The following is a 144,179-nucleotide window of genomic DNA, read 5'->3' on the forward strand; positions in this document are numbered from 1 at the left end:
ATTAGGCCCCGATATTGTAAGAAATTACCCATGATTTGTACTTCATCATCGTCATTAATTTTGGTTTGTTCTCATACATCGATGTGTGTTAGCACTGTTTACTCAGTACTTCCCCGAGTCCTGTGAAAAACAAAATATCACAGGCATATATTACTCGGGTGGGTTTCGAACCCACGACCCGTGCAACTATAGAGCAGTGTTTTATCAACTTTGTTTACAGATTTGTGCATATTGTTTTTAAACAAACATCTATATTGTACAAACATTTGCACACATTGAGATTCTTCGGAAATAAGAACTTATCAATTTGATATGAACACCATAGACAATGAATTTGTACACTTTCTTGAGGAGACTTTATAATACACCACTGGAAATTCCCTGAAATCAAATGTTGAGGTTTTTCTTCTGACCGACATTTACTTCCATTTGTTGGGACGAATTTACAAGGCTTAGTTTTGCATTGCATGTTGATCATAAATAAAACTAACAGAGTGATGTGAGTGTGATGAACTACCAATTAAAAAAAATAAATAAGTCTGCGCAAATCTAAGCTCACTCCATGTCAACAAGTGTTTCATCTTCACTTTCAGAAAACTTAACTTGCTTCCAGAGGATAGTTGTTGTTTGACTTAATATTAATGGAAGTAACCAATGGTACATTTTACAGCCTTGTTGATGTATTTCGAAACAGTAAGCACCAACAACACGTTCTGGTGTGTTATTCGTTTGTTTCGATCTAAAAACAATTGCATTTCTTGCTGACTAACTTTTTAGTATAATCAGTTTAACTTCAAAATAAAATTCACATATTTTTCTTACAACTTACAAAAACAACTTAACATCTATTAAAACTTACAAAAACAGATACAATTTACCGATCCTAAAGTTCCAGCCACTTTTGACTGTTTTCTCTGAAGAAGAGCTTTTTGCCATTTTAACAATTCATAGAAAAATCTACCCCACGATAGTGAAATACAATCACAGCAAAATAAACATTCTCTTAAAATATACAATGAAAGTTATCATGTTCTATATTTCCATTATATGATTGCCATTGACAAAAGTACAGAAACAAATAAATGTGGAATCTTTTCAATTCACAATTCGTCGGGGGGTTGTAGACATTACAAACAGGGCCAACTTTCACAGAGCTGCTTAAGCAGAAAATATTGCGAAAATAAAACCAACACAGGCAGGGGACCAGTCACTGATTGTACATGTGTGACAAGGTATTTAGGCTGGTGACATTGTTCTGGTAAGTATGACTTATAAAGTGTGCTTAGCTATTATTTTGTGCTTGGGGCCTAAGCAGCTGTATGAAATTGAGCCCACAAGTGTCATTTTAGCTGGCATTGCCTTAAACATAAAATCATGAAACTGTTTAGTCAACAACGTATAAGGAAATGGTGTACCAGCTATATCAAATGCTGTGAACATGAAAGCCACCAAAATAAGACCTTTTAGACATTCAAACATGATTAGACAAATTTAAAGACTTAACTCAAAATAATGCAGACATGATATAATAATACGCAGAATATATCTCGTTTAGAGACTGCGCAATATCAACGTCCATTACTATTTTTATTATTCTTACTCTTATCCGTATTATTATTATTATTATTATAATTATTAACATTATCGTACAATCTATTTTAAAAATGGACATCAGATTAAAATAGGAGGGAAGCCTGATAACGAGAACAGTTTTCAAAGATTAGACAGTCAATGTTGATGTATTTTTGTATCAATGTATAGGGCTGCCTAATGAGTGCTCTTGAGTTCTGTGAAAACCATAATCCTGTAGTGAGTCTCACTGGAACCCCCCCCCCCCCTTCCTTATCAATGTATAGGCCTAATGAGTGCTCTAAAGTTCTGTGAAAACCATAATCCTGTAGTGAGTCTCACTGGAACCCCCCCCCCCCTTCCTTATCAATGTATAGGCCTAATGAGTGCTCTAAAGTTCTGTGAAAACCATAATCCTGTAGTGAGTCTCACTGGAACCCCCCCCCCCCCTTCCTTATCAATGTATAGGCCTAATGAGTGCTCTAAAGTTCTGTGAAAACCATAATCCTGTAGTGAGTCTCACTGGAACCCCCCCCCCCCTTCCTTATCAATGTATAGGCCTAATGAGTGCTCTAAAGTTCTGTGAAAACCATAATCCTGTAGTGAGTCTCACTGGAACCCCCCCCCCCCCTTCCTTATCAATGTATAGGCCTAATGAGTGCTCTAAAGTTCTGTGAAAACCATAATCCTGTAGTGAGTCTCACTGGAACCCCCCACCCCCCCCCCCCCCTCCTTATCAATGTATAGGCCTAATGAGTGCTCTAAAGTTCTGTGAAAACCATAATCCTGTAGTGAGTCTCACTGGAACCCCCCCCCCCCTTCCTTATCAATGTATAGGCCTAATGAGTGCTCTAAAGTTCTGTGAAAACCATAATCCTGTAGTGAGTCTCACTGGAACCCCCCCCCCCCTTCCTTATCAATGTATAGGCCTAATGAGTGCTCTAAAGTTCTGTGAAAACCATAATCCTGTAGTGAGTCTCACTGGAACCCCCCCCCCCCCTTCCTTATCAATGTATAGGCCTAATGAGTGCTCTAAAGTTCTGTGAAAACCATAATCCTGTAGTGAGTCTCACTGGAACCCCCCACCCCCCTCCTTAATTTGCCCACAAAGGGGAAACTGCTAAATTGTGTTTCATTATATGTAAGCTGTAAGTCACAAGTGCCTTTGGAAGCCATAACTTTGGTTCTTTTTTTGATTCCATCCGCCTGTCTGTAAACCCCAGGATTTGAGGCTGGAGAGTGAGACAAAATTAAAGTCTGAGTCCATAAGCCGGAACCCTAGCTGGAGACTAAGCCAGAACAAAAGCCAGAGATAAGTCAAGAACCAAAGTCAGGGACTAGGCCAGAACCAAAACATGAGAGTTTGCCAGAACCAAAGCCGTAGACCATAAGCCGGAACCAAAGTCGGAGACCATATAAGCCAGAACCAAAGCCAAAGCCAAGGTTCCTTAAAGGGTGATAAGACACTGCCATGTTTTTACAGTACTGGTTCAACCAAACATCAATCATGAAACAATATTCATAAATACCTCAGACAGTTTCGCTATTCCTATTGGTGGAGAGCGCGTCACGTGGGTGTGTATAAACCTTTGTTTATGACCGGTAAAAATGTGTTACGTCGTGGGCATGACGCACGACCTTGCACCTGTTCTTGTAAGACAATTTCTTCATTCCTATTGGTCGAGAGCAACGGCTGAAACAGTTGTGCAACATCACGCGATACGCGCGACGCGCACAGTATTCTCTTATAAGGAGTTGTTTACCCGAGGGCGGCGGAGGGCTTTACCATTTCATAGCTGGAGGGGTGTTGTGTTGAAAGAAATCATTTAACAGTTATAATTTTTGCATTTTATTTTACTTTTTGACCAAAACATGATGATGTTTTTGACGGAAAAGGTATTTATGAATGGGAATCAAAGTGTGTTGAATCGGTTTTCAACTAGCGGTTTAAACCCGCCGAGGCCTGGTTCTTTATAATTTACCTCCACTTCGTCTCGGTAAAATTATCAAGAACCAATTATCCATTGGACCACAAACATGTTCCGCTAGACCGCATCATTTTGACCAAGTACGCCAACAATCGTCCACTAGTGAATACGCGCATTAGTATTTTTCAATGGAACTGTCTAGCAGTCTAACGGACTGGTATTTATATGTACATGAGTGGGGAAATTTATCCACTCAAGTTAGACGTCTTACCATTCCAACTTTATGAATTGCTCCATAATAAAATGGATAGATAATTCAGCCTGTATATCCAAAGTGCTACATGTATGGTGACAGTTAATTTTGTAACATATCTTTCACTTTAATTCAAGACAGTTTATTCATAAAAAAAGAATAACTCACAGTCAGTCCATGATTTTAAAGACTTTCAAACTTAAACAATTTTCAAATATTTGAAAAAAATAATTTCTTAAATAAATAAATAATTCGTAAACTGTAAAAAATAAATATAACTGGGAATATTTCTTAAAGGATATGAAATTTTCTTGCATAGGAAAAAAAAAACACAATACCACTGTTGATAAGAAATTAACTTTTCTGAATTAGAACCTTTCTGAATTCTTTCAGACATTTATAATATGGGGATATTTCCTAAGCTGGAACTTCATTACTATGAGCATGGTGAGATGAGCTTGCCATCCAGCCAGTCCAAACTAATAATTTATTGTTAGCTTCCAACAATAGATTATTAACTCTATTGCTATAATAAAACAATTGCTTACCGAAATGGTGCCCATGCCATACATGTACCATAGAGTCATATATATAAGAATTAGAGGGCGCATTGGCCTAAATACACGCCCCAGCATGTGCGCTGGCGGCCATTTCCTAAGTTGACAAACAGCATCGCGTACAGCGTTCAATAAACACAAACTCCAACATGTACTTCATATTCAACGCGGGTACAAAATGGCGCGCGTGTCTCCTTGAGGTCCCGTCGCGTTTGTGCAAGCAACATCACCAGTGCGCCCTCTAGTTCTTATATATAACTCTATGACATGTACTTAACTTTGTAACAATAGATAGAGCTCCATTGCTATAATGAAACATTTGCTTACTGAAATGGCACCCATACCATACTTAACGATCTAACAAATTATTGAGCTCCAGCTGCCCATCTTGTGCCTTATGGCACAATGCAATCATTGTTCCAAACTGCTACCGAAAAAGAAAATGTGACGACGGAAAAGAAATCACTACAAGTACATTACCGATTTATCTTATAAATAGTCTGATCTCTTTGTGAAGTCGATCACCATTCTCTGGTTACAGTGCAGTTGCCGAATTTCTGCGCCAGGTGTGCAAGTGAAGAATGCCTAGTAACGTGGAGTACGAACGCACAAAAGCAAAAATTACCTGCTAGCCGTGAAATACGCTTGACGTAAGCGCAGACTTCCCTGCCTCCGTAAGTGCTGATTCTTTGTCACTGGTAAGCAGAGCCATATAATTGGGCCAGAGTCTTTTATTAAAAGTACTCCTGGGATCCCCCCTGGTGTCTAGAAAAGAGAGGAACGAGAGAAGGTCGGGGGGGCTTATCACTTTTCACTCACTGTCACTCGAGCTATCACTATACCCTGTGAAGTCCACTGGCCCGAGTTGATTTGTTGTGAGGCCATACTCAATGATAGCGAAGTAGCAGAATTTGTACTGCTCAGGGGTCTGTATACTGAACGCTCTCTGAGCTCTCATACGACGTACCGTGTTACAGACGTCTACCGTGTGGATGTCTACCAGACGAGACAGGCTGATGTCAAGAGTACAAAAAGTTCCTGATGGGGGAGAAAAAAACAGAAAATGATTTGAATGAGATCCACTTGATACCAGAGTTGTTTTACAAGCAGCCTGGGAAGGTAGTGCTTTCTGCTCTACCGGGCAGTGTTTCAGATGGATGATACACCTACATCCGTATGGACTGTAAAGGGGGTAACCCTGTTGCAGCCCCAGGAGTAGGTGCTGGAAAGGAATTGATTGTAGCCCACACCTTGAAGTGGCCTTTGCAGACCTTGTCACTTGTGTGTCTACACTCAATACACCAATACTTTGACAGACAGTGACGGACACCCGAATGGAAGATTGATATACCTGTTTTTAAAACTTCCAGGTATACCCTTGACAGAAATGTATACAAGCCGGAACATGACAAGACAAATAATCCTGTAGTGTGCACAGCGTACATACGTACTCATGGAGTTATGCTGTTTAACCAGTAGCACAAAGAGGGCCAAAAGGTGCTGGAACTCATTCTCAAAATCTCCATTTTACCAGGGATTGTTGTGTAATCCCCGATTCCAGACCTTAAGTCTTTCATTGTACAAATGTGGATAAAGAGAGATAAATAACCATTGGTAGTGTGTAAACTTCACGTTAAGATGGTTAGGTCATCAGAGTGTGGGTTTGAATCCTAGTCAAGACACTTGTGTCTTTAAGCATGATGCTTTACTTTCATTGCTTCTCTACACCAAGGGGTAGAAACGAGTACCTGTGATGGTTAAGGTTTATATTCAGTTTTAAAAAAAAACCTCAGAGCACCACAGAGGCCCGGGGCTGTATACTCCCCAGGGAGCTGAGAAAGATTAATTGGCTGAGAAGCTGAGAAAGATTAAAGGCAGTGGACACTGTTGGTAATTACTCAAAAATAATTACTATCATAAAACCTTTCTGGTAAGTGGGTTATGAGGAGAGGCTGATAGTATAAAACATTGTGAGAAACAGCTCCCTCTAAAGTGACGTAGTTTTTGAGAAAGAGGTATTTTTCGAAAAATTTGATTTCCAGACCTCACATTTAGAATTTGAGGTCTCAAAATCAAGCATCTGAAAGCACACAACTTTGTGTGACCAAGGTGCGACAAGGGTGTTGTTTTCTTTCATTAATATTTCGCAACTTCGACGACCGCTTGAACTCAAATTTTCACAGGTCTAATATTTTATGCATATGTTGAAATTTACCAACTGTGAAGACTAGTATTTGACAATTACCAATAATGTCCAGTGTCTTTAAAGCAACCCTATGAAATTAGGCCCAGAAAAACAGAATAACGTACCTGTCCGTCCTATTCCAGCACTGCAGTGTACCAGTATAGGTGGTCCCAACGGATGGCTAGTCCAAACCGATCCTAGCTCTTCAACAGCCTTGGATTGGTAGCTACGTACTTCTTCTCTAAATTCCAGCATGGCTTGAGCGGAGCGAGGCGTTCCAAAGTCAGGCCAGCTGGTGAACTGAAAGTGGGCAACTTGGCGGACTTCATCGGTCTGGGGAAAAAGTTTAAACATTGTCACTTAAATACAATCTACAATGGTTTACATGTTTATTTAGCTGTTTTGTAGCGCAGCGCAGCGCAGCAAAGCAGCTCTTGTTTTTTTTTCTACTTTTTAACTCTTCCATAAAATTCCATAAAAAAGTAGTTGTACAACAAAAAGCAAAAATCGCACAGCTGCACAGTTTTAAGAATGGGAACGAGGACTCTTGAGGGAGCTAATGGGACCTTTTTTTTGGGGGGGGTCGCCATTTGCAAAAAAATACATTGTAGTCTCCCTAATTTATTAATATCTTTGGTTAGGGGTACCAGTCATATCCAGGTACATATATCGCTCCTTCAAGAACTTTACTCTTGAAGGAGAACAGGAATTTTCCTCTGGTAAGGAGGAAAATGTCAATTTGTACTTTGCAAAGGGCACCACACCAAAAGCACACGAGGCACCACGGCATCTCCTGTGGGTGCCTAGGGTTATTTTGAGGCCTGCACACCCACATCGGCAGTCTCGGCCCAGGCTGTATCGTACATGTAAGCTAGAGGACTAGAAAGTTATAGTACTGCATCTAGCAATTTGAAGTTTAAAGTAAACGTCAATTTGAACACCTACATGTGTATTTTTCACTATGAAGATACTGATGGTGTAGTCTCGCCGTCTCTCCATCTCAATATTTTTGACCAAGAGGAAACTATGGTTGTCTTCAGAGCCCACCTCCGCCGGCCAGTACTGGCCGCACTTCAAGCGCCCTCTCTCCACGGTGCGAGTTGTCATCACGATGACCAGGACTTTCTGCTCCCAGATCATGCGCCAGAACGAGCCAAACGTTCTCGGAAGAGGACCTACAGAATCAAATTTCAAGATACATATTTGGTAATCACTCTTAAAATTAATGCCAAAAAACAATCCTTGGTTAGAAGCCTACAGAAGCTTTCAAAGGTATAAAGCATTTTGAGAAATGGTTATTTCATAGGATATTCGTTTCTACGCCTCAAAATTTGAACCTGGGAAGGAGTAACTGTCAGAGACTTTTTATCAAATTGTATATTCCTTTAGGGATTTCCAAAAAATAAGGACAAAAAACCAAACTTTGACATTAAGGAACATTCAACCTAAATTAATATCAAGTTCTGAAAAGTAGCCGAATGTCAGTCTACTGCTAATAGTTCTCAAGCACCATGCCCAGAGCCTCTAGTACATGTTGGCCCTATTTGAACAGTTTCCTTAGCTGATCGTTTAATTGCAATCCGCCCCAGGGTCGATTTCACAAAGAGTTAGGACTAACCCTAGCTTAGGACTAGTTCTAGGAGATATTCTCGAGTAACTCATCCTAACTCATGATAAGACTCGTCTTAAAGGCAGTGGACACTATTGGTCATTACTCAAAATAATTACTAGCTTAAAACCTTTCTTGGTGATGAGTAATGGGGAGAGGTTGATGGTACAAAACATTGTGAGAAACGACTCCCTCTGAAGTGCCATAGTTTTCAAGAAAGAAGTAATTTTCCCTGAATTTGATTTCGAGACCTCAGATTTAGAACTTGAGGTCTCGAAATCAACCATCTAAACGCACACAACTTCGTGTGACAAGGGTGTTTTTTTCTTCCATTATTATCTCGCAAGTTCGATGACCGATTGAGCTCAAATTTTCACAGGTTTGTTATTTTATGCATATGTTGAGATACACCAACTGTGAAGGCTAGTCTTTGACAATTACCAATAGTGTCCACTGCCTTTAACTCTGTGTGCAATCCACCACTTGGCAAGGACAGAGGCCATGGCAACAATGTATCAACAGGGCTGTATTTTAGAGACTTGTACAGGTACGAAGTTGAGGGGGGAAAAAATTGCCTACATGTAAATGCCAATATCTCTTGAATACGCACCTTGGGCTGCAATGAATGCATTTTTCTGCTTGTAACCATCCATATAGTTAGCATTGATGTAGTCCGAATAAGGATCGCCGTTTATCGTGTGTAACTTCACTCTCGAATGGTCGTAGCAGAGGACGTCAGCGTATCTGTTCTTTGGCAAGTTATACTTGTGCCTAAGGGTGAAAGGTTAGAGGTCATGATAAGATAACAGCAATAATCATAGTAATAATAATACAGGGTTGTTGTATAATAACACACAAATCCTTAGATCTGGATTAAGACGCTGTGAAGTTGGAACATTGTAGAATCGATACAGTTCAGTTTGAACCTGAGGTAGAAGAGCGGATGTTGTAGGAAGGTTTCTCAAGAGATGGGAGCCAACATAACCAAAGGCACGTTAGCCAACAGATTTGGAACAGGTACATTTAAGAGTATTCAAGATGATTAGATGAGTGGGTCACAAATTGATCGCAGGGCTCAACGCTACCACCAGCACCCCCTCCCCCCAAACACACACACAGTCATGTTTGACCATTACGTTACAGGACACCTATTGTGTACACTCTGTTGTTCCTGTATTGAAGCAATCCCCATTGTTTTTGTACACAAATGACTAGTGAGGACCCATGAAAACAAAGAACCAACTAGTGAGTACCTACATTGTATTGTCCCTATTGAAAAATGTTCTAGGAGGGTAGGCCATACAAACCCACATAGTTCCCTCTACTGGTTAGGCTACTGCTCATACTGGACACAGACATTCTTATATGTCACGTATGTATCAAGCCGATTACTTTAGCTTACTTTTTAAATTTTTTCTTTAAAGAGCAAATTGGATAATGGCTTCGAAGGCATGCCAAAAAAAATGCAGTACGAGGAATTCCATGGTTTAGCGTTTGTGAATGTCTTGCAGAAAATCTTCTTCACTACAACCAGGAATTATGGGGATTGGTAAACTTACTTTGAAACATTGAAATTGCCTGCAGGTGGTTCGGCTCTTATCATTGCATATTCCTGGTACAATCCTTTCTTTCTGGTCTGAATCACGTACTCAACTAGACCATCTAAGTCCATACCGGTACTTGTAGGCTGATGTACGGACACACCATTCTCCCCTCCTTTGCCCCTTTCCGACACCGCTGGGCTGGTGACACAGACTTGCTCCTGTGGACGGGGCGGCTTCGGTGGGGGTTCCGAGGGCATATCGTTCGGATCATCATAACTGTGATTTGTTTGGGATGCATTTATATGGTTTGAGACGCTCTCCCGTACTGGCTCCGTTTCGTGCTTTTCCCGGGCTTCGAGCTGCCCTTTCTCCTCTTCATCGTCATCGCTGGCGACGCAACTTTTGACCACCTGGGGATGAGGGTGATGGTCAGTCCTGACAAACATATCTCGCTGGGTATTGATCCTGACCCCGTCACTCTCCGTTGCATTGCTACCAAGTTCATCAAACTTATTCATGTGATCGGCGATGTCTTGCGCCACATTGCGTGTCTCCGTCGGGCTCGGGGGTACTGAGTTGCCTGCACTGCCCGTCTGACTCGGGATATTCACTCCGATCCCGGCATCCGACCCTGTACTTGACGTCCTCTCCCGCGACCTCCCTTGGGCGTGCGTTTGATGATTTAAATAAGACAGCGGTTTGGAGGGGAACGAGATTGCACCAAAGAGTTCTACGGCCTGCCGGTTGGCCTCCAGGGCGTCTAGACTGTCGGCAAACTCGTCACTGAGGTCCTGTGAGTTGCGATTGTTTTCACCTGAATGGTTGATGCAGGAGTTGAGCCAGTCTAGATGGTTGACTTCTGAGATTCCTCCCAACTCACGAGGCAATGCTGTAGCTGGAATGAAGCGACATAGTCTGTCTGCGCTTACTAATGTTACCTACAGAAATAAAAACAGAAAAAGGGTTCCACAATCATCACAATTCAGTCAACCTACAATGTACGTATGAACATGCCTTCGCAAATGGATTCAAGAATAAGATAGTGCAAGTTTTTGACACCTTAAGCCAGCCTTACGTCGACCTTTGCGTCAACAAAAAAACAGTCAGCGACTGCCTTTTCAGGATCACACTGCCTGAACTTTTCAGTCAGCGATTATTTACGACCTGAGCGTTAATTAATGCAACTATTTCGAGACAATCTGAAACAGTCACAGCTCAAAAAAAAAATTACAGTCGCAAGAGTAGAACAATTTCAACTTGTTTGATGTGATCCCGATGGTCTGGAACAAGTCGCAGGTGCATCAAAATGTATACCAAGGGACTGGTAAACCAATCAATTGACATTAGTGTGCCAGTGAATTTGAATAACACTTCCACCCCCACAACAAGATCAACTCGATGCACTATTGACCAAGATCATAGGGACTTTTAATCTGGAAAATAAATTAGTGTAAAGTGCTCGATGCCAAAAGAAGTTTTTGTTTACTACATGTATGCAGAAATCGATAATGTGTGACATACATGTAGATTAACTTTGACAAGTTTCTCTGAATCCGCCCAAGAAAACATTTTTTCAGAATCTGAATCTGATCAATGTAAGTCGGCCAACTTTTTTTGGAGAGAAGAAAACCAAGAAGTTTCAGCTAAACACGTGGGAGGAAACCCCTTCCACCATCGTCCACATGCAGGACTCCGGAACCAGTCGCACTGGGGTCCACAGAGATGAAAGGCAGGAACAGAAACCACTGAGCCAACCTCACTCATGTCAGTACCAAGTGGTTCCATTAAAATTGTTTGGACTTAGAGTGTTAGACATTTGTTGGAAAAGAACAGCATAGAGTAACCTGGAAGTTTTTATCCAATCAACTGTCTATTTGCCAAGATACTGACCCCTCCCCCTCACCTAAACAATAAGGACCCCCCCCCCCCCCCCAGATGTATAACACCCCTTGTACCTCATAGTGATCCCACTAGCCCTTTTTCCTGGAAGCTACAATGTGTACACTGTCTCATAGCCCTCCCCACCCCCCCCCCCCCCCCTCCCCCCGACAAAGTTATGTAACATTAACAGCCTCAACTTTTGAACTCATGGTTTGCCTGACCCCCAACCTCTTACAAAAATTTCGATCAAAATTTTCAATTTCAATGCATAGATTTTGCAGAGTTCATGGTAGCCAGACCGATTAAAAAATACTGATGGGCTACACTACACGTAAAGTCTCTGAACGGGGCTCAATTTCAAAGAGCTGCTTTTTAAAGCAGAAAATACTGCTTTTAAAACAACTCTCTGCTTAGTAGCAGAAATGAGCAGGAAACCATTCATAAATGGTATGCGGGACATGGTACTTTGGCTGCTAACCTCATACTCGTAAGAATAATTTAGTTGTGCTAAGCATCTTTTTGTGCCTAAGCAGCTCTATGAAATGGGACCCTGATCTTAGATCAGAAATATCTTTAAGCCGCCGCCCCACCCCCCCCCCTCCCCCTTCCCAACCCAAACAATCAAACAGGCCAACTTTCAACCTGGTAACCATCAACGTGCTTCATCCATCCCAGTGAAAAATACAAAGCAAAGCTACAGGGTACCAGTATCAAAGTTCAACCACTCTCCCAGAGGGTGCGTGTATATTACAAAGTTGAGGAGAATTTCCTGCAAACTGGAATGACTACATGTCACAAGGTTTGCGCTAGAAAGCATCCTGTACTGGCTACTTCCTTTGGGAACTAGGTGCCGTCATGTTTGGTAGTCATAACTGCTTGAAGGCAACTCTACTGCCAATGCACTTTCATGTTGTGAATTGGAGTTAAGTATTTCAGTGCCAAGGTCGAATACGTTTGATCTACTTTTATGTATTTCAAAAGCATCATTATCGTACATGTACTTGATGTACAATCTTTTTTATGTACTCAAAAAGTGTCATCGATTGTACGACCCGTAATGTAGGTTATCCGGAGGTGGTGGTAGTAGTCACTTAAAGGGGCTTTGTTATCTTGGATCAAAGCAGGCCTACTGGCTGTTTATGAAAACATGAACTCACACGCAGTTGCTGCACATGCGCCCCCCCCCCCCTCACCATCCTATGTACCTACAATGTAACAGAAAGTGCGCAACGTAATGTAACTGGGTGAGAGTTCATAATTCCATGTACAGCCGCCTATTTCACCAAACTCTTCCTAACTTAGGATTAATCTTAGGGCTGAGGACGAGTTAAATTCTGTATCCGTAGACGTAAGAACGCATTTAACCCATCCTACATGTTAAAATGTAAGTACATAAGGACAAAGGACGAGTTACTAGTCCTACATGTAACTCGAGATAGGATTAAAGGCCCGGCCACACTGGCCCTGATGACGAGAACGAAAACGAGAACGTTAACAATGCACGCCCTCGATTTGTGGAATATGTGTGCGTGTATTCTGCCCGGAGCAATTCAACCAATAGAGTGCATTCTCTTTGCGCTGTGGTCATTATCGTTTTAGTTATCGCTGCAGTCTGACTGGCCCTTAATCCTTGAATTTCATGAAATTGGCATGCTGTACATCTACATGCCTTTAAGATCATGACGACACAGCCTCTTTTAAGAGCTACCACAACCTTTACAGATTTATATCCATGTAGAAGTGTAATAAACCAACTTACTCTTTCTTTCATTTTCTCTTTGAGGAGTGGGGCAAGTAGCTTGTACATAGCCTTGAACCACAGCGGGGGCGTCACCACGTACACACGCTTCAAACGGGCCGGGTAACCTTCACGGAGCATGCCCAGTAGCTTCTTGCCCAGGTGCATGTCAAAGTTGGCAAAGGTCGACTCTGTCATGTTATAGATGCAGGTTAGACCGTTACGCTGCGTTTCATTGCTGGTGGCGAGAAAAATCAAAATTATCAATCAATAACAAATAATCAAAATATTTAGGGAACAATCAAGAGAGTTAAATCTTGTAAAAAACACAGTTTCATCAACCCTTGTCCCATCCACTCATGGCCTACAACATGTACTTCTATGGCCTCCGTGTAGTTCAAGGCCTGCCGCTTTAAAGGCAGTGGACACTATTGGTAATTATTCAAAATAATTATTAGCATAAAACCTTTCTTGGTGATGAGTAATGTGGAGAGGTTGATGGTAGAAAAACATTGTGAGAAACGGCTACCTCTGAAGTGCCATAGTTTTTGAGAAAGAAGTAATTTTCCACGAATTTGATTTCGAGACCTCAAGTTTAGAACTTGAGGTCTCGAAATCAACTATCTGAACGTACACAACTTTGTGTGACAAGGGTATTTTTTCTTTCATTATTATCTCGGAAGTTCGATGACCGATTGAGCTCAAATTTTCACAGGTTTGTTATTTTATGCATATGTTGAGATACAACAAGTGAGAAGACTGGTCTTTGACAATTACCAATAGTGTCCAGTGTCTTTAATTATTGATGTTGTAAATATGAGGGCCAAAGATTGTTTTACAAGTTTTCTCATTCATGTCATTAACCTATCATTTAAGACTGACAATTCAAATCATTCCAAATTGTACTCTTATGGTTTTTTCTTTTAGTATTTCTGAATTATTATGTTCAACCTCTGTAAAGTGCCTCATGACCTTGTTTGGGTTAAGGGCACAAATTAAAAATACGTTATTATTATAGCATGTATTACTCTCTCAAGACAACAGTAACTAGACAAATACTGGCGATCTTCTGTTCGTTATAAACCTTACAAAACCTTGATGTGTAATACAATATAGGAGCAGTTTGTTTTCAAATTATGACTTTGAGTCTGATGAAATATCTTTCAATTCTGTTGAACAATGAAGAATACTAAAATGCCAACTGACGACAAGTTGAGATCAAACTTCCCCAAAATATGCCTCATTGGTTTCAAGTGCTTGTTCAAATAAAGAAAAGGAAGTTTGCTCTCATTTTGTTTCTGGTCTTGATAATAACATCTGTGGTACAGCAAGCATTTTGATCAACAAGGCCTGCCGTCTTGTAGATTGTCCCTCCCAAGTTCGAGCCCTGGACAAATTTGATCTGTATTCTTTTTTTTCATCTTTCAAGAGGGAGATTCCTACCTCTAAAGCACATGTACACAGTGTTTATTTTAGTACATTTATTCCAGATGTACATCAGGCCTGTATGCTTAGTTTTTGAAAGGGCACCAAGGCATTTTCTCCTTGACAAAGGGCACCCTACATGTATGAGGAAATTGTAGAGTTCTACTGGAGCATTTCAAGGGCACCAAGGCAATGGCAAGGGGCAACGGAGGCAATCGCCTCTGTTGCCTCCGTGAAGTATCAGGCCTGGTACAAATGTGTATGTCATGTGTGAAATGTGTCCCTAAAAAATATTCAAACGTTGAACAAATAACCGTTTTAAAAATATCCCTGAATCATTCGATCAGACTTCCTTAAATCAAAAAAATAAGGGTCCCAAAAAATACAAAAAGGCAACCGTCAGTTATTTATTTCTCCTCAAGTGACCGGTTAAGAAAACATTTCCCTTTTCCTCCTGCCAATAGGAACATGTGTAGAAATTCAGAATTCAATATTCTGACTTGAGTCATCCGTTTGGAGTGATTTCCTATCACTCCTACCAAAATTGGACACTCTCTGGTAATGTACACGTAGGCCTATACTTTTATTATCCACAGAAAGCAATTAGATCCCCACTGACGGAAAACTGATTCTATCCCGAAATGCGAAAGTAGCGTTTTGAAAGTTCTCTTACATGTATGTAGTTCATTCAAATAATTCCTACCCCAACAAAAGATTACAAAAACACAGCCGAAATATTTTCATTGAAAACATGTTAATTGTCTACATTGTACTCGCATCTTAATATGAAAATGAAATAAATTTCCAGCTGCATTTGAGTTCACTTTAACTGTCAACATAAATCACTCTTTCCTCTGCATGGATATAAAATTAGATTTAGGTTGTCGATTCATTCAGTTATAAAACGCTTCACTGAGATGGTCTAGGTGATGGCTTAGTCATTGTGAATTGTGAGGAGGCCACTGACGAGTGACTCAGACATCAGTCCCAGCCTCAGTGAACAACAAAAGCTCGCCAAAAAAAAAATAACTGCATGGGGGGAGAAGAAAATATGGATTTCTCAAAATCTGATTCTGACACACACCACCGACGAACTTATGATTTGAAATTTAAGGATGACAAATTTAATGTATGCTGCTTCTTGGTGGCAGAATCCCATGCTACAGATAGAGGCCACATATATGGCACAATTCTTCTTCTCTTGCCAGGATGTGCAAAAAAAGTCTGGAGAGTTGAGATGGAAAACAGGCTAAATGCTTAAAGGCAAAGTATTTGATTTTGAACCAGCATTTGATTGTTTAAATCCTATAGGGCCTAGTGCCTATAATACAGTAAAGATAACATGTGAAATGTCAGGTGGTTTAATTTTTGAGATACATGTATTGCTGAGTATCCGGAGCGAATCATGTATGTCCTAGCAGGAAAAATATTCCCTATAAAAGGAATTTTTTACATACAGAGCTCAGATTAAAATTTTGCAAATTTGTTTATATATAACCACATTACTTCGAAAGTGAATTGCTTCTCAAAATGCTTTATATGATCGAATCCTGCCGTACATTCTAATCAATGGTTTTTATTGCCTTTCATTTTAATAACACTCCAGTGATTACCAAACGTACTTTCCCTTCAACACGAAAATGATAATGAATAAACTGGGTGTTCGTACATGTACGTACACATGTATCTATTTTTTTTAATATGCATGTAACAGGCTAAAATAACACACCATAAATTATGTACAGGGTGTAAAAGATACACTGACATCCCTCTGGCTAAAACAAAATAACTGTACATCATGTACTGGTAGATATTAAAGACAGTGGACACTATTGGTTATTGTCAAAGACAAGTCTTCACAGTTGGTGTATCTCAACTTATGCATAAAATAAGAATCCTGTGAAAATTTGAGCTCAATCGGTCGTCGAAGTTGCGAGATAATAATGAAAGAAAAACACCCATGTCACAGAAAGTTGTGTGCTCTCTGATGCTTGATTTCGAGACCTCAAATTCTAAACTTCTAAGATTCTAAAGGTCTTGAAATCAAATTCGCGGAAAATTACTTCTTTCTCGAAAACTACGTCACTTCAGAGGGGGCTGTTTCTCACAATGTTTTACACTATCAACCTCTCCCCATTACTCGTAATCAAGAATGATAATTATTTTGAGTAATTACCAAGAGTGTCCACTGCCTTTAAACAACAGGCATTTATACAAAGGGAACAGTCAATTCCCCACTTCTGGCCTCCATTCATGAATATTTCATACCAGAATTTGATGGGAACTATAAAATTCAATTTAAATGATGAGCTTTGCGTGAATGGCCTATCAATACGTGTACGCGTATGGTTCTTTACATTTAACGTGTACATACAGTAAGTACTTTTAGTACGTATACTAATACCGGTAGGTACTGTACTTTGTACATTTAACTCATGAATTGCTGATGATGAATTCGTTGGGTAAATGATATACTACTACTTAAGAGCGAAGAGGTGTAAGCTCTAAGAAAAGCTGTTTGGTTATTCTATATGTTATGACTGCCATACTCCAGTTATCGTCAGGAGACTTAAGAGATGTCAAGAGTAGTGACTTGTGATTTTTTGTATTACATGTACATGTAGCAGTCCACATACATACGTACAGTGTACAACACAGAAATTGGAGCTTCAATCATGGAGAGATTTTAACAACAATAACAACTTTGTGTCGCATGTTGATATCAGAAATATCAGATTTATCATAATAAATATTGGGGTGCACACACTGGTACAGGGTTCTTAGAAATATATCACAACAGATCAACAAACCCATTGAACATTGCACATTGTACAATGTAACTAACTTCAACAATTCACAATCATAAACCATTGTTAAACTACTGTGTGTAAACAGTGTCCTTACACTTTGACATTCGGGTACAGGAATGTAGTCCAGAGTGCCGTTACTCAAAGAAAAAAAAAATACATGCAGTCCAATGCAGGCCTTTCCTTGCAACTGCAAGTTCCAGATATATTGCCAAATATCTGTGCATCTGAGTCCAAGCAGGAATAATAATCCGTATTATTTGGTCGGAATACACAATCTGAGAAATACATGTGTGTCTTGAATGATGTAGAAACGTTTCTCAGATTAAAACGTTTTTGAGTCCCTTTCTCGAAAACTACATTCCTTTGAAAGGTTGAAGGGAGGGAACTAATTCTCAAAATGTTAAGCTACCATCAACAGATGAAGTGCTTCTTACCTAGTACAATTTTACAGTCATTCATTTTTGGAATAATTACCAAAGGGGTACCCTCCCTTTAAAGGCACTGGACACTATTGGCAATTTCATGTACTCAAAATAGTTTAGTTATTAAAAACTTACTTGGTAAGGAGCAAATGGAGAGCAGATAAATAGTATAAAACATTGTGAGAGACGGCTCCCTCTAAAGTAACGTGGTATGTAGTGTTTGAGAAAGAAGTAATTTCCCCCACTCATGGATCATTTAGAGATACATGTAGTCATTACATGGTGTTACCGCAAACCTTTCCATAAAGTAATTTCTCACTTAAATATTTGAATTGAATTCAAGACCTCAGCTGATGAGGTCTCAAATTCAAGCATCTGAAAGACAAGGGTTTTTTTTCTTTCATTATTGTTTTGCAACTTTGACGACCAATTGAGTTTGTTATTTTATGTTAAGACACACCAAGTGAGAAGACTGGTCTTTGACAATTACCAAAGGTGTCCAGTGCCTTTAAGTGTTTCAGCTCCTTACACCACTGATCCAACTTGCGGATATCACTCACAGGATAACAATTATCAACACCACCACATAAATGTGTCATGCTAAAAGAGTCTTCAAATCAGTTCTACTCTTCGATTAAAAAGCGTCGTTTCTTACAAAAATACTCACAGATATGTTCGGTTGTGACGTGCACGATTGATGAGAATCAGAACAACATTGCGCTCATTGATAAGAACTCCGCAATAATGCTGTGTTTGTATTCCAAGTTCCATCCTAAAGCAGTCTGTTCACCAGCGGTGACGAAAAAAAAACAATCAGGTCTGATCGCCCAGATCGTCAGAATGATATCTGTCCAAGGCACAACTGTTTGTTGTTTTTCTAGTGATGCTCGCTTAACTTTTGCACAATCATCAAATGATTATTTGAAATGGGCTAAGTGATTAGGTTAATAAGAAACTTGGATTGAAAAGTACCTAACCCTTCGGTTTGAATCTTCATATCAATAACGGATCACTTCCTCTGATATGCCGCTTTATTATGACAAATAAAAATGCACTTGTGCTAGCTAAAATTAAATTCCAGCTCGTCACTGGTTCTGTTTAACAAAGGAATGAGTCATTTTATAGCCGGGCTGGGCACACAAAGCAACAAAATTGCTCTCCTTCATAGGAAATAGATGAATTTAAGTTAACAGGAATTCGGCGTAGGTGATATTGATTGAAGTAAAATTTTGATTGTTTGAGATCCGGGAATTGCAAAACATTTATAGATACTTTTAATCAGGTTTTATTTGGGAGTGTCATGCTCTTCCGGAACATTTATAATGATGAGCGCTAATTAGAGAGCAGGCTTTCATCAATTCAAACGTTCATGGGTTTTGGCATATAATGATTAACTTTCGTCATTCCACCAATTACTACCTCATTCTGAGAATCCTGTCCTCTCCCGGGAAACGCTACATTAAAACATTTGCTTGACGTATCCGTTTTATCTCTTGAGGATTTTGTTTATATACAAAGAAGGTTTCCTGACGATGACTAGAGCAAGCTACGTACAATGTAGTCAAAACGTTGAGACCAACCCAAGAACTGACTCCGCAGTATTACAGTTAATTACGATTCACTTTAAGATGAAGTAGTAGTCTCAAGTATACATGTAGTTAATAAAAAGAAGGACAGTTCTTTTCAGAACTGAGAAGTCTCCCGAACACCCGAACAATCTACTCCGCGGTAGTAGAACTAAGCAAGACAGTTCTCTAAGAACAAACTCTACCTGGCAAGTAGATACAATGTACACACGGTGTTACCGCAAACCAAATATATATTGATACCTCACCATGCAATGCCTCAAATCCTTTTTAAGAAGGTTTACATTTCAACAACTCAGCAAATTCTGAGGGGAAACTTATATTTAAGCTCAAAATGTGTGTTTTTTTTTGTTTTTTTCAGAAATGAGAATTGAGATTTTCTGACCGGATTATTGTGCTAGGGCTGAAATATCTACCTCTAAGATCTATGTTGGCAGTCAATATTGGGATGCCAGTCTGAAGCCAGGGATCACACCCAAGTATGCAATACAACTTGAGAAGTGGCAACAGAGGGATCACCTTAAGGGGATACAATTTTAATTAACCACAAAGTATGGTTCATCAGATTTGTCTCATACCGAGTGTGAACCACAGTGTTGCAAATAATATGCTTTAAAATTTGCTATCAGTGTTTCAAAGGAATGTTGGTCACATTGATGGCACATTCTATTCTCATGTCTGTGCTTCAAGAAAGATACGCATTGAACTCAAAAATCTATCACCTAACTTTCCTGTAACTGTTGGAGTAAAATATCACCTTACTGCATGTACTGTGTACATGTATTACATGTACATGTACGCACAACTGCATGACCCGACACACATCAATATCATCCGTTCTTGGGACATGAATTGCTAGGTGGGATTCCAAAATGCTTTTAGTCTATGACCAATCCACTCAGCTCTCTCAGGAATCGGCAACTTTATTTGATTAAACCGGACACTGTACAGACCTTAGAGGTCTAACTGTTCGGCCTAGGAGTCTTTGGCATGGTGTCTGTTCAGGAACAATTGAGTTGATGTGTGAGGAAATGGAGTTGCAGTAGTGTGTAGGGGTGTGTGTGGTGGGGGGGGGTCTAGATCGAACAGACTACATACATGTAGGCTGCACAAAGCATTGGATAAAAAGACAAGAGTGCGAGATGACCGTCACAACGTTAATGGTTCGGTGTCACTTTTAAAAAACAGCTACCCTTAAGGTTGACAAGCTTGATCTGACGTTTCACTTTGAGGGGGAGATAAGCCAGTGTTTTGACGACTGCGCATGCTTAGATGATTTGTTTAATATGATGCAACCGTGAATTGTCCAATAATCCTTATTGTCATCAAACAAAAACCTCATTGCTTTACAGTGATGTACAAGTTAGTTTTGTATGGGGGATAATAAATAATTTGTTTAACCCTTACACTGTTACTCAGTATACTCAGTACTTTCCCAAGTTCTGGGAAAACAAACTTCTTAGCTATTTTTAATACCAGATTTCAAACAGGCTGGCAAAGCCAGATCACACGTCAAAGCCAAGTGAATCAAACCAGGGTCCTAGAGGTGCCAGGAAAGGAAAGATATCACTATGACATCTGGATCCTGACCACCGCCTTGGTGCCCCTTTAAACTATTCCCATTCACATCTTCCTTGTACATGTAGGAAGTTACCACTTTGTTGCTCAAACAAGTCTAGACCGGGGGTGCGTTCCACTCGCGCAAACGTTGCCAACAGTTGCGCACGTTCGCCAACAACTTCAAGTGGAATGAGTTGTGCACCGCCACCATTGGCGAACTGTGGCAATTTTTACGCCATCATACTTCTGAGCTGTTGGCGAGTGGTCTTTTAAATTGCGGATAAGCATACGATATATCTTTGTCACAAATATAATAACATTGTATTTTTCGGTAGATGATAATGCAGATTTGAAATAACAAAGTTAATTATATAGTTGATGTAATGTCAAAAAGAGGACTATTACAGCAAAAAAAAAAAAAATAACAATAATAATAATAATACGTACGGTGCGCGCCATCTTCATTTCATTTTTGTTTTTGGCTTGTGCGTACGCATACTCCACGTTACAAGACATTCTACACTTACAAGGCTAACGCAGAAACTTGTGATTGCAGGGCCCAGAATTCGGCGTTAGCAGGGCCATGAAATTTGGCCCTGATTGTGTCATTGTGTACACAACAATAAGTAATCGCCTCTCAACTTGAAGTTGTGAATCAAAGACCATGGTTTCCCAATGGATCTCGAAGAGGATGAAAATCTCCAAATGCTGGTCTGGCCAATTTCATTAGAAACATTCCGCATCTCGTAACTTGATCAAATGCAAATGTTGGTCGGGGGGGGGGATACTAATCAAAGTGCTGAGTCACAGGAAACAGACCTATCTGTTTGATATACCGAGCGTCCACTGTTCACCGAACAACAGCGTGGCTAATGTTTAAATTAACAACTGGCCGCTGCTTCATCAATGGACACTGTGAGAAAGTGACCTCATAAGTGACGTCCTGGGGGCATTGGATTGGGATGGTTTGCGTTTTTACTGCTGGTACAGTGGTGGTACATTGTATTTAATGTATGCACAGACATTGACAAAGGGGAAATGTGCTGTTCAGTGTACTTATGGTTATAGATCCAAATAGTTACAATTTACATCATGAATGCAGCATGTTCTTTTGCCAACGGTTGCATTTAAATTCTCATTATTTAGGCATTCTAAAAAGATATTGCTTTGGAGTTTGAATATATTCAAGTTGGTATATGTATTTTATGTACAAGTACAGGTGTAAAGAAAGCGGCATGTCAATTTACAATATATACCCCCAAAATTATAATAAAATTCATGCACTTTGATTAAAAGTAAATTAATGAATGCAAAAAGCAGGTTTGTTTTTGGCTACCAAAACGATGAGAACATTGTCTGCAGGTAGCAAGTTTGGATGAATTTATTCATCATGTTCATATTCAGCTCTTTGTACAAATTCATAATCAGAGCAGTTAAATGCATAATTTGTGATAGGGGGGGGGGGGCTGTTTTATTATCTGATCTGTGCAAATGTGTTTGAACCCCTGCAAAAACACTATTGAATCGAATCAGTCCAAATCTCATCAGTATTCACCTGCCTGAACCTTAATGATTCTGGGCAACATAAATCCACTGTTGATTCACTGAGGTTATTAAAGTCCTGCGCCCAAGGCAGCCAGTCATCTGAGCCGACCCAGTCATACATGTACGTAACTTACATTGCCTACACGAATGTACCTAAACTTGTAGAAATGTCTGTCCATTACCATTGTCTTTGGGTACACGTACTACAAACCACAATCCCTCAACATGTATGACCAGTGTAAAAAACAGTAGCAATTACATAGTGTTCATATAGACTGAGCTGTTGAGTTTAATGGTACATGTATCGACGTGATGTGTTACCCGGTGTACAGGTAAATCGTTGGCATTAATATGACGACTACTATAAAATGCAACTCATTATTCTTCAGTTATCTCGTACAGTGTATGCCTCCGAGGCCAATATTTCTAGGAGCATTTGCATCTACATGTACCATGTAGAGGACAACATGTATCACATCCTGACCTCAGAGAGCTACAATGTACAACTAGAACCTCCCCCACCAATCCCCCTCCCACCACTAAACCTCCAGCTAAACCCTTCACATCAATTCTAATTTCTTCACTTTAATACAACATCTCCTTGTCATTTTCTGGCAAAGCATGACCTTAAAACACTAACGATATAAGGGTACTTCTACTGCTGAATGATGATACAAAGTGACTCAATGGCCTTTTTGAGAAACAAAATTTTACTCCGTTCTGGCCCTCTCTGGCCAAGTCTTTCCCCGTGATGACTCACATTATTATACGGACATCATCGTCCTGATTATTCAATCAATATTCATTCCAACAAGGTATGGACTGCTTAAGCCGATTGGCTTATATGTAGCAATAACGTCTTCAGGATACAAGTCTAGTCGATAAAACAATGAACGGGAGGAAACTGACGCCCAGCAGTTTTTTAAAAAAAGTGCCGTCGTGTTTTAAAAGGGGAAAGATTGGAATGTAAAAATTGTGAATAGCTTTATAATGTGATCATCTGAAGAATGGTCGGGTGGAGTGATAACATCTGTCATTGCATTTCCCTTAGGTTGTTTAACAAATGAGATGGACTCCAGACACAGAACCTGCAAGCTTGATGTATAGAAATCAGTCAAATTTGCATAATATCTTCATTTGGTTTTCACATCATAAACTACTTGAAAAATTCTCTCCCAAATATTGTTTCCAATATTACAACTATGTAGACATGGGTATTGTACAGTAGTACCATGTAAGCCTACAGAGTAAGCCTACAGAGGCAGTGACTTCATGGAAAGAAATTGGAAAAAGATTGGAAAGAATGCTAGGAAATTTATGAAAAGATCCTTGCACTGACCAAAGTACATGTATGTATGAACACACTTCCACATGCTAACGCAAATTTAATGCGTATCAATTTTTGGTTGAATGAAATTAATCTGACTTTGCATTTCAATTCAAATTCACATTATCGGATGCATTAAAGGAACACGTTGCCCTGGATTGGTCGAGATGGTCTTTGAAAAGCATTTTTAACCGTTTGTTATAAAATGCATAATGGTTAGAAAGATGTTTTAAAAGTAGAATACAATGATCCACACAAGTATCACTCGAAATTGTGTGGTTTTCCTTTTACCTCGTTGACTAACACGATCGGCCATTTATGGGAGTCAAATTTTTGACTCCCGTAAATAACCGGCCGTGTTAGTTCGCGACGCAAAAGGAAAACCATGCAATTTCGAGTAATACTTGTGTGGATCATTATATTCTACTTTTAAAACATCTTTCTACCCATATGCATTCTATAACAAACGGTTTACAAACGCTTTTCAAAGACTAACTCGTCCGATCCAAGGCAATGTGTTCCTTTAAGCAGTCGCACGAAGTATAAATCAACCTTAACGAACAGGATAACCAGACCGTTTGTAACAAATATTCTTTTAAAATCTGCACTTTTGTATAAATGTACATGTAAGTTCCGTAAAAACTACTTGAATGTGAATGTAGTGCTTGTGTAACAAGATCATGTATGTCCTTTACAAAACTACTTTTCTCATTTTGCCATCACATGGATAGAGCAATACATGTGTGAAGGAAGTATTAGGAATAAAATGGCCTTATGAGATGTATCTCTTTCACATCATGAGGTCTGGGTTTCCATAATGCCTGATTGATTTTGTGTAATTGGAAACATCTGTGTTTTGAGGTCAGGTGAATTGAAGTCATCTTCACCTTGGGTACATTTATTTGTGTCTCCAGTTTAAATGAGCTTATAATACACAGCATCTCAATTCTCAATAATAAAAAAAAGTTAAACAAAAGGTTTGCATTTATGTTATCAACCATTACTTGGGAAGTCAACTCCCTGATGACAGAACAGACTCCTGGAATGGATTTGGTTTTGGCCTACATGTACATATGTAGTCCAATGGGAAACAACTTACATGTACCTGTGAAGAGATCATTTCAAAATACTTTCCCTTAGTTCCCTGGCCTGGCCCAAATTTCATTAAGCCTAAATTTCATTATGCTTAAATTTCATTTGAAAAGCCTGTAAGCACAAAAAATTGCTTAGCACAAAAAACTTCTGCTTAGCAAACATAGGTTACCAGACAGAACACCATACAGACATTTACCAATTGCTGTGACTGATACCCCGGTCATTTCTTGCTTTGCCAACAAATGAGCTACATGTACATGTAAGCAGTAGACTTTTTCTGCTTGACAGCTTAATGGTGACCAGTTTCGTTTATGCGACCTTTATGTTTTGTTTTTTTTCTGTTCAGTTTAAAATCAGTTGCTTCTGATCAGTTGTATGTAAGGGACGCAATACAGACTTTATTTATAGACAACAAGGAGAAAAACAGTACATGACGAAGTTTGTTTTTTTTATAAAAAAATAGGAATGGACTTACTCTGATAACGCATGGTCAAGTTGGAACACAGCAGCTTGTAAGACGGCCTGCATAGGAACTGAGTTAGGCGTATGCAATCTAGCTGAGAACAATGCAATGGCCGCACCCGTTGTGTCCCGCTGTGGCTGTAGTGTTTACGCATGGTGAAAAGAAGTTTATTCATTACTTTTGAATGTTTTGTCATTTTAAATTTTAAACAATGAAGTCTTAAACCATTGAGATAAAACTGAAAAATGCTCCGTAAAGAAAGACTTATAGATGGAATGTCACCGCTCTGGAATTATTAAGGTCGTGGGTTCGAATCCCACTTGAGTAATATGCCTGTGATTTTTTTCACAGAACTGAGTACTGAGTATACAGTGCTAACACACATCGGTGTATGGGTAAAAACCAAAATTAATACTGAAAGACTTCACGAGGGGCTATAAAGTCAGATTCAAGTGTGTGATAATCTAATTTTCCACTAGATACATTGTAGAGTCCTCAAGTGGGGGATAAAATAACATGTCTCTAACCTCACTTTAAAATAGTAAAAACTGTCAATTATTTGATACTCTTTCAGAGCGAAATTGGAAACATTACACCATCTGACGTCCAAAACAAATTGGGTCTGTACATCCAAAGATATATTACATATGATCCTGGCAAAAGGTCAAACTCAAAGCCGTTTTGATTGAATATACATACCTGTAACAAAATATCAGGAAAAATCTAAACATTCTCTGTACAGACCATAGCTATGTATTTGAAATGTAATGTTGATGAAAGTTTTTGGCTTTCAACCAAAAATACACTTGAAGGGTACAAAATTCAACTGCAATTGCATACCACTGTAAACTAAGGTTAGTAAGCCAGCCCCCCTCCCCCACACACGAGACAAGGGGCAACAGAGACAGGCCATGGCCCCCGGGTACCAGGGCTGTGTGTGCTAGATGTATGTAGGAATATTTGTTTCAAGCATATTTTAAGATATTTTTTTCTGGAGGAGCAATTTTATTCAAGTTTCTTCAATGTACAAAGCTACATGTACAAACTACTGGTAAAACAAACTACATATAAAACGATACGAAAATAGAATTGGCAAATATTTTTTAAGATCTTCCGATGCTATCTTGACTGATTTCCAGCTTACCAATATTGTAAATTTACCGCTCAGCAACTCTCGGCTGAGGGGTTCTTCTGTTGAGACTAGCCTCCCTAGTCCTTCACGCTGCCTTAAGGCCTGCAGAAAGGAAAATAATAATAAATATTCACAATATTAAAAAATCACATAATAAACTACGAGGGGAACTGACTACAAGGTGTTCCTTTAAGGGGGCAATGCAGTTTTGCAGAGGGCACTACAATTGGACAATCTTAGCGCCCACATTTATGCATGTATAGTAAGAGACACTTCAGAAGGGGCACCAAAGCCAGGCTAGGGCAACAAAGGCAATGACCCGTATCAGGCTCAACATACACGTATGGAAACCTAGTCAATTTCAAGGGCTGCTTTCATATCATTCATACTGAACGTTTAAACAGCTGTTTTCTTGGATGATTCTTGAAAAACGACAAAACATTAATTTGTCCCCAAACTCATTCACTATGTTTTCCAACACATAAAAGTAAAAATGTCGAACATCACTTATTGACGTTTGTCAAATATTGAAGGGTCCACCAATCCTCCAAATTTGAGGTACAGGTCAGGAGTACCAATGTTCCTCCCATTTTCAAAAGGACTCTATCTTTTGAAAAATGAGTGGATCACAAAACCAAATTTTACCTTGAAACCCTTCTTTACTATTTTACATGTATATTTCTACAATATTGAAGTAATTTTTAAATTCATGATTTTATTCCTACACCAAAGTTTTTGTGTAGCAGCACTGGCTGATTCTGGAAACAAGTACATGTGCATAAGTCGTATGTGTCATGTATTTAAGGCCTAAGGCCAGGCCACACACTGGGCCTTAATCAAGACAACGAAAGCGAGATTGTTAAACATGCACGCCCTTGATTGGTTGAGTAAGCATGGGCGTATTCTGCGTGGAGCAATTAAACCAATAGAATGTGTTCTCTTTGCGTCGTTTTTGTTATTGTTTTTGTTCTTGCCTTAAAACAGCCTTTTAACTTTCCCCCAGATTCTCAACAATCTGACAATTTAAAATGTCAATACCACCTTGTCACATGTACACACATGTAGTATGAGAATACCATGTACATCAGTAACAAGACTGTGTTTAAAACCTCAAAAACCTCATTTGTGCACAAACAACCTCATTTCTTGAGAAACGTCCAACAAACACATTAAGGAAATCTCAAGAGTGGGTTGGGATTAGGGACAAATCTATGACATTTAGACGCATCAGTTTTGAGGAAATACTGACCAATTTCAATCCTCTGGGTTTTATGGAGTAGCGACTGATCATACAAACATGGCATAAATGTCCATTATAATTTGGTTAAGTGGTTGATGCTTTACGGCTACACTGGTCTACAGACCTGACATTTTATGTACATATTTTCTGGGAAAAGGGTGTCCCACGATGGTCATTATTTTAAAATAAATATAAAAAATAAAATCACAACTAAATCATAATGATGGCCATTATTTTGAAATAAATATACAAAATAAAATCACAGTTAATACATAAAAACTTTGCTTCAAAATATTGAAAGGCAAACCAAGGCCAACTAGAGTTTGCTATTGCTCCCCATAATTCGAGACAATTTATATTGGTACATTGTGCATCCAATGTTTGTGCAGTAAAACCTTGAAGAATGAGTACAATTGTAACTTAATTTCAGTTCCACGTGCAGTAAACATATTTTCCCCAGGTGCAGAAACTCCAAACCATTCTAGTTTCTCTGAATGTATCCAGATTAGATTAAAGAACCACTGAAATGTTTTGTATGTACTCAAGGTTTGCAGCATGTGAACATGTATGCACCCAATACAATTCTCTATTGATGCAAGTCAACATTGAGACGACAAACAGAGTTAATTCTAGTCTTTATTGCTTTATCAGTAACAGCGGGACTTCTCATAATAAAAAGTTTCCTTGAAAACTCCCTCCTGATTCAGTAGGGGAAAAAACATTGAAGACATTGAGTTAATCCATGAATGATCAGACATTGTATCCTTAAGCCAGCTTTACAAAAATGATCTTCAATAGGCTGACCTTCCATGTTGCAACACAGGGGTTCGTTCAGTGTTTGTCAGTTTTCTTAGCACTTTAAAGGCAGTGGACACTATTGGTAATTACTCAAAATAATTATCATCCAAAAACTTTCTTGGTTACAAGTGATGGGGAGAGGTTGATGGTATAAAACATTGTGAGAAACAGCTCCCTCTGAAGTGCCATACATGTAGTTTTCGAGAAAGCAGTAATTTTCCACGAATTTGATTTCGAGACCTCAAGTTTTGAATTTGAGGTCTCGAAATCAAGCATCAGACAGCACACAACTTCGTATGACAAGGGTGTTTTTTTCAACAACAAGGGCAAGCTTGACAAGATGGAGAAAAAGAGAAATTCAGCTGATCAGCTGAAAAGTTGAATGCCTAACATGCAGAGTAGTGCTCCGGATAACATGCCAGCGCCCTACCAACTACAAAAGCCCTATAGTGGGTGTCTTCCTATTTTGTCAATATTATCCTTGTTTAAAAATAACCTGCACTTACACTTAAAGTTGTTTTACAAATTGATTGAAAAGATGTTTTGTAAACACTAAAAAGCATGAACAAAATCAAAAATACTTATTGCACTTGAAAGTTTGTAAAACTAGGATACTGGGCAGGAAATTGACAAAGGAGATCAATCATTGACAAAATGACAGCAACAGCAGCTCAGAAAATTGGTATTTAAAGTCACATATGTACAAGTATGTACTTTACAAAGTTGACAAAGGTTCAGGAAAATGAAGGCTGAAGGTCCCAGGGCCTAAATTCTGATTTTCGTAGAGCTGCCTCAGAATGCAGAAAACATTCTGAGAGATTTTTGCATAAAATAAGACACCATTCACGCAGCATACATGTACATGTACTGTGACGTTGCATTCGGCCAGTAACCTCAAACTTGTTGGCATTTCTTTTGTTAACTACAGTAAGCTACATGTTATTGCTGCATCATGAACGGGGCCCAGAAAAACAATACTTAACAGCTTTGAGGAGAAACTGAAACATGAGTTACTTTTATGAACAAGGAAACACTTCAGTCCTACCACATATTAGGATGGCTAACATCAAACAATTAAAACAAGTCTGTTTGAAGTATTTACTTACATTTTAAAACGTAATGATTTACAGATAGCCACAAGCATGACAAGACCATGAATAATTGAAAAATAATTTTAAGCAGAAAATAGACAACTTCACTTTTATTACGAAGACGAGCTTTCATGAGTGAACAAAAGTTTAATTTGGCTTTCGTGGAATTAAACAGAAATTCATTAACAAAATGAGTACTGTAGTCTGACAAGACTGCATGAACCCCACATTTCTTATTCGGAGGATATTTCTTTGGTTCTACATACGTACAGTTGTACACGACAACATTATAGAAATCAGTCAGTGGATACAAAAACATTTTTTAAGGGGATACCAAGGGGAAATACCAGGGCATAAGAGTCCATGGTGAGCTATGTATAGGTTGGAGAATGCTAAGTTTCCGCCATTTGGATTGCTTTAATCTGGGCACAATTTCATCGAGAAAATCAGAAAATATTGCTTACATTTTGAGCTTTTCAAAAGTGAGCAGGGTACCGTCTCAAACAGTGCACATATACATGTAACATGATAGTAGAAGTCTTAGCTGGTAACCCTTTTGCAGTGAGCCAAATTGTTTGATTGTGCTTTAGTAAAACGTTTGTGCTTTTGGCCCAGGGCCAAATTTCATAGAGCTGCTAAGCACACAAATTTGCACGATTAAAAACAGGATTACTTACCAAGTTTCCAAGTGATTTTCAGGATAACCAAACAACAGCTGAAAACCAGTGAGTAACAAGCAAAATACAAGTGGAAATTTGGTTGGTAATCCTGGTTATATCAAAGAAGAAATTTCATGCTAAGCAAATTGTTGTGCTTAGCAGCTCTATGAAACCGAGCGCAGGTCCTTTGTTTGTCATGCGCGGAGCAGAGCAAGATGCATCTTGTATAGGGCTCACTTGATATAGTTGATATGATAGGGTGTGCCAAGTGGATCCAACCATTTCTTGATTAAACTCAACTCATCTCAAAAGGTTGGTTTTTTAATTGAAGAGGGATTCCACTTAAATCCTCTAGTCAATACTCAGCAAATAAACCACGTAAACCATGTAAACAAACAAGGAAGATTACATCAAATGCCACAGTCATGTTTCCTTGAACACATTAAACAATGGTATCTGTTTTGTTTTAAACAAAAACAAAATTCAGTTCACGCGAGCCGATTTTGATTTGGCAACATTGGAGTTAAACCCAGAAACTTAATTTCAAATTTTCAGTTGTTTCTGTTTACCCACCCACCCAAAATTTTGGGGAAAAAATATTAAAACTTGTATAATGCTGATTATTCTGAATGGCCCATACAACAGGGGGAGAAAAGTTGTTTTTACTCTTTTTTTTGTGGTACAAATTAATCAACTGGTATTCATGGAAGCTTTTCCGGTTTGACTTTCTTTTTTACAAATAGACATTCTTTCAGTTCCGTTTCCCATGCTTAATAAATAAATACCTCATGATGAACACAGCTGTATTCAGTAAGGCAATGGAACCATTACTTGGAAGCAGTGACTACAGTACAATGTACGTTTTTTGTTGACATTTCCTCATAGTTCAGATGACTTTCACTTTGATCAATGGTTATGAATGTTACGCTATGACTTTGAACATTTCAGATTTTGAAGTTCTCATGTGGCCAGATCTTGTTTTTTAATTTTAAAATGTTTCCACACAAGAAAAAACACATACAAATTTTAATTAAAGGCAGTGACACTATTGGTAATTATTCCAAATAATTATTAGCATAAAACCTTGATGGTATAAAACATTGTGAGAAACGACTACCTTTGAAGTGCCATAGTTTTCGAGAAAGAAGTAATTTTCCACGAATTTGATTTCTAGACCTCAGATTTAGAACATGAGGTTGTGAAATCAACCATCTAAACGCACACAACGTCGTGTGACAAGGGTATTTTTTATACATTCATTATTATCTCGCAACTTTGATGACCAATTGAGCTCAAATTTTCACAGGTTTGTTAGTTTAAATGCTTATGTTGAGATACACCAACCGTTGACTATTACCAATAGTGTCCACTGCCTTTAATTACGTAGTTGTTTAAATTCTTAACAAAATCATACACTATGACAAATTCGTCCAAAGTTACTTCTTGGATTACATAAAATAAAATAAAATTATTTAAGGAAAATAAATCCTCCAAATCCTCCAACACATGTACTAATTATTGAAGTCAATTATGCGGTTGTACTTTTAGAAATGCAGCCAGGTGAAAGACTGCCATTAAATAAGACAAATCCCTTGCTTGCAAACTATGCACACAAACCTCAAATCAATACTACCAAATAGTAACCTCAGGCCAAACAAATTACTTGTTCTTCTTCAACTGGAAACACAGCGTTACACTGACACCCTCCCACTTAAACACAATTTGTAGGAAAATTAATAGTCTTGATTCAAAGATGTGTTGGTGTAAAATGGCCGTTACACAACCAGGATTCACATTTTGGAGGAAATCAACAAGACAGCAGGGCTTAAAGGGAAGGTAAACTTTTGGTAATAACTCAAAACAATAATTAGCTTAAAAACTGACTTGGTAACGAGCATTGTAGAGCTGTTGATGTAGTATAAAACATTGTGAGAAACGGCTCCCTCTGAAGTAGCATTGATTTTGAGAAAGAGGTAATTTCTCACTAAAATATTAAAAGACTTGTAGCTAGAAGTCTTTTATTCCTGTCTGAAAGCACACAAATTCGTCCAACAAACTTGTTTTTTCTCTCATCATGTTTTCGCAACTTTGATGACCAATTTAGCTCAAATTTTCACATGCTTGTTATTTTATGCCTACATGTATGTATGTTGGGATACACCAAGTAAGAAGACTTGTCTTTGACGATTACCAAACGTGTACCTTCCCTTTAATACGTGTACATGTAGCTAAAAATTTTACTTTGTCACCTGAAACATTTTTGCAAGACCAGAGTCTAAATGAAAAGAAAAGATTCACAGTTTCACATTTCAGCTGTATTGGAGCAAGCTTTTGAGAGAAGATTGGTCACATTCTTGTTTATGGCTAGATGGGTTAATACTTTTACATGTAATACGCAACAGAATTGAAAGATAAATTTAGTATCAAATTTGAACGTCTTTAGTGCACACATGGAAAACCATTTTCACTTTTTACTTGTAAACTGTGATGATTGAAATAAATAAATTGAATTGTTTTGTATTCTGAGTTTAAATTAGAAACATTGCATCCTGGCGGACTTGCCCTTTTTACTTGTAAACTGTGATGATTGAAATAAATAAATTGAATTGTACTGTATTCTGAGTTTAAATTAGAAACATTGCTTTCTGGCGGACTTGCCTGGTTGACTGTTTGCTGGCCTGACACTAAAATCACTGGCCTGCAGTCGGGTGTAAATTGTCAACTCGGCCAACAGTGTCACCCAGAGACCAAACGAGTTTGCACTTCAAGCATTGTTTTGTTTGTGACAATGTTATCTAAAGTGCTATTCACACGACAGAAATTTAACTGGGGTGCCTTGCTTTATTTTATCATGGTTTTACAAAGTAGTAATGTTTGAAAATATTATTCAAGAGAGCTTGGACAGTAGAAACAATTGTTGTCTTTTCACACAAGGAAAATTATTGTAAAGTTTGACAACCATGCTACAATTTAGCAAGGGACACTTGCTAAAGTGGTCTTGTGTGAAAGGGGCTCTACAGTTAGTATCATATCTGAAATACATGTATGTAATTAACAAAGACCTGAACTTCACCAAATGGTCATATCTTCATGATCTTGGTATGTCATTAGCTTTCCTCTGACATGTCTGATAAGGAATGCACAGGCCCAACTACTACATGAAAGCTTCAAGATCCACTTTACATTTTCAATCTTCATGTTTTACTTACGGCATGGTTTCTGAAAAGCTCTAAAGCCCGCTTTACGTCAAATTTTCTGGCCATGAGGAAGCGTACCGCTGTCTTCCATGATACTGGTGCCACATTGTGCTCTGCACGAACTCTATTCAGATGATCTAAGAAAAGATGTGTGGCCTAGAGAACGGGGAAAAACAAATGATAGATAAGTGATGTGTAAAGCTACCTGCATTATTTAAGGGTCAACATTCCACATAAGAAAGGTTTAAAGAATGAACTAACCCAACTAAATAATTCAAATGAGTATGAGTACATATGTATGGTGATTACTTTAACCATGATTCTTGTAAACAATTATCATACATACATAAATTATACAAAATATATTACAATGGTTTCGATTACACCCATGTTAAAAAAATATAAGCACATTTTTGTGCCTTTATTTTGTAACAAGCAAATGCTTTTGTAGTATCAAAAGCACTTGTTCACAAACAGTGACAGTCTCTAAAGCCTACAAATCACCCTCTTAAAAGATCAAGCTCATTTCAAGCAACAACACGAGATAGTACACCGCAAGAAGGAATTAGTTGATATTCATCGCAGCTACCCAGCTGAGCCGAGAGGACATTTTGCCATACTGCATGTACCCTCTAAACACAAACACAAAGTTAAACAAGACTAGTACATAATGTGCAACCCAAGTACAGTCAAGCGCAACATGAATGTATCACACGTTGGTGTACAGACGCCACTAGTGTCAACCTGTATGAAACATGAATCAAGTCAGTGGGGACCTTCGCTAATCACTTCCCCTCAAGTCACCGATTTCTGTCTGGTCTTCATCAACAAGGCAGGTACAATGTTCAGCGAAACGGTCCTGATAGAGGCTTTGCCAAATTGAACCAAATAGACGGAGGCAATGAAAGCAATTTAAGACTAAAATCCTCAATGCCTCACGCCTTTGCAGCAATCCAATAGAGGCCTCGGATCTTCTCCAATATTGCCTCTTCTTGAGAAGAAACATCTTTGACCTTTCAACACTTCACAGGTGATTTTCGGCGCTTGCAAGTTTTATAAAGACAGGCTTTTTTCACTAAGCCATGTAAGCTGAGGGCATTTCTCGTTTTAAATTAAGGGGCACTGGGGTAATTTGTAAAGGGTTGTCTCCAAGGCTACTCATACAGCAAATAAACACATTCAATACATCCCATTTTAGAGAAGTCAACTGTTTTCAATTTTGTCCTTATCTAATTAAAGTCAGCTTTTGAAAATCTCAAAAACAAATTGTTTTTGACATTGCTTTGACAATTGTTCATAACCTTAACTGCTTAAGCCAGGTTCATGTACATGTACATGTACTTCCTGCGGAACAAATTTGACGTAAATTTGACGTCACAATGCTGTTTCTGCTGCGAATATTTTCAGGAGTCGAGCACAGCTCAACTGCTGCATATTATTCATTGCGAATTTGTGACGTCAACACTCGCTTCGCATTCGCAGGACGTACATGTACATGTAGGAACCGGGCTTTAGAAATGTTTACAGTGAACCCCACTTTGCCCATTGAGTTGTACACATACATGCTACAGGGGTGCATGAATCAAAATCAACTTACTTATGTTGTCACATTAATCTTGTACAGGAGCATTTTGGTTTATAATCATAGATTTAAATATATAAGAACTAGAGGGCACACTGGCCTATATACGCGGCACCACATGCGCGCATGCCACCATTTTCTAAGTTGACAAAAACAGCATCGCACAGAGTGCATTTGTGCAGCCGATTTGTAAGTTGACAAAACAGCATCGCGTAGCGTTCAATAAACAAACTCCAACGTGTACTTCATATTCAACGCGCATGCAGAATGGCGCGCGTGTCTCCTTGCGTTCCTGTCGCGTTTGTGCAAGCAGCATCACCAGTGCGCCTTCTAGTTTGTATATAACTCTATGTTTATAATGTACAATACACATGTTCATACATGTAGCCAACAAGATGATATTGATACAACATATTTTGCCAAAAACATACACAATACAAATTACAAGCTAGGCCTAAAGACATGTAGTATGTAATGATACACAAAGTTTTTAAAACAAAAAGGTAATGAAATGTAGTGTCACATGGCACAGAAGTGATTGTTGAATGCCCAACATTAACAGAATGAGTGTGAATTCATAAAATATGCGCATACAAAATCAACTACCCAGAACATGTATCAAGTACTGTGCAGATTCTACGGAGTAAGACTGAACCATGACTGTACAACACACATCATTATTTAGATATACATGTAGTTGAATGATTACACATTGTAAGTGGGAAGCAAAGTACCCAATTCCGCAATCCACATACAATGCCGATTAAATGCCCGCAACTTACACAGACATAATCCTCATCCGCTATCCCCAACTCCATATTCTCAAAGAACAGTCCGCCGCCACTCACCGCATCGGCAGCTTGCATCTCCCTCTCTCCCCTGCCATCGGTAACCAAGGCAACTGTTAACATGGTAATGTGTGTTTTAGATCTCATGGCCGTACTACAGTGAGAAGTGCAAGCATTCAATTCTCGCCGGTTTGCGGGGGGGGGGGAACACTTTACAGTCGGTGCGCCGCTTAATCACATTCAGTCAGGAATTCGGAGGAGTCACTTGGCAGCAGGCCAACGCCTCAAACACGGATCGTATCTAATAGTCAAGATGCCTCTCTTGCTTCCACGTGAAACGGTTTAATCTCAAACTGAGGCCTCTCGGTTACTCACCACACACGGAGTCAGCCGCCATTATAATGTATACAAACTTGATGTTTGAACTTGAAATATCCAAAGACAATTATCACCAGTGACATGAAACAAACTTTAAAAACTGGAGTCCAAAATGACACCTTCTGTATTTTACTACATGTAGGTGTTTTTTCTTCTTCTACACAACAATCCACCTGAGCAATGCAAGATGCCAAACATCACCACATGTACATCATACTGAGCACATTTATAAACTCAACCATCTCTCCCTTACTTCTAATAAACAATGGCCTCTAGCTAGTCTTGTTTTTTCCTCGAATCAAAAATACACAGCTCATTTGGATGTCATTAAATGCATGAACGTCACAGTGCAGTAGATTTGAAAGAAGCAGTATTCCTCAATGAACATACCTACGTACAGTAAATGGATGGTTATTTTATACACCACACAAGATAATGGTTTCCATTGTTACGTAAATTATAGGGTTTTCACCTTCAACCAGGATTTGACAGTTTCCGGGAAACTCTTCCTGCTATCATAGGTCAATGAATGGACAGTATGAGCAGTTTGGTCCATTGTGGCGATGCTAGAACGTAATATTACAGTAGCAAGGGGAAATGGTTCGGTGAGAGACCTTTTACAGGTGGGAATTTCTATTTCCTGTAGTGTCGGTGCAATACACTGCTACATGTTGTACACGTGTGTAGTACTAAAAACCATAATTTACACTGCGGCAGTGACAGATTGAAATTTTATATCAGTGAGTTTTTAGATTGAATTGTTTTGTTTTGGGGGTTTTTTTTTTACAGATAGTTACAAACTCAGGACTACAAATCTAGGTCTACTAAATGCTTTGTATTTTCTGTAGTTGGCAATTGGCATTTACTGTTTATGGGAAATCCGAATAAATTGATTTTTCAAATTAAATTAAAATTTAATATGAAGACCAACTTACAGTCCCAAATCCTTCTCTGTCCAATTGCCATTGTGAAGGATTCGGAAGATGTAGGGCCATGCGTTTCAATCTTATCGAAGTCCAATCAAGTTGGAGTATAACGAGCATGCCCTACATGTACATGTGGCCTATATGTGTACTAACAGTGTAGGCAGGTACACAATGTACGCGTACGAGAATAATAATAATAATAACATGCATTTATATAGCACTTAATACAAGGTTTCTAAGCGCTGAACAGGAAGTGTATGATAACAAAAGAAAGACAATTAAAAGTCGATGAATACCACTAGTATTTTACATATTTAACAAAGGCGTCACCTCACAACGCGTAAGTTACTCATGGATTTCCTATAAAATTGATTTGACCTAAACTCACACACTGCGGGATAAATAACTGCATATTGTACACCATGTACTGTGCTTCATTTAACCACATCTTTCTGTTATTTTCACTATAAATAAATCTTGGGGTCAACTTGAAGTCAATAGGGATTGGGTGAACTAGTGCATATAACAAAAAGTGTGGTTTTCATTGTTAAATGTTATACGTATGCATTCATCCTGACATTTGGCAATCTACATGCTCTAAAGAAAAAATGAAAAATGAAAAAATAATAATCATTTGTTCTGTGGTCTATATTAAGAACAAAAATGCTTAAAATTTTCCCCCTCAAAAAAAATGACTTGTCAAAGATTGCACATTTTCTAACATAAACAGGTTGGGCAGCCTCTAGAAGGTTTTAAAAATTAGAAGCGAAGCTCATATTGCAAAGACATTAATCGATTGTAAGATCACAACAAAATATGTCTGGAGTGTTTTTTTTTAAATGTAAATTAAAACTAAGTATTTGCTGTCTGGACACAAATATTGAACTCGACCAAAATGAAGCAGAAAAAATAAAGATTGTTTCCGGCAAAACATAGTTGACTCTGCTTGTCTACAAAACATAGTTGACTCTGCTTGTCTATTGTCTTTCCAGACAATTGTAAATTTAGGGATATTTTACAATTAGGGAGTGAGCCAATAATATTACTCGCAGAGTTTCAGCATAAGTTTGAACAATGACAAAGCACCTAATCGATTATGCAGGGGAAAGAAAATAACAAATCATGAGTTCCAAGAAATGTTAAGCCCAGTTCATAATTATTTTTAGAGTATTCCTACAGACGTCATTTGTCAGACCATGTCAACTAAACTACGTATACGTTAATCATAAAATCGTTGTTATTGTACGCATTGGATGTGCAAAATGTATTGAAGTCCTTCAATGTCAAAATCTACGTCGGGTACAGTCCGAATTTTCTTCATTTTAATTACTTTGAATAATGATGTTCGGAAAACATAAGGAAATTAGGGCTTCCAGGAAACTTGGCTCAAGTAAGTTCAATTTAAACTCTTTCCACTAATATGTAGCTTTTAAAAAAGTTTAAAAAAAAATTAAAAATTCTCTGAAGTGAAATACTAGTCAGTCATGTCCGTGTGCAGCAAATTATCTACAAACATCCATTGTCAATTGCTTCCTTTCAGGTTTCAGGAGTTTTATTCTCGATTTGAAATCAGTATGCACTTTGTTTTCCTGGAATTCTCGTTCAACGTTTTCCGCTGATTTACTTGACAAAAAAACATGTGCATTCAGGTATGACCAAGCTTTGCCAAAACCCTTTTGTGAACCACCAAGGTTACCTTTGCAGAATGTTTGCATACCACTCAGGGTCCATGGCTCATGTGAAAGGTTTGTGTAAAGCACCAAGGGAACACTTTTGCTATGTGGTTAATGTTGCAGGACAAAATTCACAATGTCTACTTTGGATTTAACTTGAAGTGAAGCACTTTCAATGATTAAAGATATGATTCAAAGGTACTGGGATAGTGAACATATAATTGTCTACATCATACCTATTAATTATAATATTTATAAATACTGAAGGTTACATACATGTATTATCAATCTGTAAGACCCTCTAGCGAAATAGCTTTTCAACAATGATCAGAAAGGGGGGGGGGGGGGCTTAAAGTCACTTGACACTATTGGTCATGTTGGTAATTGTCAAGGACACAACATGCATTTATAAAATAACCACCCTGTGAAAATTTTAGCTCAATCGGTCGTCGAAGTTGCGTGATAATAATGAAAGAAAAAAAGACCTTGTCACACGAGATTGTGTGCTTTCAGATGCTTGATTGAGGTCGGAGGTCTGAGGTCTCGAAATCAAACTTGTGGAATATTACTTCTTTCTAGAAAACTACGTTACTTCAGAGGGAGCCATTTCTCACAATGTTTAGTACATGTATCAACAACTCCCATGACTGGTTACCAAGTAAGGTTTTATGCTAATAATTATTTTGAGTAATATACAAATAGTGGCCAGTGCCTTTAAGGGGTGATTTGGGCTCAACAGAACTTGTAAACGCTGAAAAATTCAGCTACAAGTTACATTTAATGTCAAACTTCAGCACCATTCTTACCAATAGTGTCCAGTGTCTTTAAGTTTACAATATAATATAACAATATAACCAATATAACCCGGACATTTTGCTGAATCGGTTTCCTCTGTGTGGTTTCAGTCTCACACCCAAATGTTTAGTTTCTGTTTTCAAATGCATGACTCCATATTATTTAAAAGTTGTATATTCAAGTCAAGCCTGATGGGTTTAATAAATCATGTACTGTGCATAGTAGCCAGTCAATTACACAATTCTGTTCTATTCCGACAAACCTACATGTACATTGTGTACATGTACACGTATACTGTAGATGTTGTGACACCCGGGTGTATTTTACTATTCTTAACCCTTAGAACCCTAACCCATTCTTGCAGGGTTGTCCAACATACGATGGGTTTGTCAAACATACGAAGGGGTGCCGGATAATAAACCCGTCACCAGACAGCTAAATCTATACTAAAGTCACTGAATCTTCTTCGTTGGAAGTGCTGCTTCGAAGATTAAATATTACCTCACTTCCATTGAGCGCATAACGTACATTACATTCGCTGTATAAGGGCCAGTCACACTGCAGCAATAACGAAAACGATAATGATCACGAAGCAAAGAAATGTTGAATTGCTACGCGCAAAATACGCGCGTGCGTATCAACCAATCGAGGGCGAGCATTTTGAACAGGAAAGTATAAATCTATTTTGTTATCGAGGCCAGTGTGACCGGGCCGAACCCTAACCCAGCCTGCTTGTAGCCTGTATCTCAAGGGGGTGTCGGAACATGCGTATCTAGGGGTGTCAAAATATTAGAGCAGTCACCAGCAAGCCAGACCCATGTGATAATAGTACGACTGATTCTTTTTCCTTGGATGATGTGCTGCTTCATAGATGAAATATTAACAAACTTTCATTGAACGCATAGTTTTCATTCAGGCCCTGTGATTATAGTACTACCATGGAGCCAAACCTTCATAAAAAAGTTTTACACAAAATTACTCATCTTGCAACTTTGAAAATAGTCAGAAATATTAGACAAATCACCTTTGCATTTAACTTTGATTGCTACAACAAGCACCTTCATAAATATGTTTAAATTTTGAACGAGAGTTGCCCTCTACTACTCAAGTCAATTGTCAGATAGTGTGCATGCATTTCATTAACAAACGCAGATGAAGGCAACAGTATGTCAGAAATAAACAAATTTGCTGCCTTGAACAAGATGAAGCACTAATAAAATCCTTTTGATGTAGGCATGACATAAGTCTGATTAGGGTGATTGATTCTTGAGTAGTCAAAAACACGAACAGAAAAATAGTAAGTTTAAATTCACAAAACAACTTCCTAACTTGATTTGAAATTTAAATTAAAATTTAAACTTAAATTACATGAATGTTCACATAAAGTGACATATACTGGTTGGTTATTTAATATCAAGACAATAACATCATAGTCTTTGTATTATTTATTGTGTGTTTTTACATTTTTTTTTTTAAAACAGAAGGAGGAGCATGAAATTCACTTGGAATGGAAAACGTCAATTTATTTTTGCACTGTATCTTGTTCATTTGTTTTTTTGGAAAAATTTCCGTATGGCACCACTACTTTTTCATTCGATATGAAATAATATAGTATCTAATTTACCTCAATGAGATATCCCTTTTTGTAAAAATTAGTGAAAAAGTGGTGGCGCCATACGGAAAGTTATCCGGATTTTATTATTGTCAATCATCATCTTTGTTTTTTCTTTTAAATCATGTATTGTATGCCGAAACATAAACATTGCAGGCAATAAAATAACATATTGATCTTAATTAGTGATTTAATGGCGGTCTGAATCGCCATGTATTCCATTATGACTGTAAAGTTGTAACTCTACGCGCGATCGCAGTTTACCACACACGACCCTAAACTGACCACAGCACACCGCCTACAGTTTCGCACAGTACACGGTGCACACAGCACACGGAACTCGCCCTTCATCTAGCCTTCACGAACCACGGCCAAAACACCGTACTAAATATTAGAACAATGCCCTTATTTCAATAATAACACGTTACCAAAAGCCCTCATATCAGCAATATTATACCCAATATTTCAAATTACAACTCAAATGTAAAAAAAAATATTGGAAATGTCGTGAATTTCGCGGAAATGTTACTTACTTTTTCCTCGTCTGCCTTGAGGACGGCCGCCATGTTGCGACCCGTATGACAGTCTCTGCGCACGCGCATTAATCTTGAATAGAAAAGAAGTGTCGGGGAATTTTTTAATAATTCCGAGAAAGAGAGCAGTAATTGTTGGTGATGAGTTGTCACTACCTTCCTGATACTGTTGGGCGGATAAACTGGTAGCTGAATACTTCTTTCTGTTTTGTGGTGATTTTGAGGTGTTTTTTTTCTACGTGGGACATTTACCGCAAAGGTCCCACGTACCATTGATGGAGGGGGGCCTCCCCCACGCGTACCTAAAGCTCAACCCCTAATTAGGAACTTTGAATTTCTAATCACACATTGCGTATTCAAATTATTCAATAAAGAAAGATTTTCAGATTTAAATTGTTCTTACTAGGTGCTGGGGTATGAAAGCACAAATTCATTTATGTAATTGTATTTAATTTTTTCATGTTTTTTAACAGCAATTAAGACGCCTCACTCACTCTCCCACTCACCATGGAGGAATAAATTAGAATCACTCTCCCAACAATTCGTGTCAAGATGACCAAACCCATGATGACAAATTGTCCTGGGAGCATTGATCGTCCGTCGTACCAGTGTCCCAATATTTTTGTTTTTTATCACACATTAACTAACATACCAGTTCTTTGAAAATAATGAATTTCCTAATACACATGCCTCATAACCACTCAGGGACCCGCCCTCCGGCCTCCCCAAAGAGTAAAAAGTCCGGCATCTTTGGATTCATGTCGAATCGACAATCCTAGCTGCGTAGTATAGGGGCTGGGCAATGTGGGGAATACCAGCCGAAAGTTGAAAATTTTCAATAGAGGGCGGAGTTCAGTTACCGTATGTAGGGTGTCGTGGCCGAGTGGATAAGAACACCGAACTCAAGCTCTGGTGTTTCTGTTCAGCAGAGTGTGGGTTCGAATCCCGGTCGTGACACTTGTGTCCCTGAGCAAGACACTTAACTATAATTGCTTCTCTCCACCCAGGGGTAAATGGGTACCTGTGAGGGCAGAGATGGTTCTTGTGATTGATTTAGCCGAGTAGCGCATATTAATGTTGCACAAGGCTGTATACTCCCCACCAGGGAGCTGAGATGGGTTTAAGGAGTGATTTAAGGCCCAGTGACCAGGGGTAATAATGTGAAGTGCTTTGGGACGCCCTCCGGGTGTGAAAAGCGCTATATAAAAACGGGTTACTATTATTATTATTCCACTTCTGCCCAGCTTTCAACGATGACGCTTACCCCACTTCATTCAAAGCTTTAATTGCTGTAATTATTGCATAACAAAACGCCATAAAGGTCTACTATTTCAAGCAATCCGCAGAACAAAGAGCTATTTTGTAACATTTTTGTAACAAATTAGTTTTAATACAAATAATAATTATAGGCCCTATATAAAACAAAAATTAATAACAATGACAGCTCAAGGGGGGTTCATCAGAAGGGGCGGGGAATTTTCTAAAAGTGGAGGCCAAACTGGTCATGTGACGTCGTGAAAAGTCATCATCACCCATTAACGGAGGTTAATTTGAATCCTTGCTCTATGATTTGAGCTAACGGATTTTCTCAAAGAATCTTTTTTATTCTGTGATTTGGAGTCCACGTCCCATGCCGAGTGTGTTATCACTTTGAAAACATCAGTCAAATCGGTACCAAAGATAAGCCAAACGTAAAAAAGTAGTCCTTCAAAAAGACTTGTTTTAAATTCCCGAAATAATGCTAACTAAAGACATTATTTTTGACGTTTAAAAAAAACAAGTTATTACAATTTTTGTAATTTGCCAAGATTTGTTAAAACTAGTTTTGTTCTATAAACAAAAACGTTTTATTTACCAACGAATGTAGTATTCATTTTGTTTCTGAATTACCAATGTGTTCGTGAAAGACTTGAACACCAAACTGAGTGCCCCCCCCCCCCCCCCCCCACTCCCCCAACCGGCGAACTGTGAACAGCGCCCTCTTTTGAAATGTATTATTCCCCTGGCCTCCACCCGGACAGAGTCTCCTGCGGTCAGCTTGACACCGGTGTCGCATGCAATTATGTCCTCTATGCAATACTATCCGGAGGACATTATTGCATATACAGTAATGTCCGCCGGACGGTTTTGCATATGCAATCGTGACCGCCCGGACGCTGCTGCATAATGCAATTGTGTCCGCCCGGACACATTTGCATATGCAGTTGTGTCCGCCCCGTGCAAAACCGTCCTTGCAGTAAATTAAACGCCCTTGGTCAACGGAACACGTTCGCCATTTTGATTTTGCAAGCTAAGCGCATGTCATGAATGGTTCGGCCGTTGGGTATTCGCTGCAATCATAAACACGTGAATATCCATGCTGCATTATACGTGTTCAGTGCATGCACGCTCGCTTACGCGCGCACACATACATGTACAGTCCTTTACATGTCCCCTGGACGGTTTTTGCATAGCCCCGGACACGATTGCATAATATGCAAGTGTCCGGAGCGGACAGTATTGCATGGCGGACACAATTGCATCTGACACCGGCATTTTAGGACAATTATTTGACTTCAGAAAAAAATGGCAAGCAACGAGTAGGCCTACATACACTTTCCGTTCAAGAAACAGTTTAATATAGATTAATCATGGTATTCTAGCAATTAATGTTTATTGTCAAAAGGTTTAATAAGCCCACCTATGTCCAAAATAATAAACAATACAAAAAAAATTGTAAGTTAAACATGAAAAAAATAATGTTTAAAATCTGTTTAAAATACATCAGTTGTTGCTACAGCATTGGCAAAGCTGATAAAAACTTTGTTCACGTTTTGTTTTGTTTTGTTTTCGCGATTTTGGGTAGATCTCCGAGTGGTCACCTAAAACTTAGCAGTTTTTGCGTGTCCATCGTGACCGTGCCGGGTTCGTGGCCTTCGTGTTTCTGGTCGCATGAGTGTGGGTTTGGGTCCCGGTCTGCGGGCCTTTGTGCGTCTTTGAGCACTAAGCCTATTTCACTTATTAGATCCTCTTATTTGTTTCACAGCCAGGATTATGTAATGTCTTGTGGAGGGTCGTTTAACAAAATGCTGTGTCACATCGATTGTAAAAATTAAAAAATTAATTAATTGGCGTTATTGTCCTTAGAGTCTTTTAATGATTGTGACGCAACTGTGTAGCTTGAGCGGGTACGGCAGACCATAGCATGGAGCCCATCTATTAGTCACGGGATCAAAACACTCCATTGTGTCCGTCAGGCTATTCGGCTGATCCTCTCCGCCAGTGACGTACAACTTGTCATCACATACGGCAGCAGAACACAGCGCCCTCGTGCGTCGCATACTGGTCACCTGGCTCCACGAGTCTTTCAGCGGATCGTAGCGATGCACGATCTGTGAGAGGCAGCCAACGATGTAGATCTTGTCACCCATCACCGTTGCTGCGATGCCTGAGAGGGCGTGAGGCATCGGTGCTCTGGGGAACCACTCGTTGGTTTCCGGGTCGTAACATCGGACCCGGTCGGTAGCGATCTCGTTGGAGAGCGCACCGCCGAAGACGTAGATCCGTCCGCCGTAGGTGGCTGCGGCAGGCGAGCTCACTGCATCCGGGAGGGGTGTAACCTGTACATGAAAAAGAAGAACATTAAACATTGGATCATAACTAAGTAAACTAACACGGCAGGTTCATAGTGTTTACTCGTTAAATAAAACTAGTTCAGCAATATAATTGTCATGTCGAAAATCAACATTTTGACAAGACATTCGAAATAAAAATTATGCTAAGTGTTGCGTGTATATACCGTGTTTTAAAAAGTGTCACTTTTGTTTAAATGCTTTATTTAAGTTTTTGTTTAGATGCACACTCGAATACCAACCGTTTCCCACTGTTTGGTTCTAGTGTTGAATCTATCCACCCTTGCCAGTCTGACAGACCCATCGTAACCTCCAATGAGGTACACAAAGCCTCCTTGCACCGCAGAGCCTCTCCTCTGCCTAGACCCAGCATCAATCTCCGAGGTTGACACGACGTCCCACCGGCCGCTCGTCGTTCTGAACGCCGACACATCGCCCCTGAACCCCGTCACGTAAATGTCGTTGTCCACCACGTCGACCCCGCTCACGGAATCGGCAGAAGAAGGCAGCTGGGCAAGAGTGCCCCATTTGCGGTCGGCAGGGTCGTAATATTTGAGTTCTCTGAGTTTGATGTTAGCGGGTCCAACCCCGCCGACCACAACGATCACTTTACGGGAGCGGGTGCGACGGCGGCCCGGCTTACGAGAGACGAATATTTCGCTTCCTCCGTACGACGAACTCAAGAGTTTGTTGGTATCAACGAGCGACGATATCAGCTCGTTTTTCACCACTTTCTCCGTGAGATATTTTCTCGGCAAAAGATGGGTCCGGAGATGGGTCAACAAAACGTGTAGTTGGTGCTTCCGTTCCTGCAAGTCGACTAAAACCCAGTTTAGTATGGTCTCACACACATCCGTCTCTGAATCTACTACAAGTTCGTCACTTGAGAAATACTTCACCAACATCTCCGGGGACTGCTCGAGAATCTCTCCGTGTGAACACACCCGGGGAAAATTCTGCAGAGCGAACGACCATGCCTTCTGCGACAGCTCTGTGCATGAATGTTGCTCGGCCAAAAGGTGTATCCCTAAGCAGTTTGAAGCATGGATCTGCGTTTCGAGGAAATTCTGAGAGGCGAGGCGCACTAGTGTGAGTTGAAGTAGATCTGCTGCGCCCAGGAGTCCCTGTACGTTGTCTGCAGTTATGGTAACTATTGCCGTGTACACATAGTCTAAGATCAACTCCATACTGATTGCCGAGACCCCTTTGATCTCAACAATGTCTTCTCTCCGCTCCTTCATATCATTTGAGAACATACTCTTGAAGTAAGCACTGGACGCTGTGAGGATGTTACGGTGACAGTGGAAATCCTCTCCGCCCACTCGCAAGATGACGTCCGTAAATTGTCGGTCTTTTCTAAGGATTTGCAGTGAGCTCAACATCATCTCAGGATGTGAAGCATGGTGTAGCTCTACACTGCTTTCAGCTAGGGTTTCGGCAGTCGTTGATCGCATGGTGATTTCAAGCTATGAACTCAAACCCAAAAGCAAGTTGTTTTTGAAGGCGATGTGCCTGATGAAGGTTCCGGTTGCCTACCACTGCCAGTGCAGACGGAAGTCGTTGTCACATCAATGAGTTTGAATGGTGTTATTAACATGTAGGCCCAGTGTCACGGACAACTGAAATACAATGAAACACCAATTTATCGTTAATTCAATTTCAATCTTTGTCCACTCGGTGACATAAACAAAATCAAACGGGAATTATGAGACCGTGAACGAGTTGTAGCAAGCACCTGTGATTATTTGTTTACTGCAAACCTTGTTTCTAAAATATTATGAACAACTGATGATAAAATTTATTCATGTTTGGCGTACACTCTGGGAATGCGACACTGTTTTTGGTATCCAAACGCTTACCTGCAGCGCCTTCTCTCCATGGCAATGGAATTGTGATATCTCGAAACCCAGACCTAACTATGGGTGAACCACAAAATAAATGCCGAATACAAAACTGACAACAATACCCTCATTCAAAGAGAGAGCATTATTTAACTTGTGTTGACATGTGATCACATGTGAAGTTGTATTCCGACTCGCAATTTTGAGCAGTCGTATTCGGCAAAATGTGTGTATGTTTTTATAACCCTTGATTGTTGGCTGGTCTAAGTTTTCACTTCAAGGTCTTCATCACAAAGTGCCGACGCGACGGGTCAAAACCTAAAGGGACACGTTTTCTTGGATCGGGAAAGTTGGTCTATGGAAAGCATTGGTTAGAAAGATGTATAGATGTAGATAATTACCCATACAAAAATGCCTCGAAATTGCGTGTTTTTCTTTTTATTTTGCGAACTAACACGGTCGGCCATTCCTAGTTCGCAAAATAAAAGGAAAACCACGCAACTTCAAAGCATAATATTATTTTTGTGTGAATAATTATATTCCACTTTACGTCTTCCAAACCGAATGAATTTTATATCAAACGGTTTTCAAACGCTTTTCATAGACGACTCGACCGATCTAAGGCAACATGTCCCTTTAACAGAGGCACTGCGTGTTTTAAACGATGCTAAAAGGACGACCTGTTGTACGCCCAAGTGTGTTTACCTGTAAGTTTCAATATTTCAAGGATTCTTTGCAAGTTTATTATTCAAAGGAGTCGGCATATTGACATAGCTCAATTGTATTGCTGATATAGGGCCTACATCATTTGCTTACAATTGACTCAATACGTGTTACGGATGAACAAAGGCTTTGTAAGTTACATCAACGGCAAACACTATTATTGAATAATTCTATCATGACGTCATACACCATACAATCGAAACCTACGGTATAGACGGATGGATTTCCTGTGCCAGTTTTAACAGTTATTTCTATCTTAAAGGCAGTGTACACGTTTGGTAATAAGACCAGTGTTCTCACTTGGTGTATCCCATCATGAGCATAAAATAACAAGCCTGTGAATATTATTTGGGCTCAATAGGTCATCGAAGTTGCGAGAAAATAATGAAAGAAAAAGCACCCTTATTGGACGAATTTGTGTGTTTTCAGATAGGAATAAAAGACTTCGAGCTAGAAGTTTTTTATTACTATAGCGAGAAATTACCTCGTTCTCAAAAACTACATTACTTCAGAGGGAGTCGTTTCCCACAATGAGTTATACTATCAACAGCTCTCCATTGCTCGTTACCAAGTAAGTTTTTAAGTTAATTATTTGTTTTGAGAAGTTACCATACGTGTACATTCTCTTTAAATGCAAAGGACACCAATATTATGTCAAAGACCAGTATTCTCACTTGGTGTGTATCCCAATGCATAAACTAACAAATCTGTAAACGGTCATCGAAGTTGCAAGAGAATAATGAGGGAAATACACCCTTGGGTTGCTTCACAAAACGTGCACACGTGCTTTCGATGCATGATAAAAGGCATTAGCTGAAGTCTTCAATATTATTATTTGAGTTGAGTGAGAAATTGCATCTTTCTCAAAACATGTAACTTTATAGAATAGCCGTTTCTCACAATGTTTTATACTATCAGCAACTCTCCATTGCTCCTTTAATACATTGCTCCAAACATTGTGTGCTTTAAAATGCCTAAAATCGGCTTCTGGGGCCCGGTTTCTTTTAATTGAGTGAGAATTTACCTGCTATACTTCAAAGGGAGCCGTTATTAGCAATAGTGTCCAATGCCTTTACAAATCTTGTCATTGAATCGGTCAAACTCTATCTGACCATTAATTTTTATTCCTCAAACGTCTGGTATTCTGTGATAACGAATAACGACGCGGCATAAACCGAGGGTTCCCCCTCTTTCAGCATTTTTGTTATGATGTGGTTTCGTAAATCTACACGGGAAAAGAGGTGTTTAGCCATAAAATTATTTGCGGTTCGATTTTACGATTGAAGAAACTTCAAAGTCTTTGTGAGTCAATGTTAAAGGGGCATGCTCTGATGACCTAACCACAGGCGGGCCTGTGAATAACGCGTTGTTACTCCATCAGTGCGTGTATATAGCCAACTTATTATTATGGAAGTTTAATTCATAGCCATTTATTTTAACCGTGTTTCCATAGTTTTGTAGCATGCCCACTGTTGCCACAATAACTCGAAATGGTGGTGGGTCAAACCTCTACCATTATACCCAGATTATGCTGGGCGAATTTTAACAATTTCATACTGCGAATTCCAAAATAATTTTGTCAAGAGTCTCTGTTTTTAAGCCCGGTTCATGTTTTCCTTCGAATGCAATACGAATGTTGACGTCGCATGACTAATTTCGCAGCAATAATGTTCTTTTGCAGGAGTTGGGGAAAAAATGTCAAACTGAATTTGTCGGTGCAAGGTTGGGGTTAGGGTTTTGCTACTTTTATTTTACTCCATTCTGACGCAATTATGGGAACATTGTGAGAATAAATCGAACCGAGACAAATTTGTATACGATAACGATAACTTGAGACTGTTTCTTGTATCTCGGATTTACCGCTTGTGTAGGTTTCTCGCGACCAATTTCACAAAGTTCTTGTCCAATTTAATTCCAGTTCATTCAAGTTAGATTGAAATAAGAAAATAATATGCATACTGTCATGCAGGTCATGTAACAATCAAAAAGAAGCATTAAAGGCAGTGGACACTATTGGCAATTACTCTAAATAATGATGAACATAAAACCTATACTTGGTAACGAGTAATGGGGAGATGTGATGATATAAAACATTGTGAGAAACGACTCCCTCTGAAGTAACGTAGTTTTCGAGAAATAAGTATTTTCCACGAATTAAATTGATTTCGAGACCTCAGAATTATAATTTGAGGTATCGAAATCAAGCATCTGAAAGCACACAACTTCGTGTGACCAGGGTGTTTTTTCTTTCATTATTATCTCGAATCGTGACTTCGACGACCAATCGAGCTCAAATTTTCACAGGTTTGTTATTTTTGTGCACATGTTGAGATACACAAAGTGAATAGACTCCTGGTCTTTGAAAATAGTGTCCAGTGTCTTTAAATTTCACTGACCAGCCATTGTATTAGCTCCACTTGCATTCGGATTGATAAAAGTATTTGAAGTCATTCCAAATCTACAACCTGTCACAGTGATCACGTGCACAATCTTTTAAAGTCGCAAGTTTCTTCATGTCTAGTTCTGGTTCGTTGTTGTTTGAAATAGGACAACCAAAATTCACATAATAACACAACAAACGCCAGAGGGCTAACAATTGCCAATCGATCATTTCAATTGACACCATTATTTTTTGTTTGGAAAGGTTGTCGTGTGTCGTCTGCTAGGCTATCCATTATTCATAACTTTCAATTGAATTCAACTGTTTATAGACTGGGAACCTGTTCATGAAAAATATAATACGACTCTTATAGAAAGGGTTTGAGACTGCATCGGTTTGAATGAAATTTTAATGAACTGCGTTTCTACACACTCCATTAGGCATAGTTTTCTGAGCCGCGGTTTTTATTGGAATTTTTTTTTTAGAAATAATAATATGAAGGGATTTCGAGCCAATGGTACTACTATAAATTATAGAGTTATTTTATTCCAACTCTTGATACCTGTTTGCTGCTGATGTGAAAGTGTTAAAGACCACATCAGAGCTTTCTATTATTGGATAGTAGACTCCATGGCTACCTTTTTAATGACTGACTGAGTTTATAACCCACCAGTAGATTCAACAGCATTGTAATTTCCCAGCCATAAGCATTGCTGTACATGCAAATATCTTTACAATGGTTAATTCATGCATTGTTTTGTTTAATGCCTATGATAATTATAATAATGGGCAATAGACATTAAAAGCATTATTATAATGACGTAGTTTAATTATACAACAAACTATCATCCAGCACTGTTGATACGCATTGCCATAGTGATAATGCGGATCAGTTGAAATACTCATTATATTTTTAAACAAAATATGAACAGGTGGAAATCAATATTATTACTTGATACACGAGCCTACGTATCACGTCGCTGTGCAACCCCCCCCCCCCCCCACTCAACAGCATGTGTTTGACTACAAACAACAACCATTGGAATAATATTGAACTCTTAATAATCATTGCCATGTCACGAATTACCTTAATAACATTAACTACCTACCTCAAGTTTAAAGCGATAAGTTAAAGGCAATTAGTTCTCTCTCAATCTCCAACTCACCCGCCCAGTATTGTCAGCAACAGGATGATACAAAATCAACATCAGCAGAGCGAATGGCATCCTCTAAAAAATGTGCACAAAACAATCTTCACAAAATGCTTGTAAATAATTCAGACAAAATACCATGGTTAGTATACCTTCGCCCACAGCTGTGCCATAACATGTAGGTCTTTTGGACATGCATCTAAAAGTGCCACATGAAAGTAGAACGTCACGGCGGGTACCGTTTGATTTGAATTGTTGTTTATCGGTTTATGGCTGAGAGCGGCCATTGTTGGTATTTCATTGTCATTGTTCATCGGTGGTTCAGGTTGTTGAGTGGCAGGCTGTAGCCGTCTGGATTGCTGAGGACACGCCCACGGGCCCGGTGCACTGACTCGTGACTAAACAACAGTAGGCTTGGGAAAGGGGAATAATAATAACAATTCTCAACAGATTAGAAAGGGGTTGGATTTAATTGCTGGTATATAACCCCCTTTTGTCTTATTATTTTATTCGTTTATTTTTTTATTTGATTTATTTATTATTATTTTTCAGGAAATTAATTGAGGGGGGTGCAGATCACTCATTATTTTTGTTCATAGTGAAACACCATAATCAGCTTGAATCATGAGTTTGAAGTTGACCGAAATTTATCTTCTTGGTTTTTTTAATTTTGGCTTATAGAGCTTTTTTCAGGAAAAATGAGATGGCTATAGCATTAATTTGCCGTACTGTATAGTTTTGCATAAGTGTGTAAAAGTATTGCCGAATCTTTAAAAACAAAAATTTAATTTTCAATTTTCAATTAATTTTCAGAATCGACACATCAATTGGCAAACTAATAGGTTCACATTAGACCCCCACAACTTTTTACTCAAAGGCAACCTCCATTATCTGCTAAACTTATAAAGTGTGACCCATCCACTGAGGAAAACAACCCCCACGACCCCGTCCCCCCCCCCCCCCCCCACGGGGATTTGTTTTTAAACAGCGCCCTCCATAGTCCAATAATAATAAGGTAATACATTAATTAGTACACAAAGATTGTAATTGTATGTCATCACGTGCCTAGCCTGCTGAACTCATTATTTTCCCATTAAAAACTGTGTACTGATTATATTTTCCTTGGTACAATATTGTGATGATTGTGTCGTGAATATGGCGGAAAAGTTTGACCCCAAAGGTAAGTCGATACGTTGATGAGGGGCGCTCAGCATGGCTATGGACTGCTGCAATCTGCATGATCATCATGGCCGGCCACATGGGATGATGGCAAGACCGCGATATAGGCTGGGGAGGAGGGTTGCGTTATCGTATGGGGAAAAGTTTCCGTATGGCGCCACCACTTTTCCATTTCATATGAAATAATAATAAAAAAATTATAGCATCTAATTTACCTCAATGAGATATCAATTTTTGTAAAAATGAGTGATAAAGTGGTGGCGCCGTACGGAAAGTTATCCACAAGGTTCAAGGACAAGGTTGTGGGTCGTCGTCCGAATCTATCATTTCAAGAAGTTGAAGAAGCTTACTCTGTAACTGCCGATTTCACACATCTGAGGATCTGACATGACTAGCTAGATTTAGAATAAGTATTTTCATCTAGTAGTAGGCTAACTATTCTGATTCTGCATGATTTTTGGTGAATCATAACTTCTTGATTTGTGCAATTCATAATCATATATTTGTATCCCCTTTGTTTGCCGACTAAGCAAACATATTAAATAAACAAACTAATCAAAATCAGACGCAGTGTGGCATTTTAATTAAAATGCCCTTGCCTCAAGGAAAAATAAAATTCCCTATTAACTGTGGGACGCTGTACATACTCCCTTAACAAAATGTTGACATTGGCAGTTTGTATACAATCAGACTGAAAAGTGTTTAGTGCAAACCACAGATGTCAACAACATTATAAAAGGAGTAGAGTGCCCCAGTAAGCAACTGAGTTTACTTTGTTAAATGTTATCGTCTAATCTTGACTTAACATTACAGAGCACCAGCACACCCGCTATAACCCCTTGAAGGATGAATGGGTTCTAGTGTCTCCACATCGGATGAAGAGACCGTGGAAGGGACAAGTGGAGAAGAAACCCACCGAAGATACCCCTCGTCATGACCCCAAGAACCCGCTCTGTCCACGGGCTACAAGAGCCCATGGAGATGTAAGCCCCCCAAAAAATGATTAGATGATTTTAAAAACAAGTAACTGATTGTGATACTTTTCATAGTTCAATTTAATTCGTAGTTCAGTTTATTCCCACCTGGAAGTTCCTATCAATCATTGGAAGTTACAAAATATAACAACTTTACAGGAGAACCTTGAGACAGATGCTGCTCTTTACCCAATAGGTATAAATAGGTACATGTACCTGCGACTCTGCGAGCGTAAATGTAGCTACAGGTTTTGTGAATTTTTTTTGTTTTTTATTCTTTAGCGCCATACTGCAGCTCAAGGCTGTGATACTGATTATGACACTATGCATAGTTCAATTGTATTCATAGTTCAACTTATTTCCACTCAATCATTGAAATTACAAAATACAGGAGAACCTTGAGAAATATTACTACATCTATGCTTCTCATCACCCAAGGGTATAGTTAGGTACCTCCGAGGGTAGCTACAGGTTGATATTGTGTACATGTACATGTATGAAGAAGTCACTAGCGCCATACAGCAACTCAGGGCTGTATACTCCCAAGGGAGCTGAGAAAGATTTAAGAAATGTTATTGGCCAAATGACCAGGGGTGGGTTTCACAAAGAGTTAGGACTAGTCTTATCTCTAGTTAGGACCAGTTACTCGTCCTAACGAAGGACTATCCATGCAATTTGTATATCTCCTAGGACCGGTCCTAACTCTTTGTGAAATCGACCCCAGGGCACTATATTCTCAACGTAAATCGCATTGAGATGTTGTTGTGGAATGTGCTGTATAAGAACTAGTTATAATTATTATTAATTCCAGCAAATGTTTCTTCACTCAGGTGAATCCAGACTATGCAAGAACCTTTGTCTTTGAGAATGACTTCCCAGCATTGTTACAGGCAGGTGCACCAGAGCCCAGTGAGTACAACACTTACGAGAATGACTAAACTTTTTTTCAAATTAGGGCGCCCCTTCAACCCTATTTGCTTAAGTGCATGTCGATGGCATGTTGGGCTGAGCAGTAAAAGAGCACTAACAATAAAAATAATAATAACCAGTTTTTATTATAGCGCTTTTCACATCTGGAGGGCATCTCCAACATTATTACCCCCAGTCACTGGGCCTTAATTAATTCCTTAAACCATCTCAGCTCCCTGGTGGGGAGTATGTAGCCTGTTCAACATTAATATGCGCTACTCGGCTAAATCAATCACAAGAACCGTCTCTGCCCTCATAGGTACCCATTTACCCCTGGGTGGAGAGAAGCAATTATAGCTAAGTGTCTTGCTCAGGGATATAATTGTCACGATCAGGATTCGAACCCACACTCTGCTGAACAGAAGCACCAGAGCTTGAGTTCAGTGCTCTCATCCGCTCGGCCACGACACCCTACAAAACTGAACTCATAGCTCTGGTGTTTCTGATCTGCAGGTGCGTTCAAGTCCCGGTAGTTGCACTTGTGTCCTTGAGCAAGACACCTATACCATAATCGCTTTGTCCTTTTCTACAAGAAGTTTTAAACACATTATCAACAGAGGCTATCACAGCTGAAATTTTTGTTTAAATAAAGTTATAACCACACACGCAAGTGTGTAAACACCTGCAATCGTGGACCCTCCTTTGTTCAACTCTTTGTGATAGCAACCGTGGACCCCATTGTGTTCCTTTGTGATAGCAACTGTGGTCCCATTGTCCTCTTTGTTATAGGTCCTGGGTTTGAATGTGGATACAAACCCATGTATACACATGCAGCTCTGTGTTACAGTCACTGTGTGGACATTCCTATGTTCTGTATACTAAAGGAACATCCTATTCTTCAACACTGTATATAAAATCGCATGGACAAGTGTAGTCCACAAAGTGTTTCAAGTCTCTACATTATGTGAACCTCTTTTACTTACCGGTCCGCACTTTGTATGTAGCATTAAAACAGAATAATAACTTAGTGAAATCAGTTATAGAAAGAAAAATACAACAATTTTAACATGTTTAGCCATGAAGTTCAGATCAACACTTTTCACTGGTTCTCTAGTGGGCTTTGCGAGGTAATGTGTGAGACAAGAAATGTTTTCTTTTCCCACAGGCCCAAGTGAACATCCTCTCTTCCAATCAGCTCCCGCCATTGGATCATGGTAAGCTGGCATTTAGTATCTTTAAAAGATTAATGGAGACAAAACTTGTATCACAAATTACCTCTTAACCGAGCCACCAAACTCCCCAAATATCATACCAATGATCTGACATGCATGCAAGTAGTCGTGTGCTTTCAGATGCTTGATTTCGAGACCTCAAAATCTAATTCCGAGGTCTCAAAATCAAATTCGTGGAAAATTACTTCTTTCTCGAAAACTACATTATTTCAGAGGGAGCCGTTTCTCACAATGTTTTATACTATCAACAGCTCCCCATTACTTGTTACCAAGTAAGGTTTTATGCTAATAATTATTTTGAGTAATTACCAATAGTGTCTAATAGTAATCTCATGTCTTATTTTCATTTTGCTGTTACTAATTCCAGCCAGGTGATGTGCTTTCATCCGTGGTCTGACATCACACTACCTCTGATGTCACTCACAGAGATCAAAGCTGTTGTTGATAAATGGGCTGAGATGACCTCTGACCTAGGGTCAAAGTTTAAATGGGTTCAGGTGAGAAACAGCAAAATGATCAACGATACTTCATTATTGACTTTAAAGCCAGGGTACACTGTTAGTAATGTCAAAGACTTGGTGTATCCCAACGCATGTATAAAAATAACAAACCTGTGCAATTCTGGCGCAATTGGTTATATCAAAGTTGTAACAAAATAAAATCAGAAAAAATACCCTTGTTGTATAGAATTGTATCCTTTAAGATTCTCAGATTCAAAGTATTGGGTGAATAGTTTACCCCTTTCTCTAAAACCACATTACTTCAAAGGGGGTCTTTTTCTAACAATGTTTATAATGTCATAGTTGCAGTGCCCTTATCTCCAATCAGTTTTTGTGTTCATTAATGTTTGGAGTAACTACCAAATGTGTACACTGATCTGCCTTAAAAGCTTTCAAATAAGGCCTCTCAATAAAGCAAACCTAATCACTGTACTAGTCAAAAACCCAATCAAGAGAAGACAAGGAAGTCAATTTCAGTCACAGAAGAAATTGTCAGTTTTAGATTTTGACATAATTTGTTATCAGCAATGAAGGTTTGATTGTAATTTTTCTCATCTTGCAGATATTTGAAAACAAAGGAGCAGTGATGGGATGCTCAAATCCACATCCACATTGCCAGGTAAGGATGAGGGGAAAGCGTTTTTTATTTTATTTGATATTTTTGTATGCAAGTCGCCAGACACACAAGGCCTGAAGGCTACTTCAAGGTGTGGGCTACTACTATTTTTACAGGGGCCGTTCTACATGTACATGTACCTACTCCTAGGGCTGAAACATTAAGGCTTGGGTATCATCCATCAGAAGCCTGGCTGGTAGAGCAGAAAGCACTTCCTCCCCAACTCCCCAGCTTGAATCTGGTAATCTTAACCGCTTGGCCATGATACTTTATCTATACCCAACGAGTGTCTGAAAGTGTTGATAACTTTTAGGACATTTTGGGTTGAAACAAGAAAAATTGACAAACCAGGACTTAAAATCTGCGACCTTCGATTTAAAGTGCCAGCAAGTCGTGGCCGAGCGGATAAGAGCACCGGACTCAAGCTCTGGTATTTCTTATCAGTGGAATGTGGGCTTGAATCCCAGTTGTGAAACTTGTAGACTTGTCAAGTCATGCAATTACTGGCCCATTGCAAAACTCACTGGCCTTATAGGGGCTTACGGTCCAGTGTAATAATCCAGCCGTGACTGTACCCCCCCAAACCACCCACTCTTAGCTTGAGCTCACAATTTTATCAAAGTGCAAACATTTGGGTGTACTTTTGAGTTACTGAAGAATATATTAGTTTGATGGATTTATTTCTTGAATGATTTAGTAGCTACAAGCTGAAGCCACTCTTTCAGACACGGTTAACTCTGAGTTAGAAAATTTATCTTTAAATGAAATATATTAGTTAGTGGCAAAACTCAAAAAGTTTAAGATGTGCAAAAGAGTAAAAAAAAAAGAACCCCTTGCATATAACTTCAAACAGCGCCCTTACTGGGGTCAAAGGGAGACCGCTCATTGAGCTATGAGTGATTTGTATGTTTTATAATTCTTCTCCCAAAGGTGTGGGGGAGCAATTTTATGCCCAATGAGCCTCGAATAAAAGATAGAACCCAGAGGGAGTACTACAAGACTCATGGAACACCTATGCTTGTTGAATATGCCAAGATGGAAGCTGAAAAGAAGGTGAGTAGAATCTCTGAACTCCCTCCTTCTGCACATTCTACTTGTTCTGTCCAGGTAGCTGCAGGAATGGTCTTGGTCTACCACATTCCATCAGAGCCATCCAGTCAGATTGGTGTAGTGGTGTCTTGCCTTCCACTTGTGGTACCCCAGTTTGAATCCCACAGGGGGGCACTTTTTTTTTGGGGGGGGGGTGGGGGGTGGGAGCATGCACCTTGAACACTTATGTGGATACCAGTGCTATAGAAGACGCCATTATAATTAATTGTTTACATTTTATTTTGATTACACGTCCAACAGCACAGTGAGCGCCAATAATCTGATGAATATGAAAGAAGAAGAAATGTTCAGTTTTAGATGTGGGAGGAAAACTCAAAAGGGTGAGAACCCCTGCAATCAGGTAGGGACTGAAAACCCAAGTCCACATGCGAAGAACGAAAGAAACCACTGAGCAAACCTGATTACTATTTTATTTTGACATTGATTTATGGAGCTCTGTATTTAAAAATGCACGTTTTACACAATGTCTGTCATCAACTTAAAAGATGCGTCAGTGAATTTGCATCGAAATAACTGAACAATCATTCCCTATCTATTCAGGAACGAATTGTTGTAGAAAATGATACCTGGTTAGCTGTTGTGCCTTATTGGGCAATGTGGCCATTTGAAACGATGCTGTTACCACGGCGACATGTACTGCGGTTACCAGACCTCACAGACGAGGAGCGAAATGGTGAGTGAAGGAATTTGAGAAAGATTGGAGTCTTTTTAAGAAACAATTGTCTTTTTGATCTCACTGAGGACTCGGTTTGTTGCAAGTCGCTGGTCATTTAGGTCACACATTTTGTGTATTACATGTACCTCAAAACAATTGAAGCATCAGTGACCAATTTCATGGCTCTTCTACTATTAATATTAACTAATCATCAAGCCCAACTGCTGCCAAATAAACTTTTGAGGTTTTAGTGTGACTATTGATCCTTTGAATGTAGAAACTTGTACTGTTCTTTTTCTCCCCCCTTTAGGTCTAGCCGATATCATTAAGCGACTGTGCATCAAGTATGACAACCTGTTTGAAACATCATTCCCTTATTCAATGGGATGGCATGGTGAGTAAACAAGCATAAGGGTCAAAGGTCATGTGAAATAAATGATTTAAGATGGGTCATAGACTGGTAAAATTAAAGACCATGAAAACTGACTTGGTAAGAAGCGCTGCAGCTGTTGATAATAAAAACCAATGAGAAAGAATTCCCATTGAAGTTAAAGATATGCAGTAAGGTGTAGGTTTTAAAAGGAGCACAAAACTCAATAATAATACGGACATTTATATTGCGCAGTGACCTATATCAATATTTACAAGAAAGCACTGATTAGAGTGTGGGTTGGAGTCCTGGTTGGGGCGTTTGCATCCTGGCTGGAGCAATACATTTTGCCATAATTGCTTTGTTCATTGGATGGGACATAAAGCCAGAGGTCCTGAGCACTATAGGATTGGTAGTGCCATGTAAAAGAATGCAGAACATTTTTATCGTGCAAGAGTACACGTAGGGGTTAACCCCAGTGTTTCTGGTTCGCAGAGCAAGCACCCCTGTTTACAGGTTTCCTCAGACTTGTGAGCTACAGTCATTAAGTTCATTTATGAGGCATCCTTGGTTTCCATTCCAGAAATATATACAGAAAGAAAAAAAATAATAGTACATGTAGTTGAGTCGTGACACTTCAATCATTGTGCACTAGATAGCATTGCACCTATTAAGAGTTGAAAACCTCAAAAACAGTTGATTAATTTTGTTGTTTTACCCATACACCGATGTGTGGTAGCACTGTATACTCAGTACTTTCCCCCGAGTCCTGTGATATATAAATATATCACAGGCCTATTACTGGGTGGGATTCGAACCCACGACCCTTGCAATTCATTATTCTAGAGCAGTGTCTTACCAACTAGATTACCGAGATTGCCCTGTAGCTATAGAGGCAGTTCGAGTCATATGTTTTGGCAGCCGGTTCCGCAACGATGATATAATAGATGTTAAATTTGCAACGGGGATAATATTAGTTTTAGGTTTCTATCCATACATTGATGTGTGTGAGAACTGTATACTCAGTAGTTTGCAACTAGGTACTCGGTAGTTTACAACTGGTTTTCAAGGTTTGTGTAAATAGAACACTTCACCTGTCTGAGGTGTTTGGTGCATATCTTGATTTAACAAAAGATTCCCGCATTTGTTTGTACAGGTGCACCCACAGGGGAGTCGCTCAATGAAGACAACAGCCACTGGCAGCTCCATGCATTGTACTTCCCCCCTCTTTTAAGGTCAGCAACTGTGCGCAAGTTCATGGTGGGATATGAGATGATGGCACAGGCACAGAGGGATCTAACAGCCGAACAGGTAAACACAACTGCCATAAAAAAAAGTAATTACTTAGTGATTAACTTATTGACTAAACCCGACCATTAATTTCCCCAAAAGAAATGTTAGTTGAAACAAAATATTTTATCAATATAAACCACAAGGGAAACTGACTATTCGTAAATTTTGAAATGATTTTTTGGGTTGAACAAAGAATTGACTAGAGTGGGATTCGAACCAACGACCTCTGGATTAACGTGCCGGCGCTCTACCAACTGAGAAATGATTTTTTGGGTTGAACAAAGAATTGACTAGAGTGGGATTCGAACCAACGACCTCTGGATTAACGTGCCGGCGCTCTACCAACTGAGCTATCTAGCCCTATATTGGTGGTGTCCCTGTTTTGTCAATATCTTTGTTCGGGGTGCCAGTCAGAACATTTCAAACTAAAGCAGTGTTCCCATTGGACTTTTTTTAGTCAAAGTACCGTGACTTTTCTGTAGAATGACAAAATTAAATCCAATGAGGAAGATGGTGTACTTTCCCTTGTGGTTTGCCACGTGATATTTTTTTAATTTTTTTTTACAATTTTAACAGATTTTTAAATTGATTTATGATGATTTCAGGCAGCAGAGAGACTACGCAATTTGCCAGATGTCCACTACAAGGGGACAGTCAACGAGTAACGGAAGTTACTGTGCTCTACAAATGCCAGATGATGATTGGTGGATTGATTTTGAAGGAGATAATTTCTTTTAATTTGAAAAGATACACTAAATATTTTATCAAATCCTGCCAATTTTGCATTTCGTTTGTTCAATGTGATTTATGAAGTGGTATTAAAATGGTACTCATTTATTCACATTATCTAAATTATGGCAATGGAATAATATGACAGGGTGCTCTATTGTAAATTTGTAAAGATTTTTCTATTCTGAAATGAAGTGTGCTATATTTAGTGCCAAAATAAGTGATTTTTTTATTGAAACTATTTTTTTTTGAGGACTGATGCTCAGGCATACTTGACCTCTGGAGGAAAAAAAAAAAAGGAAACTTTATTGATTACAAGTACCCAGTTCTAAGCCTGGGCGACTAGTTAAATTAACTACTCGACTAATCGCGTTTCAAATAGTCGCAACTTCGACACTAGTTGCAACTAATTTTCACTTTCCAAGATGCATTGGGGCATATTGAAGGATTGTGTTACTGATGTCTGATTGTGCTTCACCAGTCAGTTAAAAAAATTTGTTCACCAAGCAGGAAGTCTCGACTTTTTTTTGTAGTTGTCTTGGTGGAACTATTAACCGAGTAGTTGAAAAAACTGTAGTCGCAACTGCGACAATAGTCGCACTACTCGCCCAGGTTTACCCAGAACTGAACTACTAAGAATTTTGAGTTTTACAGACTACCACTTTTTCAGGCTATTTATTTGATAACAATGAGTCGTAATGAAAATCATGATTTTATAATTTAATTTTAAAGTATTTTTTCTACTGCAGCTTGGTGACTCTGGGCCCCTGGTTTTTGGTATTCCAACCTCCAGACGAAGAGGTTACGTAATAACATAATAATATTTTGTAAGCGCAACAGAGCAGTACATTTTCGGCATGTTCATGCGGCTTGGGTTGATTTATAGCAAACTGAAACAACAAAAGTTCTCCTTAGGTCAATTTTAGACTGAATATTTCACAGACATTATGATTTGGTACCAAGTTTTGTAAAGGAAAGCTATCCAATAAAATAATGTATTTTTGAACAGTTCATCTAATTTCCAATCGTGTCAAAACGAACAAGGGCAGGATTATTTCGAAAATTTTAAAAGGTACGTGGAGGTTGGGTTCAACTCTAAAAATGAATGGCAATAAAAACTTATGGGGTAAGAAGTACTGTACACCAGCTTCGGATATTACATGTAGAATGCATTTCGGAGAAACATTTCACTTAGAAGTACCACGGTCGTGGAAAAAGATTTTTTAGCCTCCAAAAATTTGAATATATAAGAAGCGTTACCGCGGTAACACTTCTCAGACTGTGTATTCCTTCACGGATTATTCTTCCTGCGTGGACATATTCGCTCCAAAGTTTCGACGATATCTTAAAAATGCAACCACCTTTTGAAATGTAATTTTCACAGGTTCATTTTATTGTATACAACTACAAGGATATAGACAATGTGACCTGTGACATCACATGTTAACAAAAGAGCCACCAAGCCTGGACTTCATGCAGGCAAGATTTGTACACAGCCCAATGGAAGAAAATATAAAATCTTATTATTTTGTGGAGGTTGCACTGTCCAATTCTTATCAACTTTTGATATGATGAAAAACTTGTCCAGCTCTTTACTTTCATAACTCTTGGATTTATGTGGAAATTATGACACAAAATGTCAACCTCTAATTCCCATAATGACCAGTGCAGTATCTTGCCTGCCAGACTAGCTAAAGAATGTACAAGGTCACACTTAATGTAAACAAAGTTCACATGGTCTGTAGGATTAAAACAATAAAATGGTTCCGAACACCACATGTATACATTGCCTTTAAACAATGTCATTTCTCTTTAGAGTAATTTTGTTATCCATCGTAGTCTTAAAAAGTTGGGGTGTTATGCAACGCTATTATGAACAATAAATGAACATTATATCGCATAGAAATGCCTTGTCCTAAATTCTGTATGTTTGTCTTCAGTATTTTAAACTTCTTCAAATTGGTAACTTTATATAGATTGTTTGAACAATAATAGAAGCATATAACTTTATTAAAGCCTTAGCTTTGTTTCTTACAAAGACAAAGAGACAAAATCTTGATGAGAACATTTTGTTGACTTAACAATTTCTTCTGAAAACAACTGTTCTCTACAGAAAAATTGTCAAAGGGAAAAGTACTGAGTATACACATCATCCCACAATGTTGCACAAACACAAAAGCTGGTTATTTATAGGCAAGATGCTAAATAAGACAAAAATCAACACATTTTTTTTTATACAGAACAGATCAAGTGGAATGCCCAATCTCTTTCACATTTATTTACTATGTAACTAGTCCCTAAGTTCTATAATGCTACTTGTACATATTTGTTGTAGAAAGCTAAATAATTTAGAGTTATATAGGGACTAAAAGATAGCAAAAAATATCAAGACTGTACTTAAAATTTCTAACATACAATTGGTTTTCATGTGTTTAAAACGAGAAAAGATTGCCCAAAGAAGTCACAGTTTAATTACTTTTTTCTTAAATTTGAAAAAAATGTATTAGTTTTTTTTTTAGACAACTAAAAGCAAGAAGTGCTGGATTGCATTTTAATTATAAGATATTATTAAAATAAAAAAGATTGCAATTTGTTTTATCATGTTCAACATGCCCTCTGGTTAAATTGTACACAACTTGTTCAAGAATAGAGCCTAATCTTTGATTGCAAAAAGAGCTACCACAATATGGTCATGGGATGATTAAGTGTTGACAAATTTTTCAAACTGATAACCTCAATTGAAATCTGTTAAAGTTAAACACCCACTACGGTCTTGCATCTTGACTACACTCCCTTGATATGACGTTTGGTTCATTTTCTGCATCCTGTCTTAGTGTTCCGCACCCCCGAACAAAGATATTGACAAAAAAGGGACACCGCCAACATAGGGCTAGATAGCTCAGTTGGTAGAGCGCCGGCACATTAATCCGAGTAGTTCCGAGTCCCACTCTTGTCTTTATTCAACCCCAAATAAATAAACTTAGATCTTGCAACCCCGGTAAGCTCATAATTTGATATGAAGAAAATATCGCCGTCCAGGACCATGTTTGTGCAATACTTGTTTTGCATATTTTGGAGCTCCTTGACGATGGAGTTCATTGATCAAGAGTGGTCTCCAAAGTAATTGTGCGGCAAAAAGGAGACAATAATTTTCCCAAGTAAAACCATTATTTGCAGATTTTTTTCCATTTATACAAATTTTGTATAAACAACATGAGGATATTATGAATACGCAATTCATAATTATAGCACTGAGACAATAATGTTGTCTCTGCTTAGTTCGAAGGAAAAAGGTGTGGGGTAAAAATGAAGCACGCAGGTCGCCCTTGATCGGTAAAGCCGTCTTCACCAATGAGATAAGTGTGTCTTTGTAGCAAGATTTACCAACAACAATTTAAAAAAGAAATACATTTTCCAATGTACAATCAAATCCTCAAGAACTCAATAAAATAATGATCATGTTGTTTGCACATTGATTTTTTTCTCTATTCTTATACCATGCATAATATGTGGCAGATAGTGTCAACCCCCCCCCCACAATGTTCCTTTACTGTAACACTCTTTTTCCTCTTGCCTAGATGACGCCCCCCCCCCCCTCCCTAAAATCCTCAGAAGGGTTCTTAAGATGCCCATGCCCACAACACAGTGCAGACACAATAGGGGGGGGGGGGGGTTACACCATGCGACATAGTATTGAGCACCAAATGCTCACTTTACTTATAAAAACAACAAAAAACAGCAACAGCTCGCTCCTTCAAATGCATTCAATATTTTTTTTTTTTTAACCCAATACATCATGTAAAACAGACTTGACTTGCACATATCCCATGAAACGTGAACATTCAACCAATCTCTGAAAAACCCTCTTCCACTCTTGGGATTTTTCCATGTAACCATTTAACACATTTCCACCATCACGAAAAAATACACACATACAAAAAAAAATCTACTTTTTTTTCTCTGAGAAAACCCCATATCAACCTCCAATTTTAATCAAACTTTATGGTGTTAATATTTGTACCTTTGAGTCAGGTTCAGAACTGAGTGAGTGAGTGCAAGGCCGAACAAGTACATGTATGTGAAGTCTAATGCCGTAGCGTTTGTTTTTAAAAACACACTTCAAAATGAATACATAAGCCTCCATTAACAAAAAACATTAGCCTAAACCAGTATCAACTTCAAATTTGTACAGCTTTTATCCGATTATTATTAGTTTTGATAATTAACATTTGATAAACTCAAATTAAGTAAAATCTTGGCAAGTGGTCCACACTGCTTCAAGTCTATTTTAAAATGAAGTATTTCGTAAGCTAGCATAAGCATTTTAAATATCAATTAGATAGAGGGATAGGTTGGTCACTGATGAAAGATGCCAAGCATTTTGTGTGCTTCTGCTTAAAACCGATGAAAATACCCTCCCTTTGTCGCCAGTATGTCGCTAAATTCCATAATGCAAGTCAATAATTCCTTGATGCATCTTAACATTTTAAAGGCACCAGTCTCTCCCAGCCAACATACCAAATAGTTTTGTACAACAAATAGCTCTGCAAATTAGACAAAGCCTTCGTGAAACAAACAAAAACCTTGATAACTATCAGGGAAGTATTACATAACTGGTGCTCTGACTGATATGAGGATTGGTTAAGACTGTTTCTGAATCAAGCAACTTCCGGCTATGGCTATAACCTTTGACTGGTGTCCTCTCAAATGCAGTGATTTATTAGGGAAGTATTACATAACTGGTGCCCTGACTGATGTTAGGGTAGATGAAGACCATTTCTAAATGACTGCAATGGTCAGTTAGACTGGTATCCTTTCAAGTGCAACTAAACTATCAGAGAAGTAATACATAACTGGTGCCCTGACTGATGTTAGGGTAGATGAAGACTGTTTCTAAATCAAGCGACTTTAACTATGGCTATGGTGTGACCTTTGACCTCAATGACTATGTTGTTGAGTGTATAGGCCTTTCCAGCATTCCAGCTGTAGCCCCTTGCCGAAGCCATCAATTCCGAACAAACCAAATTGTTTTACTCGAGCAATGGGACCACTTTAACTTGCCATGTCATGACCTATTACTTTATGATTTTAAATTTCCAATTTATCAGTCCCCTGGTAAGAGAATTTACTTTAATAATGTGAAATATTACACTTGTATCATAGCTGATGCATTAACCACAAGCTAAAACAGTTGGTTTTTATTTTGCATAATTAGCAGTTAATCATGTTTTTACTATTTTTTTTCTTCTTCTTCTTCATAGGTTTAGTACAAAAAAGTTATACACCTCTCTATGCGTGATAAAAGTAAAGGGTTGACAAAAACACAAAGAGTTGTCTTCTTAATAAGTGATTGAGAGCGTACAATTACCATAACTGCAAGAAATAATATCGTTGAGGTATTCACGTTTCCTGTTGAAGTGAGTATCCAGTGGCACACCTTCGTAATCCAGCAGTTAACTTGGAGCACACATGAGACGATGATGATGTTGATTTTTGATTTTTCAGTTCTTGTCGACACCACTGTCAAAAGTCGTGCAACTCCAGTAAAGAATGGTTGAAAGTAAACGAACAGATTTTTCCACAAGCTAATACATTTTGTAAAGTGAAGATATTCATAGTATGTTTTAGATCATTGCTTTGATGTAATGATGGTGCTCAAGGTCATATTTTAGCATGATTATGCACAAAGTCAAACCTTGCCATGATGATGCACAAGTTTGTATCTTATCATGATGATACACGAGGTCGTATCTTGTCATGATGATACACAAGGTCAGATCTTGTCATGATGATACACAAGGTCAAACCTTGCCATGATTATGCACAAGGTCATATCTTCTCATCATGCGCAAAGTCGTATCTTGTCATGATGCGCAAGATCGTATCTTGTCATGATGATACACAAGGTTGTATCTTGTCGTAATTATACACAAGGTTTATCTTGTCATGATGATACACAAGGTAATATCTTGTCATTTTGTTACACAAGGTCATATCTTTTCATAATTATGCACACGGTTGTGTCTTGTCATGATGATACACAAGGTCGTATCTTGTCATGATGATACACAAGGTTGTATCTTTTCATAATTATGCACACGGTTGTGTCTTGTCATGATGATACACAAGGTCGTATCTTGTCATGATGATACACAAGGTTGTATCTTTTCATAATTATGCACACGGTTGTGTCTTGTCATGATGATACACAAGGTCGTATCTTGTCATTTTGTTGCACAAAGTTGTATCTTTTCATAATTATGCACAAGGTCGTATCTTATCATGATGATACACAAGGTTGTACTTAGATCATATCTTGTTATGACATCACATGACCGCAACGCTCATGATATGACCTCAAACAAACATGACATCAACCAACAGGATATGACCTCAACTAACAAGATATGGCGTCAAAATTCAATTTCTACATGCAGGAATAATGGATTATTTACAGAGTTCAACCTAACACAGTAAATACCCTTTGAATTTTGCTAGATTTTTGGTAAGGTGGCAGTAATAATATGGCTATGTTAAGGTCTATTTAACACAGGAAAGCCACAATGTCTGCATAGTATGCATACATTATTTAACAAGTCATCATTACAACAAAGCAAAATGTCCCCTAACAATTTATAAAACAATTAAAAAAACATCCCAAATAAAAAACAACCAAATAACATTCCCCCCCCCCCCCAAAAAAAAGAGACATGTCTTCCAAAAATGTTAGTTGTCTATACAAAGAGTTCAGTGGGCCTCATCGACCTGAGTAAAAACATCATGACTCCCCGTTCCCGGAGTCATCCTCGTCGTCAAAATAGCAACCATCTTCCTCTTCCTCCTCGTAATCGCCGTCGTCCGCGTAGTCGTCATCCTCGTAGAAATCCGTCAGGTCTTGGGAGCTGTGCGAGGGCGTCTGTGCTTTGTGCTGGATGCAGTAATCCTGCAGCGTCAGGGGAACTTTTACACCGTCCTTCTGGGCTTCAGCTTTTGTCTTGGAGACTTGTCTCCTGTGAATAAGAGGGAAAACAAAACAAAAATACATCATCTAATAAAACAAGGTATAGGGCCTAGACATTTAATTACTTCAGTTGCAATTGATTATGGGTTTATTATTACATTCATTCATTGATTCATATTGGTTTACATATACGTGCACAGCTACAATCATGTGTACACATTTTTTCCAAGTCCATTTTATGAACAACAGTTTGAAAGACAAATAATAGTTCTATTGCCTAGGACTAGTCCTAAGTTAGGACTACCTTTGTGAAATCCACCCCAGGTTCTTATAAAATACTTTATCAGGTCACCCCTAAGGGGCATGAAAGCATATAAGGGAATGCTGTGCACGTCGCGCGTATCCCGTGATGTGGCACAAATGTCCCGGCCGTTGCTCTCGACCAATAGGAATGAAGAAACTGTCTTTTAAAAACAGGTGCAAGCTCACTCGTCACATCCATGTTTTCAACACTTTTTACTGGTCATAAACAAAGGTTTATACACACCTACGTGACGCGCTCTCCACCAATAGGAATAGCGAAACTGAGGTATTTATGAATGTAGTATTACATTGCAATACTCAACAAGACCAGACTCAAAGTCAACATTTGAACATAACTTAAAGACACTGGACACTTTTGGTAACTGTCAAAGACCAGTCTTCTCACTCGGTGTATCTCAACATAGAAACATAATCTACAAATTTCCTACAAATTTTCCTAATAAATAAATATAAAAATTGTTTATAATATATACCCCCCAACCCCCAAAAAAAATTATATACCACCATTTCATCAAGACCACAGCGGGTTGTGATGAAACAGAGAAACAAATAAACGATGAGATAAAATGCAAGTTAAAATCAAACAGCCAAACAATCATTGTGGGAACTGTGTCTGGTTCCAAGCTTAAAATCAGCTAATCTGCTGGCTACTTAGCAGCTTTTGTAGATTACCTGATTATATTTGGGTATTCAGGATCAGATCCTTTGGAATCTTTCCACTTTCTGTACATGACGGAGGCATCAACGTTGGCAGGAGAGAATGTATTGGGCTCGTTAAGGAGTGATATGACGCTAAGAAGGATTGTTCTGCCAGGAGTACAAAATAAACAAAATACAAAGTGTTAGTGATACACATTTAAGGGTAGTAGGCAGGGTCATACATGAACCATTGTAGATTGGTTTTTATTGCCAAAATGGTCAAGAAAGATACAATCAAAATTACATGTGAAAGTTTCAGCTCAATACAGTGTCTACTTGCTGAGAAAAGAACAAAAACACTGCCACGGTATTTTCACAAGAACCCCAAATCCAAACGCGTTTAGCCAGGTGACATCATATACTAACATGACTAACTGGCCGCAGCATTCGCGAACGGACACCAACCCTCAGAAATCTGAGAAAGGTTTCATGTATGAATTGTTTCTCAGATTTAAATGTTTAAGGTGAAAACAATTATCCATATTACTCTTCAAAAGGAATTCTTTTTCAAAATAGTTTTAAAAATCAAAAATCAAAACTTAAATCAAAATATTTATAGCCCATAACTCCACCCCATTTTGCTCGTGGGTTTTATCGCGTGGCATTTACTAAAAAAAAAATTGGTAAGTAGGGGGCCTACTGTAAGATAAACATTCGTCTGCAAGACACCAAGGTCCATACAAGTCTTGCAGATGAGACTTAATCCTAATCCTAAGAACATTTTGTCTCCTTCACCTCCTTGCAAACTAATAATCCAGAATGAATTTAATGTGAGGCCATTTGCTCTTATGCTGTCAGACAATTAACAAGATGACACAATCACCCTAATATTATTCGTCACACGTTTCTCTTCTCTGGTATTATTGTTGTTGATAGTTCTCATTTGACTCCCGAGTGATTTAGTTTCTCGAGACGTCACACTCGGCTTGGTGCTACTGGCCAGCTTGATTGGATTAAGGACATTCAGTGAGCAAGAAAAAGCAAAGTGGCTACGAGAGAATGCAAAAAGGCAAACTTAATAACTGCCTCGGTGCATGTAACAACCATCTGGGGCCCCGGACAATTGTTCAGTACATGAGGTTAGTTTTTCAATAAGAGGTTTTTTCTCGAGATTGGATTTTGGGCATCCAGGCTGCATTGCACCTTGTATGCTATTGTATTGGAAGGGCTGAGGAGAACATGGAGAAGGTTCTGAATACACACGAGACACCTGAGTGGTGGTCATGTGCATTTACAATGTAATGCATGATAATTGACATTACCATGATGTTGCATTGATGGTTTTCGTAGAATGTGCAGAATGCCAGAGTTAACTCTTTTGTTTAGCGTAAACTTCTTTTCGTTCAGGTGTTTGTCCAACATCCAACGCGGATTTATCTCTTCATGTCTACTCAACAAAAGAGACTGACACATGGTGCTACCACCAACCTCATCTGATTGAACATTTTTGGTTACCTCAGATTTCCACGTACATTGTAATATTCTTTAACGTGCCAAGAAAACAACACTGGCACTTTTTAAAGACATTATTTTGATAATAAATGAGTAACAATAACCGTATCAATGCGCTTTACATTAGTGCCCTGGTCATAGGGCCAATAACATCCCATTTAATGTTTCGCAGCTCCCTTGGGAGTATACAACCTGGGCAACAGTTTATAATGCTCCAAAGGCTTTTTCATTCACCATATCAATCTCTACCCTCGCAGGTATCCATTTATACCCCTGGGTGAAGAGAAGCAATTATATTAAAGTATCTTGCTCAAGGACACAAGTGTCACGACCGGGATTCGAACCAACACTCTGGTGACTTAACACCATACATGTAACTTGAATTTGATGCTCTTACCACTCGGCCATGACACTCTACAAAGTACATTGCAATGTTTTTTTAACATGTGATTTTGCGCGAGACTTGAACAGTCTATCTGGTGAGCATGTTTGTGCTTCTAAATGACCAGCAAGATCTGTAATTTATACCTGACACTTTGTGTGGGGTTCCATCTTTCCGAGGGTAGTTCGCCACTCTGTGGGTCATCCACAGGGGGATGAAGGATGGATATGCATACGTCACCGGTTTGCTGAATGACAAACACAAGATATTATTTACAAATTACAACAAGGATTTTAACAGTATGAATAGAACTTTTAATAAGTTCATTGTTTCTTGAAAACAATTATCAAAGAAGAAACAGGATACTTTGGAAGTTTGATATACCTGGGGTGGTATCTCTTGTTAGTATTCCTAACTCTTTGTGAAATCGACCCCTGAGCCCACACAGAGCTGTACAAAAAATTATTATACATTATGTAACAACTTTCTTGTTAACAAGTACGATACTAGGATACTACTTCTTGGTGGTTCAAGCATAGTGAGATTCGAACATCACAGAAACATATTCAATAAATTAAACCCAAATACTATGACAATTAACTAATTATTTCTTTAAAGAAATATGAATGCATTAAGTTTCCTAAGGTTTTTGTGTGAATTTACATCCAACTCCATCCCTTTTGTATCACCCCTTGAAGACTATGCCTAGATTGAAGACTACTTAGGGCTGATTCATACTTCCGAATGCGAATTTCATACTGCCGAGTTTCCGAATGCGAATGTGTTAATTCGAGTTTTGACGTCACAGAGCTGTTTTTGCAGCGATTGTTTTGCAAGAGTAAAGCACATTTCAACTGATGTAAATACTTCCTGTGCGAATTTGTGAATCAAAATTCACTTCGCATTCGATGGAAATATGAATCGGGCTTTAGCCTCCATTTGACTTTTACTTGGAAGCAATACCTTTGTGGAATGTTTCCTCCCTCTACCAGCTAAAAGCCAAAAGAAAAAAAAAAGCCTGCTACAAAAACCCTATCGCTGTGACAGGCCGGGTGAAGGTCAGTACACTGCATTGTATCTTACTTTTTAAAGAGATCGTATACTTGTGTGATCGAGATAAAAGCACTCAAGGTAATAGTGCTAGGAACAGAGGAGATTGACAAAGTCAACACTACAAGGTGCTGAATAGTAGAGACCATAATTTGAAAGTGTGAAGATCTGTGTTTCTTTAAGGATCTGCAGGCCGATGGATAATTAGATTACAATACAATGTAAAAAAGATCCTTTCAAATTATAACAGCGACAACCTATAGACTGCGATGGGTGTTATTATTAAATACAAGAGGTGTTTCAGAACAAAAATTCAAAATTATTACATCTGATTTTCAAGAGGCAATGCATTTTTTCTCCCAGATCAATGTGGCACTACGAGCAGTGGGAATTGTGGACTGAGTAAATTGGACAAAATGCGTACACTCCAAGTGGGTGTGACATTTGTAAAAGTGCACTTGAAACGCGCAGTCGTAATAATGAACAGTGACAATTAATGGAACACGTTGGCTTGGATCGGGCGGGTTGGTCTTGAAAAGCGTTTGAACCCGTTTGTTATGAAATGCAAATGGTAAGATAGATAATTTAAAAGTAGAATAAAATGTCCACACAAACATGCCTCGAAACTGCACGGTTTTCCTTTTACGTCGCAAAGAAACACGGTCGACCATTTTGTGGAGTCAAAATTTTGACTCCATAAAATGGCCAATCGTGTTAGTTCGCGACGTAAAAGGAAAACGTGCAATTTTGAGTGATACTTGTGTGGATCATTATACTCAACTTTTAAAAAAATCTTTCTAACCACAATGTGTTTCATTAAATAAAACATAAACAAAAAACGTTTTTCAAAGACCAACTCGTCCAATCCAAGCCAACGTGTGTCCCTTTAAGTACGTCCGTTACATTTTTAGCATTTCACATTTGACGGAAGGTGAACAGTGGTTTATTAAAGTGTAATACTCACATCGTAAATGTTAGGGTGCCACATTTTTGTGGTAAACTTGAATGTTGGCGGTGAATAGGGATAGTCGTGTGGAAACTTCATTTTTGCCTGCGGAAAGAAAAACAAAAACAAGCAATAAATAGTAAACAGCTACGTATTTGAGCAGAATTGTTAACGGTTATTATCTATTTTACTTGGTTTTAATGTGATATTTTCACAATTTTTTGTTAATTATCGAACAACAAATTAGGCCCTAACCTCACAGTTTTGATTTAACTACATGTCTACACTTCTGCCATCCATGGCATGCGTCTAAAAGACAATACTTTGACGTCATTCGTGTGATGCTTTTAAAAACAAATACCTCTGACAAGTTGCAACAAAACAGAACAAATGGAGCTCACAAAAAAAAAGATGATGCGGGTGAATGATGACATAAAGAGGCTTTTGGCAAATCTTTCTGAAAACCTTTGAAGATGGACATTTAAATCTTACCAACTTTGTGCACATCCTTTAGAAACCCAATTACATACATGTACGCATGGACCAATAAACTAGATTATTGCTCAATGATACATGAACACACATGTTGTACAGTACATGTATGTGGACAAGTGAAATCCCAAATAGCAATCAAGATGAGATTTAAAATAATAACCACTGGGCGAGCTGGTTGTTTTCTTTTCCAGTGGAATCAAAACTGAAACCCTCCTGTTTCAATAGACATTTATCTTCTGATCCACATGGGGTGGCTCTATAACGGACTATGGTTTTGGTACAAGAAAAACACAAACAAACAGTCTTTTCTTTTGTATCAAATTGTAACCATGATGTCTGTCTAAGGTAGATTTTTAGACTCAGTAACCAAAATGGTGAATAAAGTAATACAGAAATATAGTTTAATTTCTATCATAATATTATTGGTTTTAGGATTGTTTTTGTTTCAAAGTCTTGCGTGTCACACACTCCAGTAATTTATAATCAGGCTTATATAATTTTTCAATGCACATAAAACAATCAATCTTCAATGGGCTATACAAACTTCATTAAAAAGGTGCTGACATTTTCAAGAGTACAGTGTCATTTATTTTAGGTTATTGGTTTTATTGGTTTGCGGTTACACCATGTGAGTATCTACTTGCCAGGTAGAGTTTGTTCTTAGAGAACTGTGCTTATTTTCTACTACCGCTGGGGTAGATTGTTCGGGTGTTCGGGAGACTTCTCAGTTCTGAAAAGAACTGTCCTGCTTATTAACAATTACCTGGGCGGATGGTTGGTATAGAAATAGGCTGGGACTACTACTTTAGCTTATAGGATCGTAATTAACTGTACTACCGCGGAGTCAGTTCTTGGGTTGGTCTCACTATTTCGACTAGCTTGCTCTAGTCATCGTCAGGCGACAGATTGGTTTTGTTTCAATTTAAGCGTACACAGTCGGTGGATTTCCTTCCTCCACTGTTGTCCTTTCTCTACGATTATACATGTAGTCAGTCTACTCTCATGTACACTGTACACTGTAGGTGTAGATTTAAAATGCACATAAACTAATAAATCTATACAAACTTTATTGAAAAGGGTGCTGACATTTCCGTGAGTACGGTGACATGGATGATGCACAGTACAATGTATACATATTATGGTGACTCTAACAACAGGTGCAAGTTTTGTTATCCACGGAATGGGCTGGACAGAGCAATGAGGCATTTAATAGCAACCAAGTGCAAATGTAATGTAGCTTCAATTCTAATGTAGATTACAATACAAAATGATAATATTGGGACTAGAGTCGCCTGAGCTGAAGTGGAAGCCCGAGTTGGTAATGTTGCAGACAGCCTAGGATTTTAATCCTTGATGAAAACGACGGGTGAGTTAGGTCACTTGGCCCAATAAAAATGAGAGTTCAGAGGTAGGCCTACAATATGCAGGAATTTCATTACCTTACTGCATACTGCGTACCATGAATACATGTATACGACGGTTTAAAAAAAAGTACAGCCCCCATTACAATTTGAGGATGAAGCTGCCACAGACGTCTTTGCCGAATGATAATGATGATGATTTTGGGTGGGTCCAAGTGCCACAAGTATCAAGAAATCCATTTTGATGCAGATGAATGTTTGATACAAATATTCCTTTGATAAAGATATATCTTATGCTCAAGGAACTCATGTTGTGATTATTGTCGTTTTGTAACTAAACAAGTGTTGCCAATCAAGACTAGCACTAAAAAGAGGGCGCCGAGCAAGTGTTTCTAAGGTTGGTCTGAATTAGCAGCTACAGCTACATGTAGGGCTACAGCTGGATTTCTGTTTCATCATGCGTTGAGGTTCCGGACATTTCTTTGTTTGTTTGTTTACATGATCTGCCATCCAGGGAACCTGGCAAACCTCCACAGGGGGGAAATAAACGCCAAGCTGGTAACACCCAATCCAGACCCTCTCAACGTCTATTATTATGAACTGCACAAATCAAGAAATTGTTAGCAACACCCTTGTTAAAAAATATATAAAAATGTTTCAACTAAAGCCGTGGCTGTAGAAGCCAATTCGGATACAGCTTTAAATCCTACAGTTGGTCACAGGGGAAAAATTGGAAGCAAAATGGAGGTGTTTTTAATGTATGTGACTAAATAACACTGAACCCATGATTTATATGTTGTACTGTTCCACCTCCAGGGATTTTGTTTTTACAGTAAATTGACTTGACCTAGCACTAGAAGTAGATTGCATGGTGAGAACATGACAATGTGTGAAACTTGGTGTCTAAAATACATTTGATCACAATTTACATAATTTATGATCACCATTTATTAGTAATGTTGAGTGCCAGACTTTCAGCAGGTTTTTGAGCTTGGTTTACAGGTTTCAGCAAGAAGTATTTGTACAAGAAATGAAATGCACACAAACTAAATAATGTACATAGTTTCACAGCCCTGACATTAATATGGATTCCACAAAAAAAGAGCTCATACGAAGCAAACCAAAATAAATTGGATAAAACCAGAAAATTTGGGCCAACAAATTATTATGTGTACATACATGTACATGTTGTGTACCCTTCATCTATAACTTGGGTCCAGTTCATTAGTTGCTTACGCACAAACGATTTTACAATCTAGCTGAAGCACAAACAAAATCATAAAGAACGTGTAGGCCTACTGGTACCAGCAGAAGGTTACCAGGTGCCTGGTCCCCCGCTTAATCCTTAGAAGTAATCTTTTGCTATAAAGCAGCTTACAAATAAATGCCCTTCTTTTAAATTTCCTTATTTATCATATTTTGTATAAAAACAAAGACGAGGGAACTGAAGCATAAAAACTTGATTATTGTAAGACCGAAACACCTCACTGGACCATCACTGTATCATCTTACACAGTGACATGCATCATAATGGGACGTTGTGTGTGTGGAGCTCCCCCTGTACAATTAGATTGTACACTCCAGTATGATTCATACAGCACACACACACTGGGATAGTTTGATCAACACTATGAATCATCATTCTTCTGCCCCAGCACCAAGGTGTGCTCTCTATCCCTGCCACCTCCATGGTCAAACAACCTTGATGATTGGGTCAAGTGGACAATGGATCTTGGTCCGAAATAAGATGGACAACTTGCAGCTGATCCCGTGGTAGTCATCACAACTTTACCTCGGGAGATAATGAATCAAATGACAAAGCAGCAGAATTCCTTCTTTTGTTCCTGCAGTAATTTTAACCCACCCAAAAAAAAAAGTCCCAATATGGTGCCCTGAGGCACTTGTATCCTGTTACAGACATCCAAACTGGTGTATTCTAAAATTTCCATTTATTTTACAACACATGCTTTAGAAACCACCTACGAGCATGACAGCACTGAATATTACATGTATGTGTACAATAATGTCAGATTTCAAGGGAACATTATGATGTAAATCTCTGGGTATTTGATATGCAAGACGTGCCCTTTTCCGATTTCCAGTGGGGCCCTGAACGCATTTTTTGGAAACTTTTTCACTAATGCACACACAGGAATGAAAACAATCTCATAACCCCTGGTCTTAGCATGGAATTGTTTTCACATGTTTATGTAATTTACCATGTACACCTGGAGAAAAAAAGACAAGCTACCAAAAAGAAAACTTGAACTGATTTATTGAACTAAAAAAACAAGTTTTTAATGGCGGAAAAATGCAAGACATCGGGGCCCAACTTAGTGGATCTGCTTACTGCCGAATTCTGCACTTACGATCACTATTCTCAGCTTGATATTGTACAAGCGCCAAATTTGTGCGCTAGCCGTGGCGAAGATGCCTCGAGTTACAAGCAGCACACACGCCAACAAGCACAAAATATTTCCCCACTAACCCATGAAATACACTTGATGTACATTGTAAGCGCAGAATTCCCTGCTTCCGCAAGCACTGATTCTTGGCTTAAAGACAATGGACACTATTGGTCATTGTCGAAGACCAGTCTTCTCACTTGGTGTATCTCAACATATGCACAAAATAACCAACCTGTGAAAATTTGAGCTGAATTTGTCGTCAACGTTGTGAGATAATAATGAAAGGAAAAAAACCCTTGTCACGCGGTGTTGTGTACATTTAGATCGTTGATTTCGAGACCTCAAATTCTAAATCTGAGGTCTCGAAATCAAATTGCCTGAAAATTACTTCATTATCGAAAACTACGTTACTTCAGAGGGAGCCACTTTCTCATAATGTTTTATACTACCAAAAGCTCTCCATTACTCAATAACAAGTAAGGTTTTTTGCTACATACATATTTTGAGTAATTACCAATAGTGTCCACTGACTTTAATGGTAAAAAGCAGAGCCATGCAGTTTGGCCCACTTTAAATGATCGACTCGTGGATGTCAAGTACCTTTCCGCAATGGGTATACATGTAGGCCCTACAGAAACTGGAGAGGCCAATATTCTATGCAGGGGAAAGAGTGTAGCATACACATGCAGCAAGCATACATGTATTGAGATTCTCACAGTTCAAGGAGGCCATTCAGGATCTTGTCAAAACTGTTCCAAAGTGTGGGAAAGTGCAAAGAAGAAAAAAATTGAAGATGGAAATTCAATTTTCAGATGTGGGACAAAAACTTCAAAAATGGAGAAATCATCAATTAAAGGGCAAGGTATCAAAAGAAAAAGAAGACAAAATATCCAGGCCAATCTGGCTAGGATCCCAATGTAATAGCCTACATGTAATCAAAAACTTCCCAAAAGAGAAGATGCCGGACAGGTTTTGTAGCAATGTTCATACAGTACACATTTGTTCGGTTAGCTGAACATTGTCCAGGTTAATTTGTTTACATCATAAATATTATAAGAACTAGAGGGCGCACTTGCCTATATACGCACCCCGGCATGCGCGCAGGCAGCCATTTTCTAAGTTGACAACACAGCCATCTCACAGCGTGTGTTTGTGCGGCCATTTTAAAAGTTGAACAAACAGCATCGCGTGAGCATTAAAAAAAAAAACTCAAACGTGTATTTCATATTCAGCGCGCGTACAGAATAGCGCGCTTGTCATCTTGCGATCCCGCAGGTTTGTGCAAGCAGCATCACCAGTGGGCCCTCTAGTGCTTATATATAACTCTATGGTTTACATGTACATCTCCATGCATAACTTTACATGAGATGAAATACATACACCCATGGCATTCTTAGTCATGCAATGGTTGGGATCATAACAGTTGATTTGTGTACAATGGTATGCTTGATGACTAGCGTACAACCCGATGACATTCCTATGACACCCATAATATTCAGCGTACCACTCGGTGGTAGCAAAATGGGTGGAGTATGACACATGGACGTAATCAAAATATATGACAATGAATCAGGCACTGTGCAGAACATAACAAAAACTTCTGATACTGTACGTACACGTAATATCAGTTATACATGTATTATTTGCAGTGTGTTTTTAGGCATTCACTGATCTCTGTGTTTATAATCAGTCAAGGACTTGTTTACTGTCATACTTCAATATTCAGTATACAAGTTCAGAAATGAAGTGTGGGTATGTAATATTGTGTATTGCATGTCTAATGCAAGGAAATTTTCCTCCACAGTAGGACCAATAAACTGAATTGAATTGATTAATTTCAGCTGTGTAACAATATGTGTATTTTGTTTTCTTGTTATTATTATTATTATTATTATTTTTTTTTTTTTTTTTTTGGGGGGGGGATGGGGTATTGTTTGGGGACGGATATTATGATTACCCACCAAAAACTTCTCTAAAAAAGGTAGCATTTTTGTTCATTCAATGCCTTTAGGGATACCCAACGGAGATTTCCCAAAAAGTAACGGATGCTGAATTTGCGGCTAGAGTTGTGGCTCTGGCTTGACTGCCGCATCATCATGCATTGAAGTGTAAGGCAGCCGACAATTCGGATACGGCCCACCTCTACATATACACGATGTGTGATGGTGCACACGTCATAGGCAAGAGAACAAGTACCTGAAATAAGCTTGACGGACAAGGTGATGACTTGCAACCATAAGGTAAAATGACCTACATAGTAGGATACAAAATAACCAAATTACAGCCAGAGAACAATTAAGCTGCTAATACACATACTGTACAGCCAATAATAAAGGCATACACTGTACATAGTTCTGTACCTCTGTGTATGTAGGTTGTACACTAAATGTATACCTTCTAAAAATGTTTTGAATAAAAATATTGAAAGATTTGAATTATCAGGAATATGGCTTGAACTGAAACCAGGGCCCAATTGTCACAGAGCTGATTTTACTTTTACGTAGTACGCACATAAAAACAACTGAACACAAATCAATGGTGCTTTCCAGGAAAAAAGCTACTGTTATTACATTGTAGTGTTATAGCCAGCAAAACACAACGTCCAATGTTCTGTTTTCACTGACATCCTGCATATTTTTTTGGCTCAGCATTACATGTAGGTTGTTTTTAAAGTACTATTGCCTGCATCAGATCTTCCAAGGCAAATTTACAAAAGCCTCCGGCCCTGTGTATACATCCCATCAACATTAGGTTTCCCATAGAAACACCCTTAGCAACAGCAGTAGCCAGAGCCAGAGCGCCCCTATGGACGACCTTGGTTTGTAGTAGTTTTTACTGCGTAAATGTGACACAGGTTTTTACACTATTAAGCCCGGTTCATACTTCCTGCAAATGCGAATGCAAAGCGAATTTGACGGGAATTTGACGTCACACCCTCCTTTCGCAGCGATATTCGCAGGTGAGTAGAGCAGAGTTCAACTGAGCTGCGAATTATTCGTTGCGAATTTGTGACGTCAACATTCGCTTCGCATTCGCTTCGCATTCGCATGAAGTATGAACCAGGCTTTATGCTGTAATGTCACTGTCAAGCACAAACAGTCCACGTGTGCGCCCAACCACAGTGCGGTAATCTTCAAATTTTCTGAAGCAGCACTTTAACGGAAGAAGAAGAAGAAGAGAAAAAGATGAAACTTGATATTCTGTACAAAATGTAAAATCAGAAATTTACCACAATTTGTCAATACAAGCACAATAGAAACTTCCATACTTATACTGCCTGATGGCAGTAACTTAATTTTAAAAAGGTATTTTTAGATTTGAAGTGCATGTCCAAATATGGGTATTGTCTTTAAACAAACTGCTGACACTGTGAGTAAAACAAAAACAAAATTCTGTAAGTGAATGGAAACAAATGCTTAGTTTAAAAAGTCTCAGATACTTAGTAACAATACACAATGGCTAAAGTATTTATCAACCGACCAGTTTGGTCAGCCATTCTTGCTAGCTGGGCACAATGTCATCATGGAGTAAATGTAGAGCTGCTAACAATTTTTTTTTTTCAGTATAGATTATGCAAGTACAACGAAAGGGTGCGAAGGTACCTTTCAAACTAACATTGACACAAACTGTGGCTGGTATCCTGCTCATTTTTGCGTAGCAGACAATTGTCATATTTATATAAAGCACTATTGGTAATTGTCCAAATCCAGTCTTCTCACTTGGTGTATCCACCCCTGTGAAAGTTTGAGCTCGATTGGTCGTCGGAGGTGCGAGATAACTCAGTGTAAGAAAGAAAAAAATACCCTTGTCACACAAAGTTGTGTGCTTTCAGATGATTGATTTCGAGACCTCAAATTCTAAACTTGCAAGGTCTTGAAATCAAATTTGTGGAAAATTACTTCTTTCTCGAAAACTACGTTACTTAAGAGGGAGCCGTTTCTCACAATGTTTATAGGCCTACTATCAACCTCTCCCCATTACTCATTACCAAGTGAGGTTTTATGCTGATAATTATTTTGAGTAATAACCAATACATTTTGTAGTGTCCACTGCTTTTAAAAGCATTGTCGCTTGTTCCATTATGTCTGTACAATAACAAAAGATGGAAGCAGACAACTTTAATAATAATAGACAATGGATTTTTCCACAATTATTCTAAATTGTGTCAGACATTTACAATTACATGTAGACCATAAAACCAAACAATTTACTTGAGGGTACATCCCAAAAACAAACTCACTGTTTCCTTTGTTGACACCATCTACATGAAAAAACACCAAGCATACTCAATGCACCCTGTGATAAAATTTAGATTCACAAAATTTGCATTTCAATGACAATGTCATTGAGTAGATCATGGAGATATGGGTAGACCCAGGTGTATGCATTAAGCCCATTGTTTGTCCCGAGGACAAACAGAATAAGTTTCTGCATAACAACACAGCATGGCTCATTGAACATCAATGGAAAGCAAAGAACAAAACCGGTGTAAAATTAATATCATTTTGATTATCATACAAAGTATGCAGGTTTTTTGGATGCAAACATTTTGTAATTTTTTAGGGCAGGGCCACTTAAGCCTTCAATAGTGTGCAAATAACGAAGGGCACCAAGGCCATGGGGGGAAAGGGCACGACAAACTTGGCCGTAAAGTTTGGTTATTTTCGAGGGGCAACACGGCCACTCGATGGCCGTCGTTGCTGCCCTGAAAGTCCACTGAAGTTGTGTATGGGTTTCTCTGTAGTCTGAGCAGACTAGACAAAAAAGAAGTTGGACAACTAATAATAATTACCAGAAACATTGACAAGTAGACATGTCCATTTAGTACTGGTACATCAATATGGCTGTAAAGAGTGGGCTAGAAATACACTGTGAAGCAAGGACTCTTCGGTTATAAACAAGTTTACTGACACCAGCCAACCTTCAAGCACTGTAAAAGCCCTAGACCATTACAACATGTACCAGAGACATCACAACAAAGATCAGAACACTAGGATTAAAACCACATCAGCTGAGTGACATGGTCAGCTGGTCAAAAGGAACAAAGGTATTGTACACCATGTACACTGTGCTTAAATGCACTGTGCATGAGGTATTTGTACTGTGTACTGAGCAACCTATGCTATACATGGTCTATGCACTGTTTATTATGATGTAATGCATTGGACATATTGAATGTCAACACAATTTGATCAATGGAAGTTCAACAGTTAGTTTTCATTGTTTTGTACATGTACAAAACAATGAAAACTAAAACAATGAAAACTGACTGTTGAACGTTCATTGATCAAATTGTGTTGACATTCAATACGTCCGATGCATTACATCATAATAAACAGTGCATTGCATTTTTTTTACAGAATTTCCAATTTCCAATTCACATCCTTTACAAACATCATGTAATTAAGTTTGTGAGTTCACTTTGTAGATTATGTAATGACGCTATGCATTTTGTACTTTCCCTTTATGCTAACAGGAAATATGAGTCCAATAGACAAACTTCAAGTGAGACAGGAGGCATTAAACAACACTTGAAAGCATTTCACCCAAGAAACAAACCAAATCTAGCCCTAACTAGCTAATAAACATTTCATACATGGAGTAGTTAATTCCTGTAGAACTGAGAAAGTATAAGCGAGACCGGAGGCATTAAACGATACTTGAAAGTATTTCACCCAAGAAACAAACCAAATCTAGCCCTAACTAGCTAATAAATAATGGCTTCACACATTGAGTAGTTTATTCCTGTAGAACTGAGAAAGTATAATTATCAACATTTCTAAATATTTCAGCAAGGAAATGGGGGGGGGGGTGCTTTTATTCACATTTGATCTTCATTTCAAGTGCAGTTTTCAATTTTCCAAAGGCATATAATGAACATTTCCTGTTCAACAATTCAAATTCAAAACTTACATTCTAACCTTTTCAGAAGCTTTCATCATTGTAGTATGCAACAAAGAATGAAATTATAAACAAACATTACAGATTACTTAAATGAAAATGCCATGTTCCTGCAATTCAAATTTTCTTCAATCCAAAACCGAACCAAGAGGTCAGGTAAAATGGTGGTCAATCCTCAACGACTTTCTTAAAATTGACCCAGAACTGTAACGCCTCCTTATATTACAATACACTGTACATAATTTAATTTTAAAGCAATGCATAAAAAGGAGCTTTGCTGCAGGTTATCTAGGATTTTACACGATTTTATGTAATGAGCACTGAAAATCTTCTGTAAGTCCAAGTATTTATCCATAAAAATCTGGCAGATTATAAGTGTTTAGCTTTTCCCCATAAATACTGACAATGCAGAAAAGCCTACAGCATGTATGCTTAGTTTTTTAAAGGGCAAGGATATACTTTATGACCGCATAATCAGAGTAACTGCTGACCCAAAACTGTCTAATATGTTTTGAAAATTATAACAATTTGTACAAAATCTTGCTCACTGACATTCGTTTTAAATAGCATTATTAATTGAAGATATGTGTGATTCTCTATTTTGTTCACCTTTATAAAACAGTTTTTCTAATCCATCAATTTCCTTTGGTTTTGATAAATCCAATCAAAAGGAGATTTCCAGGAGCCAAAAAGACAATGGTTTCGGATCATGCCTTTATATTTAATGTAAAGTCACTCTCATTCTCAATTGTTCCCCACAGACAAACGACTTTACTAATTGATTGTGACATGCCTTGCTTTATCAGGAAACATCAAGTCTTGTTATGACAGTAAGTGCCCAAGTGCTGAAGGGCAAAATTGCATGCCTCTACACAGTTGTAGCTCTACTGCATCAAATCAACACCAGCATCATGAGTACTGTGTGCCAAGAAATAATTACACTTTACTTGTGAAAAGTCCTTGGTAAAACACGTTGGGGTTGCAAGCTCAACAAGCGACAATTCCTTGCTAAACTGTGAAACATGTATAAATAACTAGTTATTTCTTTCCTCCATGGTATGACAAAACTTGTTTTTTTTTTTTTTCATAAATCTTCCTTGTTACACTACAGCAAGCATGGAGTTACACGAAGTCCTCTATTGCCCCTGGTCTTGGCCTTAGTGCCCCTTTAATAAATGATCCCCAAAGACTAATTTTCAATAGAAAAGCCCTGCACAAAATATTAACGACCTTGCCCTCACAAAGATGAAATTCAATGCATGACTACAGTGTAAACATGCCTTGACGACAGCCCTAAATTAGAACCCTCAAAGTGTCTGTTTGTTTATTGGTCAACCCTTCGATTGTTTCAATCCTTAAAACTAGTCCATACAATATTGATTTCAAAAGGTGGTCATGTTTTCTTTTTGAGATAAAATTGCGGAAAATCCGGAGTGAGTATGTCCGCGCAGAAAGAACAATTTCTAATCGGAATACAAATAATCTTAGAAGCATCGGTAACTCTTCTTTCAAATTGTTGAGATACAAAGAGCTATACAATGTACGTACATGTACGAGTATGTATCATTGAGACCAACTGGTCTCAGTTTCTGAATCCATCATTTTGGCAATTGGATACATTTTTAAAAGGATTTGGGATTGGGTAAGGGTGTGTTCATGTACTTAAATTTTAAAGGAAAAAGTTTTACTCAATTATGGTGAAAAGAATTAACCTCATTAAATACAAATCTCTTGTGGTACATTTTGTGGACAATACATGAACTGATGCCACAAGGGAAATCCCAGCATCTGGTGGCCCTTTAAAATCAATAAATTTAGCCATGAACTTTCATAATAAACGATCCTAATAATACACTGGGAAAAAACACAAACAATGGTAGTGGTACAATGTACATGGTACACAGTGTAAGTAGATGGCCTGGTGACAATATAATAATGTGAGTGTTCATTTTCAAATACAGCTAGGCTTTAACGTTTGTACCCTTGAATTGAAGAGTATTACAACATTGACTGTTTTTTTTCATACACTGAGGTGTACATTTGTACATGATGTACACTTTTATGTTTTTGAGTCCTGCTTGTTCATATGGCTATAGACATTCAGGCTATTAAAATCCTTTTTTTTTCCAAGGGCAACAGAATCAAAAGAAAATCATCTGCACAAAGTAACATCACATTTTATTTTAACGACATGGGTCGTACATGTACATGAAATGTCAGCCAATTTCAGTTACATGTACAGACACTTCTGATAACATTTGTGTAAAAACATGCACAAATACCCCTTTGATTAGGACGTTCATTATAAAAACAACTGAATATGGAACCGTGTATGCTGAGCCTATTCTAATGCATAAATTCAGATTACAATGCTTCAGTTCACCGATGCCCAAGGGGATCATTATGAGGTTACACGAAGACCCCGTTTTAAAATTGTTTTATTGGTTATATTCAGTTTAATGCAAACTATAAAGATAGTGAGAAAGACATGGATTCTCCAGACACATCCACCGTCCATTTCATTAACAATAAGATTGCTCCAAAGTCATATTTATAAACATTCCCTTTGCGATACAACGTATGTAATCGAATATTTTATGTAAAAAAAAAAGTAATCAAACATGTACAATGAATTATTCCAATATACTAGCTACCGGCGCAGCAAGCTGAGCAGTCTAGTGCTCAAGAAAGGCAAAGGTCGAGGTCAAATCCCACCAAAAGAATTTTTTGTTCACAGGACTCGAGGGGAAAGTACCGAAAGTTTCCAGTGCTTTTAAAACACAATATAATGTAAATCATCAAAAAAATCATGCATAAAAAACCATCTGCTCAAAATCATAACATTCCGCTTTTGATTCCGTATCTAGATACTGTAAAACGCCTTATGAAGTTTTTCATTGCTCTTGTGACAAAGCTGTACAATCATGTTACTGATGCTAAAAATGTATGCCAACTGTAAATTTACTACCAGCATTTAGTGTCAGTGTATAATCTAAATTCTCAATATTCACTAGATCCACAAATTAAAACTAAACTTTTATTATGAAACTAAGTGAGTTTGATTTAACAGTATAAAGCCAGCCATCACTCTGGCCTGAACACAGCTCAGTCACTCATCATTCAATGACTAAGTAATGATGCATACTACTACCGTAATTTTCGGATTATAAACCGCGGTTTATATGTTGATTTTGACATTTTTCCGGGCGGCTTGTAAGCCGACGTATAAATATTTAAGAGAAAAAACGGCATTTTTAAAAAGAAAGATCGTTTGTAAAATATTCTAAATAATGTTTTTGTTTTTTTTTAAACGAGAACAAAAACCTGCCTGTGTGATGACAAAAACCTGTTGAAAATCCCACCACAATTGTATTCCATGTTTTCTTTGTAAAACGTTTATCAACCGCCCTCAGCTAGCTAGCTCCCCCTTTCAGCGCAACTCGAATTAGACTAGACTGGTGCCCGTCTATTTATCCTAGCGATCTCTACCTGCTGACGTCAGACATTCAAGCTATACTCGTGTCTCAGCGAAATAGACTCGTCCCCTGTCTATTTTTCCCACGATCTTTATATATACTGACGTCAGACATCCAGGCTACACTCGTGTCAGCCAGCGGTTTCTTCAGCTCAACCACGCACACCGCAACAGCAGAAAGGTGAATGGACGTACGCAAAGAACTATGCCGCTCCGGGGGGATCAAACAAAACGTTTTCAACCTGCCCTGATTGTTGAGTACAGTAACATTGGGAATTTTATTTCCAGGCGGCGCAAATGCGAGGGCGTAGCGCAACCCGTCGGCGAACATCGCTCAATACGGTGCCACCAACATCTGCTGTGCAATCTCAAGATTGAGCAGTGCAATTAACAGATTGCTAGCTTTATGAACTCGCATGTGTGTACATGTGCTTAATGTGCACGCTGCATGATACATTACTACATACACACACGCTACGTCCGTCCGCCCGTCCGTCGTTGCAATAATCTATTGTGGATCCTCGTTGTGGGACTACAATAAAAGGGGAGGGAGAAACACCGGCCAACCACCCTACTTTAATTCCCTTATTGAAAGACCCATTTCAACCTTATTTCCCGTTTACTCCGATGTTTAATAAAAGTGAATCCCCTGTCCTTGTGATTACGCAAACAATAATGTAGCGCATTTTGTTTCATTACTACCGCTATACAATAAAAGTGAGGGAAAAACTTTTGCCGTCCCCATTGTTATTTCTTTTATATTTTATAAAGGAATTTTGCATGTTTAAAAAATGTTCCTATATACATTGTAAACAGAAACAACAGTCATATACAATACTCTCGTTTGTGTTGTGGCAGCCCTGAAAAGGACCGTTTGGTTTTGGTTTTGTCTATTTTCTATTTAAACAAAACGGAAGGCAAAGGCTTCCTTGGATATAAATCTTCGCACTGTTTCTTTATCACTCACTGCTTCTGCAGACGAATCCTATGTTAAAACGATGGTACGGCCACGCACTGTCTGAAGTTAATTTTTATTGCAAGCAACACGAACTCACTTACCTACAAATAAAATAGGATTAAACTTTGTCAATTTTTAAAATTAATATTGGATTTTTTCAGTATCACAATAATAAACGTATTTTCAGTTGTAACTTTCATCAATAATTATCCAACACGAACAATGATGTGGTCCCGCAAAGAGGGTGCTGCCAGCTTACAAAAAGAATGCTATCCTATAATAGATCATTTCAATTCAATCAATAGTGTAAACTTCAATACATTTCCGCTTTAATTACGACGCAACTCCCACATTGCGGCAACTATACAAGACTGACTGATGTGCCGCCCGCCTGTCAACTGCACATCGCCACAATGAGGAACGCAAACAAGCACGGCCCCTAAGTGTTCACGCATGCGGTGATTGGCCGTTTGATGATTGGCCATTGTTGATTGGCCGGTGATAGTTCCGTTCATAAAATCTTGGCTAGACTTCGGACGGATCGAGTAGAGCGGCTGCCCATTGTACAACGGGGAGCTTGAACGTCTGACCCACGCTTTGAGGCTCGGGGCCCAGTCTAATCAAACATGAACAACTTTTGTCAACAGAGGGCGATGCGATGCAGGGCAAAGTTCAACTATTTCTCGGTGTGCGTTGCCGACCGATCTTTGATTCACGGAGAGTTTGTTGCCAAAGAAGTTCACAAAACATGGCCAACACAACCGATCATCAAATCTCAAATTCTTCAAAAGGGTTGATGATGGAAAAAAAATATAACTCAGGACTGATAGTGTGAGATAAAAAATCACCCGTAACGCGGCAGGTTTGCGTACTTCACTTCCGTGTTTTGAGGTTAGTTTTTTCATGTTTTTTTATTTTGATCGTGGTTTATATGTCGCGCGGCATATACGCCGACACCTAAATATTTTTTTGTATATTTTGAGGAAGTGCGGTTTATACGCCGCGCGGTTTATAATCCGAAAATTACGGTACTTAGCTTCTAGATGTACATGTATATTGTATTGTACACACATTAGTCCCTGCTACTGTACATTACACCGTCAATTAAAGAAGCTTTCTCCCAGTAGCTGTGGTTGGCTTGGATCCTTAACGAGGGCATTTCCCCTTAGAGGGATTGCCCTTTACTCTCTCTATCTCTCTCTCGGTCTCCTGGCTTGGCTCCGGGCAAATGATTCACATTCACCCTAGTACATGAGTACAGTCAGGCAAAGTTCGCAGAACCTCAGCCATTTTTTTTTTTTAAAGGGAGTGTGCGTCACGTACTGTATGTGTTTGTGTAGTTCAAGTGTGTGATGGGTAAAAAACATTTTTCTGAACTGGGTCATGTTTATAAAATAGCTACATGCTACATGTATGTACCTTTTATAACATGACAGTTTATTCTGTGACATTAACTGGTACGTAAATGGTATAAAAAATAGGTGTGGTTAATTTGTATGGCGAATTTGTGAGTTAAATTTGTGTTAAATTGGTGTATTAAATTTGTGTGCTTTACATTGTGTTTACAATTGTATTAAGTACAGGGTCACCGTCAGATTTTTTTTTTACTACTGTCTATAATCTTAGTTTACAGTGTACCATAATATGATGTATGTAATGTGTATTCACCTCACACAGATGCCGGAAACTAGTCGCGGAAACTTACTGTACTTCCTTAAATTCACAGTGATCTGTTCCAGGAAATCTTATATCAAAATATGAATCAGGGAAAATAAAAGAATGACATGACCAAGAAAACCCTGCAAAGTTGTATACATGACTGAGTCACTTTTCCACCTTTTTGAGGAAAGACTGTTTTTTGGGTTTTTTTTTTTTTTGTAACATTTTTAACGAGTTGTGTTTACAAGAGTGTTTTGCTTGTTGCCTGTATTCTCGGAAGCAAACTGGTTAAAGTGCACTGCAAAACTCATGTTTAAATATAAGCTCTAAAGGGTTGACTGTACTTTACAGTTTACACTCACATGATGTAAAATGTTTAAAATTATCAAACAATCTGCCCAGTTCTCAACAATTGCGCACATAAGAGATATTAAATTTGCATCGGGGATAAGGAATATAAATTTTGGTTTTTACCCGCTGCCAAAACATAGGATTCAAACTGCCTCGAGCTACCGGGCAACCTCGGTAGTCTACATGAAGTTGGTAAGACACTGCTCTAGAATTGCAAGGGTTGTGGGTTCGAATCCCACCCAAGTAACATGCCTGTGATATTTGTTCACAGGACTCGGGAAAATACTGAGTATACAGTGCTGTATGGGTAAAAACTAAAATTAAAATTGCACACATGTTATAAACAAGAACATGTTTATAGGCCTATACTCCCAATGTATACTTTCAGACAAATGCTACTCTACAAGCAGTAATGGACAACAAGAAACACATGACATAGCATCCATCGATGCTTCACAACAACATTTTTTCTAACATACTAAAAGGGAAAAACTCTGAAACCATCCAAAAAAGTTTCAACGTGTGAATGGACCAGCAGGCCAACGTAGTCAGGTTGGTCAGTACATGTACTGTACCAGTAGATTTTGACTTTAACAAAGAAAACAAAGTCAACCCCAACCCCAATGCAGACATCTTTGGTTTATAAACAAAGACTTGTATTATACAATGTACTGCCACTATAACATGGTCAAGCATGATGCTTACACCAACAGCAGGTTATGCACCATGTTGCCAAGGTTTCTTGTCAATGCCTTGGTGCCCCTAGAGAAAAAGTGTTGGCTCTTACAGGTTACAACCATGGAGGAAGGGGTGAAGTGCCTGCAGAAGTGGTCCCACAAAATTGAGTTTTACGGATGGGTCAAATATTGAATTTTAAACATTTATTCACAGGGCAGGGACAAATTCTTCCTCCATCATGTTACATTACATATGTAATACATTGTACTTTGTAGGAACAAGATCTGGCCTGGTATGTAAATTTATCGAGCATGTATGGTTCACATAATTATTTTATATGTAAGAAAATTACGTTCTAAACATTTTCAGGAAATATGCCATACACGTAGTAGTATGACTGTTACTTTTTCACTCTTTAACACCAGTATCATTGAAAGCGACCTTCGACTCAGATAAATTTTGCTTTTTGGGGGTCGTAATGAATGAAAAAGTGTGTATGTGGAGTGGACTTGTCATAAATGGTTGGAATGTTTCCAAAGTCTGAGTTCAACTGTGATTGAGCCGAGTGAGTTTCAATGTCTGTTTTTTTTTGTGTTTTTTTTAGTACAGACAGTAGGCCTGAAGTCTTTTGTTTTTAATTAAATAAAACCACTGAAAAATATAAAATCAACCTCAAACTAACTTCTAAGCAAGGATTAAAGACAGTACATTTATTTTATAAGTCAATAAAGGCAGTACAAATTATACGACACTAAAAAATGAACAAAGCCAACCAAATTAAAAAATAACAAGGATTTTTAACCATAGTTTAAGTTCATCCATGGAGGTAGAAACATGTCATGGTAGAAACCCATCCATGTCATATTAACTTAGGTTTATCGCAAATAGAAAAATATCAAGAGAGGGTGCTGTTGAACCCACACAAAGGTATAGGCGTTGCGTGCACAAGTCGTAGAAACTGCATAGCAACCGCCCCATATTCCTTCCCACAATGCATTGCGGTTCTGTATTGCAATAAACCTTATTCGGATGTCAAAACTTGCGCTTCACTTTACTGTGGAATTTTGTTACAATGATCGATAGGCCTACTTAACAATCAAGAGGCCTATGAATCTGTAATCAATTTCCTTCCTTGAAATTTATGCTGTTTTACTGGGGAAAAATTGTAAACAAATAATGGAACTGAAGAAATGCCGGATGAACAAACAAAGAAACCATCAGATACAGACAAGTTACCTTTCTGTTTCAAAATGATACTTAATGGTTAACAAAATGACGTTATAGGGATTCAAAAATCACCACAAATATTGGGCGAAAAAAAACAAAAATTACCTTAAAATAACCCCCTTCGTAGAGCGTTTCCGGTGGTCCGAAAATCGCCACTTCCCATTCGAACAGATTAGCTTCATTCGGTAGTGTTACTGTGAAACCTTCGACTGGCTCGTCGTGTATTTTCTTTAGTTCTAAACTCAGCGCTCTCAGGGCAGCGGACGGCGGTGTCGTGGCCATGTTCTGTGACACAACGATTCCTTTCCCCGCCGCTAACAACAAATGATCAAAATCCAGCCGATTCTTGTCGTCACTTCCAAGTTTTGGGGTTCCTTTTTTTCTTTTCCTAGAGATCTTCAGCCAGTGTATGTGTGTAGTGTTGTTGTTGCAATGGCGAATGTAGAGATGACGTCACAGAATAAGGACAATCCGGAAATGGCCGATCAAGGCCGAAAACCTCATCGGCTTGTGTACGGTGAATGAAAGAGTCTAAACTTCTTTTTGGAAAGAGACAACAATAATAAATTATTATGATTAAATTATAAACCTGATTTTTACATTATATTAAAACACAGACTATTTTTTAATACATAACAATTATTTTGATGTTTTCTTTCACTAATGCAAGTTCGTAATCCATAAACTGACAATGTGCACCAAGGCAATGTTGGCAGAAATGGGACACTGTAGTATTGTTTGCCAGCTGTCCCTCTGTGAACTATTGAGGCCGCTATTGTGAAAACAAAAGTGTGTAGTATTGTGGTATTGTGCTTAGGTACAAAACAAATCAATGACAGTAAGCATAGGCCTATTCTTAAGTCGTATGATTCATGGTCAAAGTTCGTCCTTGGTATTAATAATGTACCAAAGTTGATAAAAACCATGATGGCAATTACTACAAAAATATTGTTGTGGTGTAAGAGTATACTATCTTCATAATTTTCGAGGGAAACTATTGTGATTGGTTGGTTCATATTCCGGAGAAGTTTCGTTGACACTGATGGTGGGCGCGTCTGCCACATCGTGGACTGTGGGAAATCTTGTGAAGTTATTCAACTTGTAGTTCGCTGAGTCATTTTTGGACGGTTGTGTGTTTGCTAGGATCCCAGAACAGGCTGTAATTTTGAGCCGCCCCAACCACCATGGCCCAACTGATATGGGGGATGTAAGCACAACAAAAGCTTGAAGCACATGAGAAACAGGTCATAATGATCAGCCAATTAAGTTTTCATTGTTTTGACAGGTGCCCCACTAATTAATGTTGCTTTTGGCAAAGAAATTAATTATTAATGTCAAGCAGTATTTTCTGCTTAAAATCTTATTCTTTGTGAAATTGTGCCCATGTTACATTATTTGGTGTCAAAATTAATTTTGTGTCACTCATTCTCAATCAAGTGGTTGGTGGTTGCTGAGGCTGCATACTCCTAGGGTTTGAGATTGAGAAATAAAAAGGAGTTTATTGTAACCTGGTTATTACATGTTTTATACCTCCACCCGTCCGTCGATCGCATGGGCTTTCTAGGCAAGTGGGGGAGTCCGTGGCCCGGTCTAACCTAAATGCAAACATAAACTTCGGCCGCGCCTTCTAAAACCCCACCCACTTTTAGGAGGCCGGCGCGGCGGCGGAAGTTGAGGTTTGCATGCTAGGGCTTTTGTAAACATCGAGTGTTCACAGAGACTGATGGTTGATGGAGCGATGTTAGGTTTTGGCTGGACAGTTGCAAAACTATAATCATAGTAAGGTTAGTTGTATTTCACATAAATAAAATAAGATTCAAATGAAACAACTTGACAAAAAAATAATTGTTTTGAAGGGTCATTAGAAAATGTATTTGTTTTGTTTTTTTGTTCAAAAGTATTTTGTCGGCGCGCGCGCCTGTGGTCCAATTCAATTATGTATCAAATTAATTTACTTCATTTAAGTCACTTTGTACATCATTTGTATGTTGTTTTGTATTCAGTTGCAGAATTATGACGAATAAAACGAAATAATTATTAATATAAATTGCTTTGAAGTACTGTTATAAGAAAACAAGAATAGTTTGGTGTTTTCTACAATGTTAGGGCGCCCTCTCGTGTTCGTATTGAGAATGTGCTTGTAAATAACGTCTGGCTCCCATTCTCACTTCCTTGCGTGCAAATAGGATTTATACAATTTAAATAGTTGGCTGTAACAAGGTATCATACTGTTCATTTAAACACATGTAAAACCGTAGAGTAAGGACTCTATGGTAAAACCAAAGCACTGATTATTATTGTTGTTAATGAGAGAACCACAGATATTAGCTCCGTTATTGAGTAAGAATGATGTTAATTAAGGGGAAGAATTTTCATGCTTGGTGGTGAGATGACCAGTTACGGCTCCACTTTGCTGCTGTGGTATATTGCAATCCTTATTTCTTCAGTTGTGACTTTTGTTTTACTTTTATAGTAGTTTATTTAATATACCAATTTATTATTATAAACTTATATAACTATAATAAGCATGGATGGAGGAATACACTGAATCGGTCGCACTAAATACCGACAACTCACGACCCCTCACGACAACTCACGACAACAATTTTTAAATGCACTTTATCAGAACATTTGAACAAAATCCATGTGCACAAGAGTCATATGCATCTAAATCACCTTCAAACTGTTGAAAAAATTGTATTTTTAACTGTAAAAAGGTGTTTTTTACCCCGAATTTAGTAACGAACGGAAATATTCGCCATGTTGTCTTTCGACGTACTTGGACGATTCTATTACACCGCAGGGGGCGAGGTAATTTCTGATGGCTGAGTTTTATTTTTTCGGTTTGGTTTTAGCTGCTGATTTTTTCTTTCTTGTTAGTAACTAAGCCGCCACTCTGGAATTCGAAATTAAAAGGGGAAACTTAAATATACATTTTGTAATATTGTTTTAAACTCCATGAAATACATTTAAAAAAAGGTAAATAATCATCTTGCATATTGTATCACCCCTGCGGTATAATAGAATCGTCCAAGTGCGTCGAAATACAACATGGCGGATATTACCGTTCGTTAGTAAATTCGGGTAAAAAACCACCTTTTTTACAATTAAAAATACAATTTTTTCAACAGTTTGAAAACGATTTGGGTGCATATGACTCTTGTGCATATATTTAACGGTTGACTTATGTTCAAATGATCTGTTAAAGTGCATTTAAAAATTGTTGTCGTGAGTTGTCGTGAGGGGTCGTGAGTTGTCGGTATTTAGTGCGACCCCACTGAATTGTTCAATCTGAACTGACCGCACTGACTAAAATTTAAAAACTGTCTGCCAGCCAGTGGTGTGTCACACTTCCCCTCTCCATGATTTGAATACATTAATTAGAACAGTGTCTCAGTTGACTGTCGTTGTACTTTGTAGATGTGTACACAAAACGTAGGTATAGCGATCAGTAGCGATCGATAGGAATAACTTTCCGTAATATCGTGCCACCACTTTTTCACTAATTTTTACAAAAAGGGAAATCTCATTCATTGATGTAAACTTCTACAGGTTTGTCAGTTTATGTATATGGTGGATTACATGAAGTGCTTTTAATACACTGCCAGCAACTGTTTTGCTAGCAAAACCAATTCTGTAATGTTCTTTTAACTTATCAAAATCACCCACTCAGATGGATTGATCTTTGATGGATATAGGGGGATTCTATTTCTAATATGGACATGATGGGTACAAATCTTTATAATAATAAAAAAGTACTGCTTAACCATCCTCACCAAAGTCTTATTAAAAGACAAACTAGTTATTTCTTTATATATATATTTTTTTAATCAGGGATACAGTACAGGTGTTTAAACTCCACATGACCTGTGTGTGACTCCTTTGAAGATTATATTCAGCATGATCGTCAGAAGAATGAGAACCTACTGTTGACAACAAGAAGTTACTTAAATGGAGATTTAAAGGAAATCTTTTCCGCTCGAAGCAAATTTTAAACCAAATAAATGACATACCAACAAGTTATGTGGACAAGTTAGTGCCATGGCAACGTCAGCAACACCAGGCTCCGACGCCTTCGTCAGCTCTCTCACCTCCATGGTGAATAGAGAAGACACAATTGCCATCCTCCGTGCTCAGACTCACATGCTGAGTCGCTTCGAGAAAACAAACGAGACGCTCTCAAACTTTAACAAGTTGTCTGCCGTTAGATACGAGAAAACAATCGAGCAATTCAAGAAACATACTCAGGTGTTGATGGACATGAAAAGGGATCTTGACATTGTCTTCAGAAAAATCAGGTACGGAGATGGAGAAAGTGTTCAAATTGGCACTGTGGCAATTGCTACGTGTATGTACGAGTGGGCAGGGCCTGTATGCTTCATTTTTGAAGGGCACCAAGGCATTTTCTCCTTGGTAAAGCGCACCCTATGAGGAAATTTCTACTACATAGCATTTCATGGGCACAAAGGCAATATTCAATTCTGTATAGAAGTTAGTTCCATGTTGATGGATTCTTTGAGCACAAAAATGGGGGCTATAGAAGTACACTTACCCAATGACATAAAAATGTTCTCATACATGTACAAGCAGTTTACACATTAATTATTAATTTTGGCTTTTACCCATACACCGATGTGTGTTAGCAGTGCATACTCAGTACTTTCCCGAGTCCTGTGAAAAAATATCACAGGCATGTCACTCGGGTGGGATTCGAACCCACGACCCTTGCAATTCTAGAGCAGTGTCTTACCAACTAGACTACCGAGGTTGCCCGGTAGCTAGAGGCAGGTTAGATCCTATGTTTTGGCAGCGGGTACCGCAACGATGTAAGTTTACACATGTTACTAAAGTAGTGGTGAATCTGTATTCTTACAGGTCCTTCTTTTGGTAATATTCCACAGGATGTAATTGTGGAGGTAAAAAGGTGAACCACACTAACTGATATACGTAATATTTCTTTTTCCTAGAGTGCTTAAAGACAAGTTGTCTACTGAGTATCCTGTTGCTTTTGAAGGTAAGTTCATTATATTATTATTGATTTATTAAAATTGCAAACATGGCGGCCAAAAAGCCGAAAAGTGGATGCATAATATTACAGAGAATAAAAAATGCTATTCATCTCTTGTACTTTGTACTTTCCTTACTCGTGGTCAAAATGTTTTGATGGTTTACGAAGTACACTTTTGCTTATTAGTGTACATGTTTCTTCTTTGGTTGGTATTTTCACAAGAGCCCTGAATCAATCCACCTTTAAAGACACTGGACACTATTGGTAATTGTTGAAGACCAGTCTTCTCACTTGGTGTATCTCAACATGTATGCATAAACTAACAAACCTGTGAAAATTTGAGCTCACTTGGTCATCAAAATTGCGAGATAATAACGAAAGAAAAAACACCCTTGTCACACGGTGTTGTGTGCTTTCAGATGCTTGATTTCGCGACCTCAAGTTCTAATTCTGAGGTCTCAAAATCAAATTCATGGAAATAACTTGTTTCTCGTCATTTCAGAGGGAGCCGTTTCTCACAATGTTTTATACTATATATCAACCTCTCCCCATTACTTGTTACCAAGTAGGGTTTTTTGCTAATAATTATTTTGAGTAATTACCAGTAGTGTCCAGTGTCTTTAATAGTGTACATATTTCTTCTTTGGTTAGTATAAGTAGTAACGGGTATTTTCACAAGAACCCTGATTCAGTCCACCTTTAGTGAGGTCACAGTGGGTACTGGATAACAACAGCATCTCTGGCCACCATTTCTGGACACCAACCCTCAGAAATCTGAGAAAGAATTCATCTCAGATGCAAATGTGTTTGGGTGAAAATAATTTCAAAACCATACTACATGCGGTACATCAAAGGGAATCGTAATCCTTTCTATAGTTAAAAGCAGTGGACACTATTGGTAATTACTCAAAATAATTATCATCATAAAACCTTTCTTGATCACTAGTAATGGGGAGAGGTTGATAGTAAAAAACATTGTGAGAAACAGCTCCCTCTGAAGTGACGTAGTTTTTGAGAAAGAAGTATTTGATTTCGAGACCTCAAGTTTAGAATTTGAGGTCTCTGAATCAATCATCTAAAAGCACAAACTTCATGTGACAAGAGTGTTGTTTTCTTTCATTATTATCTCACAACTTCGATGACTGATTGAGCTCAAATTTTCACAGGTTTGTTATTTTATGCATGTTGAGATACACCAACTGTGAAGACTAGTCTTTGACAATTACCAATAGTGTCCACTGTCTTTAATACTTTCAACAGCTGCAGATACTTCTTGCCAAGTAAGTTGTCATCATCCATTTTGAGATATGGTGGACACACTCATATGATACTATTATAAGTGTTTCTGATCAGCAGAGTGTGGGTTCGAATCACCAGCCGTGAGACTTATAATAATAATAATAATAATAATAATAATAATAATAATTTGGGGGGCTAATCGTCCTTACTCGCAGCTAAGAGCTGAATTGCGAAGGACGCGGCTACAACGTGTTCGAGAAGCAGGCATGCAAGGGCGCATTCAGCTGCCAGCCACATCAACCCATTATGACCATGGAACACAGCCAAGATCGAAAGTGTTTGATTTTTTCCTGAGGGAGGAAAACCGGATAGTCTGGAAAACCCTCGTGGCACAGCAGAGAACCAACGCACAACTCAACTAACATATGGCCCCGACCGGGAATCGAACCGGGGTCACCTTGGTGAGAGGCGAGCGCTTTACGCACAAGCCAACCATGCCAACTTGTGTCCTTAAGCAAGACACTTAACCATTGCTTCGTCCTTTGGATGGGATGTAAAGCCGTTGGTCCCATGTGTTGTGTAATGCATATAAAAGAACCCAGTGCACTTATCAAAAAGAGAAGGGGTTCGCCCTGGTGTTCCTGGCTGTTGCTGGTAAATGCACTGAAGCACCTTGTAAACCCTTTTTAAAAAGTTAAACATTTTCTTAGTTTAACAATCTTACATTACCCTATTCTTACCAACAGCTTCCTTTAAAGAAATCTCAAGACTTGATGATGAAGAAGAGGAAGAGGAGTTTGCATCAAAGAAGGAGACGGCTCAACCTGCATCCAAAGAAACCCCACCAGACACAACGGAACAAGACTAGTGAGACGTGTTTTTTTGTTCAAATTCCCAGCAATGTCCTGAGTAGTGTTGTAGCGATGGTGGGCAGTGCTGGGCAGTGCTGGGCAGGCCTGCCCAGAACTAACAAATTTTGCCCAGCACTCTGAGCATTATACACTGTGCTGCCCAGCACAGATTTTTCCCAGATTGCACTTCAGCAATGATGGTCCCATATCTAAACATGAAATCATTTTGTTGAAACTGCTCACCCTTGGAGGACTAAATTGGATTTTGAGCCCACCACTTAAATTGGTCTAGCAACAACACTGGTCTTGCGGCCGACTTTTCTTGGGCGGAAGTCACTGGTATTCCAATGTATTATAAAGAGTTATAACGGCAATTCGATGGCTTTGTAAATATGCTTTGTAAACGTGCTAGTGACATTTTGTGCATCGTTGTTAAAGTGTAAGTTGTTAAAAAACTACAGGGAGTGTTATATATAAATAAAAAATATAAAAGGACATGGAAACTAATGCAATAGCTATGGGCAAATATTTATTTCAAATTTGACCTGAATGCAAGATAAAACTATGGAAACACAGGAGTTATCCACTATTGGACAGTGTGTGCTATGTTGTCTTTTTGCGAACAGTATGGATGAATGTATCTCGATCATCATGGATGATGACTTCGTTTACAGCTTAAAAGAGCCATTCTAAAGGCACACGTTCTCCCATGAAATTGAACTCAAAGGTTCATTGGAACAGTGAAAGTATGTATTCTTCTTCTTTAGTCCATTAGGGCGTCAGCCGTCCGGTGGTGATCCAAGAAGTGAATTCCTTCCACGCGTCCCTGTCCAGTGCGGTCTTCCCCAGGCCATACAGACTCCCCCCATTAAGTGCACGAATGTTATCTGATGAGTAATGCTAATTACCCCCTTTCCATGCTTCTGTAAGCCCAGATTATTCGCTTGCAGTAAACAGAGATATGAAATTGGGCCCTGTTCCAGCATTTTAATCAATTCACCGTTTCCTCAAGCTAAGGATGAAACAAATATTCTTCTCTTATTCTGATGACATCTTGGTGTATTTAAGCCTAGATTCTGCCTCTTTTACCCATGTCTGTTAACTACAAGCATTCATGTAGTCAATACAAACATTGTTAGCGCCTTACTCAGTTAGTGTCTTTCGTTGTACTCTCACTGCTAGTGATATTGGATGGGAAACATGACTAAATATTTATCATTAGACAGAATGAGGTGCTCTTTCCATTGATACAGTTTGTTGTGGTATGTTCATATGCAAGGCAGTAAATAAATGATCATTGCTACTGTTGGCGCCTAAACTACGGAAGCGCTTAACTTGCTACTGTTGGCGCCTAACTACGGAAGCGCTTAACTTGCTACTGTTGGCGCCTAACTACGGAAGCGCTTAACTATGGTATATAGTGTAGTTTCTTTGTACTCGCACTGCTAGTGTGAGACGGGAAACAACATAATACATGTAACGAGAATGATGTGCTCTTTCCAACAATACAGTTTGTTGAGGTATGTTTATATTCAAGGCAGTAAATAATTTAAGTTTTTGTAATAAGTTCTACATGGGCCTAGGCAGAAACAGGGCTTATGTCCTGTGACAGTCCAGGATGATATGGGGTATTTTTCAGGAGTATATAAGTCAATGCATTGTTCAGTGACCTGATGGGAGGAGATTGTATGCTCAGTGGTCGGAGCATTTTTTTTAAAAAAGGCAGTGGACACTATTGGTAATTGGCAAAGACTAGCCTTCACAGTTGGTGTATCTCAACATATGCATCAAATAACAAACCTGTGAAAATTTGAGCTCAATCGGTCATCAACTTGCAAAATAATAATGAAAGAAAAAAAGCCCCTTGTCACACGAAGTTGTGTGCGATAGATGGTTGATTTTGAGACCTCAAGTTCTAAATCTGAGGTCTCGAAATCAAATTCGTGGAAAATTACTTATTTCTCGAAAACTACTTCACTAATCAGAGGGAGCCGTTTCTCACGATGTTTTATACTATCAACCTCTCCCCATTACTCGTCACCAAGAAAGGTTTTATGCACAAAATTATTTTGAGTAATTACCAATAGTGTCCACTGCCTTTAAATGAAATTTACATGGGTTTGTTTTATTGTATAGATCTACACTTGTATAGGATTAACACATTCGAAGGGTTCCAAAACCAAACGAAACATATACAGAGTCTACAGAGCCTTTAAAAGTGTATATTTTATTTGTCAATGGATTATTGTTTTGAAAATGCCAGGAAAGAATTAAACAGGTTCCTTGCCAAGTACGAGTAAAGTTGTGAAATGTTTGTGTGGTTTTGTTTTTATAATGAAGTTGGAACACATTCTTACACTTACAGGTCTTTTGTATTTTTGTGTTGTCGGAAAAGTACCCTTTGGTCTCAGTGGGTTCACTAGCAAACAAGCTCACAAAAGAGGGGTGTTTTGGATGCCCAATAGAGGGTTGAAAATTATTTATCTTTAGTCCCGTAAAGAATTAAAATCATCGGCAAGCATTAAAGTTTGATTTAAATGCAGTGCACACATTTCTTGTTTTAAATTTTAAAGCCCATAAAAATGTGTTATTATGATTAAGAGTTTTAAGTTTTGTCTCAGTGTGAAATGCTGAAGAAAAGTCAAGATAATGGTAATTGAAGACCCGATAAGTTTACATTGTTTTACGTAAAAAGCTCATGTAGTATAAATCTAACTGTTTTCAAAATTCTTACTTTTATCTAATCTATTTAAAAGATTTAATTTTTATTCACCCTAAGGAGAGGGCGCCCTCTAGAGTTAGTTGATTTTGTTATCAACTTTTGGCCAATCGCGGCCGCCGGGGGCGCAATGCTGACACGTTCAACTTTATTTGGTGGTTCATCGGATTACATCGGACTAAAACTAATCATAAAAACGTAGTTTAGTGTATTTCAGAATCAACCGTAAAAGGTAAGTGTAGACATTCTTTATTGTTTTCTTAACAATTACTTAAAAATTTATGTTGGTAACTCTCGTTTCTGCTCATTGCCTTTGTCCCGATTCGTTTGCCAACACAGTTTTGTCACTGGACACTACTTGTACTTGCTTGGTTAATGGTATCGATATTTTAAGCCTTTAGTTTTACTTTGTTGAGGTATGGCGGACAAGATTTGACTTAGATTTAGTGCACTGTTTGGTTTGGATGTAAACACACAAATTTACCCAAACCTAGTTATATAGTTTTGTAGCATTGTGTCGGCCATAATTATCTCAAAAAGGCTTATTACTGTACTGGTGCCATCTGGTCGGATGACACTTGTTTGTATAAATATTGGGCTAGCTGCTAGCCCTACGACCTAGAGTCCCTAGACTCTAGAGTTTCGTGAAGCAATTCAGAGAAAAGGGTTGATTTATATTGTGTTATACACAGTAATAAAGAATACATTCATGATGATGGAGTCATCTGCTTCCCATTGCTCATTATGATCCCAGTGCCATACTCCTCTAAACAATGAGGTTCGTTCGGCTGTCCTGGAACTGGAGACGACAGCCGAACGGACCTCTGAGTCTTAGTCTTAAAGACTTAAGTTAGTTCTAGCTAGTACGTAGTTAGGAGTACAAGTGCCAGTGCAGTGGCATTGTACTATTTTCTCATGTAAACACTAACAGTATTAACAGATGGCTAGTGGCTTTAGTGCACATATCAAAGTTTAAATGTTTTCTTTGTATATTTTCAACAATTTTTCTTCAACAAACAATTATGTCGTTGATAAATTTGAGCCCTGCTGAGGTGTTCCCGATGTTTTGTACATGATTTTTGTTTTCTCAGTCTCACCACTGCACTTGCATGATGATTATTTTCTTGCAGGGAGGATAGAGAAACATGGATGATATGGTTTGCAATTTCAAGAAGTGTAGGAAGAGGCTAAGCTCTTTTGCATGGGTCACCTCGTGTTCACGTATCCTTTTTACATTTATTTTATGAATCAGTAATAAGTTGTGTTTTTATGCTGGGGTGTGGGGGGGGGGGTCAGACTTAGAATTTCGTTTTGAGTTGAAGGGCACAGCTTTTTACATTTTGCAATGGGTTAAATTAAAACAAATCTTCAGAAATTATTTTCCAGAATCAATATTGTCCAAAGTTAGAAATGTATATCTTTAGTAAGGTAAGGTTGTCAACATTCAAACTTCTGAAAGATTTTTCCATTTACAAGAATTTTTACAGACATTTTCTGTGATGAGGACGGTACAAGAGAGTTTAACAGATGCTTTTCATGTCCAGCATGTAAGTGACTTAAATAAAAGATGCAGTGTGTTCATGCCAAATGAGATGGAACTGGGGTGAAATATAAAAGAATTAATAGTTTCATTGTCATGGGATGGCAAGGGTAAAGTTCTCAATGATGTGTTTTTGTGTTTACGGCAAACAAACAAAGAATTTGAAATTCTCATTCTTTCTTGTTTTGCAAGAGATTGTTTCTTTGCTAAAATTTGAAGGTGAATAATTAAAATTTGTAAGAAAATTAAAACAAGTTGGAGCATAATCATTGTATTGCTGTTTTTACAAAGAAATGAGTTGTAGCGTTCAATGCAAGACTATTTCATACTATTTTGAGAAAATGGCAGAGAAGTTATAACTTTATTAAAATGATGACTGTTTTGCATCTAAATGACCCTACATTTAAAGGCAATTTTTATTTGAAGGTGATACCAACCTACCAGGAAAGTTTGACATTGTCCGCATTGACTTGTCGCCATCGGAGCAGTACAAATCAATGGTCTTAGCAGGACAGAAGCCTGATGTTATTCAAGAAGTGTCTGGAAGAGCCATGGCCTTTTGGAGATACCAGGTGAGGTATAACTTTTGAAAAGGCTGGTCTGTGATTACTGTGGTCAGTCTTGTATAAAAAATTCCAACCAGCGACTTGTAATATCATCGGACAGAACTGCCCAAAGTTAGTACGTCTACTCTAGAGTTTGAAACTGTCTGACTCTGACGATAGTTTGAACTATTACCGATAATCCTTTACAGACCAGAGCGGCCACAAGCGGCTCATACCAAAATGCTCATAGCGCCGCAAAAGACTGCAAGGTTTACCCTATTTCCCGGACATAGTGTGTCATGGCCGAGCGGTGAAGAGCAGAGTTTGGGTTTGAGTCCCGGTCGTGACACTTGCTTTGTACAGTTAGGGAGGTAGGGCCTAGTGCTTTCTGCTCTACCAGCCAGACTTTGGATTGATGATACCCAAGCCTACATCCATATGGACTGTAGAGGGGGTCCCTGTTTCAGCCCTAGGAGTAGGTGGCAACGGCGTCTGGAATAAAACAATTGTAGCCCACACCTTGAAGTGGCCTTCAGGCCTTGTGTGTCTGGCGACTTGCATAAAAAGAAAATAATAATAATAAACGTCAGTCCAGATGTGAAATTTTCCAATGTGTAAGTATGTTCATGTAATATTGTCTAACAATTTCTACACAAAACTAAACTGCCTTTTGCTATTCAATAAAAGTTGAAAGAGATTTGGGGCCCAAGATGATAATTTTCTTTATATCTTCTTCATGTTTAAGGTTCAACAAGAAAAGATCTATCAAGACTACGTCTCAAATAAATCCAAGGAGCGAAGTGCACAGCTGGAACAATACTATGAACACACAGTCACCAAACTACAAGCAGAAGTAGCGGGTATCCTTCAAACAGTTTTGAATCTTCAAAACCTGCATTATAAGCAAAAACTATACTTCATGAACATTTCTGCTACACAAAACTTAGAGCTGGGAACTTTGATCATAAACAAACTCAACACATGACTTGGTGTTTTGGTTGGTTTTTTTTTCTTCTTCTGGTGAACAGAATTGTTTGGCACATATTAAAATCTGGAGGTCACAGGTTCAAGTCTGTCCGCTCTAGTCAAGTTTCTTAATTCAAGCCAAAGTTCAAAGAATATGAAAACTTATACAGCATTTTGGAGAAATTGACCTTAACCTAAACCATGTTTCAGCCCTAAAGAACCAAACTTCAGGTGAGTTTTCAATATCTCTCATTTCTTGTCAAGAGCAATGACCATCGTCCCCATTTCAAGATTTCAGTTCCAGGCCAGCTGTTTAAATTAATTTATACTTTGTGCAACAAAATCAACAACCCCCCCCCCCTCCCCACCCGAGAAGATCAGTAGAAGACTCTTTGGCCTCTGTTAAAGGCAGTGGACACAATTGGTTATTGCCACAGTTGGTGTATCTCAACATAATATGCCTAAAATAACAAACCTGTGAAAATTTGAGCTCAATTGGTCATCGAACTTGCGAGATAAGAATGAAAGAAAAAACACCCTTATCACACGAAGTTGTGTGCGTTTAGATAGTTGATTTCGAGACCTCAAGTTCTAAACTTGAGGTCTAGAAATCAAATTTGTGGAAAAATACTTCATTCTTGAAAACGATGGCACTTCAGAGGGAGCCGTTTCTCACAATGTTTTATACCATCAACCTCTCCCATTACTCGTCACCAAGAAAGGTTTTACGCTAATAATTATTTTGAGTAATTACCAATAGTGTCCACTGCCTTTAAGGTATTTTGATCAGTAGTGTTGGTTCTGAACAGAACCACAACAGAACCAACACTATTCAATAGAGATTTGCACCTGGTTCTACCTCAAATCTCACCTGATTATTTGCGCACGATGCAAAATTTCAAAGGTGCCGCACCAAAACCAAGTTTGTTTATAGTTTTTAGGCTTTGTGTTTTGTGGAACCTATGAAACACAGAACATGTTATAAAAGGCCCTTTAAATTATCCTATTGTATTGTACACAAGATTGAGGATAACCTTTTGAGGATCATAAATTGATGATAAATATAGACAACACTTTTATATTTGTTTTACTCCACGACAGCGGTGAAAAAAGAGCTTGAATCTTCAAAGAAGAGGTCCCATGAGTTATCCGATAAGTTAGGTGAACGATGCAGACAGCATCAGAAACTGCAGGTAAGGATATTAATCAGTCCCCTATTTTCCTGCTGGGTTGCCCTTCATTTTGTCAGTGCTTAGCATGCCTGTCAACTTTGTTATTGTACTGATAGTCCACCAGCATTTTCACTGGTCTAATTTGGAAGGTATAGACCAATCCGACGAACACCGGGCACGCAAGTGTTGAGCACCGCGCACCATTTGCTGTGGTGTCTTAATGCCTAGATTCCGACAAAAAGATGCCGCAGTTTGAAACAGTTCAAAATAGTTTTTAAAGTCATCTCATTTTCAATTTTGTCTTTTCTACTTGCAGATGCTGTATGATTCACTCAGAAGGTAAGTCTAGTTCTTGAAAACAATGCTTCGAACTTGAGTACACACATGCTATTGTTTGCATCCCGGTGGGTTTTCTTTTGTTCTTTCCTTTGTCCCTGTGGTCAAGAACCTAACATAGATTTGGTTAAAAACATTCTTTATGGGTGCCTTCAATTAGCTTCCCTGGGTCGACCCTGTTGTGCTCATCCGGGTGGCGTATTATTATTTGTTTTCAGTTTTCCGTCCTGTAAAAAAAATATACGCCACCTGGATGAGCACACCTGGGTCGACCCAGAGAAGCTAATCGAAGGCACAATAAGAAGCGCCCCAGTCTTTAGACAGCCCCAATGGAGACCTTTTGTGTTCACTTTTGTGGTTTGTTCTTGATCTCCAATCTGATCTCTTTAAGGGAGTGAATATGAAATCATTGTTTTTTTTTCCGATTCCAAATGCGTTTAGCTGAACAGTTATCCAAACCATATTACTTTGAAGGGAATCCTTTCTCAAAAATAGGTTTATCAACAGCTGCAGTGCTTCTTACCAAGTCAGTTTGTATGGTCTTAAACGTTTAGGGTAATTACCAATCTACATGTATAACCTTATCCCAACCCATCACAATGAAAAGAGTCTGTAAAGTCAAGTGAGCAATCTTGGTCTTCCTCTAGTCATTGTAGGCACTAACTTTTATCCAATTAGTTTCATCAAAACTTTGTCTTTGAATTTTGAACTTTTATTTTCACAGACGAACAATCAGTGCAAGTTCTTTGGATCCTAACGGATCACATGAGGGTTTTGTCGGTCAGGCTCCGCTGCAAATCCCCAACACATGCTTTGACATTCCAATTTCATCTGGAGAAGGTAAGAAAGATACACGAGACGTAACAAACTACAAGGAAAACAGTTGGTAGAGGGCTTGCTTGTTAATCCGGAGGTCGTTGGTTCGAATCCCGCTCTAGTAAATTTTTCTTTGTTCCAACTTTATTGATCCCCTGGCTGCAGCGACAGGTTGTATCGTACAGGTTGTAATGTAATCTTGAAGTGCCATATTCGTTTGCAAAGTAAAAGGAGAACCGTGCAATTTTCGAGGCATTTTTGTGTCGATCATTTTATTCTACTTTTAAAACATCTCTCTAACTGTATGCATTTCATAACAAACGGTTTCAAATGCTTTTAATAGACCAACTCGCCCGATCCAAGGACACATGTTTTCGGAATCTCGTTAGTAAATTGTATTGGAGTTAGTCAGACATGATATTTTATTTTGTTGTTGTAGAGAGCACTTGTCATCCAACTCGTCATCGTGGTGGAGGTGACCGAGCTAGACTGACATCACCAGCAGAGAGTAAGTACTGTTATTTTAGAACCCTTCAATTATTGCAAATGCATCAGTAAATAAATCTATTAAGAAAACTTCATTACTTTTGGTTCCAAAAGGGTAAAAATTTTAATTTTTTGATCTAAAAAGACAACAGCCGATCTTCTCGGAAGCAATAAACCAATACATGGACGTCATCCAGTCACCATCTTACAGGTAAACCGATGACGCAACAATGGAACTGCGCAGATTTGTACGCATAGCACACATGATTGGCTATTGAACTACCTCCTTTTGACCTCGAGGGTGCCTTACTCAAATGACTGTGAGGTCTATACTCCTTCCAGACGAGAATTACTTGGAGTTTACCAACAAAAATTACTTGAAATAATCATATCTCATGTTGAACAAAATTGAGATAAGATATGGTTTGCTCTCTTGGTTTATTTTTTCTCTAGAAGAGTTTGTTTTGCGTCCGAGCTACACACCAACCCGGAATATTGTCCTATCATCGGCACCTAGTCCACTGCAAATGCAGAACCGTTTCAGTATGGAACTAGGAACACCAAATGAGATTGCTCGTAGGATTGGCAACAGGAAAGTTTGAATATACCAGCCTGATAGCCTGACCTAAGAGGCTGTGCACAAAGTCGCTTACACTGGGTCTTCTAATAAAATGTTGTAAATGGAGATAAAAGGTGTTCAAACTACTAACTTCCTTTGAGCGTTTGCGGTTTGGTCACAAAAATAACTCAAACTAATTTGATTCTTTTGTTTAGTTATTATTTGGTCTTAAGTGTGAAGTTTTGCTAGAGTTTTATCGCAGAAACCCAACGCATACAAGATGTCGCGATTTTTGTCTTTTTGACAACTGGTAGAAACCTGATTTAGAGCCAAGTTGCCTGAATTCACACTTGTAAGAACTACATGTACTACAGTTACGTCATCAGGTCTCATTCCTCCAACCACTTATCTTTGCAAACATTCATGTATATATTTTTTAATTTGCTGGCTTTTGTAGCAAAAAATGTTGCGCATGTTTTGTGTTACGCGTTTTTATTAATAAATGTACAGTTCATGAGTTACATGTGTCATGGTACAGTCATCGACTTAATTTGTCTGTTACTTAATGCGTACTGTAGTTGTATTGGTAGAACTTGGTAGCCAATCCAATACCGGGATTAGTGACCACTCAGCCATGCAGTGGTCTAGAAATTTAAAGAGGGGCTCGTAGGTCCAATTCAGTTTTGTGATGCACTTATTTATCCATTAAAAGAAGTCCTTATGAAAGTAGGGTAAACATAAGTTGCGTCTCTACCCTCAATGGTGTCAGAGAATGGTGATTGTAAGCGCAGAATTTGGCGGTAAGCAGAGAAGAAATTGGGCCCAGGTCACTCATAAGTTATTTCCTCTCAATGGTTCTTATCTGTAGGAAGTCTCAGTTAGAGCATAATTGATCCATTCCCCAGACGGTGATTGGGTTTCTAAGGTTCTCCTCCGCTGCAAATCGCATCCTATCAGGGCCCAGTTTCATAAAGCTGTTGAGCAGAAATTACTGCTTAGCAAATTTACTTGCTCAGCAAAACACGAGTGGGGCATCTGAAGTTCAACAAAGTCAACTTGATGGAATTTTGGTAGGTACCATACCTAGTTTTTGTTGAGCAAGATGTTTCTGCACTTATCACCTTTTTGTGGTTACAGGCTTTAATAAATTGGGCCCTTGGCTAGAACCTAGCCAAGGGCCCAATTTAATAAAGCCTGTAACCTCCCAGGGACATTCTGGATCACAAATGTACGTGTTTTGTCTTTGAAGACCTTAGAAATTTTTAGTGGGAATCTGTCAAATTTCAATCGCATTTCTGCCTGATGCTTGGATAGAACCGAGTAAGACCCATTCATAAAAAATAAAATAAAAATAGCAAAATTCCAAGTTGTCACTTTCAAAACAAGATTGTCTTGCCAAGAAGGAGAACAGTGTTACACAGTTTTATCTTTGCTGGAAGTTAACAGACACATTGCTGTATTTATTTTGTGACTTTCTCATATTACCAGTCTACATTGTAACCATAAACTAAAGATCATAATCCCTGGAAAAAACAAAATTAACAAAAACAAAACTTTAAAAATGCGAGAAATGCAACAATCACTTGTTAATAATCAAGAAGAAATCATATGATGTGTGGCCAATAGCGAAACTCGGATGTTGCTTGTTTTGATTATTGTGCTACCGAATCCAATGATTGCAATCATAAAAGGTAAGAGTCGAGTAATCATAAAAGGTAAAAGAGTCAAGTAATATTCCACCAGTCCATGAGGGAACTATCAAAGATCTTGTCAAACTCTTGGTTCTAAGGCCGTATCCAAAATTGGTGGCTACGACTCGGCCATTGATATGCTTTCTATACTCCAGCCGTAGCCACCAATTCAAACACAAACCTTTTTGAACTGTAAAATAAGTGTCATAACTTGTTAAACTGATGTTTTCAACAAAATAAGAAGAATGTATTTCAACAAAATAAGAAGAATGTATTTCAACGGAATAGAAAAATAAAGGGATGTACTTTACAAGAATAAAAAAGGGCAATATGACGGCCAGAGCAATGCAATATATTAAGCTGCCGCTGAAATTTCACTCTATTATTACAGTTTTATGTTAAGGCACTTTTAAAGTTAAGTCCTTCATTTCAGAGGAAAGGATGTGTAAAACAATTATGATTGTTTTTTTACATCTACTCCTTTTTATATTTCATTTAAATGAAATAAAAGTTGCTGGTTTGAGACACAGAGAGCTCAAAGTTGTTTTACTTTTGTTTTTACACACACACATTTTCTTTCGGTTCACAAACAAGTATTTTGGTTTGAATTGTTTACACCCTTGTTAACAATAAAAAAAACTTTTCACGGCACACCCTGCTCAGTCCAAAATAAAATATAAATTTCCAGATGGGATATCTTTTAAAGTATCTATCTCTTGTATACACGTATAAAGTTTTGTATATTAGGAATGTCTGTTACATGATTCTGTCTTGGACAAATATAATTGAGTTTAGTTTTTTGGAAATGAAATTTACAATTTTAAACTTCATTTTGTGTTAATCATGAGGGTTAGTAAAGTAGACAAGGCAAAAGTAGAAACATTCCTTTTCAAAACAAAGTCAATCTTTTTCTTGGGTAAATCGAACGCGTTTGTTTCAAAAAGAAATGTTTGGAAATGACCTATTAAGAAAAAAAGAAAAAACTACAAACAAATCTAAAAACATTCTACTTGCAGTCAAACTATTTAACAATTTCTTCACTGAATACATGCCATTTTACTGGTTGCTTGTCTTTCCCCACCAGTGGCTTTCATGATATTTCAACTCTCTCTCCTACTTCTTGAATAGATCTTTAAGTTCAGCGTCGGTAGTTTCCTCCGTCTTCTGGAGCAGATCCTTGTCGCCCTGGGTCACGCCCCAACTGTCTGGTTTGGACACCTGAGGGCACTCTGGGCGCCCACTTGCGGGCTTCAGATTCTCCCAGTAATCACGGCGAGCTCTAAAATGGGAAGGGGGAAAAAAAGGAAAAATAATTGACTATAAACTTAGATGTACAAGTATCCTTTACCGGTATACATACCAGATTGTCAATAAAGTATGCTCTGACAATTAAATGATATTTATCAAACTATAAGTTACTATATTAACCAAATTTTCGTTTAAAGGGCGGTTGTTGAAACTCACTGGCCTTGAGACTAGGGTCCTAAATTTTGGGCCCTGTTAAGACAAGGTTAGGATTAAGCAAGGAAACCCGACCAGTCAAGCAGATCAAAGCTTAAATTTTCTGGACAAGTGGTATCATTATTGACTATGACAAGAGAAGTTGGGTTAGCATTACTTACGAAACGTTGACCTGAGAACAAAGTAGGTCCACATAAGGCAAGGTTTTCAAACAATATGTGGACTTACAAACGTCCATACAGGATTTTAACCAGTGATAAAGAATAGAATTTTCCTTAGAACGCCCACAGAGTGACTGCAACGCAAGAGCTGTGTGAGTGTGTCAAGCAGTGTTGTCGCCACGGTGGGCGAAGCCAAGAGGGCCTGCCCTGAACTATCAAATTTTGGGCAGAAATCTGAGCAAAATACGCTTCCCTGCCAAGCACAGATTTCCCCCAGATTGCTCTTGAGCAATGATGGCCCCTAATCTAAACACGAATAGTTTTCTTGAACCTCTCGCCCTTTGTGGACTAAATTGGATTTAGAGCTGACCACTACAATTGGTCTAGCTACAACACTGGTGTTAAGTACATACCTCGCTCTAACCCATGGCTTGGTGTGCTGGCGCAGACCATCTCCCCATAGACCGTGCTTCTCTGATCCTGGAGGTAGGCAACCTCTCTCTTCAGACAGCTCCTCAGCGATAGCACGGACATGGTAGGGTTCCATGCCGCAGCAGGCTCCAATGTAACGTACACCAATTTCGTAGGCCTCGCGGGCGTACTTGTGGCAATCCCAGCGGGTCACAATGCGGGGTTCCAGACCTGTGTATTTGGGAATAAATCAATCTGTCAAAGACACTCTCCCCTTTGAATTCTTGTTATGTTATTTATCATTAAATCAATTGGTTTGGTTTAAAAGACGACATCAAAAGGCACAGCTGCCTGTAATACAGAAAAATAACTCTCATGAACATTTTCTGAAAATTTTATTATGACTACAAATTTAAATTTATTGATTTATATTGAACCTATCCCATTAAAATGTACGCAGGCGCATAACAAAATAATCAAGAAACGATAAAATAAACAACAGCAGAGAAAGGAAAATGATTAAGATGGTAACAGCAAAAATCACAAAATAAACACAACAAATTGTTCAAAAGTTAAAATACCACAATCCATAAATGATACTACAAACCCTTACAGAACTTCTCATACAATAATGTTAAAAGGAATTAACATAAAGAGGGTACGTATACACAATGCACTTGTGAGAGCAACAAAAATAGGGCAAAAACACAGTTAATAAACACAGTTAATAAAAAAGCTTGTTTAAAAAGACAAGTCTTTAGAACAAATAAATATTCACAAGAAAACTCACCGAATGGGAACTCTGGTAGATCAATGAATCCTTGCTTGTTGCAATCAGGAGTCTTGAAGCCCAGGGGTTGTGTCATCAAGTAAGGCTTCAGGCCTTCCTTATCGAGGGCAGCCTTCATCAAGCGGATGGCCTGCAGAGTCTCATCAGGCCCAAAGTGACAATTCAGGCCAACGACATCCGCACCTTTATATAAATAGATTAACAATTGTTAAAAGTGATCGGTTGAGAAAAAATAGCTTTGTTTTGCACAAGTAATATATTCAACAAAAGGCGAGTGATTGGATGGTCTTATCGAAAATGCGTAGAAATCGGCCACAATATACTTGAAAACTTATCACAAGCTAAACTAATTGTGACGGGTACAAGAGGATCCTCTCTGCTCTGTGGTACCTGAACACTGCACTGTTATGACTTAAGATAAGATTGGTTAGCCTTGACGAGTGACAAGCAGTTGTTATTTGGGTTGACATTCTCAAACATGCTCCCCTTGATAGTGGTTCGCTGGCTGACAGCTACACACCTCAGGACCAGTTTGAATTCAGTGGCCTGGCTGGCCAGCTTAGTGCTCAAAACATCCCTATTTGAATGGACTAGTGATAAGCCGATATACTCCTGAAACGACAAAGTAACTGGTCCTACTGGCTAGTAGGTGGACAAAATAAGGGTGCCCCCTGCCAAAAAATTTCAGAATAGGACCTTGGAAGAATTTTAGAAGGGGTTAGTGCTGTAAAGTCTTGGCCCCCATCACTAACCTGCTTTAGCCAACTTGACGGCACAGTCACCGGCTGAGACGCCATGGAGATCTCCCTCAGGGCCAATGCACAGAGAGGCTGCCACTGGCTTGTTGGTCTTCTTTAGCTCTTCAACGGCCCACACTGCTTCCTCTACATGCTCAAAATACTGAGGGAACAAAATCAGAAACTAATATTAGCACCGGGTGATGACATACGTAGAGCTGCTTAAGCAGCAAATATTGGGGAACAATTTTCTAAAAAATTTGGTTTGCGGTAGCACCATGTTTGTATCTACTTGCCAGGTTCTTAGAGAACTGTCTTGCTTTTTAAAATTCTACTACCGCGGAGCAGATTGTTCAGGTGTTCGGGAGACGTCTCATTTCTGAAAGACGTGAAACCTGACAGAGTCAACTCACCTCAGCAAGGAGGAAGTCCACGTCGTTCTTGATGAAGACCTCTGCCTGCTTGCGGAACTGCTCTTGAACAGCCTCTTTGCCGCTTCCTGAGAGGTAGTTGGGTGTCTGGGAGACGCCTCCGGTTACCAAGGCGTTACCCTCGTTGGCAACCTCTTGGGCGATCTTACAAGCCTCGTCGTTGACAGCAGATCCCTGGTGTGGGAAAAGAGAGAAGTTTGAATCAGGCCTGGAATTCCATCCATGATCTTTGAGAGGGTAAGGGTCATGTTCATTTTGCAATAGGTACTTCATTTGAGTCGATGGTAACCTTTTGATGGGGCACCAAAAGTCAAATCCAGTCTACAAAGAAAGTAACTCTTATTCCATTGAAATCACAAGCCAGTTGGACTAATCCCGTCATGATTTTACAGACCCCACACTAAAACTAATGGCCTCGGGCCTGTGGTCCAGTGTCAAATTTGAGCCCAGTTGTCAGTGAAAAAGAGCGTGGTACCAGTCACCCCAACAAAAATGTTACGGCACTTCGGCTGGTATTTCTGTTTAACAACTTTTTCTGCGCTTAGCTACTTTTTTTCTTATACAGACGCGTCATTTGTCCCATGGAAAAAAAACCAAAACAAACATTAAATCAGACTTTAGTTATACATGTATGTAGGAAGAATGTTAGAAATTGGTATACAAAGTTAAATTTGTGATGCAACAATGCATTTTCTTTGAAGCATATAATTGTTTATCAGGACTTACTGAGTGTTTCTTTTGGGACACGTTGCCACGGTTCTCTAGCTTGTCGTCACTGCCGTAGAAGGTGAATGCTTGCATAACATCACTACCTGCCCTCAAAAACTCACGGGCCAGCTGACGTACTATAGAGATAAAGCAATTTGATAAACTTTTATAACAAAAAGGTTCGTCTGAGCTTACAACACTTTTGTTTTTCTTTTACAACAGTTTTAGGGTTACTACAAAGGTGTCGCAGAAAACAAATCTTACATCCTATAGAGCAATCTGTTGTTAATCTAGGGTAGTGTAAATGTAACTTTAGTGACATAAAGGAACTGTGTTTGTTGATTTTGCTGTCAATGGCTTTCACACTTGAACCAAAAAGGATTCTTGAAAAATTATTGGAAACAACGTCATTGCTTTATCATATGATTCGTTTGTAAACAAAACATGGTGTGGATTTTGCGGCACTTTCACAGGATTTTTCTGTTAACCTTAAAACAACTTTTAAGTGTAACCAAACAATCAAACATTCAAACATAGAAAATTGTGAATGGTCCTCGAGTTAAAATGTATGATATAATATTCAGTGTGTATTGTGTAAAATTCTTCTTTTTTTTAATACAAGAATATTTGCCAAGTCTACGAACCTGCTTCTGGGTATTCTACAGTAGCTTCTGGGGTCCATGGTCCAGCCTTCACATAGCCACGCTTCTCCAGTGCAAACACATAACCGCCATCTCCAATAATAACCTCACCAGCTGCCAATCGCTCCAAGAAACCTCTCTTCTCCTTAAAATTTAAACCATAAAATGAATAACTTATTAGTTACTTGGGTCAATGGAAAATCTGCAACCAATAATTGCCTACCAATTTGTCCAGCACAAGAGCTCAGCAGGCAGGTCGGCATAATAGCATTGATCAGTCATTCTGATTTGAGACCTGGGATCGCACCGGCACCCCATCGCACACCTACAAGCTGCCCCATGAGTGTGAATAATCTCACACCTGGGGCTAATTTCACAAGGAGCAAATACTACATACATGTAGTCTTACCTCCAGTTAGGGCAAGCCTTAATTTTTCAATATCTCTTAGGACTAGCCCTAATTTTTTTTGTGAAATCGACTCCTACGGCCGATTTCAAAAAGAGCTACGATTGATCTTAACTGCAAATCAATCAAAGTTGCTAAAAAGTAAAGTGTGGTATTAATACTGACAGTTTATCTCATGATGAATTTTATTGCTTTGTGCAATCCACCTTAGATCTCTTTATTAAACGCATGCAGGCCTGATACTTCACCGAGGCAACGAAGGCGATTGCCTCCGTGTCCCCCTGGTCATTGCCTTGGTGCCCTTGCATTGATCCAGTATAAATTTGCAATTTCATCATTGGGTGCCCTTTACAAAGAAGAAAATGCCTTGGCGCCCTTGCCCTTTCAAAAACAAAGCATACAGGCATGGGCGATTAAGATCACCGAATTCAAACTCTGGTGTTTCTGATCGGCAGAGTGTGGGTTCAAATCCCAAGCCGTGACATTTGTGTCCTTAAGCAAGACACTTAACCATTGCTTCGTCCTTCGGATGGGACGTAAAGCCGTTGGTCCCATGTGTTGTGTAATGCATGTAAATGAACCCAGTGCACTTATCGATAAGAGAAGGGGTTCACCCCGGTTTTCCTGGCTGTGGCTGCAGTATGCGCCGTAGCACCTTGTAAACCATTATAAGGTGCTAACTAACTGGGTCTCCAAATTCATCACTGCAATAACATATCTTTCTGAAAGTTTGTATATACTCAGCGCCTTGAGTACCTTGTTTGGTAGTAAGCTTGGGCGATATCACGATATTATCGAATATCGCGATATTAATTTGGACACGATTTCGATATCGGATGGATTTGGTTTTAATCGAAATATCGATATATCGCGATATACTGATATATCAATTAAATATCGCGATGTATTTGCTAGCTGAGACATCTTGCACCCCATAGGTTTGGAGTAAAACCAGAAGAATAGGTCATTAGAACACCTCTCTTATGCTAGGACTGTCTCTTCTACAACTTTCACTTGGAGTTTTAAGACTGATGTCAAATTTCATTAATCGCGATTATATCGAATATCGCGACATATTGTCGGCGATATATCGTGAATAAAATAAATCGATATCGCCCAAGCTTATTTGGTAGATACGTGCGCTATATAAGACTTCGTTATTATTATTTCCGGCTTCATTACATTCACAACTTGAAAAAATAAAATAACATCAACAAATTTAAATCAAGCATTATTAAGGAACAGAAAAGTTCACAGATTTACAAATAATTTAAAGGGTTTATAGAAGGTAATGGTGAAAGACTTCTCTTGAAATATTAGTCCATGAAATGCTTTACTTTTTGAGAAAACAGTAACACCATAAAAATTATCGTTAGTGAGAATTACGGATTTATTTTAAACACATGTCATGACACGGCGAAACGCGCGGAAACAAGAGTGGGTTTTCCCGTTATTTTCTCCCGACTCCGATGACCGATTGAGCCTAAATTTTCACAGGATTGTTGTTTTATATATAAATTGTGATACACGAAGTGTGGGACTTGGACAATACTGTTTACAAAAAGTGAACAATGGCTTTAAAGAAATGTTAAAAAGTGTAAGCTGAAGAAAACATAGGAATACATTTTGTATCCTGCCACCACTTGTTCGCTAATTTTCACCATATGAATATAGGCATACGACACAAAGATAATTATTTAATTCAAAATACAAAGAAAAAAACAATGATTATAAATTTAAGAAAGATAAAAAAGTGGTGGCCGAATTCCCTATATTTTATTTTTTGTACAGAAAAAAATTGCTATATCAGACCTCAACTAAATTAAAAGACCACTTGAGTTTCCTTTGATGTTTCTGACACAAAAAAATCTGATTTAAAATGTTTGACTTGATGGAGGTTGGAGTTTTTATTTATTTGGAGTTTCTATTTATTAATTTATTTATTATTTATTTATATTAGGCCCCTAACTTCATTTATTTTATCTCATTCTCAGCTCAGTCAGTCGCAATTGTTGTGAAAAGACAGATAACTTTCCATATGGGGCCACCACTTTTTCACTCATTTTTACAAAAAGGGATATCTCATTTAGGTAAATTAGATACTATATTATTTCATATCGAATGAAAAAGTGGTCGCGCCATACGGAAACTTTTCCAAAAGAACTTTCTGTGCATGTTCAAATCCATGAAACCAATTGTCTTTATTTTTTAGGCCTGGGCGAATTATTTGAATATCTGGTTAATGGCGAATAGGTTTTCCTATCCGTAACCGCGAATGCCTTTTTTTTCTTAACCGGATATCCGCATAGGGCGCGAATACCTATTTATAAACCGGATAGTTCTGTAATTACAACCAAGTAACCGGATATTCTTTAATATCCGAATATCCGCGGACGTCGGGCGACAACTGATATGAATGTTTTGTCTGAATCCTTATGAAACTTCTATTAAGACAGCATAAAACAGCATAAATGAAGTATATAACTATGCTCACCTCCGTGAAGAGTTAAAACAACGACATTTTGTTCAAAGATTACAAAAGTTTTCCTTCACGTAGAGTCAATAACGATCAAAAGAAAAAGCAAATCGCCATCTTTAAATTAGATCCAGTCATTTTTATGAATGAACCGAGTGACACTGTCTAAAACTAATATCAATCCGCCCATAAGATCTCATTCACAAACGAACAGTGCCTCTAGCGGCTAAAAAACAACATTTTTTAAATATTTTTATTTTTATTTTTTTATAACAGCTGGATAGTTGGCCAGCGGTATCCGAATAACAAAATGTCACTATTCGCCCAACACTATTATTTTTACTGATTTTATGTGTAGTAAAATACCTTCATCATTACTTATTCCTTATTCATCAGACATGCAACTGTTGTGGTAGTAAAGCTTCAAACAAAAGGAGGATTACATAAATTCCATCATGTCCATGTTTTTTTTACAGTTCTTTTTGTTGCAAGTTTGAATGGCACACAGACTTGAGACATGACAAAGAAATGAGAAAAACAAAACTCAGCTCCCCCTCAGCCATGTCAGCTGAGCCAAGGAAAAGCTGCACGTATGCATTATTCGTATAGCATACTGAACAAAAGAAACCCAACCGAACAAAAACCGCCCGACCTTGAATTTAAAATTGGCGGCTACCTCCAGCAGACAATGTTCAGACATTTAACGCAGTTGTTCCTGGGTTGACTGACCTCGGTTGGGTGTTGACTGGCTAGGGAGACGGACGCCCGACCCAAAGCAACATTGGCACACTGTGCAGTATAGGCCGGTTCCCACCCCATAAAATGCTAAAGCATTTTTGAGTTTTTTTGCAAGGCCAAAGTTCCCCCGAGTGCCGATTATTTCAACCATTTACAAAATAACATATCATGAAGAAACAAGCTTACTGTGCGGGCTTTCTTGGCTTCCGACATGGTCAACCTCTTCTCAGCTCTGCAAGAAGGAAAAGAACGTAAAAGCGGACAAAATGCAGACAGCTAACGATTTGTGTCTAGCCGCGTTGATTTCCCAGGGCTGAAGAGATCAATCAACGCAAATAAACGAGGCGCATGTGAATGATATACGTGTGTGTATGCACCATCACGCAATTAGCGACCTACGATGGCCCATGAAGAACACGTTGTATTCCAGGGAGGCCAACGCAGCGCACTCACGCAGTTTTCCCGCACAGTTTCACACTTATGGGAAGTTCAAGGGGTTCGATTGTACACAACTTGTGAAGAATGACCTCCATAGGTTAGGGATGAAATCACCTACTTCGATAGTCTTGGTTCCAAGACCATTGGTGTTGCGCGGTCACACACAACCAACGTTTCGATTATGCACGGCAAAAACTGTACACGCTTGTAATGAACGAACGCTAGCGGGCGCTCTGTTTTTCTGATTTAGATCACACCATGTCTAGAGTCTGTGCTCACCAAGGTCTTGGACATTTTGCAAATTGAAGGCGTGGCCAGACTATGTAAATGACTTTAATGTATGCAATATTCATATCACGTGACGAATTGAAGATGACTATTCAAACTAGATCGAGTCAAAGGTCAATATGATCGGCGCTCTCGTTTTAATAATCTTTTCTCAAAGTGATTCCGTGGTCATTAGTATAGACTACCTATTCAGATTATGGATACTTGACGATTTGAAATCGTAAATAATGGTCAAAAATCGAACGTAAGATTAGCATTCAGAGAGTCCGTGTAAACGGACGCTTGTATGGCCCCACGGCGTGGGGCAATCGGAACGTAAGCCTTGTGGAATATCACGTACCGCCCATGCCGTGTCTCGTGGGGGTTGGGGTGTTAAATCCCGGGCGCTGTGAACTCCCAGCTTGCGGGTGTCTAATCCGTTGTTTCTTATGATCGCAACGTTCCAATTGCTCCATTTGTTTCATGGCACCCTAATTTCTTTTTGTTATGAGTTTTCAGGTAATTTTGATGATGTCAAAACGTAGGAATACCGCATTTTGTTATATTGACAACGTTGTGTGAGTAGCTTAAACAAATTATGAGATTTTTTTATAAAAGGTTGAAATAAAATAATGATAAAACAAAATTCACTCAAAGCATAATTTGGTCAAACAAAGTAGTATTTTTTAATTCTGTGAACGAAGAGTTATTTTTGAGGTAATGAGTGGAAATTATGACCCGACTATTATAGTCGCAGCTACTCAGCTCTGCTTACATACCAAGATCTGCTTACGTTCCTTGAAGTTACGCTATAATATCAAAAGGTACGCTTTCAATCCCGAGTCAAGCTATGCTTACGTTCCCAAGATCTGCAGCTACGCTTACGTTTCAAAATACGTTCTCACAAGGACGCTTTTGAATCCCTCAAGATTTCCTTCCCCCAAGATTAAACAACTTTCACTGTGAATAACACTACAGGATCCACCAGTTATCTGTTTGGCAGAAAATACTGTATACAATTTCTTTACTATCCAAAAATTTAGTTGGGCACTAGCCACAAGTCTACAACATTTCAAATTTAATTAAAAATTGGCTGGTAACCAGTTTCTGCAAAGCAATAATACTTTGTGCTAACTAAGCAAATTGTTGTGCCAATACAGGCTTCATGAAATTGGGCCCTGGCACGTCGGGAGCATAACGCCACGATCGCATTTCAAACTGGGTCCTCAAACTGCACCATGGCAATGCAGAAGTCTGGATCTGGATATTAATAGAAAGGTTTGTGGTGTTACCGCAAACCTTTCTATAAAGTATTTCCACCATGCAAAGTTTTAAATCCTACTGATCTGGATATTAATTATTATTATACTCCGATAAAAACGTATACCCACACACACATGCAGAGTATAGCAAAAGTCATGCAACGCACTTACTGCATGTATTGTACACTGCATGCACAACACTGATTATTATTCATGAGCCACCGCAACGCAGCCTCTGATTGGCTCCACCGGAAAGTCGGGGAAGATTTGCCAAAAAACAATAAAAAAGTTAAGACCCGTCGTTGCAAATAACCAAGACCATGGTGAGATCTGAATCAGAGAAGCAGAGCGCCCGCTAGCGTTCGTTCATTACAAGAGTGTACAGTTGTTGCCGTGCATAGATCGGAACGTTGGTTGTGTGTGACCGCGCAACACCAATGGTCTTGGAACCAATACTACTACTTCGACGAAGGTAACATCTTTGTATTGGGGGGGGGGGGGGTAGGGGGCATGAACGGAATATTGGCACCACTTCCAATCCAGGAAAAAATTCACATGGAAAAAAATAATGGGATTTAATGGGACCCCATTGAAAATTTGATTGGTGTGGAATTTGGGACATATTCATGGGACACAGTGGGATCCACAATGGGATCTCATTGAACTATTCAAAATATTGACGTACATGTTTACAGACACAACCCAAAGATGAATGACTAGTTTCATTAATGTCAGATTTTTGGCCTCAAACATTGAACAAAATATTTGTTTGAGTGAATGGTATTTCAAAGAGTATCACCCGCTCTAACAAAAAAAGTTTAACTTTTACTTTTAATGGTCAGGAACCATGACACAAAATTTAAAACGTTTCTTATAAAACACATAAGAATTGGTCACGTGATATATTGTCGTGATCCCGACAAAAACTAATTTTGAGCACTTTATTTCACTGCTACTAATAATTGGCGGACTTTTTCGAGCAATGGCTCAAATGAAAGCTTGTAACTTTCTCGACCCCCATCAAAATACCTGTTGAATTTTAAATCAAAAATTTTGGGTCAAATCGGCCAAAAATCTGACATAGCATCTTTAATATAAGACGCAAACGAAAACTAAGGCTTTAGTGTTTGGCCGGCCAGGCCATTAGTGCCGGTGTGACCCATTTGTACCCTCAGTCAAATTTCACTGCAGTGTCGCTGAAGACTCTACCTGAAGTAATTGCTAACTATTTTGTAATCCGGCCTCTTGAGGTATTTTATATTTGGCATTTTGATGTTGATGATGCGGTTTTCTTGCTTTGTCAATTGTTTTTCTTCTACGTGAAAATAGATTGATGTTTACGATGTCGCGCTCTTCACTGGTTCGTACAACGTGAGGCAGGCTGCAGGTTGTAAACAAGTTTTTAAAGGTATTCACGAGCCATCGTAGCAAATACAAATATCATCCAACTTACAGTTCGTGCTACCAAATTATGGGACGCCCTCTATCACCGGTTATTTGTAGATAGATGCATAAATCGTGATTTGTATTCTTTCTTTTGGGGCAAAAGGACTGACATTTTGCATCACATAAAAAATGAAATTGTTTATTCATGTTGAGCCATTGGTTGAAGGCTCTGCGCCTTTTCCTTTCTGCGGTTCAATCATTGCCCCCCCCCAACTTCAACACCCCCCCCCCGCTTCCAACATGAACTATACGTTTTCAGAGAAATACCTGACTTGGTTCCCGTTCAACTGCTATCATTTTGTAATGAGAGCAAGTTTACCAGCGAAGTCTCACACGTGCAAGCTACACACTTACAACACACAAACACAATATGCAGCGCATGCATAGATGATTGTAAAAAGTTAAATGCCACAGTAAAAAATCACCAAAATGAGAATAGAAAAGTGCTACTTTTGCTCCTGTCCTGTCTATCCAGGACATGGAATACAGTTCGTCCGAAATGACAGTAAGGTAAGTAATCAACTGATCCCGATGATACACTTTTTTCTACGTAAGATTTGTTCAATATTTTTAATGGTTTATTTTTTAATCATGGACGGAGGTACTACGTAGTGGACATGATATGGACCGTGGAGGGAGGTACTCAATTTCTACCTCCAAGGATGGACTAACACTTTACTTTTTCACACCAATGTGACCAAATGTTCACTCTTTGGATTTAAACTTCTCGGCCATTACAATTTGTATGGAAGACTATAAAAGTATGATCATGTACAACCTGTACAGTTATGAAAACATTTTGTGTATATTATTAATAATTAGGATTGTGTCAACAACACAACACAACAAATGTGAATGTCATTTGGGCGTACATACGGTGATAACGATGCAGCCATCACAATTTATGTCCATTTAAATTAATGTACATTGTTTATAAAGTGATTTGCTTTCAGTAAATTACGATGTTGATATTTATTAAATAAGGAGCGGGCCGTGGGTGATTGACTTGAGGGGGGGGGGGGGGGGGGGGGAGGAGTGTTAACTTTCAGATTATAATATAATTATATGTTGTCATGAGTTGATGCCCGATGATATTAAATCGTTGACATAACGTGAACTGGTGAAGCCAGAGTACGAGAGTAGTTCATGTTGGTGAAGTCTAAGTTGTTTTGTTGTATCTTTTTGCCACCTTTTTGTCCATAAAAAAGGCATAGTTGGGTCATCTGGAAAATCATACATGTATATTCATAATCATATTCATAGGGCATAATTCCGTATAGCGCCACCACTTTTTCATTCCATATGAAATAGTATATTAAACTCAATCAATTTGAGATGTCCCATTTTGTAAAAATGAGTGAAAAAGTGGTGGCGCCATACAGAAAGTTACCCTATTGTGAAGATAGTCTTGGGACTATTAGGTGATTTCCAAGGTAGTTTGTTGTGTCTTTTTTTGTAGCTGGGTCATGTGGAAAATCATAGCAAATTGGCAACAGCAGAACTCACATGTAGTTCTTATGTAAGAAACCTTCTCGGCTCTCTGACTAAGTGATGAATGTATGTCAATTTTATTATTTAACATCTACTTTTCTCTCGTTTTGATGTGTTAAGGTTTTCCGCTTCTGTCGCGGCAAGTGCCACAAAGCATTCAAGAAGAAGCGCAACCCCCGTAAAGTTCGCTGGACCAAGGCATTCAGGAAGGCTGCTGGGAAAGAACTGGCAGTGGTAAGTCTCAAAATTGTTCTTGTGCAATTGAAGGGGAGGTAAGCATCTAGAGAAATCATGTGTGCAGGAGCACCGTGTGTTTTCGTGTGTTACGTTGTTTTCTTTTTCCTGTTTTCTCCCTCAAAAAGGTGGCTCAGATTTCAATCATGATTAAGCAGCTCACACCTGTCAGGTAAAATAACGCTGAAGTGCTCGTTCTCAAAATCGAGACATTGATGTTTTTTGTATGTGTTTGTTTTTCATGCAGGATAATTCTCTTGAGTTTGAGAAGAGGCGGAATGTCCCTGTGAAATACAGCCGTGAATTGTGGAAGAAGACAATCATGGCAATGGCAAGAGTAGAAGAAATTAAACAGAAGAGACAAGATCAGTTCATTATCAACAGGTTCGTTTAAGAATTACTTTTTAAAATTCTATTTATATCCATTTATAAAATGCTGATGATTCAAGCTTTTTTTATTAAGGCTCAAGTTTCAGCTTATTTTGGTAGCATTTTTATTTTATGAAAAATATGTTTGGGAAAGTTCCCATCTGTTAGCCATGTAATATTGTTTACAAGTTCATATCTGAAATTAATCAGAAGGACATAAACGTTTAACGCCTACAAATGGTAAAACAATTAAAAGCTACAAAAAAGCTACAAAAGTCCTGTTTGTTTTGACCAAAAAACTCCATTCACTCGGGAGCTTTAGAAAATGCGTTTTGATGAAAATTACATTAATTTCTTTAAGGACCATGTCAGATTAAGCCTACAACATTATCTTTGTATCTCCTAAAAAATTAAAGTAAGCAGTTGTCATAACGTTGCATCTTGCTTACATGTACATGTAAGATGCCCGGATGTACACATAAAACAGATACAACGCTTTTGCTCGGAGCATTTTCATTCGAGATCCAAAACTTTCTTTGGAAAATCGACAGGCTTTACTTTTTTTGCTCTAGCAAAACATTATCATGCAAGATGCAATGCCTTTTCTGAAAAATCAACAATGACTTTGCACTGACACGACTATTATTGTTCTTTTGGATATGAGTGCTTATCAATATTTCTTGGTGATATTATGTGCAGATTGAAGAAGGGTAAAACACTCCGCAAGGAACGTGACATCAAGGAAGTGAAGGACAGTATTCATCTGATCAGATCACCAGCAGCAGGTAAGTCTAGTCTCTCCCTCAGAGCCCTTCACTTTATCACTCGCATCAACATCTTAGCTTCTGTAGTTGTTTATAACAATAATAATATTGACTCTTGTATAGCGCAATGATCATACCTCTGGTCACTTGGCCATATGTTTCATTACACACACACATACATACATACATATAGGGCATTTATATAGCGCCACTACGTCAAGACAAAGCCCATTAGATAGAATATAGAGAATGTTTGATAAAATTCTGAAATGTTCGAAGAGAGTTGGATTTCCTGATTGAGGTGGAGAGTGCATTCCAGGTGTGTGGAGCAAAATGTGAGAATGTGCGACTTGAAGCCAACTTATGAAGCTTGATTGAGTTACATGTAGGTTCCATGAGGCGAGTAGTGTCGGATGCTGAGCGTAGACATTCCTTAAAACATCTCATCTCCCTTGGGAGTATACAGCCTGTGCTGCAAAGCTTAATCAATCACAAGAAACATCTCAGCCCTCACAGGTACCCATTTACTCCTGGGTGGTGAGAAGCAATTAAAGTTGAGTGTCTTGCACACGAGTGTCATTACCAGGATTTGAACCCACACCCTGATGACCCAGCCATCAGAACTTGATTCCGATACACTCAACCATGTGCACAGTATGCCCACGACACCATCTCCAGTCTATGGTCGTTTTCAAATTCTATGCAACCAGGGTGTTTTTGTTTTCTTCTGAAGTTTCTTGCAACTTCAATGACCAGTTGAGCAAAATTGTTCTCAGTTTTGTTAATTTATATTGGTCTTTTGACGATTATCAAAAGTATACCCTTGCCTTAAATAACTTGAAGGCCACGCCACGGCCTGTGTTACACCCGGTCTTTGCCTTTGTGCCCGTTGAAAAGGTTCCCATAGACTTTAAGATATTCTATCAGAAGTTGCAAAATTGAAAATGGCCTTGCCCCCTAAAAGACGAAGTTCCAGGCCTTAAAGGCAGTGGACACTATTGGTATTTACTCAAAATAATTATTAGCATAAAACCTTTCTTGGTGACAAGTAATAGGGAGAGGTTGATGGTATAAAACATTGTGAGAAACGGCTCCCTGTGAAGTGCCATAGTTTTTGAGAAAGAAGTAATTTTCCACGAATTTGTTTTCGAGACCTCAGATTAAGAACTTGAGTTCTCGAAATCAACAATCTAATCGCACACAACTTCGTGTGACAAGGGTATTTTCTTCTTTCATTATTATCCCGCAACTTTGATGACCGATTGAGCTCAAATTTTCACAGGTTAGTTATTTTATGCAGTTATTGAGATACACCAACTGTGAAGGCTAGTCTTTGACAATTACCAATAGTGTCCACTGCCTTTAAGGAGGGACTATCTCTATCATGCTATTCAGAACCACCCCAACTCATTAGAGATGGTTATTACATGGTGTTACTGCAAACCTTTCCATAATCGTGTTCTGTTGTTAATTTCTGACTAATATTTTTGTTACCTCCTCAGCCCTACTGAAGAAGAAGGAAGAGAAGTTAGTGCAAATCATCCAGGACAAAAATACAGAACAGATGGAGGCAGAATAAATCCCGCGAGCCAGCATGTGGAAACCCAAGAAAGAATTCAACAGCCACAATACTCAGACCAGCCCGGTTCTACCTGTGTATTTGTGTGGCATCCCTTTTGGCTGATTTTATGTATACAATGGGAATGAGGCTTGTGTCTCAAAAAGACTGGTACCTTGGATATCAGGAGTCCATCTCATTCTGTGAGGATTCAAAATAGGACTTGCGGGAACCAGATTATGACACTCGAGAAAAAAGAAACAAAATTATGTGTTTTTTTTCAAATTTCCTCTCTTAATATAATGTACATTCCCATCTACGGTCTAAAATTGTTTGTTATGGGTGATTCCAAGAAGGAAATTTGTTAAGTTTTTACTTTTTGTGGGAAGGGGTGGGGTCACTAAAATCGCTTGCTTTAGGCCTGTAATTAAGTGTAAAATTTGAGTCCTGACTTAATAAACCCATTGAGCTTATACATGTAATTTCCAGGAGGTTACCAAAAGGTTGAAATGCCATCATTTCGAAACACGACTTAAGATCTGGATTGAAATTTAAGACTACATGTATTTGTATTTTTAATCAGTAATGACTCTCGCCCCTGGTTGTAGAGTCGCATTAGACACAAAGGCCCAATTTCATGTCACTGCATACAGAGGAACCCATCTTGGTTCTACAGAATTGTGCTTTACAGGACTCTGTAAGCGCCTAATTCTGTGTGTAAGCAGTGACATGTAATCGGGCTCGGTGCAATACAGGCTCAACAGCAGGAGTGTATCTGTGAGGGTTCAAAATAGGGCTTGGGGGAAACCAGATTATGGCACTCAAGAAAAAAGATTTTTTCTCCCAATATAATGTTAATGAAGAATATTAGTTTTGGTTTTTACCCATACACCGATGTGTGTTAGCACTGTATACTCAGTACTTTCCCGAGTCCTGTGAACAAAATATCACAGGCATATTACTTGGGTGGGGTACGAACCCACGACCCTTGCAATTCTAGAGCAGTGTCTTACCAACTAGACACCAAGATTGCCTGGTAGCTAGAGTTGTATAGTGGCTCAACAGCCTATGCGTAATGAAGAGTTGTATTATGTCTCTTGATAATCATGGTGTAAGTTAAGGCCTTTATGTGTTCAAGTATGATATGCTTCATACATTAGTCTAAAATTCCTATCTTTCGGCCCTCAGAATTGTTTTGTGCAAAATTGGTAAAAAAAAAAAACGTTTTGGGCTGAAATTTATAAAGAACTAAGATTGATCTATCTTAAGATGTCCTTGTCACTCTGTACAACTCTTCTTATAAGATGAATCTGATTGCTTTATGAAATCTAGCCCTGGGGCTGATTTCACAAAGAGCTAACATTGATTTTAACTGCAAAAGATATCGTCGTTGCTAAGTAAAGTGCGATCTCGCAATACCGCTCACTATGGTAATACAGAAAATTATTGTCTTGTGCTAAATTGTAATGCTTTGTGAAGTCTTTCCAGAGCCCACAGTGTGACTAATCCTATGAGGGTTTGACTCAAATACTGCTTGAGTTATTCAAACTTGTTGTTTAGGCTTTGAGCTTCGAAGACATTGCTTTTACATCTGAAGGAAACACAATCAGGTATTTCAGCTGACTGAGATTTCCTAAGGAGTTCAGAAGGTATTGATGTCATAGCTCCCAATCTTATCGCTCTGAAGCCGATTTTGAAACAACGGCCTCGGCTGTGGCTTGGGCTGTGGCTTTGGCTGCAGCTTCCGTCTTCCTGTTTGAAGCTTGTAAGGAAAGCATACGATTAAACAAACAAATCTGACCGAGCTTCAGCTCAAGCCAGGGTTTCGATATGGCCTCTTTCAATCAAGATCAAATTGAAATTGTTGTGTCACATTTTTCTGCTGTAAAAAAAAGAAGCAAAATAAAATAGACAACTGTACTTTTGTTGCCATGCTCTAAATGTTTATTATGACGGGAACTACAGACTGCAAGGCCTGTTTCAATTGCCTCTATTCATATTGAAATAATGAAGTAAACAAGATTAACCCTTTTTCTTCATGGGAATGGATCACCTGATTCAATGAATTAATATTCAACGTTCTGTTGAATGATTGAAAAAGATGCAGTGCGGCTGCGAAGGAAAAGTTTGTGGAGATTTGCTTTGGTTGGTATTGGGCAAATTCTCATGGTTAGATGTGGACTAGACTTGATGACAAGTCGTTACCCGCTGCCTATTTGTCTGCCGTTCATGCAACAGTCGCGATGCGATTATACACATGCAACGGTCGTAGGTAGCGCGTGGCGCCACTGCACTGACTCACACAAAACATACTGGGAACGAAGATGAGACCGTCCCCGTAGCTACCCTGCGCTGTAACTACACCGCGCTTAACAATTACCGTCTTGACTTCAAGACTAGATGGGGACCTACTCCTTGGGGTCTCACCTCTTTGTGGGTGGAACCACATTGAATATTACAGGGGGGTCGAAAATATAACCGTTGAGTTAAAAAGATGCTAAAACGACTCATCATTTCGATCAGATCGTATTCAGAGCACACTGACGTTTTTAGGTGAATGCTCGGAAGTCGATCAGAGCGTTAAGTCGTTAACCACCGGTTCTTTTCAGAACCAATGCTACTCAAAAGAGATATCCACATGGTGTTACCGCAAACTTGATGTACAATATTGTTAGAAATTAGCGCCGTACTGTGGATTAACCTCCGACAACAAACTTTGATCCCGAGTTTGTGGTCGAGTTTGGGCGGTGTTCTTAGCCCAAGCTCACTGTTCTCCCAAACTATGAGAACACTCGGGACAAGATCACTCGCCACCTTTCATCTGAGTTTTGATAACATTACTTTACAAAACGGTGGCAGCGAATCAGTAATATGTAAAGTGACTCTACATAGATTGTTATTACAAATAAATTGATCGATCGAAAGTTTGGCTTCTTTCCACCGTCAGGTTTTTCGACTTAAAAAACAAAACAAACCCTGACCTACCGCGTAGTCACATTTACTGTTCGTGGTGCTATATCACATCGTTGTTTGAGCGAATGAAACAAGAGCAGCGATCCGACTTGATCTCGCCTATCCGAAAATAAACCGCCCGAACTTGGGGGGGGGGGGGGGTGTTAACTTGAAATCTAACAGAGGAAGTATCTTCTTTCGAGTGACCCCCTACATCTCAAGCAGGTGCGATTTCTGCAAATCAAAAGACGCGGGAGCCTAGTTCTTTGTGAAATGCACAACATTGATTGTTCACACCGTCAGGTTCTCTTGCGCATCAGTCAAGGTCAGTGCTTCATCTATTGCGGTTGATGTGGTTCAGTAGTATGATAACTCTTAAGGACTCAGTTAATGCTGCATTGGGAGTTGAGCATTATTGATTAGACCATGGAGGTAGAAATAAACCTTGTCCTTAAAATAAATAGGAAGTTGTTACCGTAAAGTCTGGCTTTTGGTTTCTGACGGATTTAACATTTTGTCAAGATTTAATTCTGCCATCCCACCTTGAAAGAGCATGCCTATAAACGTTTGGTTATTATGATCTTAATTTTAAATGGTTTATACATTTTATAATTGGTAAGACACAATCTAAGATGATTGACAGGTTTAAACAAAAGTTGTTTGGCTTGATCTGGACAACCATGGGGAACGTAATTAAGCTTTGTTTTTTGGAACCTTTTCAATTTAAAAGTTCGCGTTTTTATGATATCGCTGTATCGTTGGGCTGGAAGACATGACGTAATTGCCTACCATCTTTAATGAAACGTGCACGCGTGAAGGGCTATCTTAGGGAGGTTAAGCTGTACGTTACGCAAGCAAAAACGTAAACGTGAACGTCTGAAAATCGTGTTGTTTCTTTGTGACGTCACTACTTTGGGCTTATTTCATGCTCGCAATACGTCTGCACGTACGTACCTGACGTGCAAAAATTGTTACTTCACGTATGCTAAAAACGTGAGTTTTTCACTGACAATGACGTTCACGGTCACGTTCATGCGCAACGTGGGTGCAGCTAAACCTCCATATTGGATGAGAGCTGTGCGCCGCAGCGCGTACACGTGTGCACTCTTGCACTGTTTGTCATCCATCCCATGTGCACACGCCTCTCTTAATACTTGTGCATGACGTCATAATTCTTACCCAAAATGAGGCTATGGGCGCACGTCCCCCGTCACTTGCAGTGGCTGCGCCCATCGCCTCGTTTTGGATTAGCACTGTGACGTACCTTATTCATAAATATTAAGAAAGGCGTTATGCAATCCAGCAAAAAAATACAATCTGGGAACGCTTCATAGTTTTAACATTTTGGGGATAAAAATGGATATCATCTTCTTTAACCGGTATTCATAAATAACCCAGGCAGTTTCGTTCTTCCTGCTGGTGGAGAGCGCGTACGTGGGGGTGTTTAAACCTTTGATTATGACCACTGTTTATAACCGGTTGTGAGCGGATACTCCGCGCTAGTCTTGGTGCAAGACGTTTCTTGTTACGGGCGATGCGGGCGCTGTCGGTGAGTAGGCTGCGCTGTGTGTGAATAGAAAACGAGAACGTGTTGCACCACGACTATACGCGCACGAACGGACGGAATGTAAGTACCAACAGAGCTCAAGCACGTCGGAAACGGATAAGTTTTGCAGAGTTTTTTGTTAAACTTTACTACGCCTTTTAACCAAAAGGCATTTATGAATGGGAACAAAAGAGTAGTGACCCGTTCTTTAACGGCCGTTTAAAACCTTGCAGGGTCGTTGCCCTGTGATCAAACGGCAACGACCCTACCTGTTTTAAACGGCCGTGAAAGAACTCGTCGCTAAAGTTTTATTCCTTTATCAAAAGGTATACTTCGAAGGGAAACGTTTCTCAAAATACATCTGTCCGAAGCTGATGTACTTTTTTAACCCAAGTTTTTTATTTGATAGACGAGGTTTTTGTTTAATCCCATCATCGTCCCTGTGACGTTCCTCTTATACATGAAACGTGACCAGAATCCCTTTGTTTTCATTAAGTGCAACTTTCAAAGCGGCAAATCCAATACTCTTACTTATTACACAAACATAAAAGCGGTGCTGTGTTTAATTGTAATACGAACGACGAGATATTTCATTGTAATTAAACACGCCTCTCTCCTGGTGATTTATGTATAGGCACCAACGAATAAAGACACATGGCACCAAAAAATACATTTTCCCGGCAACATCTTGTGCATTGTGCAAGTTATACAATATAGGCCTAGCATTATAGCGAATAGATTAAACATATTACTTATAAACCTGAGCAAAACATAACAACGTGGTTATTTGTAAGTGCAAGCTCTATATAGGCCTGGCATTCAAGCGAAAAGAACTTAACACAATACTAAGTTAGTAAACGAGAGCAAAACATTGTTATGCTATAAAGTGAAAATTATTAATAGGCATATATTATTATTTTTAGCGGAAAGATTACAATATTATGTTGGAAACATAACAATAGAATAACAATCGTAACCAAATTGTATTAAAGTGTAGCCTACGTCATAGATTGGTGTCTGTCAACGATGTTACTCTCTTAAAGGCCTGGGCATCTTTGGTAATATTGTTAAAGTATAGGTCTATCCCAGCATTATAAATGCAATAGCAAACCTGTACACATTTTTACTCAATTGGTCATCAAAGTTGCAAGAGAATATAATGAAAGAAAGAACACCTTTGTTTTGTTTGCTTTCAGATGATTCAATTCGGGAACTCAGCTGAGGTTTCCAATTCAACTCAAATATTTTTCTCGAAAACTACGTTACTTCAGAGGGAGCCGCCTTTATCACAATGTTTAACACTATCAACAGCTCTCTACCAAGTTAGCTTTTATGCTGACAATGCTGAGTAATTACCATGCAATGATGTCCAGGGGTTAATCTTAAGTTAGCAAGAGTTTTGTGAAACCGACGAGTGCATTTAAAGTTGTATAACTAAAATTCAATCTAATCGATTGAAACTATAAAAAGGTGACAACTGCAGATGACAGGGATGAGCAATTCTGACTTTTATCTGAATTCAACTTGGTTATATAGTCATCAGAATATTATTATTCAAACGAGCGCGCATGTTACCTTTATGGAATAAAGTTGTGCCATTGATGCTTACGCTTATAAAACCCCGAACATTTTCTGTATACAAAAAAATGTTACTAACGGTGTCCATTACGTCACTTTAGAATGCTGTGATTGAATATACGTGGATACCAACGTACCGACCTTTAAGACACTGGTCTCTTTTGGTTATTGTCAAAGACTAGTCTCTCATTTGGTGTATCTCAACATATGCATAAAAATACCAACCTGTGAAAATTTGAGCTCGATTGGTCGTCGGAGTTGCGACTTATTAATGAAAGAAAAAACACCATTGTCACACGAAGTTGTGTGCTTTCAGACGCTTGATTTCGAGACCTCAAATTCTATAACTTGAGGTATCGAAATCAAATTCATGGAAAATTACCTCTTTCTCGAAAACTACGTCAGGGAGCCGTTTCTCACAATGTTTTATACTGTCAACCTCTCCCCATTCTCGTCACCAAGTAAGGTTTTATGCTGATAATTATTTTGAGTAATTACCAATAGTGGCCACTGCCTTTAACTATTCAATATAGTTCAATCTTGAAATTGAAGGACACAGTAGAAAGGTACTTGAATTAATTTTCGTCTTTATTAATTTGAATTTAATATAAAATATGCCTTCTTGCTAGCTTTTTATTGGCCTTCGTATGACTTTTATTGTATTGGAAGTGGCCATTTTTGTTTTGTTCTACTTCGGTTCCTTAAATAACACCAAGTTGGAATAATTATGTCGTGAACGTTTAGGTACAAATTGTCGAACCGGTTTGGGAATTTGCATTTTGAAGAAACAGTGCGTGATTTTCTTTTGAAATCTGAAAAAACAGGTTGTTCTGTTGGTTGAGATTCCTAGAGTCTTTGAGCAGGCAAGAACGCACATTTGAAACAACTTGAACCCAATCTTAACAAACACTTGGGATCCGCAAACAACAACAATGCACAGTGCAGTTGGTTAAAAAAGCCATAATAATAATGTTCATACTCTCTAAATGTAAACGAGTGAAAACACCACTCTGTACAATTCGAGTTGTCCCTCAAATGGCCCTTTAAAAGGAGTTGTATGGTAATTCCATTCTTTTAGAGGGGTTTTACCCCGTGAGATGTAAACTTAAATCTAAAAGAGTGGCGGACTTTTTTTGGTTTTTTTTTTTTTAAACCGCAACACATGGATTGAATGATCTTAATTCAAACTGATATCTAGTCACAGAGCTACAAAACAATATGGAAAGGTTGCTCAAACACGAAATATGGAACTATTGCTCGAAAGCAAATTGCGAAACACAAACCTTGCCGTATCACAAACATAGAAGTCAAACTTATAGAAAGTCTATGCACACCAAGGTCAGTTTTGCACTAGTTTCTACAGTATTATCAGCCCTGCCCCGGCCATACACTTTCGTATTAAACTACAGTTCTGGATACCATCGAGAGCACCGAGGACGTGAGTCCTTTTGGACTGTATAGTAACGGTGACCAATCAGTTTGAAATTACCTATAATGAGTTATATAGGGAAAATTATTTAGGAGGATACCAATATAGGCCCGCCTTTAAGGTATTTTAAATCAGTTGTAAAATTGAAGGATACAGCCAAAGGAATGATTGTCCGTCTCTTTTAATTGTAACTCAATGTAGGCCGCTTCAAACAGCGTTTTTATTTGCCTTTGAATCAAATTTTGGAAGCGAGTATTGGAAGTGGCTGCCGACGGTCGTTTTGATTCCTTCTATTTCGGTTCCATAAGTGATGCCAAATTGGAAAAGGGCGGGAATGGTTAAGCGAATTATTGAAGAGAGTTTGAGTAATTGCGTTTGAAGAAACGGCACGTGATTTCCTTTGAATTCTGAAAACAAGTTAATTTTATGAGTTTAAGGCAGTGGACACTATTGGTTATTGTTGAAGACTAGCCTTCACAGTTGGTGTATCTCAACATATGCCTAAAATAACAAACCTGTGAAAATTTGAGCTCAATCGGTCATCGAACTTGCGAGATAATAATGAAAGAAAAAATACCCTTGTCACACGAAGTTGTGTGCGTTTAGATAGTTGATTTCGAGACCTCAAGTTCTAAACTTAAGGTCTCGAAATCAGATTTGTGGAAAAATACTTCTTTCTCGAAAACTATGGCACTTCAGAGGAAGCCGTTTCTCACAATGTTTTATACCATCAACCTCTCCCCATTACTCGTCACCAAGAAAGGTTTTACGCTAATAATTATTTTGAGTAATTACCAATAGTGTCCACTGCCTGTAAAGACAAGTATATTCTCACTTGGTGTATCCCATTATTATTTATAAAATAACGTGACTCGGTTGATCATCGAAGTTGCAAGGGAATAGTGAACAAAAAAAAAAACTATTTTAAGAAAATTAATTTGAGGGCTTTCAGATGCAAAAAAAAAAAAGGTTTTAGACCTGAAGTATTTTAATCTTTGGGTAAGAAATTACCTCTTTCTCAAAAACTACAACTACTTAGAGGGAGCCGTTTCTCATAATGTGTTGTACATACCAACAGCTCTCCCAAGAGTCGGCCATTTTTTTTATTGGAGTCAAACATTTGACTCCCATAAATGTCCGACCGTGTTAGTCAACGGTGTAAAAGGAAAACCGTGCAATTTCGAGGCGTTTTTGTGTGGATCATTGTATTATACCAACCATATGCATTATAACAAACGGTTACTAAAGACCAAGGCAACGTGTTCCTTTAACTGAGTTGAGAACCGGATCAGAAAATAACTGATTAAAAATCAGTGTCTCGTTTCCCATTGTCACATTAAATAATACATGTCTAACATAAATATTAATTTAAAATAATCACAGCAATTACATTACATTTCATAGCACAGCTTTTCATCCGACAAATTGCCACACCGCTCCCTCGGGATTGCCGTACGTTTTAATGAAATCAAACGAAGCCATAATAATGTATACACACGACCCGCTTCTGTAGAAATTCGCACGGTCGAACAAATAATAATTAATTATTCTATTTTACAAAAATGAATGTCAACATTGATTATTTACGAGATTATTTCTTGTTATAGGAATTATACTCTTGTTCTTTGTTGAAGTCTGGAAAAGCACAAAACCTTCAATGGCCTATAGCTATATGGCGATAACATAACAGGGCAAAATTTAATGGCTCTGCTTACCGTAAGAACATAATTGGCGCTTACGGAAGCAGGGAGTTCTGTGCATACGGCACTCGAATTTAACGATTAAGCAGCGAATTTATGCTCTGCGCGTGCGTACTCCACGTTACCAGGGGTGGATTTCACAAAGAGTTAGGACTAGTCCTAATTTAGGACTAGTCCTAGGAGATATCAAAAACGTATAGCTAGTCCTAAGTTAGGATGAGAATAACTCGTCCTAACTCGAGATAAGACTAGTCCTAACTCTTTGTGAAATCCACCCCAGGCACTCTACGCCAAGGCAAGAGCAGAAATTCGGCGCTTGCACGTTTAAGCGGGGAATCGTGATCCTAAGCGCAGAATTCGGCGGTAAGCAGAGCCATGAAATTGGGCCCTGGTAAGGTGCAGGCTATTCCGAATGGTACGTCACAATAACAGTTCGAAATGTCTACCAATAAATTGTCCAAAGCCTTTAACATCACAAACCTTGCATTTGGTATAGTGTTAAAGGTAGGCTACAAAACATAGCTTTTAGAGCTAACAAAATTGTCTTAGATAGTGTTGATGTTTTGTGTGGTCAACCCGTATACATCCAATGAAAAACCTGTGAATATGTGGGCCTAATCCGTTGTAGGCATATTAGTTAGGAAAAATAGAAAAAAGCACGCCCACGAAGTGTGGACCCGCGATCAAAAGTAGTCCACACAATTGGGACATCAAACATTATGTGACACACATCCACACACCCTTCTCTTTTTGTATCCCTGGGGAAAAATCTTGTGTTCTTTCACTTGTCCATGTATGCTGAACGTACCTCGAATAGACGTTGTACACACAATTCCTTGAATTTTGGAGCGACCTATTGAGAACTCCCCCATGGATACCAATATTGTTTCCCTTTCCTGTTTTGTTCTCGATCTCCATAAGGTAATGAATATGAACCCAGTTGTTCATACAGTGATGAAAGAACGGATGTTCACTAAGTGTACGTGACAAAGCAACGCACACAAAGTGACTGCAAAACAGCTGTGTATGTCCAGGTGTACAAAGTATGTCACGAAGCAGTTCTATTGGTTGAGCATGATATCCCGAATCCGTTACTTGTTTAAATACACTCTATTTTCGATGTTCCATAACTTCAGTCGGTTTACTTTGTCCAACAATTATTTACAGTATTGAAAACGAGTCGTGCCCCCGCTATATTATGGTGATCAACCTTTGACCTCTCAGTGATCCCTGATATCCCGATGTAGACTATACATGGCCCTTTTCGAATCCACGTCTTAGAGTGGACTTGTGGAAGTGTCGTGGCTGAGCGGTTAAGAACACCGAATTCAAACTCTGGTGTTTCTGATCAGCAGAGTGTGGGTCTTCGAATCCCCCAGTCGTGACACTTGTGTTGTTAAGCGAGACACTTAACTATTGCTTCGTCCTTCGGATGGGACGTTAAACCGTTGGTCCCGTGGGTTGTGTAACGCACACAAAAGAACCCAGTGCACTTATCGAAAATATATTTTGCCTTTTCTATCCTTGCAAAAAGGTGCGTTAGAAATACAGTTATTATTATTATTATTATTATTATTATTATTATTATTATTACTAATTCGACTTTGGATACGGCTTCAAGCCAACTCTCGTCTAAATCCCTGAGCCCGTACGCACAAAGCACGCGCAATAATGTCAAACTACTGTGGGACCAAGCTAGCCTGAGCCGAATCTAGATCCGAAGCCATGGTCTCGTTAAGGGAAGTTCTGACTGGTCTCCCAAACACGGATGTTTTGTCCAGATAACCGAGCTGGTAGATCACCGACCGGTCAACGCGGGCTCCTCCTCGATTGAAGTGAGCCAGAGATTGACAGTTTCTGTAGTCGGACCCTCTTGTTTCAGTTTTAAGTAAAACATACTTATGATACATGTGTGTTATTGGTATACCCCTTACTGGTGTCGTATATCTCACCATTTACAGGGTTCACTCGGTTCCAAGATGCAGGGAAAAAAATGGACTTGAAAGCTTTGCGGAACTGCTTGTACTTGATAGAATAAACGATGACGTTTAAGACTGAGTTGATGTAACCGACGGTTCGGAGGTCGCTGTAGAGCCGAAGGAACCAAAACTCACTTCCCAATGCAGGAAAAACACTTAGCACTGAGCAGCAAGTCTGGATCGGTACCCAAGTGATGACGAAGATCACCGTTACCACCAAGAGCGTCTTGACGACCTTCTTGGAGGCGACTAGAAGCTCATAAGCCGGGGACTGAGTGCCTTCTTTAATCAGATCTCGTGCCCTCATCCTCAAACAGCTGATGATTCGCCAATAGGAGAACACCATGCATGCAAGTGGTGCAATGAAGGTTATCACGGCTGTGTTGAACGCTGTGACACCCTTGATAACCGGTTCGAGATGGACGTAGTAGCATGCCTTGTCGTCTAAACTGTACCTGGGCACAAACAGGTACGGGAGCTCGATCAAGAAGGCAATTACCCAGCAGATAATGGCGTAGCATGCTGCTTTCACCCCGGAGAAGAAGCGAGGGTACTGGAAAGGGTAGACTATGGCAACGTACCGCTCGAGTGTAACCAGAGTCAGAGCGAGAACGGCCGAGTAGGTGAAGAACCACGTGGCATTCTTATCAGCGCAGAGGATGCAGTAGATGCTTCCAGCAACCTGGCCCTGAGGAGAGAAGGCCAGAAAGAGCTTCTCAGAGAACACGACCAGACACAGGCAGACGCAGATATCAGCCACTGCCAAGTTGAGAATCAGGTAGTTGGTTAGGTTGTGCATGGAGCGTGCTCTAATCACGGTCAGACAGACGAGGCCGTTGCCTACGATGCCGAATATGCCAAGGATCAGCTCGATTGTGACGAGAGTTGCAGGCGGATGGATGTGGATAAAGATCTCGGTATCATTTACTTCTTGTTGATGCGGTGCTGCCATGGCTGGTTCTTTAAGATGATCCACCGTCCAGAGGAATCCGAGCAGACACCAACATCAAGTTGGTCCGATCCTGCGTACAAACAACAACATAAGAAAGAACATGAACCAATGCATTTAGCCGAGCATAACATGATTTTAAATCACTTTTAACGGCAGGCGGATATCAACGATGCTGGCAAACAAGCATTTTTACGCAAGCATGAGCACGTTTAAACAAATAAAGTATTCCTGGAACGGGTGGATCTAAGCTAAAATTTCTGGATTAAAATTGACCCGGAAAAATATTCCAACGGCCCCCTTTTTACAATCAGCGGAACCCAATTTGATGTAAATACCCAACAGTTTTTTGTTGTTGTTTTTTTTTGGTTTATTTTTACAAACAAATTGATGCGCTTGGTTTGAACCCCTTCAGGAAATTTGTCAACAGCCAACAAACAATTGTGTGTATGGATCATGGCCATCACGACACACGTATAGGAGCTATATACAGCTTCCACGCCTGTGTATTAGACCCTTAGATTCCCATGCGATTCACATGTTTTTCATGGATAACCATAACATCTGAAAAAAAAAATAATAAAAATCTCAATATAGGAGACAAAACGGCGTACTTGGAAATCCTTGCTACGTCGCGTCACATTGCTAGGCATAACTTAAAGGCAGTGGACACTATTGGTAATTGTCAAAGACTAGCCTTCACAGTTGGTGTATCTCAACATATGCATAAAATAACAAACCTGTAAAATTTGAGCTCAATCGGTCATCGAATTTGCGAGATAATACTGAAAGAAAAAAAAACCCACCCTTGTCACACGAAGATGTGTGCGTTTAGATAGTTGATTTCGAGACCTCAAGTTACTTCTTTCTTGAAAACTATGACACTTCAGAGGGAGCCATTTCTCACAATGTGTTATACCATCAACCTTTCCCCATTACTCATTGCCAAGTGAGGTTTTACGCTAATAATTATTTTGAGTAATTACCAATAGTTACTGCAGTTACGCTTCACGGATTCAAATATTTTGGGGATAACAACTAATTTATTGTTTAACATAACCACAATACTTTGAAGTGAAAATGTTTCTCAAAAATGCATTATGCCATCCAGAGCCGCTGTTGGCTTTCCAAACAAAGTTTTTGTTTAATTGCCATTCACTGTTGGCGTGATCATAGCTGTCATTCAAACACATCGAATCGCTAAAAGATACTGGGACACCTTTGGTAATTGTCATGCAGAGACCAGTCTTATCACTTGGTGTATCTTAACATATTTATGCTCAAAATAACAAACTTGTGAACATTTTAGCTCAATTGGTCGTCGAAGTTGCAAGATAATAATAAAAGAAAAAACACCCTTGTCACACGAAGATGTGTCCTTTCAGATGCTTGTTTTCGAGATCTCAAAATCTATTTCTGAGGTCTCGAAATCAAATTCGTGGAAATACTTCTTTCTCGAAAACTACGTTACTTCAGAGAGAGCCGTTTCTTACAATGTTTTATACTACCAACCTCTCCCCATTACTCGTTACCAAGTAAGGTTTTATGCTATAAATATTTCGATAATAGTGTCCACTGATATTTACCTTCGAGTCAGGTTCAGAACTGAGTGAGTGAGTGCAAGGCCGAACAATTACATGTATGTGAAGTCTAATGCCATAGCGTTTGTTTTAAAAACACACTTCGAAATGAATACATAAGCCTCCATTAAAAAAAACAAAAACAAAACATTAAATCAGTATCAACTATTTGGAGTAGTTACCAATAGTGGCAAATAGCTAAGTTTCAACCGAGTTTAAAGGGACACTTTGTCTCTGGATTAGGCGCTTCGGGCGATTTTCTTCAAAACCTCCAAAAATGGAGAATATAAAAATATTCATCTTGGTCGAAAACATGTTTTGATAACATTTCTTAAAAATATCGCTCGAAACTGTGTGGTTTTCATTTTACTTCGTAAACTGACATGGTCCGTACATTGAGCTGTGTACAAATCGTGCCAATTGGAAGACTATACTATGCTTAGTGGCTCCTCAATCTGTAAAGTGATTTCACAGGCCACTTCGCCTTTGCTTTTGTCATCACCCCCCCCCCCCCCCTCCCACCCAGTGCACTATTCACCACACGCACCATTCACACGATGGACAAATCCGTACTTATTGGCACGATGTGTTGAGAATAACTTCGTGAATAAATATTGAGTCATTGCATTAAAAAGGAATCGTGTACCTACAGAGAACCAAATTAATTTACGCTCAGATACAGTGATTGGATTTCATACTAATGGAATGTAGTACATGCCACGCTATCTATCCGCCACGAAGGGGATTATTTGGTAATCCAACAGGAGCCTCGCTATGCAACACTGGTTTACCAACACGGGTTATTAATGAACGTTTTAATAAGTGTCCTGCCATTTTGTATGATGAAGTTAACTTTTGCATAGTATCGACCGAATTTGCTGAGTTCTTTTATCTGCCTCCTAAACGCGTGCACATCGCTAAAAGCATTGAGTTTCTAACGGTCCAATAAGCTTACAACGGTACTTCACACAATTCCATTAGTAATTCATGGCTAACCATTTTTGCGTTTACGCATGGCACCTAAGGTTAGTCGATCTTATATAGAATATAATATAATATATTTTTAGAATGCCCTAAATTGAAACAGGTAAAGACCTCGGAGAAATTATGCACACAATTAAAACAGTTTTTTTTTCGGGCCTAAGAAACCTGCCCAGTAATTATTCAATAGCCACATAAAGTGAAATCTGTGCGTATTTTGAATATATTGACCGTTTATGAACAACGATAACAAAACAACAAGCACAGCATCAACAACAGCAACAACAACAACAACAACAACAACAACAACAGCAACAACAACAACAACAACAACAACAACAACAAATATTTAACTACTTCAAAAGTGAGAAGGCTTGAAGAAAATCTGGCAGATCAATTACTTAGTATCAATGCAGTACCCTGACTGCGGTTGGATGAAAAGGTTGCCTGAATTGTATCGGATTACTCTGCAGAGCTTCACTGATCTTAACACATCAAATAATAACTCGTTTGCCGAATAAGAGTCATTGTTGATAATTGCACTGGTCTTTTTTTTCTATCTAAATCCTAATACTTCCTAAACTTGCGGGAGATCTTCAAACATAACAAAACATGTTGTGTTTATGCTATGTTCTTAGTTAAAGCAAATTTTGCCTTATACTCTGGACGGTCCCTGCCAACAAAGAGTTAAGTCTGAAGATTTGAAACAAATAAAACTAAAATAAAGTAATAAGGTGTTCAACAAAAAGATCGTCTGCAATGTCTCGACATCCAAGCCTCGTGGGTTTTATACATTACATCTCCCTTTGATTCAATTCCAACCGAATGGAGTAACCCATATGCATCGATTTACCCAACTAATTACATTTATGTATTGTTAAAGCTAAATAAACATTAGATCGTCTTCACGTAATTAAATCATCCCCGTATAATCCATACATGGCAACAATGAGGCACTCAGGGCAAAAGAGCCGTCTCTTTCTTCTCATTACCAAACGTATTCATACCCTTTTAAGGCTAACGTAAATATAAATTGTAAATTTGGTAAACCTTTAAAGAGTAGGCATAATAGGTCGGTACAATCATAAAAAGGCAGTGGACACTAGTAATTACTCAAAATAATTATTAGCATAAAACCTTATTTGGTAACGAGTAATGGGGAGCCGTTGATATACTATAAAACACGTCGATAAAAGGCTCCCTCTGCTGAAGTAACGTAGTTTTCGAGAAAGAAATAATGTTGTCCACGACTTTGATTTCGAGACTTCCGATTTAGAATTTGACGTCTCGAAATCAAGCATCTGAAAGCACACAACGTCGTGTGAATGGTGTTTTTTCTTTCATTAATATCCTGCAACTTCGATGACCAACTGAGCCACAATTTTCACAGGTGTGTTATATTATGGATATGTTGAGAAACACAAGGTCAGAAGACTGGTCTTTGACAATTATTACCAATAGTGTGACGTGTTTGTTCAAAAGAGGAAATAATAATTTTGGGTTACGATATACACCGATCATGTGTATTAGCACTGTATGTTAATTTGGGTGCACCAAATTTTTTTTTTAATCCCAGATTAAAACTTAACATCTATTAAAGAGGTAAAGAGATATCTTTTTGCAAAATGAGAGACAATAGAGGCATGAATCATAATCAGACCGTGCATGGCTCGACCATGTGCATGACTGTATACCGTGACAACAGACCATTGCCGTGGTGATTTGTACTTTGGCACCACACTTTGCTTGGCAATTAAGATTGATTCGCAGTTTTAGTCTATTAAGCTCTTATGAAAACGGCTCCTGGTCATTAACGATTGCAAATATTAGAGTCTAGTTTGGTGTATCAAGACATCAGTAGTTTACATTGGTGTGCGTGCACGTGTGCCATTACACACGCCAAGTGTTAGGGGTACTTAAATCAATCATTGGAACAATGCTACCCCACAAGGTGTTATTTGTTACAATGGTACCCCACAGAGAATCTCTTCAGAGGAGGGAGTAATAGAACAACAATGATATGACCCCCACATTGCGGTCCGCAATTTTGTTTTGTACATACAAATTTCCACTGTGATTTTTAATCAGGATTGTTTTCTGCTAAAATTATTGATTCAAAAAGGAAAGCTAAAAAAAAAAAATAAAAAAAATTCACGAACATTTTCGAGGATGGTATACTACTTTTAGTGTGCGCTTGTCGAAATGCAAGTATTTATATACAATACACTTAGAATGAATTACGTTTTTACATGATCACCACAAACTACGGACAGTCTTAGACATGCCTCAAGATCAAGGAAGAATTAGAGGGGACAGTTTGCTGTTTGACTTGATGCCCTTTTGCGGACTAAGACATGATTGGATGATGGAGCGCTAGAGAAGGATCATCTCCCGGAATAGATCAATATGTCCGATATAGTTTCTGAATATTTCAAATTCTGCACTTCTAGGGGCGAAGATCAAACGGCCTCAATGTAAACCACTGGGAACGAGGTTTCACTGAACTCTATATTGACAATTACTTAAAATAATTGTTGACATAAAAACGTCAGTCTATACTTGTATAAACGATCCATGGAGAGCTGTTGATAGTTTACAACTTTTTAAAACGGCTCCCTCTGAAAAACGTACATATTTTAAGAAAGAGGGACATTACTTTAAAAAAAAAAGCCTGAAGCATTTTAATAGGTATCTGAAAGCGTACACATTTATGCAACAAGGGTGTTTATTTCTTTCACTATTCTCTTTTTACAACATTTATCAATTGATACCAAATTGTTGTATTCATGTTGGGATACACCAAGTGAGGATACTGGTCTTTGACAATAATACAAAAGTAAAGTGCCTTTAGCAACAATTAAACAACTTTATTAAAAAGTGCCTTTAAACAACAAATGGCTATAGGCACGTAAATAGCATAGATGTCACGACAACGCCCAATTAATCTTAAGTGTTTGCTTCTCTCTGAAATACTGTTCTTTTGACAGAATCAGAAGTATCATGTGTAATAAATGTCAAGATTTCTGCTGGTTTACACACTTGATAAAGTAATAAGCTTAATCATTAGGACTGTATATTGATGCCCCCATAATGTTAAGGCAAATTGTATCATTAGCTTTGGTAAGAGTACACTCATTCATTCATTTCTCAACACAGTGTGGCATGCATCAGTTTTAATAACCACAACAGATTGATGTTTTCTTTTAGGATTGTTTGGCGGTTCACGTATTTTGCTAATCAAAGCTGATGATGGATAACCAAGTAGGC

The 144,179-nt window shown here is 38.6% G+C and overlaps 9 protein-coding genes across 13 annotated transcripts; 4 read left to right on the forward strand and 5 right to left on the reverse strand.

The window, feature by feature from the left end:
* Positions 1–4,497: 4,497 nt before the first annotated feature.
* Positions 4,498–41,949, reverse strand: LOC117295393 (tyrosine-protein phosphatase non-receptor type 9-like). 3 transcript variants are annotated; one of them, XM_033778028.1, is made up of 10 exons: positions 41,902–41,949; positions 33,627–33,770; positions 26,642–26,731; positions 25,510–25,634; positions 13,286–13,502; positions 9,661–10,583; positions 8,712–8,872; positions 7,438–7,667; positions 6,618–6,825; positions 4,498–5,345 (listed from the first exon to the last, which is right to left on the reverse strand). In XM_033778028.1, the coding sequence occupies exons 1-10, from the start codon at positions 41,932–41,934 to the stop codon at positions 5,119–5,121; spliced, it is 2,358 nt and encodes a 785-aa protein (XP_033633919.1). In that variant the 5' UTR covers positions 41,935–41,949; the 3' UTR covers positions 4,498–5,118. The 3 variants fall into 3 exon arrangements, with proteins under 3 accessions (XP_033633919.1, XP_033633918.1, XP_033633920.1); XM_033778027.1 differs by lacking the exon at positions 41,902–41,949 and adding an exon at positions 35,979–36,136; XM_033778029.1 differs by lacking the exon at positions 41,902–41,949 and adding an exon at positions 34,119–34,203.
* Positions 41,950–44,491: 2,542 nt separating this feature from the next.
* Positions 44,492–51,893, reverse strand: LOC117296065 (kelch-like protein 24). 2 transcript variants are annotated; one of them, XM_033778933.1, is made up of 3 exons: positions 51,623–51,893; positions 45,755–47,131; positions 44,492–45,500 (listed from the first exon to the last, which is right to left on the reverse strand). In XM_033778933.1, the coding sequence occupies exons 2-3, from the start codon at positions 46,964–46,966 to the stop codon at positions 45,024–45,026; spliced, it is 1,689 nt and encodes a 562-aa protein (XP_033634824.1). In that variant the 5' UTR covers positions 46,967–47,131; positions 51,623–51,893; the 3' UTR covers positions 44,492–45,023. The 2 variants fall into 2 exon arrangements, with proteins under 2 accessions (XP_033634824.1, XP_033634823.1); XM_033778932.1 differs by having other exon boundaries at positions 51,566–51,893.
* A 762-nt stretch (positions 51,894–52,655) lies between these two features.
* On the forward strand, positions 52,656–62,601 carry LOC117296150 (galactose-1-phosphate uridylyltransferase-like). Its single transcript, XM_033779030.1, has 11 exons — positions 52,656–52,787; positions 53,600–53,769; positions 54,591–54,669; positions 55,835–55,883; positions 56,269–56,398; positions 56,964–57,020; positions 57,948–58,070; positions 58,668–58,800; positions 59,093–59,176; positions 60,309–60,463; positions 61,051–62,601. The coding sequence occupies exons 1-11, from the start codon at positions 52,763–52,765 to the stop codon at positions 61,108–61,110; spliced, it is 1,065 nt and encodes a 354-aa protein (XP_033634921.1). The 5' UTR covers positions 52,656–52,762; the 3' UTR covers positions 61,111–62,601.
* Positions 62,602–63,681: 1,080 nt separating this feature from the next.
* On the reverse strand, positions 63,682–91,956 carry LOC117295432 (ubiquitin-conjugating enzyme E2 R2-like). Its single transcript, XM_033778087.1, has 5 exons — positions 91,607–91,956; positions 73,007–73,093; positions 71,139–71,239; positions 69,132–69,266; positions 63,682–68,184 (listed from the first exon to the last, which is right to left on the reverse strand). The coding sequence occupies exons 1-5, from the start codon at positions 91,781–91,783 to the stop codon at positions 67,953–67,955; spliced, it is 732 nt and encodes a 243-aa protein (XP_033633978.1). The 5' UTR covers positions 91,784–91,956; the 3' UTR covers positions 63,682–67,952.
* Positions 91,957–93,760: 1,804 nt separating this feature from the next.
* On the forward strand, positions 93,761–100,376 carry LOC117296132 (kxDL motif-containing protein 1-like). 2 transcript variants are annotated; one of them, XM_033779008.1, is made up of 4 exons: positions 93,761–93,922; positions 95,336–95,799; positions 96,469–96,515; positions 98,495–100,376. In XM_033779008.1, exons 2-4 carry the CDS (start codon positions 95,543–95,545, stop codon positions 98,614–98,616), a joined length of 426 nt encoding a protein of 141 aa, XP_033634899.1. In that variant the 5' UTR covers positions 93,761–93,922; positions 95,336–95,542; the 3' UTR covers positions 98,617–100,376. The 2 variants fall into 2 exon arrangements, with proteins under 2 accessions (XP_033634899.1, XP_033634900.1); XM_033779009.1 differs by having other exon boundaries at positions 93,763–93,841.
* A 1,065-nt stretch (positions 100,377–101,441) lies between these two features.
* LOC117295762 (E3 ubiquitin-protein ligase CCNB1IP1-like) lies at positions 101,442–107,988 on the forward strand. Its single transcript, XM_033778501.1, has 11 exons — positions 101,442–101,550; positions 102,449–102,539; positions 102,806–102,865; positions 103,285–103,430; positions 104,149–104,263; positions 104,580–104,600; positions 105,471–105,562; positions 105,858–105,880; positions 106,602–106,717; positions 107,133–107,201; positions 107,633–107,988. Exons 2-11 carry the CDS (start codon positions 102,464–102,466, stop codon positions 107,779–107,781), a joined length of 867 nt encoding a protein of 288 aa, XP_033634392.1. The 5' UTR covers positions 101,442–101,550; positions 102,449–102,463; the 3' UTR covers positions 107,782–107,988.
* A 1,171-nt stretch (positions 107,989–109,159) lies between these two features.
* Positions 109,160–118,738, reverse strand: LOC117295761 (betaine--homocysteine S-methyltransferase 1-like). The gene is made up of 8 exons (XM_033778500.1): positions 118,576–118,738; positions 114,773–114,914; positions 114,147–114,265; positions 113,403–113,594; positions 113,005–113,152; positions 112,253–112,435; positions 111,465–111,693; positions 109,160–110,708 (listed from the first exon to the last, which is right to left on the reverse strand). The coding sequence occupies exons 1-8, from the start codon at positions 118,600–118,602 to the stop codon at positions 110,543–110,545; spliced, it is 1,206 nt and encodes a 401-aa protein (XP_033634391.1). The 5' UTR covers positions 118,603–118,738; the 3' UTR covers positions 109,160–110,542.
* A 3,392-nt stretch (positions 118,739–122,130) lies between these two features.
* LOC117295873 (probable ribosome biogenesis protein RLP24) lies at positions 122,131–127,153 on the forward strand. Its single transcript, XM_033778657.1, has 5 exons — positions 122,131–122,312; positions 123,414–123,527; positions 123,775–123,911; positions 124,596–124,681; positions 126,163–127,153. The coding sequence occupies exons 1-5, from the start codon at positions 122,232–122,234 to the stop codon at positions 126,237–126,239; spliced, it is 495 nt and encodes a 164-aa protein (XP_033634548.1). The 5' UTR covers positions 122,131–122,231; the 3' UTR covers positions 126,240–127,153.
* Positions 127,154–137,322: 10,169 nt separating this feature from the next.
* Positions 137,323–138,354, reverse strand: LOC117295653 (galanin receptor type 2-like). The gene has a single exon (XM_033778361.1). It carries the CDS (start codon positions 138,352–138,354, stop codon positions 137,323–137,325), a length of 1,032 nt encoding a protein of 343 aa, XP_033634252.1.
* Between the last annotated feature and the right edge of the window lie 5,825 nt (positions 138,355–144,179).

Source organism: Asterias rubens, chromosome 10, assembly GCF_902459465.1.
Source record: "Asterias rubens chromosome 10, eAstRub1.3, whole genome shotgun sequence".
In the NCBI taxonomy this organism is placed as follows: domain Eukaryota; kingdom Metazoa; phylum Echinodermata; class Asteroidea; order Forcipulatida; family Asteriidae; genus Asterias; species Asterias rubens.

Excerpts from the sequence above, each read along its gene's own strand:
- LOC117295393 (XM_033778027.1), bottom strand. The coding sequence starts at position 36,131 with ATGAGATCTAAAACACACATTACCATGTTAACAGTTGCCTTGGTTACC. Across the intron at positions 33,771-35,978 it reads CGGATGAGGATTATGTCTGT|GCCACACATCTTTTCTTAGA; the intron begins GTAAGTTGCGGG and ends CCCGTTCTCTAG. Across the intron at positions 25,635-26,641 it reads GCGGTAAATTTACAATATTG|CCACAGCGGGACACAACGGG; the intron begins GTAAGCTGGAAA and ends TAAACACTACAG.
- LOC117296065 (XM_033778933.1), bottom strand. The coding sequence starts at position 46,966 with ATGCGATCAACGACTGCCGAAACCCTAGCTGAAAGCAGTGTAGAGCTA. Across the intron at positions 45,501-45,754 it reads GAACCAAACAGTGGGAAACG|GTTACACCCCTCCCGGATGC; the intron begins GTTGGTATTCGA and ends TTTCATGTACAG.
- LOC117296150 (XM_033779030.1), top strand. The coding sequence starts at position 52,763 with ATGGCGGAAAAGTTTGACCCCAAAG. Across the intron at positions 52,788-53,599 it reads GGAAAAGTTTGACCCCAAAG|AGCACCAGCACACCCGCTAT; the intron begins GTAAGTCGATAC and ends TTAACATTACAG. Across the intron at positions 60,464-61,050 it reads GGGATCTAACAGCCGAACAG|GCAGCAGAGAGACTACGCAA; the intron begins GTAAACACAACT and ends TGATGATTTCAG.
- LOC117295432 (XM_033778087.1), bottom strand. The coding sequence starts at position 91,783 with ATGGCCACGACACCGCCGTCCGCTGCCCTGAGAGCGCTGAGTTTAGAA. Across the intron at positions 71,240-73,006 it reads GGCACCCTAACATTTACGAT|CAAACCGGTGACGTATGCAT; the intron begins GTGAGTATTACA and ends TTTGTCATTCAG. Across the intron at positions 69,267-71,138 it reads AACCCCACACAAAGTGTCAG|AACAATCCTTCTTAGCGTCA; the intron begins GTATAAATTACA and ends TACTCCTGGCAG.
- LOC117296132 (XM_033779008.1), top strand. The coding sequence starts at position 95,543 with ATGGCAACGTCAGCAACACCAGGCTCCGACGCCTTCGTCAGCTCTCTC. Across the intron at positions 95,800-96,468 it reads ATTGTCTTCAGAAAAATCAG|AGTGCTTAAAGACAAGTTGT; the intron begins GTACGGAGATGG and ends TCTTTTTCCTAG. Across the intron at positions 96,516-98,494 it reads GTATCCTGTTGCTTTTGAAG|CTTCCTTTAAAGAAATCTCA; the intron begins GTAAGTTCATTA and ends TCTTACCAACAG.
- LOC117295762 (XM_033778501.1), top strand. The coding sequence starts at position 102,464 with ATGGATGATATGGTTTGCAATTTCAAGAAGTGTAGGAAGAGGCTAAGC. Across the intron at positions 102,540-102,805 it reads ATGGGTCACCTCGTGTTCAC|ACATTTTCTGTGATGAGGAC; the intron begins GTATCCTTTTTA and ends GAATTTTTACAG. Across the intron at positions 104,264-104,579 it reads ACTACAAGCAGAAGTAGCGG|CCCTAAAGAACCAAACTTCA; the intron begins GTATCCTTCAAA and ends ACCATGTTTCAG.
- LOC117295761 (XM_033778500.1), bottom strand. The coding sequence starts at position 118,602 with ATGTCGGAAGCCAAGAAAGCCCGCACA. Across the intron at positions 114,266-114,772 it reads TGTAGAATACCCAGAAGCAG|TACGTCAGCTGGCCCGTGAG; the intron begins GTTCGTAGACTT and ends TTATCTCTATAG. Across the intron at positions 112,436-113,004 it reads CGTCAAGTTGGCTAAAGCAG|GTGCGGATGTCGTTGGCCTG; the intron begins GTTAGTGATGGG and ends ATTTATATAAAG.
- LOC117295873 (XM_033778657.1), top strand. The coding sequence starts at position 122,232 with ATGAGAATAGAAAAGTGCTACTTTTGCTCCTGTCCTGTCTATCCAGGA. Across the intron at positions 123,528-123,774 it reads CTGGGAAAGAACTGGCAGTG|GATAATTCTCTTGAGTTTGA; the intron begins GTAAGTCTCAAA and ends TTTTTCATGCAG. Across the intron at positions 123,912-124,595 it reads GATCAGTTCATTATCAACAG|ATTGAAGAAGGGTAAAACAC; the intron begins GTTCGTTTAAGA and ends TATTATGTGCAG.
- LOC117295653 (XM_033778361.1), bottom strand. The coding sequence starts at position 138,354 with ATGGCAGCACCGCATCAACAAGAAGTAAATGATACCGAGATCTTTATC.